The sequence below is a fragment of the Dama dama genome, chromosome 17 (assembly GCF_033118175.1).
Source record: "Dama dama isolate Ldn47 chromosome 17, ASM3311817v1, whole genome shotgun sequence".
In the NCBI taxonomy this organism is placed as follows: domain Eukaryota; kingdom Metazoa; phylum Chordata; class Mammalia; order Artiodactyla; family Cervidae; genus Dama; species Dama dama.
The window spans coordinates 13,037,238-13,181,416 of NC_083697.1; the positions used below are offsets into that span (position 1 = coordinate 13,037,238).

A 144,179-nucleotide genomic window follows, 5' to 3' on the forward strand; every position below is an offset into this window, starting at 1 on the left:
GTAACTGCATGTGAATCTGCAGTTATTTCAAAATAAAAATATTAATTAAAAAAAATCAAAGCATCAGTCGCTCAATTGTGTCCGACTCTTTGTGACTACCTGGAGCCTGTAGCTCTCCAGGCTCCTCTGTCCATGGGATTCTCCAGGCAAGAGTGCTGGAGTGGGTCGCCATTCCCTTCTCCGAAAAAATCAAAAGATGGAGCTAAAGTCAGGGGAACAGATAGGGAACCTTGTCAGCTGTGGCATGAGCCTCAGAACGGTGACATCATAATGGCCTACGGGCCATCACCTGGACTACTGTTCCTCAGGCTTCAGGTCACAGTACTCTGCCAAGTGCTGTAGACATACTCAGCTTTCAGTGCCGAGAACTGGAGGAAAAAAAGGATTTTCAGGGCAATCAAAAAGCACTTTGAGCTTTTTGGTTGTCATTCAAGGTTTCACCACATCAGGTAATCCTTTAATATACTGCTTTTTATCATCAAAACAAATTGGTGGTCACACAACGAATTTTATTTTGTTTCTTCTAAGACATATGAACTAATTTTTCACTTCAGCACGGGTTTCATGAAAAGCTACTGGTGTTCCTAAGACTCATACTGCAGAACATGAGTGAGCAGCTTTATATTCTCATGGTGGGGCAGGGTGTAGGGGGAAATTTTCTTGACTTCAAGGCTAGAATTTTCTATAGATCTATGAAAATATCTGCTCTATTTATCAAAGAGTCTTTATGTTCAGTACAATTTAGTTGTTTTGATCAGGCAGTTCTGTTAGACCTTAGTCATAGCTCAATCAAGTAATAACTAGGCACTGCCTAGTATTTATAAACTTTTTTGATGTTTCCAGTATTATTTAGCTGATCTTAGAGAATTTTCCCCAAAATTTGAATACTTATTTAGATATGATTGAAGTCAATTTTCCAGAATCCTCGGTTATCTAAAATTTTAGGCTAACATGAAACCAAATTGTAATGACTTCTTGGCAAATCTCCACATCTTTTTATCTATAATAGGCCACACATTATCCTATTTTGTTTGGTTTTTAACTATTATCTGTTTTTGCCTTCCTGTAATCCTCTCTACCTTTGGCCTTCTGGTTCTCCTCTTACTAACAGTTCAAGACCAGCTCTGCCCCTTTCTCTATTTCCCTGCCTCTAAGAGTCCACAGGCCCAAGGGCTTTGTCCTTGAAACTGTTGTCTGTCCACATCAACTCCCTGAGTGACCTCATTTTTCTCGGTAGCTTTCTATAGCTTGCTGATTCCTAGATTTGAGCTGTGAAGCTCTGTTTGGGATACTGAGGCTTATTTTTAGAGTTGTGTCAACCTTGACATTTAACATAAACCCCATCGTATATCTGACCAGTGACTAGCTGTTCTGTGGTGTTTGATGTTTTTCAGGAGAAGCCCTTCTGTTGAGGTGGACACCAACAGCGAGAATACTTCATCATCTGAGGAAGCTAATGGTACCCTGCTGATCCACAGCCCCATAGAACTCAAAAGCAGCTAGAGAAGCAGAAGCGGTACCTCTCCTTATTTAGTGGTTTGTTGCTTATGTCTAATACCAAGTGCGTATATATTACATGCTTTCCTAATCACCATTAAATGGCACCTTTGCTAACCTTTAAGAAAATATGACAGACAGGGTCTCTCTTGTCTGCGGCTTGTAGACAGATGATAAAAAATAAGAAATAAGAGGGGGAAGGAAAGATTGTGACTAACGGCTGTGATACAAGGCGTTACATCATGATACATCATGAGCATCATGAAGGGAATCATGAAGAAGACAGGACCATATTAGAAAGGGGTTGTCCAGCAGGACCTCAAGGGAAAGATATACCCATCTGAATGCAGAGTTCCAGAGAATAGCAAGGAGAGATAACAAGGCCTTCTTCAATGAACAATGTAAAGCAGCAGAGGAAAACAATAAAATGGGGAAGACTAACAAATCTCTTCAAGAAAATTGGAGATATCAAGGGAACATTTCATGCAAAGATGGGCACAATAAGGGACAGAAATGTTATGGACTAACAGAAGCTGAAGATATTAAGAAGAGTTGGCAAGAATACACAGAAGAACTATACAAAAAAGGTTTTAAAGACCTAGATAACCACGATGTTGTGGTCACTCACCTAGACCCAGACTTTCTGGAGCATGAAGCTGAGTGGGCCTTAGGAAGCATTACTACCAACAAAGCTAGTGGTGGTGATGGGATTCCTGCTGAGCTATCTAAAATCTGAAAACAGAATGCTGTTAAAGTGCTGTGTTCAACATGCCAGCAAATCTGGAAAACTCAGCAGTGGCCACAGGACTGGAAAAGGTCAGTTTTCATTCCAATTCCAAAGAAGGGCAATGTCAAAGAATATTCAAGCTACCATACAATTGCTCTCATTTCACATGTTAGTAAGGTTAGACTCACAATTCTTAAAGCTAGGCTTCATCAGTATGTAAACCTAGAACTTCCAAATATACAGTCTCAGTTTAGAAAAGGCAGAAGAACCAGAGATCAAATTTCCAACATTTGTTGGCTCATAAAGCAAGGGAATTCCAGAAAGACATCTACTTCTGCTTCATTGACTGTGCTAATGTAGTCAGTGAAGACTCTGTGGATCACAAAAAACTGTGGAGAGTTCTTCAAGACATGGGAATACCAGACCACCTTACCTACCTCCTGAGAAACCTGTACGCAGGTCAAGAAGAAACAGTTAGAACCAGATATGGAATGACAGATTCAAAATTGGGTAAAGGAGTATGACAAAGCTGTATATTGTCACCCTGCTTATTTAACTTATATGCAGAGCACATCATGCAAAATGCCAGACTGGATGAATCATAAGCTGAAATCAAGATTGCTGGGAGAAATAGCAACAACCTCTTGATATGCAGATGATGCCACTCTAATGGCAGATGCAAGCAAAGAGGAACTAAAGAGCCTCGTGATGAGAGTGAAAGAAGAGAGTGAAAAAGTTGGCTTAAAACTCAAGATTCAAAGAACTAGTATCATGGCATCCGGTCCCATCCCTTCATGGCAAACAGATGGGGGAAAAGTGGGCTCCCAAATCACTGCAGACAGTGACTGTAGCCATGAAATTAAAAGAAGCTTGCTCTTTGGAAGAAAAGATATGACAAACCTAGACAGCATATTAAAAAGCAGAGACATTACTCTGCCAACAAAGGTCCATATAGTCAAAGCTTATGGTTTTTCCAGTAGTCATGTATGGATGTGAGAGTTGGACCATAAAGAAGGTGGAGCACCAGAGAACGGATGCTTTTGAATTGTGGTGCTGAAGAAGACTCTTGAGAGTCCCACGGACAGCAAAGAGATCAAACCAGTCAATCCAAAAGGAAATCAACCTGGAATATTCATTGGAAGGACTGATGCTGAAGCTGAAGCTCCAATTCTTTGGCCACCTGATGTGAAGAGTAAACTCACTGGAAATGACCCTGATGCAGAGAACTATTGAGCGCAGGAGGAGAAGTGGGCAGCAGAGTTAGAGATGGTTATATAGCCTCATTGTCTCAATGGACATGAATCTGAGCAAACTCCCGGAGATAGTGAAGGTGAGGGGAGCCCGGCGTTCTGCAGTCCATGGGGTTGCAAACAGTCTGACATGACTTAGCAACTGAAAAACAACAACAAAGAGGAAAGGAGAGGGGTGTGGGAATCCGTAGTAAGGGACACACAATAGAAATTTTAAAGGTAGTCCTCTTCCTTCTCATCCTTGGGTCAGTTTACATTAGATTTGTTCTAACTTACGAGAAAATCTCATTAAGTCGTGACTAAGTGTGAAGAAATACAATGAGACCCTAGGAGAATTCACTAGAGTATAAAGTTTTGTTGTTTAAAACATTTCCAAGCTGGCATCTAGCTTTGTTGGTATAATGTCATGAGATTTATCATGTCAGTCTGCAAATTAAAGAACGATTCCGTCAGAAAGTCTGGTGGTTCCTGGAGAAGTGTTGAGGCTGAGGATAGGACAGAGGAGAGGGTACCTCAGGGAAGTTGAGGTCAACACACATGGAGGCCAAGTAGGTAGGAGCACAGGCTCATGATTTAGCCTCATGAGTTAGGTTGTCTGAGTTCAAACCCTGCTTCTGTTGCTTTGGGCAATTTACTGAACCTCTATGTGAGTTTCCTCACCTGTAAAATGGAGCTACTAAAGACTACCTGGTGTAATTGACAATTAAGTGGGAAAAAAAAATGTTTATAAAATACTTAGAACATTGCTCACTGTATGGTAAGTATTCAGTGTTACTGGAGAATAGAAACCATGCTCTGGGCCTTTGGATAACTCCTTGGTTTGGTTTCAAGGGAATGAATAATCTTGGCACTTCATTTCACTAAGAAGAGAATTATTGAAATGCCTTTTCCCAGGTCAGTGGATTTGGAAGTTTCCACACAGTACCTTGGGTGTCAATACACTTAGACATTTACATCAGAAAAAATAAAATCTATAAAATCCAGCAGATAGGCATCTATCTTCCCCATTAAGTGAAAGTCATGTCCAACTCTTTATGACCCCATGGAGTATACATTCCATGGACTTCTCCAAGCCAGAATACTGGAGGGTAGCCTTTCCCTTCTCCAGGCGATCTTCCCAACCCAGGAATCGAACGGGAGTGTCCTGTATTGCAGGCAGATTCTTTACCACCTATCAGGAAAGCCCTCTTTCCCACTGGGCATAAACTTTTAATTTGAAAATACTTTTAGAGTTACTATATAGAAAAATAATTTTATCTGATAATTATGTTTCATTAAATCTTCAAATACACAGGCATAGGGTAAAAATGTTGAAACTGAATGCAGAAAAAACCCACCTTGTATCACAAAGCAGGTCTCCATCACATTTATATTCATAGTGCCCACTGAATCAAAGTTATCCTTCAAGCAGGCTTCTTGCAAAATTATTTTCATTTCATAAATCCCACTGAAGAGTTGGAGCTTTAACTGTTCCTGAACCAGAGGAATCAAAGGCATTTCTGCACATGAAGTATTTCAGATCTCATTCTACATTTAGTGTGTCTACATGTGGTTCTGAATTGTAGAAAGCTCCAGAACTATGTGCCCAAGTTACCTAGGCATCTTTCATAGGGGTTGTAGCTATCTAAATCTCAGGCCTGCCAAGAGTAAAATTTGTGAATTAACCAAGAGATATGGTGGTTTCCATGCTAGAAGTCAACAGAGAATCAGCAGAAACTGTCAGAGAGCAATTTCACTGGTGACCTTCTGACTCCCCAGAGGTAAATGGGAAAGATGTCTATCATCTACACAGAAGACATCCTGGCCACTGGTCTGAGGTTGACTGACTGACTGAGTTTTAAGTTGGGGTTCAGTTTGTATGCTAACAATTTTTCAGTTTTTAGCTATAAGGGGAAATGTTATGAACAAAATTTTAAGAAAGGAAATTTAAAATAACCTATGCTAGATAATAAAAAATTTTTTTTAAAAAATTAAAGTTGAAAATGTATTTTAAATCTCTCTAATCTAGCTTTTTTTTTTGGTCTCTGTTAAGGAAAAAGTTCTGTAACTTTTTATAAACCATATATCATGCATGCATTTTGGTTCAGCCTCTCAATACTTTTTGACATATGCAAGGCATGAATGATTAATTATAATAATTACAAAAATATTTATATATTTTGTACATTTATATTATTATAATTATAAAATGCTAAATATTTACATTTATATAAGATTTCTTTTTTAATATATAATAGTAAATATGAGACTGATAAGTGAGTTAATGGTTCTCTTAAAAAGCTCTAAAATAAAAAGGATGGTCTATACTTATTACTTAACATTCAGAAAATGTCTATTCCTACGATTAAGGAAGTATTTTCAGGGACTTCCTGGACCAGCCTCCGCTCAACACGCATTTTTGAAAAGGTCTATCAAATGCCTCGCCATGCTGTCCACAGAGAGAAATAGAGATGAAGGAGGCATGCTTGGCCCTCCAGGAATAAGAAGCACCATCTTAGCATGAACACAGCTGCTCCCATCACGTGTAAGAAAAAACTAACAGAGGTGTTATTTGGTTCTTTCCAGGTATAAAAAGAACTTTAAGATAAAATACTCCTGAGCACCACGTGGACTGCCAACAGTAGAGACAAGGCTGGTGAAGCCAGCGTCAGCGCCAGGAGGCCCTTTGGCCTGGGCTGGCCCACAGTGAACTCTGTGGCCACCTTCAGGTGAGACCTACAGCTTGGTGTCCTGTATCTACGTGGGTTAAAAAGAAGAACGTTTTAATCTGATTGTATATTGAGCCAGTGACTCACTTCTTGACTGACCATAATGACACATACGGGCGTCCCTGGTAAAGAATCTGCCTGCAATGTAGGAGACTTGCAGGAGACGCTGGTTCAATTCCTGGGTCAGGAAGATCCCCTGGAGGTGGAAATGGCAACCCACACCAGTATTCTGCCTAGGAAATCCCGCGGACAGAGGAGCCTGGCGGGCTACGGTCCATGCGGTTGCAAAAAGTCAGACATGACTGAGTGACTTAAACAACAACAGATGACACATATGCCTTGTACTTCTCCCCCCAAAATGGTTTTTATGTGCAAATGCACGCATATGGATAGTAAACAGTGGAAACGAGTGGAGTAATTTCCTTTGGTTTTGATCAGTGGTTTTTCAGATGGGCTATCTGAGCTACTTGGGAAGCCAGATCCTCATGTGTTCATGGTATCCTTGTATGAGGAAGGAGGATCATGAGAGCAAGACTCTAGGACCCCTCACCAATATCCTGCCCTCAATCCTGATTATCTTTCTTGAAAAAGTACAATTATATTTGAAAAACTGACTTTATACTCCCAAATTAATTCCCTTTAAAATGGGATTTAATTATACACATAACATTGATTGTGTCACAAAATACTAGGCTGCCTGAATTGCTGTGTACATATAATCTTATTTGGTGTGCGTAGAAGGGTGACAATAAAAACAAAGGTATGATTCCATGGAGTACATAGAGGTCAGTTTTCCAATAACATTCTTAGACTGGAGTGAGGATGGGGAATGTGAATGTCCCAAGTTGACAGTCCCTGGTTCGCAAGTGTCATGAAACATTTACAACTGCCATTTGGAACAACCAAGCCCCAAATCTCAGTCTTTTACGCACACTGGGCATTCATCACACGCACTTGACACCCTTTCTTGTCCTCCTCACGGACTCCACCGAAATCTCTTGTATCATCACAGAGGTAAGACAACTAAAATGTTGCCAAGTGGTAAATTTACTAAATTCTAGAATGTAGCTGTTGACTTAATGAAAACTTTGAAAGCTTTTGTGGAAGAAATGTGTATTTGTATCATTCTCTACAAGTCTCCTTTCCATGACTTATTTCTCTAAAGATCCAGTTCCTATTGCTTAAACATCTTTTCCATGTTGTAAGTGAAAGAAAGCAGTTTCATTTGGGAATGTGCAGTTTCTGATAAGGGAGTGTCCAAGAAACTTTTTTCCTAGTGAGTCTAGAAAGGCAGAAGTCAGGTTTACACATGTTATTAGGTTTAAAAGCTGTGTAAGAACATACATGGCATTCATAACAATGCCTGGCACCTAGTGCTTTTGCCATTTGCTATTTTACTCTTCTGCAGATTGCCATGAGTAATTAGAAGCTGTGTTTGTGTACATATGCAGGTTGGGGAGCTAAGAGTGCATTCTACTTCCTGGTGAAACAGTTCTTGAAATGCGGATGGCGGGTAGGAGCAGTGTTTTGGTAGGAATATAAAATATGGCAGCCATAGGAGAACATACATATTCCGGGTATATATCCAAGAGAAATGAAAACTTACATCCACACAAAAAATTTATACACAAATGCTTATAGCTGCTTTATCCATCATAGCCAAAAAAAAAAAAGTGGAAATAGCCTAAGTGTTTATCAACTAGTGAATGTATAAACCAAACCTGGTATGGGGCTGAGCATGGAGGGGACTGGGGTGTGACTCCTTAATGCACACAGGGTTTGCCGTTGGGTAATGAAAATATTCCAGAACTAGGTAGTGGTGACGGTTGCACAATACTGTTAGTGTACAGATGATCACTAATGGTCAGTTTTATGTTATGCATAATTTACCACAATAAATAAAAGTTAGTGATAAGTCTGTGTATGAATGAGCCTAAAACATTTTCAGCTCTGGATATTAAACACTACACAAACTTTAGCAGAGAAAATGCTAATCTTTAATAATTTAGCAGTAGATGGATCTTCATCAGAGGATCGTAGTAATGAATAAGTTTTCTAGGAACTAATTTCATATATTACAATTTATTATATGATACACACATAAAGGAATAAAATATTGTAGGGTTTTTTCCTAAAAGGATACTCCTGTTTCTGAGATAAGACAGTTCCATCCAAATGCCGAGTCCTAAGTATGATTTAATCTGAATAATAATGTTCTTTATATCTGAATAGCACTTCCACCTACAAGAACACTCAGGTATAGTTAATCCTTTTCCTGTTCTGGAAACTGAGGCTCGGAGTGGTTTAGTGACTTGCCCATGATTACATAGCTTGCATCACACTTGCAGTTAAGTGTTTAGATTTCAAACCATCTTCTTGTCAAGTTTAACATCTACTTCTCATCACTGTAATATGGTTTAAAAAAGAGAGACTCCATATCAAGAGCCTAATTACGAAGAAGGTACAACTTACACATGCATACACATTAGTTAACAACTGGCTGCTGCTATTTTTTTTAATCTGGAGTAGCATTTAATATGTTAGTACCAGCCTTAATCTGTTAGTGTACGTATTTTCTGTAATTTTTCTTCCATTTTTTAATATCGTAGTTCTTCTGAACAAAAGGAAAAATGGCAGTCCTTCCTTCAAAGGTATTTTGACAACAGTATACATATTTTAAATCTTTAATTCATGATAGAAGAATGCAAATCTCTTCAAGGCAGGGCCCCCAAACTTTTTCCTTCTCCTTGGTAGGAATTGTTAAGACTCCCCTCAAATGACTTCTTGTTTAGATTTATCCTGACTGCTACTGCAAAGAATGTTCTCTCATATACATGTATGTTCTGCTTAGTTTCAAGGAAGTTCTCTGTGTCACTGTCATCTTTCCCTTCTCGCCATCCTAATGGTTGGAACTAACATTATTCTCAAAACATATGCTAAATTTCCATAAGTGTAGATTACTTATTCTAATGAAAGAGTCTCAAAGCACATGCTACTTCCTGTCCTCGAACCCAGGAAGGCCCCGGGTCCTCCAATCTACGCAGGAGAACTTTGAGGATTGGATCTACTGCCCAAATCTCACATGACAAAGGCGACCTGTTACTTTCTGGGTCATATCTTATTTTCCTGAAAATATTTTTGCATATCTTCTTCCAGTCACTAATTTGATTTTACTCAGTTTATCTCTCCACACTTTTAAGAATAATGACAAGGGCTTCCCTGATGGCTCAGTGGTAAAGAATCTGCTTGCCAATGCAGGAGACACAGGTTTGATCCCTGATACAGGAGGATGCCCCATGCCATGGAGCAGCTAAGCCTGTGCACCACAATCAACTGAACCTATGCTCCAGAGCCCAGGAACCGAACCGCAGCTGCTGAAGCCCGCGTGCCCACAGCAAGAGAAGCCACTGCAAGGAGACGCCCGTGAACTGCAGCTAGAGCATGGCCCCCACTGGCTACAACTAGAGATGGGCTTCCCCAGCAACAAAGACCCAGCATAGCCAAAAATTTAAACATTAAAATAAAGCAAAATAAAAAATAGACGTTAAAAAAAGAATAATAACAAATAAGGGACTTCTCTGGGGGTCCAGTGCAGGCGCCTGGGTTCAATACCTGGTCAGGGAACTAGACAGATCCCACACGCCACAACTAGGAGTCTGCATGCCACAAGTAAAGATCCTGTGTGCCATAACTGACACCCAGTGCAGGCAAATTAAATAAATTTTTAAGAAAATAATAACAGTATTTAAAATATTAGCAACATGGATTGATTTGAAAATAAGCTAATAGCTAAAGCTAATTCGTCTACCCTATTCTGGGTTATTATTGAATTTTATTAGGTACATCAGTCTAGCCGAAGAGAAGGATCAGCCAAAAAGCGTTCCCCTCAAAATCTTCACTGAGGACATCAAAAATGGTGCCTGTGTAAGTATTTTTAAGAGCAAAAATTAAATTCCAAGTTCTCAACTTAGCAAAATGAAACTGATAGAGATATACAGAAGAGATAGAGAGATGGGGTGGGTAGGAGGGAGAACAAAAGAGAGGAGAAAGAGAGGGAAAGTAATTTAGAAAGTACTGTAACATATTTTCCTGTAAAAAGATGAGTGTCTGTGCATATATAAAAAGCGAATCCTAGACAATATGATGCAAGAGGGATCCACAATAGTTACAGTGCTTAAGCATGGGAAAAAAAATATTGCCTGTTAAGTGTCCATAATATTTCTCTGGATCTTTTAATAACAATTATAGTGGATCACTGTAATAAAATGATTTTCACAAGCAGCTATTTCCTATTGGAAATAAACTTTTTTATTTTTTAATGGCTGCTATTTGCATACATTGTGGTTTGGATTGTTTCCACTGTTTTTTTTTTTTTTTTTCCTGTGATGTTTTTATTTGAAATAATTGTAAACTTACAGAAAAGTTACAAAAATAGTACAAAGAACACACCATATACCATTTACCTAGATTCACCTATTTATGAACATTTTGTTCATTTGTTTGATCATTTATTTGTCTCCTCTCTTTTTCTCTCTCTATATATATTTGTGTGTGTGTGTGTGTGTGTGTGTGTGTGTGTGTGTGTAGCTATTTTTGAGGGTCATACGTACACCATGCCCTTTCTCCTTAAATAATTAGGTATGTCCTAAGAATAAGGATGTTCTTTCATATAACCATCACACAGCTATGACCTTTAGTAAATTACCATACGTGTAATACTTTAATCAACCATTTACTTTTCCATTTTGTCAGCTGATCTCAATAATGCCCCTTTCCAGCACAGGATTAAGAGGAAGGTAATGCTAAATGCAGAAGACTTTTGAAAGGTTTTTCATTCTGAGGAATGTCCGGATAGAACTGAGCCAAAAGGGATGATACTTTCAAAGGATCAGCATATCTCTACCTTATTTTGCTTATGCTACCTGGTGGGGGAGGGGGGATCATACCATTAGCCCCAGTTTTTTGCATGTAATTTGATTTCTGAAAGTGTAGTGCAGTAGCCTAGACATTTGTGATGAAAAGATATTCTGGATATTTTTTTTATGATACTTTGTTCTACTGTAGTTTACAGTAACTCCAGATGACATAAAACAGTATTTGAAGGTAGAAAAAGGAAGTCATTTAAGACAGTTATTTCCTGGCCAAGAGCAAAGCCAGGCAAAATCCCCATCTGTTCCTGAGCACCAGGTAAATGCAATGCCGGCAAGAGCTGCAACTAGAGGGTTCTCCGGCTGCAAAGCAGTTTCATCTCCGCCTACATTAATTTGTGACAATGGGTAATATTCAGAATTTTTCACCTAGAAATTTTGAAAAATCAACTTTATTTATGTACAACTTACACAAAATAAACATTTCTAATGTTCTTCATTCCTGAAGATTCAAGTTTCCTTCTAGTACTTCATTTCATCCTGGAGAACTTTCCTTAACTTTTCTTGTACATATCTGGTACCAACAGATTTTCTTAGTTTCTTTCACCTGAAATGTCCTTATTTCACCTTCACTCTTCAAGGGTATTTTTGCTGGATATAGAATTTTGTTTGCAAATGTTTTCCTTTCAACACTGTAAAGATGTTTCACTTTCAGTCTCTATGTTTTCTGATGAGTACTCTGTGCTCACTCAAACATCAACCCTCTGTATGTGACTTGTCATTTTTCTTCAGCTGCTCTCAAGATCTTCTCTTTATTTTTGGTTTTTAGCTGTGTGGCTATGAAGTGTCAAAGCATGGTTTTCTTTTAATCTACCCGTTTGGTATTTTCTGAACTTCTTGAATTTACACATTTATGTCTTTCACCAAGTTTGAGAAATTTTAGTCATTATTATCTTATATTAATTTTCTATAACTTGTCTTCCTATTTTTATGGAGAATTTTTTAATGTGTTGTGTGGCCAAGAGCTATAATAATCACCCTGTTCACTGACAGAGTTTAGAATGGAACTTAAATTTTTAAAATTTTCAATCTCATTTCCTAGATTAATTAGTTTTATTTAATTGATTCATTAGATTTCAATCATGAAAATCTTAGTAATCATGACACCTGAAAGAAAGAAAGTAATCACTGAATAGTAGTTTTGTTTTTAAAAACATCTTTAATAACCAGTTCTCATTCTAATTTTACTAAAACTGACTATGTAATGGCAAAGAAATAAATCCATATTATAACAGCACAACTCAGGAACACCGAGATGGTACTTTTTTTTAAACTATTTTTCCTCCATTATGGAAACAGCCTTAAGGTGCTGAGGGTCAGCCTATGTGCCCTTGTGGAATTCTCAGTCTTTCTATTTCTTGTTAGGCTATTATATTTTGTGTGCCTCAAATCCTTTAGCAGAAATATTTGTTTTACTGGAATGCTTTCTACTAGCTTCATGTTATATAAAGGAATGGAAATAGATTATAATTAGGGGCTTATATTCTATATACAAGCATTTTACTTTGTCATTACCTGAATTATAAGCTTTGCCTTTAGAATATAGATAATAATTTAACAATAATTATTTACTCACTTGTTTAAAAATGTTTAATTTACAGCAGCTTTTCTTGCTTCTTTTTTGCAGTCTGTTACTGTAACAATGACAAATTCAGACACAGTGAATGATGTTATCAACATGTCACTTTCAAAGCTGGGGATAACTGTAAGTTACCAGCAAGTTATTTTTAGTTAAAAAACCAACTTTGATTTTTGAGATTTGTATGTGTGTGTGTGTGTGTCTGTGTTTGTGTATAATGTATCTATCATCATAAGATAGCTGATTATTTCAGATAAGTAAGTCATATTTTGTCTCATTAAATGTAGAAACTGAAGGCAGCCAAACTATATTAATAACCTATGTGTGTGTTGGTCACTTAGTCGTGTCCGACTCTTTGAGAGCTCATGGACTGTAGCCCACCAGGCTCCTCTGTCTATCGAATTTTCCAGGCAAGAATACTGGAGTGGGCTGCCATTCCCTTCTTTGAGGATCTTCCCAACCCAGGGATCAAACCTGGGTCTACCACATTGTAGGTGGATTCTTTACTTTCCAAGCCACCAAGGAAGCCCCTTAATAATCTATACAGATGTGTTATCTGTGTACTTCCAGTTTAAATTTTGTGTGAACTGAAGTCATAGCATAATGAAATCAGGCTATAATTTTACAGTTTTAATGAAAACATGCATTTTTATTATATATATTATATGCATAGACAAGAAAATATTTATGACTCTAAATATTTCCTCCTCTATTGGATTATTCTTTTTGTATCTTCTTTCCTGATTCTTCCTGTCCCATCTCCATTTACCCCAATTGCACCTGAGGACTCAGTCTCAGTATGAGAAAATCCTAAATGATATGTTTTGTTGTAAATTTGATATAAAGACCACCTGATAAGAAGCTACATCCCCTTGATGCAGGTCCCAGAATGCAACGGCTAAAGCCTCTTGTGAACTGATGAAGAGGACAAGTTCTGAATAAGACCATGCGTCTGGGGGTGTTTGTGTACACATCTCTTCCATTTCATTGTGTTTTCAGGTGTCTGCTCCTTTATGTTTTGATAGGACGGTTATGGCTTGTTAAAAATTTTTTAGTGGAAGAGATGGCTATGTTTGAGGATGAGGGCTCAGAAGTGAAAAGAGGAGGAGTGGAACATGCAGATGAACAGAACTGAAGAAAGCACTTGTAGAGCATAGATCCTAATATAAAATTTTATATATATATATATATCTACATATCAATGTGTAAAATGTACATATAAATATAATTATGAATACATATTTACACATAAATGTGAAAATGTCTTGCTATTGTGATATGACATAATTACAATATTTGTATTTATGTTTCTCAATGGTATAGTAAAGCCCCTTAAAACCTCAAGGCATCCAGAATTTGGTATAAGACATCAAGATTTCTGTAAAAATATAATTTAGTAATACATTTTAAATAAAATTGAATTCATATGCATTAAGTACATCACCCCTCTGCACTGACTTCTAATCTATATGATATATATGCCCTGAATGAGAATTAAATCTTAGAAGAAACTGGCTTTAGGGATAAGGCTGGTGAGACTAATTAATGTTAGAACTCATTTTATTTCATTTTTGTAACTTTCCTTTGCTTAATCAAAGGAAATCAAAGTGATCCATCTCACTAGACAAAAAATTTCTATTTCAGTGAATAACTAGGGTCATTTGCCTATATACATATGCCTGATTTAAGGGATTCCATCATAGTTTTTCCAATTTTTACCTTAAAAGAAAAGATTTTTATCTGCTCTCTCATTTCTTATTTGCAATACAATTTTGAGCCTATTTAGTTATATGTGTGTGTTTGTGTGTGTGATTGCTTCCATACCTGGGACTTTGCTTCCTTCATGGCAAGGCTGTGACTTTTGATCAGGAGTCAAAGGTAAGCATAGTATCTATTACCTATCACCAACAACTCTATTTCAAACATTTTTTGCTTTATCCTCTCCTGGAGGGCTCTTCAATTTAGCAGTCTTCATAATTTAAACTTGTTTCAAATGGGACATTCAGTCTTCTTAGGCAGTGATTCTGCTGGAAGAAACTCTTTTCTACATCTGACTCATTCTTCAGGTTAGAGTCCTTGTCCCTTCTCTGCCTTGAGTGGTGCTTGCCTACATCACAGCCAGTAGGCTGCCATCTACTGAAGGCCTCTTGGGCATCTGTCTCATTTTGTTAATGGTTGCTGAGCTAATGCCTCCTTTCAAGTTTTACTTTGTTCAGGAACAGTCATGGCAGAGCTATGTGGCTTTCTGGACAACACGTCTAACTGGGCAGGGGCCTTTTAAGGCAAAAGCCAGCATTCTCCAAGGAGCCTCAAAACAGCAGAAAGCAGGATTCTTGAGATTAGACTTCTCTTCCATGGTGAAGAGAAGTTTTTAAAATTATTTTTATTTATAATTTATAAATTTTATTTATATATTTATTTATAATTTTATTTAAAATTATCCTGATTTTTTTATACTATGAACCACCCACAAAGTGAGAGGCTAACTGACTGTACTGTGGTTCCACAGATCCTCACCCTTTATCAAAAAGGACAAGAATCTCAAATGGTCCACTGGAGGCTCTGAGAGAGGGACAGGGGTTACTGGAATCTGCATTGTTAACTCAAAAATGTTTGCCACTCCCACGGGCCAAACAGCACTTATACTGGCCCTAATTCTCCTTTTGAAAGTATATAAATGCTAAGGAAATGAGTTCTTCAAGTGCCTACTAGGAAGATTTGCTGTGACACATAGTTCTTTTTGTTTCCAAGGGCTCTGAGAAAGATTACCAGTTGTGGATCAGTTCTGGCACGAAAAAGGCCTCATATCCACTTACTGGTAAGTGTCAGGGAAAACCTAAGATGGAGTTGGTTGGGTTCCAAATTGTAACTTTAAGGTCTCAAAGTAATGGTTGATAAGCTTAAATGCGCTTAAACTGAAAATCTCTTGCGGTATTCATTTATACGTGTGTTAAATAATTCTAAGCACCTGCTCTATCCCAAGCACAGATAGCATGTCTTCAGGCAGCAGCTTATGGTCTATTTGGGGACAGCAGTGTGAATTTTTCTTCTTTACTTTTTCCACTTGACAAACAGAGTTGTCTTGAAAACAATTACTCTTTATTTACTCACTTAGATATGAAAGCAACACAACCGGGAATTTCTTTTGCTCATACATTATTTTTCATATTCCAGTCTTGATGTTCTCAGTTCCATTTTCTAACTACTAAGTAGTCTCTATTTTGTGATAATCTTCTAAAATCCAGCCATGCCTCTGACTTCAAGTACATTTATTTAATACCTACTCTGTGCCCAAAGCTTTTCTCATAAAGAAAAGCATCATAAAGAAAATGAAGTAATCACACTCAGACTCTTAGATTCTTCACTGACTAAACCATCTGCATGTAACTTTGCTGTTTCTCAAGCTGAGTTCCCTAGCACTGCTCTTGAAATTTTTGATAAATAGACTACATCTTTCCTAAAATAGTTATCATAGCAAGTTAACTAGAAATAATAATGCACATTCTTGGATGAGCAAATCTGTCAGGGTGGTAAGTGAAAAAAGGAGGGATTAAAACAAGGGAAAAGACAAAATCTAGAGTAGAACTTGCAATATAGTAATGGTGACAATGACTTCTGCTAGAAATCTTAGACCACTTCCTCTTACAGAATCTTTTTTTAACTTTTTTCATCTGTTCAACAATCCTGTGAGTCTATTACTCTTTCTTTTTTTTTTCTTTTTTTTTTGAGTCTATTATTCTTTCAAGTGATCTGAGGAACATTTTCAAGTGGTCTGGAGAATCTAAACAACTATGTTTTTTCTTTGATATGTATATTCCCAGTCTTAGACTACATGGAGTCACCAAGTATAAAGCTGAAGACAAAAATCACCTCACCCATTTCACGTGTTTTTCTTGCCTTGTTGACATCCTTGTAAAAGTCAGTCAGCAGTAAAGTGAAAAAAAATTGAATAAACATATTTAGTTTAATAAAATGCATTAATTTAAATAAAACAATGTAGATGACAACTTTTAAGCTTCAAACAGCTTCAGACACCATGGCTGGCTCTAAAGACTCCTGAGAGGCTGCCTTTCATGATGCTGCCTCAGCAGTCATTCTGAATGCATTTGTTAACATGTTCTCAGCTCACAGTTATGGATTAGCTCCTGGTTATCCTGGTGACTTGGTTGTATTTTATTACTCTCACAGAAGCTTCTTTTGCCTTAAAGGATGGAAGTCGCTGTGATTCTTGTTCTGAATAGAGCACTGACATTGTTTTTATGCCAGATGTAAAGCAAAAGCAAGAACTCCAGCTGCATTTAACGAATCAGAAACAAAAGAAAAGGAGCCTTCATGCAATTCTTTAAAGATGGAATCCACAGGACAGCACAGGGCCTTAGAGAAGTCTATGGAGAGGAAGCAATTTACAGCATGAAAGAGCAAAACAAATCACTTGGCAGGCAGGCAACTCCCAATGATTTCTGGTGTGGTTTTCCACTCTGTAAACACTGTTTTGCACTTTACGTCTGGGTTTTCTCGGCCGTGCAGGCTTGTCTCTGATCACTGCCTCGTAGGAAGCCCCTTAGAGGGAAGCAGTAGTGGGAGGGAAACATTCACCAAACCACCTCACTGGACTCTGCCTACTGAACTGACAAAAGGAAATGGAAAATCGGTTAAACTGACATGTGTGGCAGAACACTGATCAGAGCAATTCTTAACATACAGAGTCCGATTGTTTTAAAAATATTAAGCACCAATGCTTATTAATATATTTACTTTGATCCTTATGAGTCTATGTGTGAGGGTCAGTGTTTCAAAGGAGGAATGTTAAAGCTAGCACTTGGCCTAAGATGTACAGGTATAGTAAGTGTCAAGGCAGAAACTGCTGCTGCTGCTGCTGCTAAGTCGCATCAGTTGTGTCCGACTCTGTGCGACCCCATAGACGGCAGCCCACCAGGCTCTGCCACCCCTGGGATTCTCCAGGCAAGAACACTGGAGTGAGTTGCCACTTCCTTCTCCAATGCACGAAAGTGAAAAGTGAAAGTGAAGTCGCTCAGTTGTGTCCGACTCTTAGCAACCCATGGACTGCAGCCTACCAGGCCCCTCTGTCCATGGGATTTTCCAGGCAAGAGTACTGGAGTGGGGTGCCATTGCCTTCTCCAAGGCAGAAACTAGAAGGACATAAATATTCTCAGATGGAAACGCAATGAAAGTCAATAGTGTGCAATTCACTGATGAATATATACCTTCCAGGCCAAGCAAGGTGTCTAAAAACATTTTTCTTGTTATGGTTTAAACTTTTCGGCTTGGGCACCTGCTTTTTGCAGCATGTCCCCGTGAGAGTGCATATTATGCTTACTTGGGAGTCACAGCCTTCTCTACCCAGAAGCACCTTAAGGTCAGCAGTCACACCAGTGTGGCACACTCGCTCACGGTAAGGTAGGTTTGATCACACACATCACTATCGGTCTGAATCTATATTTACATTTTTCTCCATATAGGCCATGAACATCCCTATGGAATTAAAATGAGCAGTGTTCCAGCTACTGGGCTGCTGCAGCAGGGACTGGAGGACTCCACTTCTGCTTCTGCCCTCCAGGAGAACTTCCTGGAGGGGTCCCAAGAGATTCAAGACCAGTTTATCCTGAAACCCAGGCGCTCAGCCAAGAACTAAGCCAGGGATGAGCAGGGGAAAGGTGAGCCCCTTCCTTTCCTACAAGTGGCTTCTCCTGGCTCTCGTCTCTACTCCTGAAAACAAACAACGTACAGCCAGTTCTCCATGGGGGGCTGGAGGGCAGTATAGGCAGGCACCAATTCCACCCAGAATCAAGCCCAGAGAAACCCCAAAGGTCTGAAATCAAGACCCAATTCACTTCTAGGAAGGTTTTTTTTTTTTTTTTTAAATTCCTCTAGGTAGGCAACATAGCACTTCCTACATATAATTCCGTAGGTACACATCTGTGTGGACTTTGCTGGTTGCTTAAATGGTAAAGCATCTGCCTACAACACAGGAGACCTGAGTTTGATCCCTGGGTCAGGAAGATCCCTTGGCAAAGGGAATGGCTATCAGTCACACCAATATTCTTGCCTGGAGAATCCCACTGACAGAGGAGCCTGGCAGCCTATAGTCCATGGGATCACAAAGAGTCGGGCAAGACTGAACAACTTAAACACACACACACACACACACACACACACACACATCTATGTATCTTATTAGAACATGAGCTTCTTATGGCCTGGGAACACACGTTCCACATCCCAAGATTTTGTCCAGCATCTCGGGCACCTCACAGGAGGTCTTTAGATGACTGTGTGGCTTAGAGAAGACCTAGAATCTATTCTGGGCTTAGGCTGAAGTGGCCTTGGGCATTCTGGTTAGACTTGAACTTTTTTGTTTTTACGTTGGTATATTTATTGAAGAAAATATATTTCAAAAAGAACAGTAACTAAAACATTTGCTATTTGCTAGCAAAATTAATTTTCTCTTAGTGTATTTTGTAATTATTAAAGTCCAAATGCTCTTGCATATAGTCTACAAGCAGAGAAGATAAGTTAGCAAGCACCTTGGTCTAACATCTATTTATAGAAAATCTAATATTCAGTTTTAACTTGTTTAACTTAGAGTCCTGCAATATAGTTATCAACATCCTTGTTTTTCCGGTCAGTAAACTGAATGTGCTAGTTCTGTTTGGGGGAAGACTATTTTACTTAATATTTTCCTATCCTTTTGATTTTCAAGGGGAGAGAAATCTTAAGACACTTGTGTTCAAATGTCTGGTATTGTGCCTAATGAGTATTTCACTAGTTAACGTTATCATTAGTAAAATGTTCATTCTGATTACTTTCCACATTGATTTAAAGTGACTTATAATAAAAGACATATATAAGTTAGGTATGTTTGGGATTGACATATACACACTGCTCTATTTAAAATGGATAACCAACAAGTACCTACTCTACACTATAGGGAACTCTGCTGAATACTCTGTAAGAACCTAAATGGGGAAAGAATTTGAAAAAGAATAGATATATGTATAATTGAATCACTTTGCTGTACAACAGAAGCTAACACAACATTACTAACCAGTTATACTCCAATATAAAATAAAGCATTAAGAAAAGAAACGAAACTTTCACAGAAGACAAAAATAGCAATAAAAACTAAACAACATTGTTAAAAAAAAAAACAAACCTAAACAACATTCTTCAGTTCAGTTCAGTTCAGCTCAGTCGCTCAGTCATGTCCGGCTGTTTGTGACTCCATGGACTGCAACACACCAGGCCTCCCTGTCGATGATGAATGCCCAGAGTTTACTCAAACCTATGTCCATCGAGCCAGTGATGCCATCCAACCATCTCATCCTCTGTTGCCCCTTCTCATCCGCCTTCAATCTTTGCCAGGATCAGGGTCTTTTCAAATGAGACAGTTCTTTGCATCACATGGCCAAAGTATTGACATTGCATCTTCAGCAACAGTCCTTCCAATGAACATTTAGGACTGATTTCCTTTAGGATGGATGGGTTGGTTCTCCTTGCTGTCCAAGGGACTCTGAGGAGTCTTCTCCAAAAGCACAGTGCAAAAGCATCAATTCTTCGGTGCTCAGCTTTCTTTATAGTCCAACTCTCACATACATTCATGACTACTTGAAAAACCATAGCTTTGACTAGACGGACCTTTGTTGGCAGAGTAATGTCTCTGTTTTTTAATATGCTGTTTGGTTGGTCATAACTTTTCTTCCAAGGAGCAAGCATCTTTTAATTTCATGGCTGCAGTCACCATCTACTATGATTTTGGCACGCAAAATCATAAAGTCTGTCAATGTTTCCACTGTTTACCCGTCTATTTGCTGTGAAGTAATGGGCCTAGATGCCATGATCTTAGCTTTCAGAATGTTGAGTTTTCAGCCAACTTTTTCACTCTCCTCTTTCACTTTCATCAAGAAGTTCTTTAGTTCTTCGCTTTCTGCCATAAGGATGGTGTCATCTGCATGTCTGAGGTTATTGACATTTCTCCTGGCAATCTTTTTTCTTTTTTTTAAATTTATTTATTTGGAGGCTAATTAGTTTACAATATTGCAGTGGTTTTGCCATACATTGACATGAATCAGCCATGGGTGTACATGTGTTCCCCATCTTGAACCCCCCTCCCAGCTCCCTCCCCATCCCATCCCTCTGGGTCTTCCCAGTGCACCAGCCCTGAGCACCTGGTCTCATGCATCAAACCTGGGCTGGTGATCTGTTTCACATATGATAATTTACATGATTCAATGCTCTTCTCTCAAATCATCCCACCCTCGCCATCTCCCACAGAGTCCAAAGACTGTTCTATACATCTGTGTCTCTCTTGCTGTCTCACATATAAGGTTATCATTACCATCCTTCTAAATGCGATACATATGTGTTAGTATACTGTATTGGTGTTTTTCTTTCTGGTTTACTTCACTTTGTATAATAGGCTCCAGTTTCATCCACCTCATTAGAACTGACTCAAATGTACTCTTTTTAATGGCTGAGTAATATTCATTGTGTATATGTACCACAGCTTTCTTATCCATTTGTCTGCTGATGGACATCTAGGTTGCGTCCATGTCCTGGCTATTATAAACAGTGCTGCAATGAACATTGGGGTACACGTGTCTCTTTCTATTCTGGTTTCCTCAGTGTGTATTGCCCAGGAGTGGGGTCATATGGCAGTTCTATTTTCAGTTTTTAAAGGAATCTCCACACTATTCTCTATAGTGGCTGTACTAGTTTGCATTCCCACCAACAGTGTAAGAGGGTTCCTTTCTCTCCATACCCTTTCCAGCATTTATTGCTTGTAGATTTTTGGATAGCAGCCATTCTGACTGGCGTGAAATGGTACCTCATTGTGGTTTTGATTTGCATTTCTCTGATAATGAGTGATGTTGAGCATCTTTTCATGTGTTTGTTAGCCATCTGTATGTCTTCTTTGGAGAAATGTCTGTTTAGTTCTTTGGCCCATTTTTTAATTGGGTCATTTATTTTTCTGGAATTGAGCTGCAGGAGTTGCTTGTATATTTTTGAGATTAAGCCTTTGTCAGTTGCTTCATTTGCTATTATTTTCTCCCATTCTGAAGGCTGTCTTTTCACCTTATAGTTTCCTTTGTTGTGCAAAAGCTTTTAAGTTTCATTAGGTCCCATTTGTTTAGTTTTGCTTTTATTTCCAATATTCTGGGAGGTGGGTCACAGAGGATCCTGCTGTGATTCATGTCAGAGAGTGTTTTGCCTATGTTTTCCTCTAGGAGTTTTATAGTTTCTGGTCTTACATTTAGATCTTTGATCCATTTTGAGTTTATTTTTCTGTATGGTGTTAGAAAGTGTTCTAGTTTCATTCTTTTACAAGTGGTTGACCAGTTTTCCCAGCACCACTTGTTAAAGAGATTGTCTTTTCTCCCTTGTATATTCTTGCCTCCTTTGTCAAACATAAGGTGTCCATAGGTGCATGGATTTATCTCTGGGATTTCTATTCTGTTCCATTGATCTGTATTTCTGTCTTTGTGCCAGTACCATACTGTCTTGATGACTGTGGCTTCGTAGTACAGCCTTAAGTCAGGAAGGTTGATTCCCCCAGTTCCATTCTTCTTTCTCAAGATTGCTTTGGCTATTTGAGGGTTTTTGTATTTCCATACAAATTGTGAAATTATTTGTTCTAGTTCTTTGAAAAATACCATTGTTCGCCTGATAGGGATTGCATTGAATCTACAGATTGCTTTGGGTAGTATACTCATTTTCACTATATTGATTCTCCCAATTCACAAACATGGCATATTTCTCCATCTATTTGTGTCATCTTTGATTTCTTTCATCAGTGCTTTATAGTTTTCTATATATAGGTTTTTTGTTTCTTTAGGTAGATATATTCCTAAGTATTTTATTCTTTTCATTACAATGGTGAATAGAATTGTTTCCTTAATTTCTCTGTTTTCTCATTTTTAGTGTATAGGAATGCAAGGGATTTCTGTGTGTTAATTTTATATCCTGCAACTTTACTGTATTCATGGATTAGTTCTAGTAATTTTCCGGTGGAGTCTTTAGGGTTTTCTATATAGAGGATGATGTCATCTGCAAACAGTGAGAGTTACTTTTTCTTTTCCAATCTGGATTCCTTTTATTTCTTTTTCTGCTCTGATTGCTGTGGCCAAAACTTCCAAAACTATGTTGAATAGTAGTGGTGAGAGTGGGCACCCTTGTCTTGTTCCTGACTTTAGGGGAAATGCTTTGAATTTTTTGCCATTGAGGGTAATGTTTGCTGTGGGTTTGTCATATATAGCTTTTATTATGTTGAGGTATGTTCCTTCTATTCCTGCTTTCTGGAGAGTTTTTTTTTTTTAATCATAAATGAATATTGAATTTTGTCAAAGGATTTCTCTGCATCTATTGAGATAACCATATGGTTTTTAACTTTCAATGTGTTAATGTGGTGTATTACATTGATTGATTTGTGGATATTGAAGAATCCTTGCATCCCTGGGATAAAGCCTACTTGGTCATGAAGTATGATCTTTTTACTATGTTGTTGGATTCTGTTTGCTAGAATTTTGTTAAGGATTTTTGCATCTATGTTCATCAGTGATATTGGCCTGTAGTTTTCTTTTTTTGTGGCATCTTTGTCAGGTTTTGGTACTAGGGTTCTGGTGGCCTCATAGAATGAGTTTGGAAGTTTACCTTCCTCTGCAATTTTCTGGAAGAGTTTGAGTAAGATAGGTGTTAGCTCTTCTCTAAATTTTTGGTAGAATTCAGCTGTGAAGCCATCTGGTCCTGGGCTTTTGTTTGTTGGAAGATTTCTGGTTATGGTTTCGATTTCTGTGCTTGTGATGGGTCTGTTGAGATCTTCTATTTCTTCCTGGTTCAGTTTTGGAAAATTATGCTTTTCTAAGAATTTGTCCATTTCATCCACGTTGTCCATTTTATTGGCATATAGTTGCTGATAGTAGTCTCTTATGATCCTGTGTATTTCTGTGTTGTCTGTTGTGATCTCTCCATTTTCATTTCTAATTTTGTTGATTTGATTCTTCTCCCTTTGTTTCTTGATGAATCTGGCTAATGGTTTGTCAATTTTATTTATCTTCTCCAAGAACCAGCTTTTAGCTTTGTTGATTTTTGCCATGGTCTCTTTTGTTTCTTTTGCATTTATTTCTGCCCAAATTTTAAGATTTATTTCCTTCTACTAACCCTGGGGTTTTTCATTTCTTCCTTTTCTACTTGTTTTAGGTGTAGAGTTAGGTTATTTATTTGACCTTTTTCTTGTTTCTTGGGGTAACCCCGTATTGTTATGAACCTTCCCATTAGCACTGCTTTTATAGTGTCCTATAGGGTTTGGGTTGTTGTGTTTTCATTTTCATTCATTTCTATGCATATTTTGATTTCTTTTTTAATTTCTTCTATGATTTGTTGGTTATTCAGAAGCATGTTGTTCAGCCTCCCTATGTTGGCATTTTTAATAGCTTTTCTCCTGTAATTGACATCTAATCTTACTGCACTGTGGTCAGAAAAGATGCTTGGAATGATTTCAGTTTTTTTGAATTTACCAAGGCTAGATTTATGGCCCAGGATGTGATCTATCCTGGAGAAGGTTCCATGTGCACTTGACAAAAAGGTGAAATTCATTGTTTGGGGGTGAAATGTCCTATACGTATCAATTAGGTCTAAGTGGTCCATTTTATCATTTAAAGTTTGTGTTTCCTTGTTAATTTTCTGTTCAGTTCATCTATCCATAGGTGTGATTGGGGTATTAAAGTCTCCCACAATTATTGTGTTATTGTTAATTTCTCCTTTCACACTTGTTACCATTTTTTACATATTGTTGTGCTCCTATGTTGGGTACATATATAATTGTTATATCTTCTTAGATTGATCCCTTGATCATTATGTAGTGTCCTTTGTCTCTTTTCACAGCCTTTATTTTAAAGTCTATTTTATCTAAGATGAGTATTGCTACTCCTGCTTTCTTTTGGTCTCCATTTGCATGGAATATCTTTATCCAGCCCTTCACTTTCAGTCTGTATGTGTCCCTTGTCTTGAGGTGGGTCTCTTGTAGACAACATATATAGTGGTCTTGTTTTTGTATCCATTCAGCCAGTCTTTGTCCTTTGGCTGGGGCATTCAACCCATTTACATTTAAGGTAATTATTGATAAGTATGAGCCCACTGCCATTTACTTTATTGTTTTGAGTTCGAGTTTATACACCCTTTCTGTGTTTCCTGTCTAGAGAAGATCCTTTAGCATTTGTTGAAGAGCTGGTTTGGTGGTGTAAAATTCTCTCAGCTTTTGCTTGTCTGTAAAGCTTTTGATTGCTTCTTCATATTTGAGTGAGATCCTTGCTGGGTACAGTAATCTGGGTTGTAGGTTTTTTTCTTTCATCACTTTAAGTATGTCCTGCCATTCCCTTCTGGCCTGAAGAGTTTCTATTGAAAGATCAGCTGTTATCCTTATGGGAATCCCCTTGTGTGTTATATGTTGTTTCTCCCTTGCTGCTTCTAATATTTGTTCTTTGTGTTTGATCTTTGTTAAGTTGATTAATATGTGTCTTGGGGTATTTCACCTTGGGTTTATCCTGTTTGGGACTCTCTGGGTTTCTTGGACTTGTGTGACTGTTTCCTTCACCATTTTAGGGCAGTTTTCAACTATTATCTCCTGAAATATTTTCTCATGGCCTTTCTGTTTGTCTTCTTCTTCTAGGACTCCTGTGATTGGAATGTTGGGGTGTTTCACATTGTCCCAGAGGTCTCTGAGGTTGTCCTCATTTCTTTTAATTCTTTTTCCTTTTTTCCTCTCTGCTTCTTTTATTTCTACCATTCTACCTTCTACATCACTTATCCTATCTTCTGTCTTTGTTATTCTACTGTTGGTTCCCTCCAGAGTGTTTTTGATCTCATTTATTGTATTATTCATTATTGATTGACTTTTTTATTTCTTCTAGGTCCTTGTTAAACATTTCTTGCACCTTATCAATCCTTCTCTCCAGGCTATTTATCTGTAACTCTGTTTTATTTTCAAGATTTTGGATTATTTTTTACTACCATTATTCTGAATTCTTTTTGAGGTAGACTCCCTATCTCCTCCTCTTTTGTTTGGTTTGGTGGGCATTTATCATGTTCCTTTACCTGCTGAGTATTTCTCTGCCTTTTCATCTTGTTTAGATTGCTGTGTTTGGGGTGGCCTTTCCTCTCTGTGGGTGGGGTTGGACGGGTGGCTTGTCAAGGTTTCCTTTTAGGGAAGCTTGAGTCGGTGTTCTGGTGGGTGGAGCTGGATTTCTTCTCTCTGGAGTGCAATGAAGTGTCCAGTCATGAGTTTTGAGATGTCTATGGGTTTGGTGTGACTTTGGGGAGCCTGTATATTGAAGCTCAGGGCTATGTTCCTGTGTTGCTGGAGAATTTGCATGGTATGTCTTTCTCTAGAACTTGTTGGCCCTTGGGTGGTGCTTGGTTTCAGTGTAGGTAGGGAGGCTTTTGGATGAGCTCTTATCGATTAATGTTCCCTGGAGTCAGGAGTTCTCTGGTGTTCTCAATTTTTGGACTTAAGCCTCCTGCCTCTGGTTTCCAGTCTTATTCTTACAGTAGCCTCAAGACTTCTCTATCTATACAGCACTGGTGTATATCTAAGTTAATGATGAAAAGGTTCACCATAGTGAGGGACACCCGGAGAGGTTCACAGAGTTACATGGAGAAGAGAAGAGGGAGGAAGGAGATAGAGGTGACCAGGAGGAGAAGAGAGGGAATCCAAAGGGGAGAGAGCAAGCTAGCCAGTAATCACTTTCCTATGTGCTCTCCACAGTCTGGATGCCTCAGAGGTGTTCACGGGCTTACACAGAGAAGAGAAGAGGGAGGAAGGAGACAGAGGTGGCCAGGAGGATAAAAGCGGGAGTCAAAAGGAGAGAGACAGATCCAGCCAGGAATCAGTTCCCTAAGTGTTCTCCACATCCCTGAACACACAGAGATTCACAGAGTTGGGCAGGGAAGAGAAGGGGGAGGGAGGAGATAGAGGCGACCTGGTGGAGAAAAAGCAGAGTCAAAATGGGGAGAGAGCAATCAAGCCAGCCATCTCACTGCCAAAAAAATGGGTACTGAAGACCGGGGTCTTAAAAGTACAAAATTGATAACAAATATCAAAAAGCAAAGATTAAAAATCTAGAGTAAAAAAAAAATCTAGAGTAGAGGTTAGATTCTTAAAAATACAATACTAAAAAAAACAAAGTCACAAAAATTATAATAAATATATATGAAGTTTGTTTTAAAAATAGGGTCTTTCCTTTCAAGGTAATAGTAGGTTATAAAAATGAAAACTAAAGGAGTAATAGAGGACTTAAAAATTGAAAAAAAACTTTAAAAAATTTTTAAATGATAATAGTAAAACTATATCTAGGAATTTCTCTGGAGCTGCTGAGGGCAGCGTGGGGTTAGTTCAGTTTCAGATAGTTCCTTGATCCAGCTTATACTTCTCAAGATCTATACGCCTCTTCCAAAGTAGTTGGTGCTAACTAAAGGATTTTAAACTGTTGCACCTGTCACTTCCAAAGCAGTTCCCTCTGTTTATTTTAGTTTCTTCTGTTTGCAGGTCTCTTCAGTGTCTGATTTCCACCCTGACACAGGGGGACGGAGGCGGTCACTTATTTAGGCTCACTTATTCAGTCGTGCTGTGGGGAGGGAGGGGCACTGCAAACAAATGTCACTGGCATGTGTGGGGAGTGCTCGCAGCGTCTTGGCCACACTGGGTTTGCCCCCGCTCACAGCGTGTGTGCTTTCCCTGTCTACACTGCTCAGGCTCCAGGTTGCTCTGCAGGGAGCAGGCCCTGGGTTACATGCACTTCGCAGGTCTAAGTTGCTCAGGTTCAGGTTCTCGGGTACTCCACAAAGGCACAGACTCGGTTGGGCTTGCGTTTTGTGCCCGTCCCAGGTCCGAGCAGCTCAGGCTACCAGGTGCTTGACGAGTGCAGTCACCCCAGGTGCGGGCTCATCTTATCACCTCCCTGGTCTCAGCCGCTCGGTTTCCTGGGTGGCAGCGGGCGCACCCATCTCAGGTGTGTCTTGTGTCTCCTCTGGGGAGCTGATCTCTGGCTGCGACCCTCCTGACGGATGTAAACCATCCAGTATCCCAGGAAGACTTTGTTAGCAACTGGGAGTCTGCTTGCAGTTTGGTAGAGGATGCGTCTCTGGGGCCGAGATTGCCCCTTTCAGGCTCTGCTGCCCCCCTCTTGCCCCCTGTCTCCGGCAGGGGATGGGCCAGACCACAGCCAGCTAGCTCTCCTCTGGTACTCGCTCAGTTCTTTGTTCTGTGAGCAGGGCGGGAATGTCTTCAGTGCAGTTCAGGCACTCAGTCGTGTCCGACCCTTTGCAAGCCCATGAATCGCAGTACGCCAAAATTCCCTGTGCATCACCAACTTCCACAGTTTACTCAAACTCATGCTCAGTGAGTGGGTGATGCCATTCAGCCATCTCATCCTTTGTCGTTCCCTTCTCCTCCTGCCCTCAATCCCTCCGGCATCACAGTCTTTTCCAGTGACTCAACTCTTCACATGAGGTGGCCAAAGTACCGGAGTTTCAGCTTCAGTATCAGTCCTTCCAATGAACACCCAGGACTGATCTCCTTAAGGATGGACTGGTTGGATCTCCTTGCAGTCCAAGGGACTCTCAAGTGTCTTCTCCAACACCACAGTCGAAAAGCATCAATTTTTCAGCACTCAGCTTTCTTCACAGTACAACTCTCACATCCATACATGACCACTGGAAAACCATAGCCTTGACCAGATGGACCTTTGTTGGCAAGGTAATGTCTCTGCTTTTTAATATGCTATCTAGGTTGGTCATAACTTTCCTTCCAAGGAGTAAGCGTCTTTTAATTTCATGGCTGCAGTCACCATCCGCAGTGATTTTGGAGCCCCCAAAAATAAAGTCTGACACTGTTTCCACTGTCTCCCAACCTATTTCCCATGAGGTGATAGGACCAGATGCCATGATCTTCGTTTTCTGAATGTTGAGCTTTAAGCCAACTTTTTCACTCTCCTCTTTCACTTTCATCAAGAGGCTTTTTAGTTCCTCTTCACCCTCTGCCATAAGGGTGGTGTCATCTGCATATCTGAGGTTATTGATATTTCTCCTGGCAATCTTGATTCCAGCTTGTGCTTCTTCCAGCCCAGCGTTTCTCATGATGTACTCTGCATATGAGTTAAATAAGCAGGGTGACAATGTACAGCCTTAACGTACTCCTTTCCCGATTGGGAACCAGTCTGTTGTTCCATGTCTAGTTCTAACTGTTGCTTCCTGACCTGCATACAGATTTCTCAAGAGGCAGGTCAGGTGGTCTGGTATTCCCATCTCCTTCAGAATTTTCCACAGTTTATTATGATCCACACACTCGAAGGCTTTGGCGTAGTCAATAAAGCACAAATAGATGTTTTGCTGGAAATCCCTTGCTTTTTCGATGATCCAGTGGATACTGGCAATTTGATCTCTGGTTCCTCTGCCTTTTCAAAACCAGCTTGGATATCTGGAAGTTCTCAGCTCACATATTGCTGAAGCCTGGCTTGGAGCATTTTGAGCATTACTTTACTAGCATGTGAGATGAGTGCAATTGTGCGGTAGTTTGAGCATTCTTTGGGATTGCCTTTCTTAGGGATTGGAATGAAAACTGACCTTTTCCAGTCCTGTGGCCCCTGCTGAGTTTTCCAAATTTGTTGACATATTGAGTGCAGCACTTTCACAGCATCATCTTTCAGGATTTGAAATAGCTCAACTGGAATTCCATCACATCCACTAGCTCGGTTCGAAGTGATGCTTTCTAAGGCCCACTTGACTTCACATTCCAGGATGTCTGGCTCTACGTGAGTGACCACACCATTGTGATTATCTGGGTCATGAAGATCTTCTTTGTACAGTTCTTCTGTGTATTCTTGCCACCTCTTCTTAATATCTTCTGCTTCTGTTAGGTCCATACCATTTCTGTCTTTTCTTGAACCCATCTTTGCATGTAATGTTCCCCTGATATCTCTAATTTTTTTGAAGAGATCTCTAGTCTTTCCCATTCTGTTGTTTTCCTCTATTTCTTTGCATTGATCGCTGAGGAAGGCTTTCTTCTCTCTCCTGGCTATTCTTTGGAACTCTGCATTCAAATGGGAATATCTTTCCTTTTCTCCTTTGCTTTTCGCTTCTCTTCTATTCACAGCTATTTGTCAGGCCTCCTCAGACAAGCATTTTGCCCTTTTGCATTTCTTTTCCATGGGGATGCTCTTGATCCCTGTCTCCTGTACAATGTCACAAACCTCCGTTCATAGTTCATCAGGCTCTCTGTCTATCAGATTTAGTCCCTTAAATCTATTTCTCACTTCCACTCTATAGTCATCAGGGATTTGATTTAGGTCATACCTGAATGGTCTAGTGGTTTTCCCTGCTTTCTTCAGTTTAAGTCTGCATTTGGCAATAAGGAGTTCACACAATCAGCTCCTGGTCTTGTTTTTGCTGACTGTATAGAGCTTCTCCATCTTTGGCTGCAAAGAATATAATCAATCTGATTTCGGTGTTGACCATCTGGTGATGTCCATGTGTATGTGGTGATGTCTGGCAATGTCTTAGGTTAGGGCTTTTCTCGGGACAGTTCTCTTTCTCTCTCTCTGGCTATCCCACAGTCCGGGTTGCTATCTCACATTAGTTCCCTCAGATTGCCCTCGGGGCATTCAGGCCCGGTCCTTACTCTAAGCAATGCAGCCCATGCCTCCCAGTTCAGCCCCCACTTCCTGGTGGTGGATGCCAGTGCCTGGGCTACTTTTCTGCTGGGAGTTGCTGTTGGGCACATAATCTGTGGGTTTTCTTTATTTATATATTTATTTTTCCTGCCGGTTATGTTGTCCTCTGAGATTCCAAAACTCCCCACAGACCCGCTATGAGAGTGTTTCCTGGTGTTTGGAAACTTCTCCTCTTTTAAGACTCCCTTCCCAGGACAGATCTCTGTCCCTGCCTCTTTTGTCTCCCTTTTTATCTTTTATATTTTGTCCTACCTCCTCTCAAAAACAATGGGCTGCCTTTCTGGGTGCCTGATGTCCTCTGCCAGCATTCAGAAGTTGTTTCGTGGAATTTGCTCAGCGTTCAAATGGTCTTCGGATGAATTTGTGAGGGAGAAAGTGGTCTCCCCGGCCTATTCCTCTGCAATCGTAGGACCACCCCTGAGACTTGAACTCTCGAGTCTATCTCCACAGCAAGCTCACTTTCCATTCTGCTTCAGAGCCAGGCTGCGAATGGAACTGGACTAAATATTTATGTGTTTGTTTTTTTTTGTTTAAATCTTTCCTCTTATTATCCCTGCTACCCTGCTACATTTCCAATATTGTCCCATTGATATTTCTTTCTCTGAAAAAAATGTCTCACTAATTTAAGAAGTATTGGGGCCAGAAGAGAATTTCTACTTAAAGTATTTTTATTCTCATAATTGTTATTCTATACCCACAAAGTTTCAACATTTCACTTTTTAACATTCAAACCCTAATTTGAACATGAGGAAACACTAACCTAAATCTTGTCAGGATTGTTTAAGAAAGATGAAGTTATAAAGTTAACCTGTTTAACAGTCCCTGGCAACCCACTCCAGTATTATTATCCGGGAAATCCCATAGACAGGAGCCTGATAGACTACAGTCCACAGCGTTGCAAGAGTTGGACACGACTGAACAACTGAGCACCATACTTTTCGTGGCTACAGTATGTACGTTTATTGGTCACAGAGCCAACAAGAACTCTAACACCAACCAATGAGGATTACGAAAGGGCCATCTAGGCCTGAAAATAAAAGTATAGGGCTTAATGTCTATTTTGCTTTCCATCTATGCTCACAGGGTAGCTGGACGTATAGCTTTGTAGCAACTGATGGAGCGTTTTCGTGAGCATTCTTATTAAAGCTGAACAATGAATGAATACATTTGGAATCCATGAATACCTTTGGGTGGTTTTAGAAATAAAATAATCAGGTTAAGACCAGGGAAACCAGGGTGCATAAAGCAACTCAACCCATATAAACATGTATCCTTTTAACATTTGTACATATTAATTAGGAGAATCTCTTCCTGAATTTAGGAGTGCATTTGCTTTCTTCATCATCTCCTTTTAAAATGATGGCGGGATGATGTCAAGGCAGGAAGAGCCTAAGGCAAAGTGATGACATTCCTTCAGGAATGCACACCTTCTGGAGGCTGCAAAATCAAATGGAGAATGGGGGTGGGGTCTGCTTGTGGGGGAGCTGACTGATGTCTAGGCTGCCTTAGGCTCTTTGAAGGAGGGAAATTACCTTTATTAAGGCTGCTATGTGACATGTCTTGCACGGAGTAGTACATTATGTTATGTAGTCCAGCGAGGTGTAAGTAGCATCATTTATGTTAAGTTTGAGCAAACTGAAGCTCAAAGAGCTTCAGGTAACTTATCCCATTAGGAGGCAGAATGGGAGCCTTCTGGTTCTCTCACCCGGCACCACAAGTGGCTCACCCACTTGAATGGACATGGTAAGGCACTCACTATGTCTCAGAAAAGCCAAGTGGATGGGCATTTTAAAACATGTGGTTACATTCTTCTGTTTATTTTTCTACAACTTGGCTCCTCTATTGACTTCTGTAGCTGGCTATTTAAGCAGGTTATTTAAGGAAATATTAAGCAGGTTTATTGAGCAAATATCAGGAAAACATTTATAGCTGGGCACGAGAAACTTTGAACTCAATTTTTCATTGCTGATCACTCTTTCTTGGAAAAGCCCTTCATTGCATTCCTTTGACAGGGGCTATTGGTAGTTAAAATTCATCTTTGGGTTAGCTGAGGAAGGTGTTACAGAAAAATGGCCACCTGTAATCTTACCACATAGTCTGCATTTAATGACTACTTCCCAAGGACCGTGAGGGCAGGAAGTCATCCTTGGAGCTGACTGAGGGGTGTGGCCTCCCAGAGAAGAGGTCCAGAGGCTGACTGAAACGCAGGGTCAGGCAGGATGTCTCAGGAAAGGCGATTCTTTTGATGAGAGAAAATTGGGCATGACTGGGCATTCAGAAAGCCAAACAGGAAATTGAACAGAGGGAGGAAACTTACTAAAAAAGTAAATGATAACCAAATGCTGCTTGATTTGAATGTTAAATATGTTTGGCTTTTAAAATGAGATCTGATACCAGAATCCACTGATAATACTGAACATTAGGAAAGCTGTATAGCTACAGGTTAAGTGCCTCATGACACAGGGCAAAGGGAATAGACAGCACTGTCTGGGGAACACTTTCACAGGGAGAATCAACCCTGAGTCTGATCCCGCCTCTAGGCTTAACTACTGGTTTGCAGAATATGGGGAAGAAGAACATGTTAACACTACAAGGATGCAATTAGTCTGTTTCAGAATGTGGGGAATTTTATATAACAAATGGTTCAGTTTCTCTCTTTGAGCCACTGCAATGAACATGCTGCTGACTCTAAGTGGTGGAAATCAGGCTAAATAAGCTAAACTACTACTAGTGAAAATCTCTCTCCTATATTCGATTCAGACAAGAAGACAATTAGCAAGAGTTCTGTCAAAAACTGGGCCTTTTGGTGTAGCTCCAGGACTCGCGAGGACAACCAACACCCACCTCTACCACCCACAAAGCCAAAACAGCTCTTTGGAGCTCCTCTTGAGGATGTATGTGATAACGACACCCTGCCCACCCCAATTCTGGTAGGTCTTATTTTGGTTTTCTGTAACCCTCCTGAGGAGGGGAGTTCTGAGAGATCAAGTGTTCTCTTCCAAATCTACCCCCAAATGAAGAAGTCTGGCTTTGTCTGATAAGTTTCATAATATTACTTCAAAGAATAAGGTCTGATTTAGGTACTGCAGAGTTAGAAGGCAAATACCAGATGAAAAGATACTCTCATCCATTCCACTGATTTCAACAAAGACCCACCTATACTGGCTCAGGCCAGTTAAAATGGACTCTGTAAGGTAAGGGAGTCAGAGAAGGCGAGGTTGGGAGAAAGCATGAGACCAGCACTTGACAGAACAGATCACCTTTAACGAGGCGAGAAGGGGCAGCAGTCAGAGGAGTGAGCTGCTGCACCACCCCAAGAAAAGAGTGAGCATCTACAGGCCTGTATGTGGAAAGCTACTGTCCTAACGGGGCCTGTTCGCCAAGGTTGTTCAGAGCAGTTCTCTCTCACACAGCTGGGGCAAGGAATTTCGGAGACCGGCCAGAGGCTGGGACCAGCTGGGAGCTGGGCGTAACCAACCTAATGTCCATGTTTTTCTTCGGGTGACAGAGTTCTTTATTTTGCATAGAATGGTGGGGAGGACCTGGAGGGGAGTTTTAACTCCAGGCTATTTTGAGCTGTGTAACTTTCCTTCAGACTCTGTGTGTAAGAATCTCTGAGGGTCCACTTCATCCTCATATGGTCTCCTGGTCTCCTCCCTTGAAGTCGACACTCGTCTCAAGTCTCCTTCAGCTGAGTCTACTCCGCCTTATGACTCAAAATGTCTCACACGGATTTGATTTGTAACTCAAGTGTTTAAGCATAAAGTACTCATCCTCTGGCAAAAAATGAATCATTTGAGCCTGACAGAATGTGTCAAAAGAAAGTCACAGAGTTTGGACTGTGCTTTATCAAATTAGTGTATTGAACTGTAAGCATTAACACTTGTTCACTGTCCACTATCTCTCCAAGCACTACACTAGATGCAGGGAATTTTATGGTAGATATGAAGAAATTTGTCATCCAAGTTATGTGCTAGCACTACCCCAGACCTGTGTCTTTCACAGAAAATTTAGGGGGCAGCTATGATTATCATCACCCCCACTTCATAAATGAAAAACCAAAGAGCCTCACCCAAGTATGTGCTATGCCTAAAGTCTCACAGTGGATAAGCAGCAGAACAGATTCCACATTCCTTGAAAAACCTGGCTCCAATATCTGTTATCTCTCTACTCTGCAGACAGCAGAGGATATTAAAATACAGAAAAAGGAACTAGAAAGGCTGATGAGAAAGAAATGTGATCGGAGAAGGAGGAGAGGCATATTGAGCCTGATTTTGAGGGGAGGGAATACAGGAAATAGGAATGAATGGGGTGGACAGTCCCTGAAAGGGGAATACACAAATGGAGCATGAATATGGCAAAAAGATTTCCACACTCAGGGAAGAGCATCTATTACAGGGAATGATGAGAAAGGAGCGGTGAAGGAGGAGAGGGTGAATCTACAAAGGCCGCAAAGCAGAGACGTTTAACACGGTAAATTCACTAAAACGGAGAGTCTGATTACACAAGTGTTTAAAATGTTTCAGGGTATGAATGCCAAATCGATTGTTGGGTAGAAAATATATTTAGAGGCACTGAAGAAAAATTTTCAAATTGACTTCGGTCCAGTTCTAGCACTGTACCCTCATACACCACAGCTCTGTCAAAAGAGGACCAAGCTTGTGCTCTGGGCTTGTAGATATGAAACGTCCCATACTTTTCTTTTCTTTCCTTCCCTATAGGATATGCTTTCCTTTATCAACCAAAACGGGCCGTTCACAGAGGGCATCTTCAGAAAATCAGGCAATATACAATCACGCAGGGCCCTAAAGGAGAAACTAAACTCTGGGGACAAAGTGAACTTGGATGATGAATCCATTCTTGTGGTAGCATCCACCTTAAAGGTAAGGAAAGTTTGAGCCTTATCCACACACAGAGCAAATCTGAAGCTGTATGACTGGTCCTTCATTATGACTGCCCAAGAAACATAAGAGGCGTAAGAGAGGAAGGATTTGAAAAAGTGAAAAACACTTCACAAAGCCAAAATTGAAGGAAGGTACCCCAAATACGATAAGCCCCATATATTAGATATTTTCCTTTTCCATTGCACATCTTGACTCCTGAACACTCCATGCAAAAGAATAATAATAAATTTCAAAATACACACTTACACATAGAGTGTTTACCAAAACAAGCTTCCTGCTTTTGATGACTTCCTCATCATCTTTTAACGAAGGCAGCATTTCCAAAATAAAATTTACATTAAGCTTTTGGAAATAGTTAACAGAAGTAACTTCCCAAGGGGCTCAGACAGTAAAGAATCCGCCTGCAATGTGGGAGACCTGGGTTCGATTCCTGGGTTGGAAGGATCCCTGGAAAAGGGACTGACATACCGACTCCAGTAGTCTTGCCTGGAGAATCCCATGGACGGAGGAGTCCGGCAGGCTATATAGTCCATGGGGTGGCACAGAGTCAGACACGGCTGAAGCAACTCAGCATGGATGCAAGACAGATGGTTACTTACTGTGGTAAACTCGTGTCTCTCTCTCTCTCTGTGTGTGTGTGTGTGTGTGTGTGTGTGTGTGTGTGTTAGTCGCCTAGTCGCGTCCGACTCTCTGTGATCCCATGGACTGTAGCCCACCAGGCCCCTTGGTCCATGGGATTCTCCAGGCAAGAATACTAGAGTGGGCTGCCATGCCCTTCTCCAGGAGATCTTCCTGATTCAGGGATCGAACCTGCATCCCTTGCATCTCCTGCATTGGCAGGCAGGTTCTTTATCACTAGCACCACCTGGGAAGCCCATTTGTCTTACAGTGAATCGAAAAACGCTTAGTGAGGCCACCAAGTTCTCTGATCACTTCACCATCCTTCCTTTCCCTGTCTGTCAATGCCTTTTACTTTAAAATTAGTGTAGGGATGACTCCACCATTTGTTCCTCCTTTTATCTCCCTTACCATCTTCAACACCCTTTGTTAATATTTGTATGTTTAACCCACCACCCAAGCTTACAGTTACATGGTAACCAGTTTTTATTACATGCCTCATCTTATAAATCTTATTTTTAAACTGAGTGCAACAGTCAAAATCATTTTGGAATTTTGAAAATTCAATAGATTCATACAAAAAAATAGACTGAGTTTGAAATGATACAGCTAAATCACAAGTGTACAGTTAAATTTCTACCAGGGTAATAATACAACAGGAAAAAAATTTAATCAATTCATCTTGATACTTGTTCACAGCTATGAACAAAGATATATTGATGTAGTAATAACTACAGACAGGTTATTAAAATTACCTTAGAAACTAAACATATGGTCTTTCCTTGTCCCCTATTAATGTTCGATTGTATGATAACAGCAACACTGCAGATACGACTTAGAGCTGACCCCTACTACACGTGCACCATAATAACACACACTAGGTGTGCAAACAGCAAGTATAGTGCTACCCTCTCTAAGGTGCACCGTGGGGACTGATTTGAGTTCTGAGCAAGATTTACTAGGCTCTTGCCTATTTCCATGCTCTAAGCACAGACTAGTAAGAGGGTGGCTACTTATGGGTACAGGTCTTACACAATCCCAAAGTGTTCTTTTCCTAAAGTTGATTGATCTTGGTGGGGAATCAGACTTTGCAACCTCAGTCTTGAAAATACCATATGTCAAAGCAACCACAGAGTTGGTCTAAATCAGAAATGAATATATAGACAGAACCACATTGAGTTTTCCACTAAACTGTCTATAAACAGAGATCCAATAGCAAATACCCACAGCATATTCTGCATGAGTCATGTCCTGGCCTAACCATACTCAGTCTCACCAATCGATTCTACAGCACAGGGTCCAGGAGAGAGAAGAGACACACTCTCCAAGTGCATGTAGTTTGGTACACAAGGCAAAGCCCTGCTGCACACTCCCATACGCCCAGAAGCCAACGTGAATTTGAGCAAGACCCAGGTGTTCGTGATGGACAGGAAAGCCTGGTGTGCTGCAGTCCTTGGGGTCTCAAAGAGTAGGACACGACTGAACGACTGAACGGAAATGGAGTGCTTCCTCCTTCCAAATGTACTGTGGGCACTCCATAAAAACCATAGTGAAAACCTAATGACCATGATTGGGTACTGTATACCAATTACAAGGAAAAGTATGAGAGGACTGTGACTTTGTACATTATCTTTGTACTCTGTCCTCAGTACTCAAAAGAGTGCCTGGCACAAACAGCAGCTCAATAAGTACTGAAACAAGTGAACACTGACTGGATTATAATCACGACAGTTGCCCAGAAACACTGCCTGAACAAGATACTATTAAGAGAAGTCAGGCTCTATATTAAGACCAGTGGAAGCAAGTTGTGCCTTTGAAACTGGCAAGGCAATACAATCATTTCCCCTCAGTCTTGCACAACAGTTTACAACTTCATCTATTTTAATAGGCCCCATTCTATGATACTAAGACTTGTTCATCAGTGATGAACTTTCCAGGCCTCCACTTAGGAAGCTTACATTTGCATTTTCTATCCCACAGGTGTGAAGTTGCAATGTATCTAAATTCTCACTTTCCTCTTTGGGGAGGATATATTCCATTCAAAGAGTTGTAAGGGTAACATGTTGTTTGCCCTTTTGGGCTTTTGTGTTATTTCTAACCCCTGCTGCTTAAAAGTCTGTAGGACTGAACTTTCATATGGTTTAAGAAAAAAAAAAAAAAAAGATTGAAGCTATTATGAGACTAGCTTTTCCCCAAAGAGCACATATACCTCAAGTCTTCTCTTAATATATGTATAAGAGCATGTAGGTGTGTACTTTTGTTTGTTTTATTTCAGAACTTCTCTTTCTTGAATTCAGAGCAAGCACTGTGTCTTAAGTAAACAAACAAAATGGGTATGTGCATTTCTTTTCAAGAAACTAATAGGATTTAGGATGAGTTATCACCAGACCTTGCCAGTTTGTACTACTGTGCTAACATGAACACAAAGAGTAAGTTCCAGGTGATAGAAGGAGCTTTAGCTTCATTCTCACTACAGCCCAAACTCTACTTTTATGTGTCTAATTTTAGTTGGGGAAAATCCAACCAGTACTTCTGGATGTGCAAGGCTGTGGAGAATCACAGCCAAGCTCTGTGTGAATCAGTCTGCGTGGCTATGAAGGAACCACGGACTGAACTGAATTTGTCAACTAAATATTTTCTTTGCAACTTCTCCATTGAATTTATCATAAGACTAATATATATTTTTTGATCTATCTAAGGATTTTCTTCAAAATATTCCAGGAGGCATATTTTCAGCCACTCTCTATGATAAATGGCTTGATGTTATTGATCAAGGGAATGAGGAGGAGAAAATAACTGCGACCCAGAGGTAATGATGCAATTTTCTCAACTCTGAGAAAATACAACCAACATACTCTTAGGAAAATATCAGCTTATAGTTTACAGCTGTGTCCACTAAAATAATGACCAGTATCAAAAGGTTTCACTTGATCATACCCATGGAAGCCAGTTTGAAAAGAGATGCACGCCTTATTGGTGACATTGTAATTGGTGTTTTTCTGCTAATCTTATTAATATGGAATGCTTGACCATTTTACACCTTCTGAATACACGAGATCGTTGGAGATGAAATCCATTGGTCTAAAAAGAGATGATAAAGAACCAATCTGCCAGCGGTATGATCTTAAATACAAACACATAACTAACCAGAGCAGTTCTTACCTGGCTCAGGAATTAAACTCGGTGAAACCTTTTTGTGTGCATTCATGCCTGGAACTGTGAGAATGGACTGTGGACATGGTATAAAAAGAAGTACTCTGTTCTCTGTATTTCCACTTACTGAGCAAAATGACTCGCCTTATTGATAAGTGCCTTTTTCTGTCATTAGGCTTCTAGACCAGCTGCCAAGAGCCAATGTAGTTTTTTTGCGATACCTTTTTGGAGTGTTACACAACATTGAGCAACATTCCTCATCCAATCAGATGACAGCTTATACTTTATCAGTGTGTATGACCGCAAGCATTCTTGGTCTGCTTAATTCTGGCAGCACTGCATTAGAAAACTTCACCAAGAAGGTAATGAGAGCTCTCATTTTTATGCCTTGCAGGGCAGAGTCCCCATTTTGAACCTGAAGTCTGTGGTATTAACTCTGGTGAACCAGTTGTTTAAAGTGCACATTTTAATTACACTGCCTTGGACTGGCAGAGGCCTGCTCTGGTTGGGCATGGGAAGGTGTGTTGCAACTGAGAACAGTCGAGTCACTTCTCCTTTGCCATCCAAGAGATTAAACAATAGACAGATAAGACTAGGACGGTGTGATAGAGAAGAACCTGGCTTTGGAGTCTGAGAACCAAGATTCAACTCTCAGCCTAATCACTGAGGGGAGTACAAACCTCCAAACTATGATTTCACCATTACACAATGATGACAACACCCAATACATCTGGTCAGTCTCGGCACATCTCAGGCGGCCTGGGCAATATGAGCACCAAAGGTTCCACACATACCGGCCTCACTCTGCCAGTTCTGGCTCACTCAGGAAAATACTTGGCTTCTATTGTGTCTCTGCTAGAGGATGAGGAGGCTAGTAAAATATTTCAGAACATCCTGACAGAGCCACAACATGCCTAAGAAGATCACAGCTCTTTTCCAAGCTCCCCTGGACAGCAAGTGTGAGGCAAGGCAATGCAGTTAGACAGACAGACTTGTTTTCTCTCCAGATGCTTTCTTCCGTCACAAACCCCGCCCCCCCACACAGAAACCTCTGCTACCCAAGTTTCAGATAGTTCTTCACTGAAGTGAATTTCAAAATTTGTGTTGCATTTGATGCTTTATCAAGTTTAATGAGATGCTATATATAAATTCTATCTCAAGAAAACTAGAAAAAATTTCAATAAAAATAAATAAAACTTAATAAGAAAATATACATTTTTGTCCCAAACATCCTATGTAGGCTACTTAAAAATCATCCTAGTTTTAAGCATGTAGCAATCATTACAAAATTTTAGCTATCAGACTAGGCCACATATTATAACTTTAGTCCACCGACTAAAAGAATTTTAAAATTTGTGCCCAAAGTACTCTTGAAAGGATTAGTTATTTCTTAGAAAAACCTGATGCATATATCATATATATATTTTTTTTAAATCAAGTGAATTTTTCTGACTTCTTTTGCATTTTTTGTGAGAGCCAAGATTCATGTATGAAATGTGATTTACTATTAGGCCATATGTACAGTAATACCCCATTTTTTGCCCCTCTGTGTTACAGATTTCTTTCATACAATTTCTCATTGAAAACTGTCTCAAGATATTTGGAGAAGATATCACGTCTCTCTTTGGACCGAAGTCAGTGAGTTGTGATAACACTGATAGCACTGACATCACTGATAACAGTGAGAAGGTTGCAGGTACGTGAATAATGTAACTGGCTTTGATGCAAAAGACAGCAAGGCTGCCAGGGTCAATGGGAGATCTTGGAGTCCAAAGCACATTCTAAGGGCAGTAATTTCCATCCGCTCCAAGACATGGGAAGTTCCCCACTTGTGAGATCAAAGAAAGGATAAGACTGTTCTGATTTCAAGAAGCTACTAATACAGCTTTAGAAGACATCATGGTTCAGTTCAGTTCATTTGCTCAGTCGAGTCTGACTCTTTATGATCCCAAGGACTGCACTGACCCCAACTACTTGGGGTCAAGGGCTGCAGCGTGCCAGGCCTCCCTGTCCATCACCAACTCCCGGAGCTTACTTAAACTCATGTCCATCGAATCAGTGATGCCATCCAACCATCTCACCCTCTCTGGTCCCCTTCTCCTCCTGCCTTCAATCTTTCCCAGCATCAGGGATTTTTCCAATGAGTTAGTTCTTTGCATCAGGTGGCCAAAGTATTGGAGTTTCGGCTTCAGCATCAGTCCTTCCAATGAACACCCAGGACTGATCTCCTTAAGGATGGACCGGTTGGATCTCCTTGCAGTCCAAGGGACTCTCAAGAGGCTTCTCCAACACCACAGTCGAAAAGCATCAATTTTTCAGCACTCAGCTTTCTTCACAGTACAACTCTCACATCCATACATGACCACTGGAAAACCATAGCCTTGACCAGACGGACCTTTGTTGGCAAGGTAATGTCTCTGCTTTTTAATGTGCTATCTAGGTTGGTCATAACTTTCCTTCCAAGGAGTAAGCGTCTTTTAATTTCATGGCTGCAGTCACCATCCGCAGTGATTTTGGAGCCCCAAAAAATAAAGTCTGACACTGTTTCCACTGTCTCCCCACCTATTTCCCATGAGGTGATGGGACCAGATGCCATGATCTTAGTTTTCTGAATGTTGAGCTTTAAGCCAACTTTTTCACTCTCCTCTTTCACTTTCATCAAGAGACGTTTTAGTTCCTCTTCACCCTCTGCCAGAAGGGTGGTGTCATCTGCATATCTGAGGTTATTGATATTTCTCCTGGCAATCTTGATTCCAGCTTGTGCTTCTTCCAGCCCAGCGTTTCTCATGATGTACTCTGCATATAAGTTAAATAAGCAGGGTGACAATGTACAGCCTTGACGAACTCCTTTTGCTATTTGGAACCAGTCTGTTGTTCTGTGTCTAGTTCTAACTGTTGCTTCCTGACCTGCATACAGGTTTCTCAAGAGGCAGGTCAGGTGGTCTGGTATTCCCATCTCCGTCAGAATTTTCCAAAGTTTATTCGAGCGTGATCCACACACTCGAAGGCTTTGGCGTAGTCAATAAAGCAGAAATAGATGTTTTTCTGGAACTCTCTTGCTTTTTCGATGATCCAGTGGATACTGGCAATTTGATCTCTGGTTCCTCTGCCTTTTCAAAACCAGCTTGGATATCTGGAAGTTCTCAGCTCACATATTGCTGAAGCCTGGCTTGGAGCATTTTGAGCATTACTTTACTAGCATGTGAGATGAGTGCAATTGTGCGGTAGTTTGAGCATTCTTTGGGATTGCCTTTCTTAGGGATTGGAATGAAAACTGACCTTTTCCAGTCCTGTGGCCCCTGCTGAGTTTTCCAAATTTGTTGACATATTGAGTGCAGCACTTTCACAGCATCATCTTTCAGGATTTGAAATAGCTCAACTGGAATTCCATCACATCCACTAGCTCGGTTCGAAGTGATGCTTTCTAAGGCCCACTTGACTTCACATTCCAGGATGTCTGGCTCTACGTGAGTGATCACACCATTGTGATTATCTGGGTCATGAAGATCTTCTTTGTACAGTTCTTCTGTGTATTCTTGCCACCTCTTCTTAATATCTTCTGCTTCTGTTAGGTCCATACCATTTCTGTCCTTTCTTGAACCCATCTTTGCATGTAATGTTCCCCTGGTATCTCTAATTTTCTTGAAGAGATCTCTAGTCTTTCCCATTCTGTTGTTTTCCTCTATTTCTTTGCATTGATCGCTGAGGAAGGCTTTCTTCTCTCTCCTGGCTATTCTTTGGAACTCTGCATTCAAATGAGAATATCTTTCCTTTTCTCCTTTGCTTTTCGCTTCTCTTTGTTTCAGAGCTATTTGTCAGGCCTCCTCAGACAACCATTTTGCCTTTTTGCATTTCTTTTCCATGGGGATGCTCTTGATCCCTGTCTCCTGTACAATGTCACGAACCTCCGTTCATAGTTCATCAGGCTCTCTGTCTATCAGATTTAGTCCCTTAAATCTATTTCTCACTTCCACTCTATAGTCATCAGGGATTTGATTTAGGTCATACCTGAATGGTCTAGTGGTCTTCCCTGCTTTCTTCAGTTTAAGTCTGCATTTGGCAATAAGGAGTTCATGATCTGAGGCACAGTCAGCTCCTGGTCTTGTTTTTGCTGACTGTATAGAGCTTCTCCATCTTTGGCTGCAAAGAATATAATCAATCTGATTTCGGTGTTGACCATCTGGTGATGTCCATGTGTATGTGGTGATGTCTGGCAATGTCTTAGGTTAGGGCTTTTCTCGGGACAGTTCTCTTTCTCTCTCTCTGGCTATCCCACAGTCCGGGTTCCTATCTCACATTAGTTCCCTCAGATTGCCCTCGGGGCATTCAGGCCCGGTCCTTACTCTAAGCAATGCAGCCCATGCCTCCCGGTTCAGCCCCCACTTCCTGGTGGTGGATGCCAGCGCCTGGGCTACTTTTCTGCTGGGAGTTGCCGTTGGGCACATAATCTGTGGGTTTTCTTTATTTATATATTTAATTTTCCTCCCGGTTATGTTGTCCTCTGAGATTCCAAAACTCCCCACAGACCCGCTATGAGAGTGTTTCCTGGTGTTTGGAAACTTCTCTTTTAAGACTCCCTTCCCAGGACAGATCTCTGTCCCTGCCTCTTTTGTCTCCCTTTTTATCTTTTATATTTTGTCCTACCTCCTCTCAAAAACAATGGGCTGCCTTTCTGGGTGCCTGATGTCCTCTGCCAGCATTCAGAAGTTGTTTCGTGGAATTTGCTCAGCGTTCAAATGGTCTTCGGATGAATTTGTGAGGGAGAAAGTGGTCTCCCCGGCCTATTCCTCTGCAATCGTAGGACCACCCCTGAGACTTGAACTCTCGAGTCTATCTCCACAGCAAGCTCACTTTCCATTCTGCTTCAGAGCCAGGCTGCGAATGGAACTGGACTAAATATTTATGTGTTTGTTTTTTTTGTTTAAATCTTTCCTCTTATTATCCCTGCTACCCTGCTACATTTCCAATATTGTCCCATTGATATTTCTGTCTCTGAATAAAATGTCTCACTAATTTAAGAAGTATTGGGGCCAGAAGAGAATTTCTACTTAAAGTATTTTTATTCTCATAATTGTTATTCTATACCCACAAAGTTTCAACATTTCACTTTTTAACATTCAAACCCTAATTTGAACATGAGGAAATTCTAACCTAAATCTTGTCAGGATTGTTTAAGAAAGATGAGGTTATAAAGTTAACCTGTTTAACAGTCCCTGGCAACCCACTCCAGTATTATTATCCGGGAAATCCCATAGACAGGAGCCTGATAGACTACAGTCCACAGCGTTGCAAGAGTTGGACACGACTGAACAACTGAGCACCATACTTTTCGTGGCTACAGTATGTACGTTTATTGGTCACAGAGCCAACAAGAACTCTAACACCAACCAATGAGGATTACGAAAGGGCCATCTTGGCCTGAAAATAAAAGTATAGGGCTTAATGTCTATTTTGCTTTCCATCTATGCTCACAGGGTAGCTGGACGTATAGCTTTGTAGCAACTGATGGAGCGTTCTTCCTGAGCATTCTTATTAAAGCTGAACAATGAATGAATACATTTGGAATCCATGAATACCTTTGGGTGGTTTTAGAAATAAAATAATCAGGTTAAGACCAGGGAAACCAGGGTGCATAAAGCAACTCAACCCATATAAACATGTATCCTTTTAACATTTGTACATATTAATTAGGAGAATCTCTTCCTGAATTTAGGAGTGCATTTGCTTTCTTCATCATCTCCTTTTAAAATGATGGCGGGATGATGTCAAGGCAGGAAGAGCCTAAGGCAAAGTGATGACATTCCTTCAGGAATGCACACCTTCTGGAGGCTGCAAAATCAAATGGAGAATGGGGGTGGGGTCTGCTTGTGGGGGAGCTGACTGATGTCTAGGCTGCCGTAGGCCCTTTGAAGGAGGGAAATTACCTTTATTAAGGCTACTATGTGACATGTCTTGCACGGAGTAGTACATTATGTTATGTAGTCCAGCGAGGTGTAAGTAGCATCATTTATGTTAAGTTTGAGCAAACTGAAGCTCAAAGAGCTTCAGGTAACTTATCCCATTAGGAGGCAAAATGGGAGCCTTCTGGTTCTCTCACCCGGCACCACAAGTGGCTCACCCACTTGAATGGACATGGTGAGGCACTCACTATGTCTCAGAAAAGCCAAGTGGATGGGCATTTTGAAACATGTGGTTACATTCTTCTGTTTATTTTTCTACAACTTGGCTCCTCTATTGACTTCTGTAGCTGGCTATTTAAGCAGGTTATTTAAGGAACTATTAAGCAGGTTTATTGAGCAAATACCAGGAAAACATTTATAGCTGGGCACGAGAAACTTTGAACTCAATTGTTCACGGCTGATCACTCTTTCTTGGAAAAGCCCTTCATTGCATTCCTTTGACAGGGGCTGTTGGTAGTTAAAATTCATCTTTGGGTTAGCTGAGGAAGGTGTTACAGAAAAATGGCCACCTGTAATCTTACCACATAGTCTGCATTTAATGACTACTTCCCAAGGACCGTGAGGGCAGGAAGTCATCCTTGGAGCTGACTGAGGGGTGTGGCCTCCCAGAGAAGAGGTCCAGAGGCTGACTGAAACCCAGGGTCAGGCAGGATGTCTCAGGAAAGGCGATTCTTTTGATGAGAGAAAATTGGGCATGACTGGGTACTCAGAAAGCCAAACAGGAAATTGAACAGAGGGAGGAAACTTACTACAAAAGTAAATGATAACCAAATGCTGCTTGATTTGAATGTTAAATATGTTTGGCTTTTAAAATGAGATCTGATACCAGAATCCAGTGATAATACTGAACATTAGGAAAGCTGTATAGCTACAGGTTAAGTGCCTCATGACACAGGGCAAAGGGAATAGACAGCACTGTCTGGGGAACACTCTCACAGGGAGAATCAACCCTGAGTCTGATCCCGCCTCTAGGCTTAACTACTGGTTTGCAGAATATGGGGAAGAAGAACATGTTAACACTACAAGGATGCAATTAGTCTGTTTCAGAATGTGGGGAATTTTATATAACAAATGGTTCAGTTTCTCTCTTTGAGCCACTGCAATGAACATGCTGCTGACTCTAAGTGGTGGAAATCAGGCTAAATAAGCTAAACTACTACTAGTGAAAATCTCTCTCCTATATTCGATTCAGACAAGAAGACAGTTAGCAAGAGTTCTGTCAAAAACTGGGCCTTTTGGTGTACCTCCAGGACTCGCGAGGACAACCAACACCCACCTCTACCACCCACAAAGCCAAAACAGCTCTTTGGAGCTCCTCTTGAGGATGTATGTGATAACAACACCCTGCCCACCCCAATTCTGGTAGGTCTTATTTTGGTTTTCTGTAACCCTCCTGAGGAGGGGAGTTCTGAGAGATCAAGTGTTCTCTTCCAAATCTACCCCCAAATGAAGAAGTCTGGCTTTGTCTGATAAGTTTCATAATATTACTTCAAAGAATAAGGTCTGATTTAGGTACTGCAGAGTTAGAAGGCAAATACCAGATGAAAAGATACTCTCATCCATTCCACTGATTTCAACAAAGACCCACCTATACTGGCTCAGGCCAGTTAAAATGGACTCTGTAAGGTAAGGGAGTCAGAGAAGGCGAAGTTGGGAGAAAGCATGAGACCAGCACTTGACAGGAACAGATCACCTTTAATGAGGCGAGAAGGGGCAGCAGTCAGAGGAGTGAGCTGCTGCACCACCCCAAGAAAAGAGTGAGCATCTACAGGCCTGTATGTGGAAAGCTACTGTCCTAAGGGGGCCTGTTCGCCAAGGTTGTTCAGAGCAGTTCTCTCTCACACAGCTGGGGCAAGGAATTTCGGAGACCGGCCAGAGGCTGGGACCAGCTGGGAGCTGGGCATAGTCAACCTAATGTCCATGTTTTTCTTCGGGTGACAGAGTTCTTTATTTTGCATAGAATGGTGGGGAGGACCTGGAGGGGAGTTTTAACTCCAGGCTATTTTGAGCTGTGTAACTTTCCTTCAGACTCTGTGTGTAAGAATCTCTGAGGGTCCACTTCATCCTCATATGGTCTCCTGGTCTCCTCCCTTGAAGTCGACACTCGTCTCAAGTCTCCTTCAGCTGAGTCTACTCCGCCTTATGACTCAAAATGTCTCACACGGATTTGATTTGTAACTCAAGTGTTTAAGCATAAAGTACTCATCCTCTGGCAGAAAATGAATCATTTGAGCCTGACAGAATGTGTCAAAAGAAAGTCACAGAGTTTGGACTGTGCTTTATCAAATTAGTGTATTGAACTGTAAGCATTAACACTTGTTCACTGTCCACTATCTCTCCAAGCACTACACTAGATGCAGGGAATTTTATGGTAGATATGAAGAAATATGTCATCCAAGTTATGTGCTAGCACTACCCCAGACCTGTGTCTTTCACAGAAAATTTAGGGGGCAGCTATGATTATCATCACCCCCACTTCATAAATGAAAAACAAAAGAGTCTCACCCAAGTATGTGCTATGCCTAAAGTCTCACAGTGGATAAGGAGCAGAACAGATTCCATATTCCTTGAAAATCCTGGCTCCAATATCTGTTATCTCTCTACTCTGCAGACAGCAGAGGATATTAAAATACAGAAAAAGGAACTAGAAAGGCTGATGAGAAAGAAATGTGATCGGAGAAGGAGGAGAGGCATATTGAGCCTGATTTTGAGGGGAGGGAATACAGGAAATAGGAATGAATGGGGTGGACAGTCCCTGAAAGGGGAATACACAAATGGAGCATGAATATGGCAAAAAGATTTCCACACTCAGGGAAGAGCATCTATTACAGGGAATGATGAGAAAGGAGCGGTGAAGGAGGAGAGGGTGAATCTACAAAGGCCGCAAAGCAGAGACGTTTAACACGGTAAATTCACTAAAACGGAGAGTCTGATTACACAAGTGTTTAAAATGTTTCAGGGTATGAATGCCAAATCGATTGTTGGGTAGAAAATATATTTAGAGGCACTGAAGAAAAATTTTCAAATTGACTTCGGTCCAGTTCTAGCACTGTACCCTCATACACCACAGCTCTGTCAAAAGAGGACCAAGCTTGTGCTCTGGGCTTGTAGATATGAAACGTCCCATACTTTTCTTTTCTTTCCTTCCCTATAGGATATGCTTTCCTTTATCAACCAAAACGGGCCGTTCACAGAAGGCATCTTCAGAAAATCAGGCAATATACAAGCACGCAGGGCACTAAAGGAGAAACTAAACTCTGGGGACAAAGTGAACTTGGATGATGAATCCATTCTTGTGGTAGCATCCACCTTAAAGGTAAGGAAAGTTTGAGCCTTATCCACACACAGAGCAAATCTGAAGCTGTATGACTGGTCCTTCATTATGACTGCCCAAGAAACATAAGAGGCGTAAGAGAGGAAGGATTTGAAAAAGTGAAAAACACTTCACAAAGCCAAAATTGAAGGAAGGTACCCCAAATACGATAAGCCCCATATATTAGATATTTTCCTTTTCCATTGCACATCTTGACTCCTGAACACTCCATGCAAAAGAATAATAATAAATTTCAAAATACACACTTACACATAGAGTGTTTACCAAAACAAGCTTCCTGCTTTTGATGACTTCCTCATCATCTTTTAACGAAGGCAGCATTTCCAAAATAAAATTTACATTAAGCTTTTGGAAATAGTTAACAGAAGTAACTTCCCAAGGGGCTCAGACAGTAAAGAATCCGCCTGCAATGTGGGAGACCTGGGTTCGATTCCTGGGTTGGAAGGATCCCTGGAAAAGGGACTGACATACCGACTCCAGTAGTCTTGCCTGGAGAATCCCATGGACGGAGGAGTCCGGCAGGCTATATAGTCCATGGGGTGGCACAGAGTCAGACACGGCTGAAGCAACTCAGCATGGATGCAAGACAGATGGTTACTTACTGTGGTAAACTCGTGTCTCTCTCTCTGTGTGTGTGTGTGTGTGTGTGTGTGTGTGTGTGTGTGTTAGTCGCCTAGTCGCGTCCGACTCTCTGTGATCCCATGGACTGTAGCCCACCAGGCCCCTTGGTCCATGGGATTCTCCAGGCAAGAATACTAGAGTGGGCTGCCATGCCCTTCTCCAGGAGATCTTCCTGATTCAGGGATCGAACCTGCATCCCTTGCATCTCCTGCATTGGCAGGCAGGTTCTTTATCACTAGCACCACCTGGGAAGCCCATTTGTCTTACAGTGAATCGAAAAACGCTTAGTGAGGCCACCAAGTTCTCTGATCACTTCACCATCCTTCCTTTCCCTGTCTGTCAATGCCTTTTACTTTAAAATTAGTGTAGGGATGACTCCACCATTTGTTCCTCCTTTTATCTCCCTTACCATCTTCAACACCCTTTGTTAATATTTGTATGTTTAACCCACCACCCAAGCTTACAGTTACATGGTAACCAGTTTTTATTACATGCCTCATCTTATAAATCTTATTTTTAAACTGAGTGCAACAGTCAAAATCATTTTGGAATTTTGAAAATTCAATAGATTCATACAAAAAAAATAGACTGAGTTTGAAATGATACAGCTAAATCACAAGTGTACAGTTAAATTTCTACCAGGGTAATAATACAACAGGAAAAAAATTTAATCAATTCATCTTGATACTTGTTAGCAGCTATGAACAAAGATATATTGATGTAGTAATAACTACAGACAGGTTATTAAAATTACCTTAGAAACTAAACATATGGTCTTTCCTTGTCCCCTATTAATGTTCGATTGTATGATAACAGCAACACTGCAGATACGACTTGGAGCTGACCCCTACTACACGTGCACCATAATAACACACACTAGGTGTGCAAACAGCAAGTAGAGTGCTACCCTCTGTAAGGTGCACCCTGGGGACTGATTTGAGTTCTGAGCAAGATTTACTAGGCTCTTGCCTATTTCCATGCTCTAAGCACAGACTAGTAAGAGGGTGGCTACTTATGGGTACAGGTCTTACACAATCCCAAAGTGTTCTTTTCCTAAAGTTGATTGATCTTGGTGGGGAATCAGACTTTGCAACCTCAGTCTTGAAAATACCATATGTCAAAGCAACCACAGAGTTGGTCTAAATCAGAAATGAATATATAGACAGAACCACATTGAGTTTTCCACTAAACTGTCTATAAACAGAGATCCAATAGCAAATACCCACAGCATATTCTGCATGAGTCATGTCCTGGCCTAACCATACTCAGTCTCACCAATCGATTCTACAGCACAGGGTCCAGGAGAGAGAAGAGACACACTCTCCAAGTGCATGTAGTTTGGTACACAAGGCAAAGCCCTGCTGCACACTCCCATACGCCCAGAAGCCAACGTGAATTTGAGCAAGACCCAGGTGTTCGTGATGGACAGGAAAGCCTGGTGTGCTGCAGTCCTTGGGGTCTCAAAGAGTAGGACACGACTGAACGACTGAACGGAAATGGAGTGCTTCCTCCTTCCAAATGTACTGTGGGCACTCCATAAAAACCATAGTGAAAACCTAATGACCATGATTGGGTACTGTATACCAATTACAAGGAAAAGTATGAGAGGACTGTGACTTTGTACATTATCTTTGTACTCTGTCCTCAGTACTCAAAAGAGTGCCTGGCACAAACAGCAGCTCAATAAGTACTGAAACAAGTGAACACTGACTGGATTATAATCACGACAGTTGCCCAGAAACACTGCCTGAACAAGATACTATTAAGAGAAGTCAGGCTCTATATTAAGACCAGTGGAAGCAAGTTGTGCCTTTGAAACTGGCAAGGCAATACAATCATTTCCCCTCAGTCTTGCACAACAGTTTACAACTTCATCTATTTTAATAGGCCCCATTCTATGATACTAAGACTTGTTCATCAGTGATGAACTTTCCAGGCCTCCACTTAGGAAGCTTACATTTGCATTTTCTATCCCACAGGTGTGAAGTTGCAATGTATCTAAATTCTCACTTTCCTCTTTGGGGAGGATATATTCCATTCAAAGAGTTGTAAGGGTAACATGTTGTTTGCCCTTTTGGGCTTTTGTGTTATTTCTAACACCTGCTGCTTAAAAGTCTGTAGGACTGAACTTTCATATGGTTTAAAAAAAAAAAAAAAAAAAGATTGAAGCTATTATGAGACTAGCTTTTCCCCAAAGAGCACATATACCTCAAGTCTTCTCTTAATATGTGTATAAGAGCATGTAGGGGTGTACTTTTGTTTGTTTTATTTCAGAACTTCTCTTTCTTGAATTCAGAGCAAGCACTGTGTCTTAAGTAAACAAACAAAATGGGTATGTGCATTTCTTTTCAAGAAACTAATAGGATTTAGGATGAGTTATCACCAGACCTTGCCAGTTTGTACTACTGTGCTAACATGAACACAAAGAGTAAGTTCCAGGTGATAGAAGGAGCTTTAGCTTCATTCTCACTACAGCCCAAACTCTACTTTTATGTGTCTAATTTTAGTTGGGGAAAATCCAACCAGTTCTTCTGGATGTGCAAGGCTGTGGAGAATCACAGCCAAGCTCTGTGTGAATCAGTCTGCGTGGCTATGAAGGAACCACGGACTGAACTGAATTTGTCAACTAAATATTTTCTTTGCAACTTCTCCATTGAATTTATCATAAGACTAATATATATTTTTTGATCTATCTAAGGATTTTCTTCAAAATATTCCAGGAGGCATATTTTCAGCCACTCTCTATGATAAATGGCTTGATGTTATTGATCAAGGGAATGAGGAGGAGAAAATAACTGCGACCCAGAGGTAATGATGCAATTTTCTCAACTCTGAGAAAATACAACCAACATACTCTTAGGAAAATATCAGCTTATAGTTTACAGCTGTGTCCATTAAAATAATGACCAGTATCAAAAGGTTTCACTTGATCATACCCATGGAAGCCAGTTTGAAAAGAGATGCACGCCTTATTGGTGACATTGTAATTGGTGTTTTTCTGCTAATCTTATTAATATGGAATGCTTGACCATTTTACACCTTCTGAATACACGAGATCGTTGGAGATGAAATCCATTGGTCTAAAAAGAGATGATAAAGAACCAATCTGCCAGCGGTATGATCTTAAATACAAACACATAACTAACCAGAGCAGTTCTTACCTGGCTCAGGAATTAAACTCGGTGAAACCTTTTTGTGTGCATTCATGCCTGGAACTGTGAGAATGGACTGTGGACATGGTATAAAAAGAAGTACTCTGTTCTCTGTATTTCCACTTACTGAGCAAAATGACTCGCTTTATTGATAAGTGCCTTTTTCTGTCATTAGGCTTCTAGACCAGCTGCCAAGAGCCAATGTAGTTTTTTTGCGATACCTTTTTGGAGTGTTACACAACATTGAGCAACATTCCTCATCCAATCAGATGACAGCTTATACTTTATCAGTGTGTATGACCGCAAGCATTCTTGGTCTGCTTAATTCTGGCAGCACTGCATTAGAAAACTTCACCAAGAAGGTAATGAGAGCTCTCATTTTTATGCCTTGCAGGGCAGAGTCCCCATTTTGAACCTGAAGTCTGTGGTATTAACTCTGGTGAACCAGTTGTTTAAAGTGCACATTTTAATTACACTGCCTTGGACTGGCAGAGGCCTGCTCTGGTTGGGCATGGGAAGGTGTGTTGCAACTGAGAACAGTCGAGTCACTTCTCCTTTGCCATCCAAGAGATTAAACAATAGACAGATAAGACTAGGACGGTGTGATAGAGAAGAACCTGGCTTTGGAGTCTGAGAACCAAGATTCAACTCTCAGCCTAATCACTGAGGGGAGTACAAACCTCCAAACTATGATTTCACCATTACACAATGATGACAACACCCAATACATCTGGTCAGTCTCGGCACATCTCAGGCGGCCTGGGCAATATGAGCACCAAAGGTTCCACACATACCGGCCTCACTCTGCCAGTTCTGGCTCACTCAGGAAAATACTTGGCTTCTATTGTGTCTCTGCTAGAGGATGAGGAGGCTAGTAAAATATTTCAGAACATCCTGACAGAGCCACAACATGCCTAAGAAGATCACAGCTCTTTTCCAAGCTCCCCTGGACAGCAAGTGTGAGGCAAGGCAATGCAGTTAGACAGACAGACTTGTTTTCTCTCCAGATGCTTTCTTCCGTCACAAACCCTAACACGCCACACAGAAACCTCTGCTACCCAAGTTTCAGATAGTTCTTCACTGAAGTGAATTTCAAAATTTGTGTTGCATTTGATGCTTTATCAAGTTTAATGAGATGCTATATATAAATTCTATCTCAAGAAAACTAGAAAAAAGCTCAATAAAAATAAATAAAACTTAATAAGAAAATATACATTTTTGTCCCAAACATCCTATGTAGGCTACTTAAAAATCATCCTAGTTTTAAGCATGTAGCAATCATTACAAAATTTTAGCTATCAGACTAGGCCACATATTATAATTTTAGTCCACCGACTAAAAGAATTTTAAAATTTGTGCCCAAAGTACTCTTGAAAGGATTAGTTATTTCTTAGAAAAAGCTGATGCATATATAATATATATATATATTTTAAATCAAGTGAATTTTTCTGACTTCTTTTGCATTTTTTGTGAGAGCCAAGATTCATGTATGAAATGTGATTTACTATTAGGCCATATGTACAGTAATACCCCATTTTTTGCCCCTCTGTGTTACAGATTTCTTTCATACAATTTCTCATTGAAAACTGTCTCAAGATATTTGGAGAAGATATCACGTCTCTCTTTGGACCGAAGTCAGTGAGTTGTGATAACACTGATAGCACTGACATCACTGATAACAGTGAGAAGGTTGCAGGTACGTGAATAATGTAACTGGCTTTGATGCAAAAGACAGCAAGGCTGCCAGGGTCAATGGGAGATCTTGGAGTCCAAAGCACATTCTAAGGGCAGTAATTTCCATCCGCTCCAAGACATGGGAAGTTCCCCACTTGTGAGATCAAAGAAAGGATAAGACTGTTCTGATTTCAAGAAGCTACTAATACAGCTTTAGAAGACATCATGGTTCAGTTCAGTTCATTTGCTCAGTCGAGTCTGACTCTTTATGATCCCAAGGACTGCACTGACCCCAACTACTTGGGGTCAAGGGCTGCAGCGTGCCAGGCCTCCCTGTCCATCACCAACTCCCGGAGCTTACTTAAACTCATGTCCATCGAATCAGTGATGCCATCCAACCATCTCACCCTCTCTGGTCCCCTTCTCCTCCTGCCTTCAATCTTTCCCAGCATCAGGGATTTTTCCAATGAGTTAGTTCTTTGCATCAGGTGGCCAAAGTATTGGAGTTTCGGCTTCAGCATCAGTCCTTCCAATGAACACCCAGGACTGATCTCCTTAAGGATGGACCGGTTGGATCTCCTTGCAGTCCAAGGGACTCTCAAGAGGCTTCTCCAACACCACAGTCGAAAAGCATCAATTTTTCAGCACTCAGCTTTCTTCACAGTACAACTCTCACATCCATACATGACCACTGGAAAACCATAGCCTTGACCAGACGGACCTTTGTTGGCAAGGTAATGTCTCTGCTTTTTAATGTGCTATCTAGGTTGGTCATAACTTTCCTTCCAAGGAGTAAGCGTCTTTTAATTTCATGGCTGCAGTCACCATCCGCAGTGATTTTGGAGCCCCAAAAAATAAAGTCTGACACTGTTTCCACTGTCTCCCCACCTATTTCCCATGAGGTGATGGGACCAGATGCCATGATCTTAGTTTTCTGAATGTTGAGCTTTAAGCCAACTTTTTCACTCTCCTCTTTCACTTTCATCAAGAGGCTTTTTAGTTCCTCTTCACGCTCTGCCATAAGGGTGGTGTCATCTGCATATCTGAGGTTATTGATATTTCTCCTGGCAATCTTGATTCCAGCTTGTGCTTCTTCCAGCCCAGCGTTTCTCATGATGTACTCTGCATATAAGTTAAATAAGCAGGGTGACAATGTACAGCCTTGACGAACTCCTTTTGCTATTTGGAACCAGTCTGTTGTTCCGTGTCTAGTTCTAACTGTTGCTTCCTGACCTGCATACAGGTTTCTCAAGAGGCAGGTCAGGTGGTCTGGTATTCCCATCTCCGTCAGAATTTTCCAAAGTTTATTCGAGCGTGATCCACACAGTCGAAGGCTTTGGCATAGTCAATAAAGCAGAAATAGATGTTTTTCTGGAACTCTCTTGCTTTTTCGATGATCCAGTGGATACTGGCAATTTGATCTCTGGTTCCTCTGCCTTTTCAAAACCAGCTTGGATATCTGGAAGTTCTCAGCTCACATATTGCTGAAGCCTGGCTTGGAGCATTTTGAGCATTACTTTACTAGCATGTGAGATGAGTGCAATTGTGCGGTAGTTTGAGCATTCTTTGGGATTGCCTTTCTTAGGGATTGGAATGAAAACTGACCTTTTCCAGTCCTGTGGCCCCTGCTGAGTTTTCCAAATTTGTTGACATATTGAGTGCAGCACTTTCACAGCATCATCTTTCAGGATTTGAAATAGCTCAACTGGAATTCCATCACATCCACTAGCTCGGTTCGAAGTGATGCTTTCTAAGGCCCACTTGACTTCACATTCCAGGATGTCTGGCTCTACGTGAGTGATCACACCATTGTGATTATCTGGGTCATGAAGATCTTCTTTGTACAGTTCTTCTGTGTATTCTTGCCACCTCTTCTTAATATCTTCTGCTTCTGTTAGGTCCATACCATTTCTGTCCTTTCTTGAACCCATCTTTGCATGTAATGTTCCCCTGGTATCTCTAATTTTCTTGAAGAGATCTCTAGTCTTTCCCATTCTGTTGTTTTCCTCTATTTCTTTGCATTGATCGCTGAGGAAGGCTTTCTTCTCTCTCCTGGCTATTCTTTGGAACTCTGCATTCAAATGGGAATATCTTTCCTTTTCTCCTTTGCTTTTCGCTTCTCTTTGTTTCAGAGCTATTTGTCAGGCCTCCTCAGACAACCATTTTGCCTTTTTGCATTTCTTTTCCATGGGGATGCTCTTGATCCCTGTCTCCTGTACAATGTCACGAACCTCTGTTCATAGTTCATCAGGCTCTCTGTCTATCAGATTTAGTCCCTTAAATCTATTTCTCACTTCCACTCTATAGTCATCAGGGATTTGATTTAGGTCATACCTGAATGGTCTAGTGGTCTTCCCTGCTTTCTTCAGTTTAAGTCTGCATTTGGCAATAAGGAGTTCATGATCTGAGGCACAGTCAGCTCCTGGTCTTGTTTTTGCTGACTGTATAGAGCTTCTCCATCTTTGGCTGCAAAGAATATAATCAATCTGATTTCGGTGTTGACCATCTGGTGATGTCCATGTGTATGTGGTGATGTCTGGCAATGTCTTAGGTTAGGGCTTTTCTCGGGACAGTTCTCTTTCTCTCTCTCTGGCTATCCCACAGTCCGGGTTCCTATCTCACATTAGTTCCCTCAGATTGCCCTCGGGGCATTCAGGCCCGGTCCTTACTCTAAGCAATGCAGCCCATGCCTCCCGGTTCAGCCCCCACTTCCTGGTGGTGGATGCCAGCGCCTGGGCTACTTTTCTGCTGGGAGTTGCCGTTGGGCACATAATCTGTGGGTTTTCTTTATTTATATATTTAATTTTCCTGCCGGTTATGTTGTCCTCTGAGATTCCAAAACTCCCCACAGACCCGCTATGAGAGTGTTTCCTGGTGTTTGGAAACTTCTCCTCTTTTAAGACTCCCTTCCCAGGACAGATCTCTGTCCCTGCCTCTTTTGTCTCCCTTTTTATCTTTTATATTTTGTCCTACCTCCTCTCAAAAACAATGGGCTGCCTTTCTGGGTGCCTGATGTCCTCTGCCAGCATTCAGAAGTTGTTTCGTGGAATTTGCTCAGCGTTCAAATGGTCTTCGGATGAATTTGTGAGGGAGAAAGTGGTCTCCCCGGCCTATTCCTCTGCAATCGTAGGACCACCCCTGAGACTTGAACTCTCGAGTCTATCTCCACAGCAAGCTCACTTTCCATTCTGCTTCAGAGCCAGGCTGCGAATGGAACTGGACTAAATATTTATGTGTTTGTTTTTTTTGTTTAAATCTTTCCTCTTATTATCCCTGCTACCCTGCTACATTTCCAATATTGTCCCATTGATATTTCTGTCTCTGAATAAAATGTCTCACTAATTTAAGAAGTATTGGGGCCAGAAGAGAATTTCTACTTAAAGTATTTTTATTCTCATAATTGTTATTCTATACCCACAAAGTTTCAACATTTCACTTTTTAACATTCAAACCCTAATTTGAACATGAGGAAACACTAACCTAAATCTTGTCAGGATTGTTTAAGAAAGATGAGGTTATAAAGTTAACCTGTTTAACAGTCCCTGGCAACCCACTCCAGTATTATTATCTGGGAAATCCCATAGACAGGAGCCTGATAGACTACAGTCCACAGCGTTGCAAGAGTTGGACACGACTGAACAACTGAGCACCATACTTTTCGTGGCTACAGTATGTACGTTTATTGGTCACAGAGCCAACAAGAACTCTAACACCAACCAATGAGGATTACGAAAGGGCCATCTTGGCCTGAAAATAAAAGTATAGGGCTTAATGTCTATTTTGCTTTCCATCTATGCTCACAGGGTAGCTGGACGTATAGCTTTGTAGCAACTGATGGAGCGTTCTTCCTGAGCATTCTTATTAAAGCTGAACAATGAATGAATACATTTGGAATCCATGAATACCTTTGGGTGGTTTTAGAAATAAAATAATCAGGTTAAGAGCAGGGAAACCAGGGTGCATAAAGCAACTCAACCCATATAAACATGTATCCTTTTAACATTTGTACATATTAATTAGGAGAATTTCTTCCTGAATTTAGGAGTGCATTTGCTTTCTTCATCATCTCCTTTAAAAATGATGGCGGTATGATGTCAAGGCAGGAAGAGCCTAAGGCAAAGTGATGACATTCCTTCAGGAATGCACACCTTCTGGAGGCTGCAAAATCAAATGGAGAATGGGGGTGGGGTCTGCTTGTGGGGGAGCTGACTGATGTCTAGGCTGCCTTAGGCCCTTTGAAGGAGGGAAATTACCTTTATTAAGGCTGCTATGTGACATGTCTTGCACGGAGTAGTACATTATGTTATGTAGTCCAGCGAGGTGTAAGTGTTGCAGGAAGGGGGACCCCTTCCAGGGCCCGAAACTGGGCTCTTGTCTAACACTCGGAAATGAATTGTCCGAGGAGACACATGCTGACAAAGCAAAAGATTTTATTGGGAAAGGGCATCCAGGTGGAGAGCAGTAGGTAAGGGAACCCAGGAGAACTGCTCTGCCACGTGGCTCGCAGTCTTGAGTTTTATGGTTTTGGGATTAGTTTCCGGGTGGTCTTTGGCCAATCATTCTTATTCAGAGTCTTTCTTGGTGGCGCACGCATCGCTCAGCCAAGATGGATGCTAGCAAGAGGGATTCTGGGAGGTGGACGGACAGGTAGTGTCTCCTCTCGATCTTTCCCGAACTCTTCTGGCTGGTGGTGGCCTATTAGTTCCGTATTCCTTATCAGGATCTCCTGCCATAAAACAACTCATGCAAATGGTTACTGTGGTGCCTGGCCAGGGTGGGCGGTTTCAATCAGTGTGCTTCCCTAACAACTCCCCCCTGAGAGACTTCATACTCAAGATGCTTCTTGGGAATCGGGGCGGAGGTCTCTTTCTTCTGTAACTTCTTCCTGCTGTGCCTGGGCGTAGGCCTGCCTAGCAGAGCAGAAGTCTCTCTCTACCTGACCTAAGTTGGGGTGTTTTATATCTGAAACCAGCTTTTACTCTTGTAATAACAGCAACTTAGTTTGAAACTGTCAGCTCCTCTCAGAGGTAAAATAGACAGGGGCCAAACAGGAGACGTAACAGGATGGTCATCACTGGTCCCCAGAAACAGGAGGCACTGCTGGGATGATTGGCTGGTGGTCAAGCAACAGAGCTGTGTTCTAAGAATCTTATGTTTAGTCTGAAGTTACCATCTTCCACCTGGGTGGGGGCTCTAGTTCTGTAGAAGAACTCAAAAGACATTGTTATGCATTTTTTTTTTTTTTTTTTTGAGTAGGAACCAGGACCCGTCTCAAGGCTGTACCACCATTTGATTGTTTCCCCTCTGTTTCTGTATTTTTTTCCTTCTCTGATTGGCAATTGTTTGAATCTACCCTTTGGAACTCAGGGAAGGTCAAGCAGGCTGAATAAAGCCTATATTTTACAGTACAGCAGATCTGTAGTCCACATTTGCCACCCCACAGAGTCCTGTTCAGTTTTATTTAGGGAACAGGGCAACTATGACTGTGATAACTTTTTGTCAAAATGGGGCATAGGACCGCCTCAGCTTGGAGAAGAGACACTGAATTGGTAGTATTCCTGAGTTCCAAGTCTTAGATCTGAGCCTTGTATGATTAAAATCTCAATCCCTTGGTCTGCCATTTTGTTGTAACATACCCAGTTAGTAGTAGCTTGAGAAGGGATAACTGGAGTTTTGATAGACAAAGTAAATCTCTTTCTTTTAGAAGAATAGGCCTGAAATCCAGTCTGGACCTGGCACTTCAGGGAGACTTATAGCCAGGTGGCCAGTTGCCTAGTTTTATAAAAAGTAAGGTAGAAGTTACTAGCTTCCAGCAGACATTGTTTTGAGAATGGTGGCATCTAAGCCTGACAGGACTCAGAAAACTCAAATGTTTAGCAATACAATGTCTAATCTGAAATTACACCCATAGTAACACCTGGTTATTTCCCAGGATGTCTGAACCATAGCTGAGTACTCTATTTTGACTTTTAATTGTAAAATTTTTTCTTTAATAGCCAAAGTAGATGGCACCATTAATGATGTCAGTGTTTCTCTAGGTATGAGAAGATGCAAGAATTGGGACTCATAAAATCTCTTGAAAAGATCTAACTATCTGAAGGCCTGTTCTGCCAGTTTTTTCCAGAGCACGGAACACCTCATTCTTGATCTTCACCCTGAACTCCTTTCAGGGCCGTTGGAATTCAGCAGTTGCAGTGGCCATGATATAATCGCTGTAGATGTAGATGGCAAGTGTCAATCTTCAGTTAGCAAAGCCCCTTTTTGCTCACAAACTTGACAACGACTTTGAGGGAGGCATTTCATGACCATTTTATCCCATGGTGCTGAGAATGTCCATTCTCAGGTTTGGCAAAGATTTTGTCGACCGGCCTCTCAATGTGCTGTTACTGGATTAGGCCATAAAACAGTATCTCAAATTCTCTGGACCACCTGTCTTACTAGCCTCTTGGTCCAGGAAAACATTCCCTCTTGTTGCTTTTTCTCATATCTAGAGTTACACTGTCATCATCATTGATTTCATAAGGAACTATATATTATTCTATCAGAGGCCTCAGTCACACATTTGGCACTGTAAGAAATAGCAATTCTGTAAAACAGGTGAAATACAAAGAACGTAGCCAGCAGTATTAGTAAAGTCACAAGTAAGACCTAAGAGCTTCTATTAAATGTAGCCCAGTATATCCCAGGTCATCTGACTTATTCTACTCTGTACAAATCTTTATCTTTCAGGGAAATTATTCATTGGCACCACCATCTATAAGGCACATAGCCCAGTTTTCTAGTGTTACTAGACTGATTATCCTTAGTATGATTTAATTGTTTTTAACACAGAGGAGACTTTAAACTTAAATTACCATAGCTTAGTGTTATCTATATAAATCTATCTCATAATTGTGGGAGATTTCTTTTTCTTTTGCTAAAACCTTTTTTGTTGCTCTGATTGAGCTTGAGGAATAGGAAAAGGCTCAAATTTATGGCCGGAGTCAGAGTAGGCATTATTAATTGGCCCAGTGAGGGGATCCCGTCTGGTAGTATCATAGTAACCTGAATATGACTATAATTTTTCCAAGTAAATTTCCCCAGGGCCAACCAGTTAGAGTCTTGTAGTAGAGAAATTTACCAAGGTAACCCAGAGCTAGACACAGATAATTGGCCACAAACCCAACAATTGGATTGATTTTTAAAACTAGCATAGTATCAGGCCTATGATAGAAAAGCATTTGATTTATATACAAAGGTCTAAGAAGTCAAGAGAACAATATAAACGATCATATGAATCAGGTCCAGTATCTTGGACAAGCTGGCTACCTCTGATGTCGTTGTCTTCTCATCCTGGTGTACTGTAGTTTTTCTTGTTTGAGCATCATTTTAAGGTGAGATCAGGTCAGCTGTCTTCTCTATAGACCAATCCAGTGTAGGGGCCTTTGGAAGTGGGAATTAATCTAAGAGTTAATTTCCCTTCAGTTTCATTGTGCATGAGCTAATTAAGAGTACCTGACAAAAAGTCTTTCCATCCAGGTTGGAGAGAGTTTCTTAAATTACGTCTTTTTTCAGTCCTGGTTGCAGGTCATGAGGCATCTGATCTTCGTCCAAAGATAGATTACTGAGACAAGCTTCAGAAACAAACTTTCACATTAATATCACATAACAGAATTGATCATAGACTTTTTATTTTGCTGAAACACTTATAGGATCTCAGACTGAACTTTTAATATAAAACAGGACTGGGAAACTCACACCAAAGGCTTATCACAGATTTTGCCTAACAAATCTAGGTGAACTCTTTTCTTTTAAGGTCTCAAAAATTCCTTGAGATTTTTGTACCTGTTAGTGAGGTAACCTTTTTAGCTCATTTGATAAACTTACTGGAAACTTACGAGTTTTAGATTTCTGGAGGAGTCAGACAGAGAGAAAATATAATTGTTTTGTTTATAACATGTAATTTTACCAAATTATTTTTATAATTAGTTTAAGAGGAAGGTTTTTTCCATTCCCGGAAAACACACAATTTAAACCTGTAATTTCTCAGATAGAAACCATAAAAGTTATAAGCATATTCGCTGGTTCATTCAGTCCTTTGTTAACTTTTGTGAAGTCATCAGGTTTTTCATCAGAATACCAAGACATATCAAAATGTTAAGAACTCTATATACTTTCTAGGATATCTGTATTAGTAATTATTCATACATTATAACATGAGCGGATTTATTACTCATTTGATAACCTTTTTCATGTAATTTAACCAACCAAATAAACAGTTTAATATCTCTCTTTGGGATGTTTCAGGGGCCCTCTGAAACATCCCAAAGTTAGCTAGATGTCAAAGAAACTTCAAAAGAATTCAATTCAGGAAGTTTTATCGAAAAGATCAATTAAAAGCTTTAGAACATTTGGTCAGATTCAGTCAATGTTGATGGGTGTATCATTTAGCTTGTTGATATGTCACAATGGGTGCAAATACCAAGGCTCAAGGTCTAGTGAAAGTCAGCTCCGCCATCTTGGACCTAATTAGCTCTAACCAGTTTTCTTATGACCGTGTCATTTTTAACAAAATCTATTTATTTAACTAATTGTAATCTAATTTTAGAAAATCTTGATCATGCATAACTCTTTTTAGTATTTTTTTACTCTTTTTTTTACTGAAAGCACACTTCCTGCTTTCCTTTAGCAACCAAGAGCTAACTTTTATATTAGCATTTTATAGATTGGTGAGCATAAATACCAGTGATAATTTCTAAAACCCTTGCTTTTTTAAAACATTTTAGGATGGCATCAAACATTATTTATTTATAGTCCCAAATCTCTTTAGTTTTTCTGTAAAAAGAAATCAGTGTTTAGTAGTAAGTGTTTCAAAATCTTATTTCATTTGGAAATGACCTAATTATTTAATAGACTTTCAATACTTAGTTTAGCACAACCCTTAGAAATTCAAGTTACGCCAATCTGGGGAGACTATTGTAGACAGATATTTTTAAAGAATAATTATTCTTAATAGAGTTTATATATAAACTCATACCTCATTTACATATTTTAGACGTTTTTTCACTCGAGGTAATTTCTTTGTTGACAAACTTGTAATAGGTATAATATTTAACTTATATTAAACCTAGGTACAATGAAAATATTCTACTTGATGTTAATTACTCTAAGACATGTCCATATTAGATAGGTCAACAAAAAAACATTAATATCAGGTATTTAATACTGAATATTTCCCAGTTCACCTGAACCTGGAATTTATTGTTTAATTTAGAATTATTTGATTTGTAAGCACTTACCTTTTTTTAAGCCAATTAAATAGAGCTCATTTACAAATTAACCTAAAAATATTACCCAGAGACAAAAACATACCAAGACATATTTAGACAGACACACTGCAAGATCTAGCTTCATTTTCTAAGTTTAGTCATGAATTAGACATTACAATATAAAATTTACTAGTTTATAAAAAAAAGCTGAAATAAATAACATTTTTAAAGGCTTTTTTCCTTTTTTCTTTCTCAGTCTCAGGAGTTAGACATGGTCTAGATAAGTGTTCCTGAGAGCCCTGGTCTCAAGGCACAGGGAAAGAAAATCAAGCTCTAACAAAATGGTGGCAGGTCTAAATGGTAGCCAAACAAAGCAAAATGGCCATCACAAATCACAACACAGAACAGAGTTAAAACACACACATATAAACCAGGCAGTCCTCATCAGACACTCTCTTAAATACAAGAATACAGTCTCTCAGAAAACCTTTTATAGAGACACAAAACTTCAGATGTCTTCAAAGATTTCAAAAGGAGGAAAGGAAGCCAGGTTGAAAGAAGGGGGAGGAGGCGGGAAAGGGGGGCAAAAGGGGTGGTCTTACAGACGTTTCCTGCCACCTGCAGACACCCAGGCATTACGGGACTTTTCCCCGGGCTTCCAGAAAAGGGAGGACTGGAACTCGGCCCTACCAGAAACCAGACCAGAAAATTCGAGTTCTCTGCCAAGAGGACGTGATCAGTTTCCAATCCTCAGCTCAAGCTGAGGCCCTTCGACCAGATTCCTGCGTCCAGGACCGGGGGACTAGAAAAACGGGAAGGATAGGAAGGGCTGAGAGGAAAGAGAGAGGGAAGGGGAGGGAGGTCAATAAAGTCTCTTGTTCCTTACCGGTCAGGGCACTCTGGCCAGTTGTCCGCGTCAGGAGGAGACCAGGGACAAAAGGGTCCCAGTTGCGGCCGCTGGGTCTGGTCCATTGGCAGGCAAGCTGGCCCCTGAGTACCCCGAGTGGTCAGGATGTCAGTCTCAGCGAAGAAGATGTCCCTTCGTGGTCGCCATTTGTTGCAGGAAGGGGGACCCCTACCAGGGCCCGAAACTGGGCTCTTGTCTAACACTCGGAAATGAATTGTCCGAGGAGACACATGCTGACAAAGCAAGAGATTTTATTGGGAAAGGGCATCCGGGTGGAGAGCAGTAGGTAAGGGAACCCAGGAGAACTGCTCTGCCACGTGGCTCGCAGTCTTGGGTTTTATGGTGATGCGATTAGTTTCCGGGTGGTCTTTGGCCAATCATTCTAATTCAGAGTCTTTCCTGGTGGCACACGCATCGCTCAGCCAAGATGGATGCTAGCAAGAGGGATTCTGGGAAGTGGACGGACAGGTAGTGTCTCCTCTCGATCTTTCCCGAACTCTTCCGGCTGGTGGTGGCCTATTGTTCCGTATTCCTTATCAGGATCTCCTGCTATAAAACAACTCATGCAAATGGTTACTGTGGTGCCTGGCCAGGGTAGGCGGTTTCAATCAGTGTGCTTCCCCTAACATAAGTAGCATCATTTATGTTAAGTTTGAGCAAACTGAAGCTCAAAGAGCTTCAGGTAACTTATCCCATTAGGAGGCAGAATGGGAGCCTTCTGGTTCTCTCACCCGGCACCACAAGTGGCTCACCCACTTGAATGGACATGGTGATGCACTCACTATGTCTCAGAAAAGCCAAGTGGATGGGCATTTTAAAACATGTGGTTACATTCTTCTGTTTATTTTTCTACAACTTGGCTCCTCTATTGACTTCTGTAGCTGGCTATTTAAGCAGGTTATTTAAGGAAATATTGAGCAGGTTTATTGAGCAAATATCAGGAAAACATTTATAGCTGGGCACGAGAAACTTTGAACTCAATTGTTCACGGCTGATCACTCTTTCTTGGAAAAGCCCTTCATTGCATTCCTTTGACAGGGGCTGTTGGTAGTTAAAATTCATCTTTGGGTTAGCTGAGGAAGGTGTTACAGAAAAATGGCCACCTGTAATCTTACCACATAGTCTGCATTTAATGACTACTTCCCAAGGACCGTGAGGGCAGGAAGTCATCCTTGGAGCTGACTGAGGGGTGTGGCCTCCCAGAGAAGAGGTCCAGAGGCTGACTGAAACCCAGGGTCAGGCAGGATGTCTCATGAAAGGCGATTCTTTTGATGAGAGAAAATTGGGCATGACTGGGTACTCAGAAAGCCAAACAGGAAATTGAACAGAGGGAGGAAACTTACTACAAAAGTAAATGATAACCAAACGCTGCTTGATTTGAATGTTAAATATGTTTGGCTTTTAAAATGAGATCTGATACCAGAATCCACTGATAATACTAAACATTAGGAAAGCTGTATAGCTACAGGTTAAGTGCCTCATGACACAGGGCAAAGGGAATAGACAGCACTGTCTGGGGAACACTCTCACAGGGAGAATCAACCCTGAGTCTGATCCCGCCTCTAGGCTTAACTACTGGTTTGCAGAATATGGGGAAGAAGAACATGTTAACACTACAAGGATGCAATTAGTCTGTTTCAGAATGTGGGGAATTCTATATAACAAATGGTTCAGTTTCTCTCTTTGAGCCACTGCAATGAACATGCTGCTGACTCTAAGTGGTGGAAATCAGGCTAAATAAGCTAAACTACTACTAGTGAAAATCTCTCTCCTATATTCGATTCAGACAAGAAGACAGTTAGCAAGAGTTCTGTCAAAGACTGGGCCTTTTGGTATAGCTCCAGGACTCGCGAGGACAACCAACACCCACCTCTACCACCCACAAAGCCAAAACAGCTCTTTGGAGCTCCTCTTGAGGATGTATGTGATAACGACACCCTGCCCACCCCAATTCTGGTAGGTCTTATTTTGGTTTTCTGTAACGCTCCTGAGGAGGGGAGTTCTGAGAGATCAAGTGTTCTCTTCCAAATCTACCCCCAAATGAAGAAGTCTGGCTTTGTCTGATAAGTTTCATAATATTACTTCAAAGAATAAGGTCTGATTTAGGTACTGCAGAGTTAGAAGGCAAATACCAGATGAAAAGATACTCTCATCCATTCCACTGATTTCAACAAAGACCCACCTATACTGGCTCAGGCCAGTTAAAATGGACTCTGTAAGGTAAGGGAGTCAGAGAAGGCGAGGTTGGGAGAAAGCATGAGACCAGCACTTGACAGAACAGATCACCTTTAACGAGGCGAGAAGGGGCAGCAGTCAGAGGAGTGAGCTGCTGCACCACCCCAAGAAAAGAGTGAGCATCTACAGGCCTGTATGTGGAAAGCTACTGTCCTAAGGGGGCCTGTTCGCCAAGGTTGTTCAGAGCAGTTCTCTCTCACACAGCTGGGGCAAGGAATTTCGGAGACCGGCCAGAGGCTGGGACCAGCTGGGAGCTGGGCGTAACCAACCTAATGTCCATGTTTTTCTTCGGGTGACAGAGTTCTTTATTTTGCATAGAATGGTGGGGAGGACCTGGAGGGGAGTTTTAACTCCAGGCTATTTTGAGCTGTGTAACTTTCCTTCAGACTCTGTGTGTAAGAATCTCTGAGGGTCCACTTCATCCTCATATGGTCTCCTGGTCTCCTCCCTTGAAGTCGACACTCGTCTCAAGTCTCCTTCAGCTGAGTCTACTCTGCCTTATGACTCAAAATGTCTCACACGGATTTGATTTGTAACTCAAGTGTTTAAGCATAAAGTACTCATCCTCTGGCAGAAAATGAATCACTTGAGCCTGACAGAATGTGTCAAAAGAAAGTCACAGAGTTTGGACTGTGCTTTATCAAATTAGTGTATTGAACTGTAAGCATTAACATTTGTTCACTGTCCACTATCTCTCCAAGCACTACACTAGATGCAGGGAATTTTATGGTAGATATGAAGAAATTTATCATCCAAGGTATGTGCTAGCACTACCCCAGACCTGTGTCTTTCACAGAAAATTTAGGGGGCAGCTATGATTATCATCACCCCCACTTCATAAATGAAAAACCAAAGAGCCTCACCCAAGTATGTGCTATGCCTAAAGTCACACAGTGGATAAGCAGCAGAACAGATTCCACATTCCTTGAAAAACCTGGCTCCAATATCTGTTATCTCTCTACTCTGCAGACAGCAGAGGATATTAAAATACAGAAAAAGGAACTAGAAAGGCTGATGAGAAAGAAATGTGATCGGAGAAGGAGGAGAGGCATATTGAGCCTGATTTTGAGGGGAGGGAATACAGGAAATAGGAATGAATGGGGTGGACAGTCCCTGAAAGGGGAATACACAAATGGAGCATGAATATGGCAAAAAGATTTCCACACTCAGGGAAGAGCATCTATTACAGGGAATGATGAGAAAGGAGCGGTGAAGGAGGAGAGGGTGAATCTACAAAGGCCGCAAAGCAGAGACGTTTAACACGGTAAATTCACTAAAACGGAGAGTCTGATTACACAAGTGTTTAAAATGTTTCAGGGTATGAATGCCAAATCGATTGTTGGGTAGAAAATATATTTAGAGACACTGAAGAAAAATTTTCAAATTGACTTCGGTCCAGTTCTAGCACTGTACCCTCATACACCACAGCTCTGTCAAAAGAGGACCAAGCTTGTGCTCTGGGCTTGTAGATATGAAACGTCCCATACTTTTCTTTTCTTTCCTTCCCTATAGGATATGCTTTCCTTTATCAACCAAAACGGGCCGTTCACAGAAGGCATCTTCAGAAAATCAGGCAATATACAAGCACGCAGGGCACTAAAGGAGAAACTAAACTCTGGGGACAAAGTGAACTTGGATGATGAATCCATTCTTGTGGTAGCATCCACCTTAAAGGTAAGGAAAGTTTGAGCCTTATCCACACACAGAGCAAATCTGAAGCTGTATGACTGGTCCTTCATTATGACTGCCCAAGAAACATAAGAGGCGTAAGAGAGGAAGGATTTGAAAAAGTGAAAAACACTTCACAAAGCCAAAATTGAAGGAAGGTACCCCAAATACGATAAGCCCCATATATTAGATATTTTCCTTTTCCATTGCACATCTTGACTCCTGAACACTCCATGCAAAAGAATAATAATAAATTTCAAAATACACACTTACACATAGAGTGTTTACCAAAACAAGCTTCCTGCTTTTGATGACTTCCTCATCATCTTTTAACGAAGGCAGCATTTCCAAAATAAAATTTACATTAAGCTTTTGGAAATAGTTAACAGAAGTAACTTCCCAAGGGGCTCAGACAGTAAAGAATCCGCCTGCAATGTGGGAGACCTGGGTTCGATTCCTGGGTTGGAAGGATCCCTGGAAAAGGGACTGACATACCGACTCCAGTAGTCTTGCCTGGAGAATCCCATGGACGGAGGAGTCCGGCAGGCTATATAGTCCATGGGGTGGCACAGAGTCAGACACGGCTGAAGCAACTCAGCATGGATGCAAGACAGATGGTTACTTACTGTGGTAAACTCGTGTCTCTCTCTCTCTCTGTGTGTGTGTGTGTGTGTGTGTGTGTGTGTGTGTGTTAGTCGCCTAGTCGCGTCCGACTCTCTGTGATCCCATGGACTGTAGCCCACCAGGCCCCTTGGTCCATGGGATTCTCCAGGCAAGAATACTAGAGTGGGCTGCCATGCCCTTCTCCAGGAGATCTTCCTGATTCAGGGATCGAACCTGCATCCCTTGCATCTCCTGCATTGGCAGGCAGGTTCTTTATCACTAGCACCACCTGGGAAGCCCATTTGTCTTACAGTGAATCGAAAAACGCTTAGTGAGGCCACCAAGTTCTCTGATCACTTCACCATCCTTCCTTTCCCTGTCTGTCAATGCCTTTTACTTTAAAATTAGTGTAGGGATGACTCCACCATTTGTTCCTCCTTTTATCTCCCTTACCATCTTCAACACCCTTTGTTAATATTTGTATGTTTAACCCACCACCCAAGCTTACAGTTACATGGTAACCAGTTTTTATTACATGCCTCATCTTATAAATCTTATTTTTAAACTGAGTGCAACAGTCAAAATCATTTTGGAATTTTGAAAATTCAATAGATTCATACAAAAAAAATAGACTGAGTTTGAAATGATACAGCTAAATCACAAGTGTACAGTTAAATTTCTACCAGGGTAATAATACAACAGGAAAAAAATTTAATCAATTCATCTTGATACTTGTTAGCAGCTATGAACAAAGATATATTGATGTAGTAATAACTACAGACAGGTTATTAAAATTACCTTAGAAACTAAACATATGGTCTTTCCTTGTCCCCTATTAATGTTCGATTGTATGATAACAGCAACACTGCAGATACGACTTGGAGCTGACCCCTACTACACGTGCACCATAATAACACACACTAGGTGTGCAAACAGCAAGTAGAGTGCTACCCTCTCTAAGGTGCACCCTGGGGACTGATTTGAGTTCTGAGCAAGATTTACTAGGCTCTTGCCTATTTCCATGCTCTAAGCACAGACTAGTAAGAGGGTGGCTACTTATGGGTACAGGTCTTACACAATCCCAAAGTGTTCTTTTCCTAAAGTTGATTGATCTTGGTGGGGAATCAGACTTTGCAACCTCAGTCTTGAAAATACCATATGTCAAAGCAACCACAGAGTTGGTCTAAATCAGAAATGAATATATAGACAGAACCACATTGAGTTTTCCACTAAACTGTCTATAAACAGAGATCCAATAGCAAATACCCACAGCATATTCTGCATGAGTCATGTCCTGGCCTAACCATACTCAGTCTCACCAATCGATTCTACAGCACAGGGTCCAGGAGAGAGAAGAGACACACTCTCCAAGTGCATGTAGTTTGGTACACAAGGCAAAGCCCTGCTGCACACTCCCATACGCCCAGAAGCCAACGTGAATTTGAGCAAGACCCAGGTGTTCGTGATGGACAGGAAAGCCTGGTGTGCTGCAGTCCTTGGGGTCTCAAAGAGTAGGACACGACTGAACGACTGAACGGAAATGGAGTGCTTCCTCCTTCCAAATGTACTGTGGGCACTCCATAAAAACCATAGTGAAAACCTAATGACCATGATTGGGTACTGTATACCAATTACAAGGAAAAGTATGAGAGGACTGTGACTTTGTACATTATCTTTGTACTCTGTCCTCAGTACTCAAAAGAGTGCCTGGCACAAACAGCAGCTCAATAAGTACTGAAACAAGTGAACACTGACTGGATTATAATCACGACAGTTGCCCAGAAACACTGCCTGAACAAGATACTATTAAGAGAAGTCAGGCTCTATATTAAGACCAGTGGAAGCAAGTTGTGCCTTTGAAACTGGCAAGGCAATACAATCATTTCCCCTCAGTCTTGCACAACAGTTTACAACTTCATCTATTTTAATAGGCCCCATTCTATGATACTAAGACTTGTTCATCAGTGATGAACTTTCCAGGCCTCCACTTAGGAAGCTTACATTTGCATTTTCTATCCCACAGGTGTGAAGTTGCAATGTATCTAAATTCTCACTTTCCTCTTTGGGGAGGATATATTCCATTCAAAGAGTTGTAAGGGTAACATGTTGTTTGCCCTTTTGGGCTTTTGTGTTATTTCTAACCCCTGCTGCTTAAAAGTCTGTAGGACTGAACTTTCATATGGTTTAAAAAAAAAAAAAAAAAAAAGATTGAAGCTATTATGAGACTAGCTTTTCCCCAAAGAGCACATATACCTCAAGTCTTCTCTTAATATGTGTATAAGAGCATGTAGGGGTGTACTTTTGTTTGTTTTATTTCAGAACTTCTCTTTCTTGAATTCAGAGCAAGCACTGTGTCTTAAGTAAACAAACAAAATGGGTATGTGCATTTCTTTTCAAGAAACTAATAGGATTTAGGATGAGTTATCACCAGACCTTGCCAGTTTGTACTACTGTGCTAACATGAACACAAAGAGTAAGTTCCAGGTGATAGAAGGAGCTTTAGCTTCATTCTCACTACAGCCCAAACTCTACTTTTATGTGTCTAATTTTAGTTGGGGAAAATCCAACCAGTTCTTCTGGATGTGCAAGGCTGTGGAGAATCACAGCCAAGCTCTGTGTGAATCAGTCTGCGTGGCTATGAAGGAACCACGGACTGAACTGAATTTGTCAACTAAATATTTTCTTTGCAACTTCTCCATTGAATTTATCATAAGACTAATATATATTTTTTGATCTATCTAAGGATTTTCTTCAAAATATTCCAGGAGGCATATTTTCAGCCACTCTCTATGATAAATGGCTTGATGTTATTGATCAAGGGAATGAGGAGGAGAAAATAACTGCGACCCAGAGGTAATGATGCAATTTTCTCAACTCTGAGAAAATACAACCAACATACTCTTAGGAAAATATCAGCTTATAGTTTACAGCTGTGTCCATTAAAATAATGACCAGTATCAAAAGGTTTCACTTGATCATACCCATGGAAGCCAGTTTGAAAAGAGATGCACGCCTTATTGGTGACATTGTAATTGGTGTTTTTCTGCTAATCTTATTAATATGGAATGCTTGACCATTTTACACCTTCTGAATACACGAGATCGTTGGAGATGAAATCCATTGGTCTAAAAAGAGATGATAAAGAACCAATCTGCCAGCGGTATGATCTTAAATACAAACACATAACTAACCAGAGCAGTTCTTACCTGGCTCAGGAATTAAACTCGGTGAAACCTTTTTGTGTGCATTCATGCCTGGAACTGTGAGAATGGACTGTGGACATGGTATAAAAAGAAGTACTCTGTTCTCTGTATTTCCACTTACTGAGCAAAATGACTCGCTTTATTGATAAGTGCCTTTTTCTGTCATTAGGCTTCTAGACCAGCTGCCAAGAGCCAATGTAGTTTTTTTGCGATACCTTTTTGGAGTGTTACACAACATTGAGCAACATTCCTCATCCAATCAGATGACAGCTTATACTTTATCAGTGTGTATGACCGCAAGCATTCTTGGTCTGCTTAATTCTGGCAGCACTGCATTAGAAAACTTCACCAAGAAGGTAATGAGAGCTCTCATTTTTATGCCTTGCAGGGCAGAGTCCCCATTTTGAACCTGAAGTCTGTGGTATTAACTCTGGTGAACCAGTTGTTTAAAGTGCACATTTTAATTACACTGCCTTGGACTGGCAGAGGCCTGCTCTGGTTGGGCATGGGAAGGTGTGTTGCAACTGAGAACAGTCGAGTCACTTCTCCTTTGCCATCCAAGAGATTAAACAATAGACAGATAAGACTAGGACGGTGTGATAGAGAAGAACCTGGCTTTGGAGTCTGAGAACCAAGATTCAACTCTCAGCCTAATCACTGAGGGGAGTACAAACCTCCAAACTATGATTTCACCATTACACAATGATGACAACACCCAATACATCTGGTCAGTCTCGGCACATCTCAGGCGGCCTGGGCAATATGAGCACCAAAGGTTCCACACATACCGGCCTCACTCTGCCAGTTCTGGCTCACTCAGGAAAATACTTGGCTTCTATTGTGTCTCTGCTAGAGGATGAGGAGGCTAGTAAAATATTTCAGAACATCCTGACAGAGCCACAACATGCCTAAGAAGATCACAGCTCTTTTCCAAGCTCCCCTGGACAGCAAGTGTGAGGCAAGGCAATGCAGTTAGACAGACAGACTTGTTTTCTCTCCAGATGCTTTCTTCCGTCACAAACCCTAACACGCCACACAGAAACCTCTGCTACCCAAGTTTCAGATAGTTCTTCACTGAAGTGAATTTCAAAATTTGTGTTGCATTTGATGCTTTATCAAGTTTAATGAGATGCTATATATAAATTCTATCTCAAGAAAACTAGAAAAAAGCTCAATAAAAATAAATAAAACTTAATAAGAAAATATACATTTTTGTCCCAAACATCCTATGTAGGCTACTTAAAAATCATCCTAGTTTTAAGCATGTAGCAATCATTACAAAATTTTAGCTATCAGACTAGGCCACATATTATAATTTTAGTCCACCGACTAAAAGAATTTTAAAATTTGTGCCCAAAGTACTCTTGAAAGGATTAGTTATTTCTTAGAAAAAGCTGATGCATATATCATATATATATATATTTTAAATCAAGTGAATTTTTCTGACTTCTTTTGCATTTTTTGTGAGAGCCAAGATTCATGTATGAAATGTGATTTACTATTAGGCCATATGTACAGTAATACCCCATTTTTTGCCCCTCTGTGTTACAGATTTCTTTCATACAATTTCTCATTGAAAACTGTCTCAAGATATTTGGAGAAGATATCACGTCTCTCTTTGGACCGAAGTCAGTGAGTTGTGATAACACTGATAGCACTGACATCACTGATAACAGTGAGAAGGTTGCAGGTACGTGAATAATGTAACTGGCTTTGATGCAAAAGACAGCAAGGCTGCCAGGGTCAATGGGAGATCTTGGAGTCCAAAGCACATTCTAAGGGCAGTAATTTCCATCCGCTCCAAGACATGGGAAGTTCCCCACTTGTGAGATCAAAGAAAGGATAAGACTGTTCTGATTTCAAGAAGCTACTAATACAGCTTTAGAAGACATCATGGTTCAGTTCAGTTCATTTGCTCAGTCGAGTCTGACTCTTTATGATCCCAAGGACTGCACTGACCCCAACTACTTGGGGTCAAGGGCTGCAGCGTGCCAGGCCTCCCTGTCCATCACCAACTCCCGGAGCTTACTTAAACTCATGTCCATCGAATCAGTGATGCCATCCAACCATCTCACCCTCTCTGGTCCCCTTCTCCTCCTGCCTTCAATCTTTCCCAGCATCAGGGATTTTTCCAATGAGTTAGTTCTTTGCATCAGGTGGCCAAAGTATTGGAGTTTCGGCTTCAGCATCAGTCCTTCCAATGAACACCCAGGACTGATCTCCTTAAGGATGGACCGGTTGGATCTCCTTGCAGTCCAAGGGACTCTCAAGAGGCTTCTCCAACACCACAGTCGAAAAGCATCAATTTTTCAGCACTCAGCTTTCTTCACAGTACAACTCTCACATCCATACATGACCACTGGAAAACCATAGCCTTGACCAGACGGACCTTTGTTGGCAAGGTAATGTCTCTGCTTTTTAATGTGCTATCTAGGTTGGTCATAACTTTCCTTCCAAGGAGTAAGCGTCTTTTAATTTCATGGCTGCAGTCACCATCCGCAGTGATTTTGGAGCCCCAAAAAATAAAGTCTGACACTGTTTCCACTGTCTCCCCACCTATTTCCCATGAGGTGATGGGACCAGATGCCATGATCTTAGTTTTCTGAATGTTGAGCTTTAAGCCAACTTTTTCACTCTCCTCTTTCACTTTCATCAAGAGGCTTTTTAGTTCCTCTTCACGCTCTGCCATAAGGGTGGTGTCATCTGCATATCTGAGGTTATTGATATTTCTCCTGGCAATCTTGATTCCAGCTTGTGCTTCTTCCAGCCCAGCGTTTCTCATGATGTACTCTGCATATAAGTTAAATAAGCAGGGTGACAATGTACAGCCTTGACGAACTCCTTTTGCTATTTGGAACCAGTCTGTTGTTCCGTGTCTAGTTCTAACTGTTGCTTCCTGACCTGCATACAGGTTTCTCAAGAGGCAGGTCAGGTGGTCTGGTATTCCCATCTCCGTCAGAATTTTCCAAAGTTTATTCGAGCGTGATCCACACAGTCGAAGGCTTTGGCATAGTCAATAAAGCAGAAATAGATGTTTTTCTGGAACTCTCTTGCTTTTTCGATGATCCAGTGGATACTGGCAATTTGATCTCTGGTTCCTCTGCCTTTTCAAAACCAGCTTGGATATCTGGAAGTTCTCAGCTCACATATTGCTGAAGCCTGGCTTGGAGCATTTTGAGCATTACTTTACTAGCATGTGAGATGAGTGCAATTGTGCGGTAGTTTGAGCATTCTTTGGGATTGCCTTTCTTAGGGATTGGAATGAAAACTGACCTTTTCCAGTCCTGTGGCCCCTGCTGAGTTTTCCAAATTTGTTGACATATTGAGTGCAGCACTTTCACAGCATCATCTTTCAGGATTTGAAATAGCTCAACTGGAATTCCATCACATCCACTAGCTCGGTTCGAAGTGATGCTTTCTAAGGCCCACTTGACTTCACATTCCAGGATGTCTGGCTCTACGTGAGTGATCACACCATTGTGATTATCTGGGTCATGAAGATCTTCTTTGTACAGTTCTTCTGTGTATTCTTGCCACCTCTTCTTAATATCTTCTGCTTCTGTTAGGTCCATACCATTTCTGTCCTTTCTTGAACCCATCTTTGCATGTAATGTTCCCCTGGTATCTCTAATTTTCTTGAAGAGATCTCTAGTCTTTCCCATTCTGTTGTTTTCCTCTATTTCTTTGCATTGATCGCTGAGGAAGGCTTTCTTCTCTCTCCTGGCTATTCTTTGGAACTCTGCATTCAAATGGGAATATCTTTCCTTTTCTCCTTTGCTTTTCGCTTCTCTTTGTTTCAGAGCTATTTGTCAGGCCTCCTCAGACAACCATTTTGCCTTTTTGCATTTCTTTTCCATGGGGATGCTCTTGATCCCTGTCTCCTGTACAATGTCACGAACCTCTGTTCATAGTTCATCAGGCTCTCTGTCTATCAGATTTAGTCCCTTAAATCTATTTCTCACTTCCACTCTATAGTCATCAGGGATTTGATTTAGGTCATACCTGAATGGTCTAGTGGTCTTCCCTGCTTTCTTCAGTTTAAGTCTGCATTTGGCAATAAGGAGTTCATGATCTGAGGCACAGTCAGCTCCTGGTCTTGTTTTTGCTGACTGTATAGAGCTTCTCCATCTTTGGCTGCAAAGAATATAATCAATCTGATTTCGGTGTTGACCATCTGGTGATGTCCATGTGTATGTGGTGATGTCTGGCAATGTCTTAGGTTAGGGCTTTTCTCGGGACAGTTCTCTTTCTCTCTCTCTGGCTATCCCACAGTCCGGGTTCCTATCTCACATTAGTTCCCTCAGATTGCCCTCGGGGCATTCAGGCCCGGTCCTTACTCTAAGCAATGCAGCCCATGCCTCCCGGTTCAGCCCCCACTTCCTGGTGGTGGATGCCAGCGCCTGGGCTACTTTTCTGCTGGGAGTTGCCGTTGGGCACATAATCTGTGGGTTTTCTTTATTTATATATTTAATTTTCCTGCCGGTTATGTTGTCCTCTGAGATTCCAAAACTCCCCACAGACCCGCTATGAGAGTGTTTCCTGGTGTTTGGAAACTTCTCCTCTTTTAAGACTCCCTTCCCAGGACAGATCTCTGTCCCTGCCTCTTTTGTCTCCCTTTTTATCTTTTATATTTTGTCCTACCTCCTCTCAAAAACAATGGGCTGCCTTTCTGGGTGCCTGATGTCCTCTGCCAGCATTCAGAAGTTGTTTCGTGGAATTTGCTCAGCGTTCAAATGGTCTTCGGATGAATTTGTGAGGGAGAAAGTGGTCTCCCCGGCCTATTCCTCTGCAATCGTAGGACCACCCCTGAGACTTGAACTCTCGAGTCTATCTCCACAGCAAGCTCACTTTCCATTCTGCTTCAGAGCCAGGCTGCGAATGGAACTGGACTAAATATTTATGTGTTTGTTTTTTTTGTTTAAATCTTTCCTCTTATTATCCCTGCTACCCTGCTACATTTCCAATATTGTCCCATTGATATTTCTGTCTCTGAATAAAATGTCTCACTAATTTAAGAAGTATTGGGGCCAGAAGAGAATTTCTACTTAAAGTATTTTTATTCTCATAATTGTTATTCTATACCCACAAAGTTTCAACATTTCACTTTTTAACATTCAAACCCTAATTTGAACATGAGGAAACACTAACCTAAATCTTGTCAGGATTGTTTAAGAAAGATGAGGTTATAAAGTTAACCTGTTTAACAGTCCCTGGCAACCCACTCCAGTATTATTATCTGGGAAATCCCATAGACAGGAGCCTGATAGACTACAGTCCACAGCGTTGCAAGAGTTGGACACGACTGAACAACTGAGCACCATACTTTTCGTGGCTACAGTATGTACGTTTATTGGTCACAGAGCCAACAAGAACTCTAACACCAACCAATGAGGATTACGAAAGGGCCATCTTGGCCTGAAAATAAAAGTATAGGGCTTAATGTCTATTTTGCTTTCCATCTATGCTCACAGGGTAGCTGGACGTATAGCTTTGTAGCAACTGATGGAGCGTTCTTCCTGAGCATTCTTATTAAAGCTGAACAATGAATGAATACATTTGGAATCCATGAATACCTTTGGGTGGTTTTAGAAATAAAATAATCAGGTTAAGAGCAGGGAAACCAGGGTGCATAAAGCAACTCAACCCATATAAACATGTATCCTTTTAACATTTGTACATATTAATTAGGAGAATTTCTTCCTGAATTTAGGAGTGCATTTGCTTTCTTCATCATCTCCTTTAAAAATGATGGCGGTATGATGTCAAGGCAGGAAGAGCCTAAGGCAAAGTGATGACATTCCTTCAGGAATGCACACCTTCTGGAGGCTGCAAAATCAAATGGAGAATGGGGGTGGGGTCTGCTTGTGGGGGAGCTGACTGATGTCTAGGCTGCCTTAGGCCCTTTGAAGGAGGGAAATTACCTTTATTAAGGCTGCTATGTGACATGTCTTGCACGGAGTAGTACATTATGTTATGTAGTCCAGCGAGGTGTAAGTGTTGCAGGAAGGGGGACCCCTTCCAGGGCCCGAAACTGGGCTCTTGTCTAACACTCGGAAATGAATTGTCCGAGGAGACACATGCTGACAAAGCAAAAGATTTTATTGGGAAAGGGCATCCAGGTGGAGAGCAGTAGGTAAGGGAACCCAGGAGAACTGCTCTGCCACGTGGCTCGCAGTCTTGAGTTTTATGGTTTTGGGATTAGTTTCCGGGTGGTCTTTGGCCAATCATTCTTATTCAGAGTCTTTCTTGGTGGCGCACGCATCGCTCAGCCAAGATGGATGCTAGCAAGAGGGATTCTGGGAGGTGGACGGACAGGTAGTGTCTCCTCTCGATCTTTCCCGAACTCTTCTGGCTGGTGGTGGCCTATTAGTTCCGTATTCCTTATCAGGATCTCCTGCCATAAAACAACTCATGCAAATGGTTACTGTGGTGCCTGGCCAGGGTGGGCGGTTTCAATCAGTGTGCTTCCCTAACAACTCCCCCCTGAGAGACTTCATACTCAAGATGCTTCTTGGGAATCGGGGCGGAGGTCTCTTTCTTCTGTAACTTCTTCCTGCTGTGCCTGGGCGTAGGCCTGCCTAGCAGAGCAGAAGTCTCTCTCTACCTGACCTAAGTTGGGGTGTTTTATATCTGAAACCAGCTTTTACTCTTGTAATAACAGCAACTTAGTTTGAAACTGTCAGCTCCTCTCAGAGGTAAAATAGACAGGGGCCAAACAGGAGACGTAACAGGATGGTCATCACTGGTCCCCAGAAACAGGAGGCACTGCTGGGATGATTGGCTGGTGGTCAAGCAACAGAGCTGTGTTCTAAGAATCTTATGTTTAGTCTGAAGTTACCATCTTCCACCTGGGTGGGGGCTCTAGTTCTGTAGAAGAACTCAAAAGACATTGTTATGCATTTTTTTTTTTTTTTTTTTGAGTAGGAACCAGGACCCGTCTCAAGGCTGTACCACCATTTGATTGTTTCCCCTCTGTTTCTGTATTTTTTTCCTTCTCTGATTGGCAATTGTTTGAATCTACCCTTTGGAACTCAGGGAAGGTCAAGCAGGCTGAATAAAGCCTATATTTTACAGTACAGCAGATCTGTAGTCCACATTTGCCACCCCACAGAGTCCTGTTCAGTTTTATTTAGGGAACAGGGCAACTATGACTGTGATAACTTTTTGTCAAAATGGGGCATAGGACCGCCTCAGCTTGGAGAAGAGACACTGAATTGGTAGTATTCCTGAGTTCCAAGTCTTAGATCTGAGCCTTGTATGATTAAAATCTCAATCCCTTGGTCTGCCATTTTGTTGTAACATACCCAGTTAGTAGTAGCTTGAGAAGGGATAACTGGAGTTTTGATAGACAAAGTAAATCTCTTTCTTTTAGAAGAATAGGCCTGAAATCCAGTCTGGACCTGGCACTTCAGGGAGACTTATAGCCAGGTGGCCAGTTGCCTAGTTTTATAAAAAGTAAGGTAGAAGTTACTAGCTTCCAGCAGACATTGTTTTGAGAATGGTGGCATCTAAGCCTGACAGGACTCAGAAAACTCAAATGTTTAGCAATACAATGTCTAATCTGAAATTACACCCATAGTAACACCTGGTTATTTCCCAGGATGTCTGAACCATAGCTGAGTACTCTATTTTGACTTTTAATTGTAAAATTTTTTCTTTAATAGCCAAAGTAGATGGCACCATTAATGATGTCAGTGTTTCTCTAGGTATGAGAAGATGCAAGAATTGGGACTCATAAAATCTCTTGAAAAGATCTAACTATCTGAAGGCCTGTTCTGCCAGTTTTTTCCAGAGCACGGAACACCTCATTCTTGATCTTCACCCTGAACTCCTTTCAGGGCCGTTGGAATTCAGCAGTTGCAGTGGCCATGATATAATCGCTGTAGATGTAGATGGCAAGTGTCAATCTTCAGTTAGCAAAGCCCCTTTTTGCTCACAAACTTGACCACGACTTTGAGGGAGGCATTTCATGACCATTTTATCCCATGGTGCTGAGAATGTCCATTCTCAGGTTTGGCAAAGATTTTGTCGACCGGCCTCTCAATGTGCTGTTACTGGATTAGGCCATAAAACAGTATCTCAAATTCTCTGGACCACCTGTCTTACTAGCCTCTTGGTCCAGGAAAACATTCCCTCTTGTTGCTTTTTCTCATATCTAGAGTTACACTGTCATCATCATTGATTTCATAAGGAACTATATATTATTCTATCAGAGGCCTCAGTCACACATTTGGCACTGTAAGAAATAGCAATTCTGTAAAACAGGTGAAATACAAAGAACGTAGCCAGCAGTATTAGTAAAGTCACAAGTAAGACCTAAGAGCTTCTATTAAATGTAGCCCAGTATATCCCAGGTCATCTGACTTATTCTACTCTGTACAAATCTTTATCTTTCAGGGAAATTATTCATTGGCACCACCATCTATAAGGCACATAGCCCAGTTTTCTAGTGTTACTAGACTGATTATCCTTAGTATGATTTAATTGTTTTTAACACAGAGGAGACTTTAAACTTAAATTACCATAGCTTAGTGTTATCTATATAAATCTATCTCATAATTGTGGGAGATTTCTTTTTCTTTTGCTAAAACCTTTTTTGTTGCTCTGATTGAGCTTGAGGAATAGGAAAAGGCTCAAATTTATGGCCGGAGTCAGAGTAGGCATTATTAATTGGCCCAGTGAGGGGATCCCGTCTGGTAGTATCATAGTAACCTGAATATGACTATAATTTTTCCAAGTAAATTTCCCCAGGGCCAACCAGTTAGAGTCTTGTAGTAGAGAAATTTACCAAGGTAACCCAGAGCTAGACACAGATAATTGGCCACAAACCCAACAATTGGATTGATTTTTAAAACTAGCATAGTATCAGGCCTATGATAGAAAAGCATTTGATTTATATACAAAGGTCTAAGAAGTCAAGAGAACAATATAAACGATCATATGAATCAGGTCCAGTATCTTGGACAAGCTGGCTACCTCTGATGTCGTTGTCTTCTCATCCTGGTGTACTGTAGTTTTTCTTGTTTGAGCATCATTTTAAGGTGAGATCAGGTCAGCTGTCTTCTCTATAGACCAATCCAGTGTAGGGGCCTTTGGAAGTGGGAATTAATCTAAGAGTTAATTTCCCTTCAGTTTCATTGTGCATGAGCTAATTAAGAGTACCTGACAAAAAGTCTTTCCATCCAGGTTGGAGAGAGTTTCTTAAATTACGTCTTTTTTCAGTCCTGGTTGCAGGTCATGAGGCATCTGATCTTCGTCCAAAGATAGATTACTGAGACAAGCTTCAGAAACAAACTTTCACATTAATATCACATAACAGAATTGATCATAGACTTTTTATTTTGCTGAAACACTTATAGGATCTCAGACTGAACTTTTAATATAAAACAGGACTGGGAAACTCACACCAAAGGCTTATCACAGATTTTGCCTAACAAATCTAGGTGAACTCTTTTCTTTTAAGGTCTCAAAAATTCCTTGAGATTTTTGTACCTGTTAGTGAGGTAACCTTTTTAGCTCATTTGATAAACTTACTGGAAACTTACGAGTTTTAGATTTCTGGAGGAGTCAGACAGAGAGAAAATATAATTGTTTTGTTTATAACATGTAATTTTACCAAATTATTTTTATAATTAGTTTAAGAGGAAGGTTTTTTCCATTCCCGGAAAACACACAATTTAAACCTGTAATTTCTCAGATAGAAACCATAAAAGTTATAAGCATATTCGCTGGTTCATTCAGTCCTTTGTTAACTTTTGTGAAGTCATCAGGTTTTTCATCAGAATACCAAGACATATCAAAATGTTAAGAACTCTATATACTTTCTAGGATATCTGTATTAGTAATTATTCATACATTATAACATGAGCGGATTTATTACTCATTTGATAACCTTTTTCATGTAATTTAACCAACCAAATAAACAGTTTAATATCTCTCTTTGGGATGTTTCAGGGGCCCTCTGAAACATCCCAAAGTTAGCTAGATGTCAAAGAAACTTCAAAAGAATTCAATTCAGGAAGTTTTATCGAAAAGATCAATTAAAAGCTTTAGAACATTTGGTCAGATTCAGTCAATGTTGATGGGTGTATCATTTAGCTTGTTGATATGTCACAATGGGTGCAAATACCAAGGCTCAAGGTCTAGTGAAAGTCAGCTCCGCCATCTTGGACCTAATTAGCTCTAACCAGTTTTCTTATGACCGTGTCATTTTTAACAAAATCTATTTATTTAACTAATTGTAATCTAATTTTAGAAAATCTTGATCATGCATAACTCTTTTTAGTATTTTTTTACTCTTTTTTTTACTGAAAGCACACTTCCTGCTTTCCTTTAGCAACCAAGAGCTAACTTTTATATTAGCATTTTATAGATTGGTGAGCATAAATACCAGTGATAATTTCTAAAACCCTTGCTTTTTTAAAACATTTTAGGATGGCATCAAACATTATTTATTTATAGTCCCAAATCTCTTTAGTTTTTCTGTAAAAAGAAATCAGTGTTTAGTAGTAAGTGTTTCAAAATCTTATTTCATTTGGAAATGACCTAATTATTTAATAGACTTTCAATACTTAGTTTAGCACAACCCTTAGAAATTCAAGTTACGCCAATCTGGGGAGACTATTGTAGACAGATATTTTTAAAGAATAATTATTCTTAATAGAGTTTATATATAAACTCATACCTCATTTACATATTTTAGACGTTTTTTCACTCGAGGTAATTTCTTTGTTGACAAACTTGTAATAGGTATAATATTTAACTTATATTAAACCTAGGTACAATGAAAATATTCTACTTGATGTTAATTACTCTAAGACATGTCCATATTAGATAGGTCAACAAAAAAACATTAATATCAGGTATTTAATACTGAATATTTCCCAGTTCACCTGAACCTGGAATTTATTGTTTAATTTAGAATTATTTGATTTGTAAGCACTTACCTTTTTTTAAGCCAATTAAATAGAGCTCATTTACAAATTAACCTAAAAATATTACCCAGAGACAAAAACATACCAAGACATATTTAGACAGACACACTGCAAGATCTAGCTTCATTTTCTAAGTTTAGTCATGAATTAGACATTACAATATAAAATTTACTAGTTTATAAAAAAAAGCTGAAATAAATAACATTTTTAAAGGCTTTTTTCCTTTTTTCTTTCTCAGTCTCAGGAGTTAGACATGGTCTAGATAAGTGTTCCTGAGAGCCCTGGTCTCAAGGCACAGGGAAAGAAAATCAAGCTCTAACAAAATGGTGGCAGGTCTAAATGGTAGCCAAACAAAGCAAAATGGCCATCACAAATCACAACACAGAACAGAGTTAAAACACACACATATAAACCAGGCAGTCCTCATCAGACACTCTCTTAAATACAAGAATACAGTCTCTCAGAAAACCTTTTATAGAGACACAAAACTTCAGATGTCTTCAAAGATTTCAAAAGGAGGAAAGGAAGCCAGGTTGAAAGAAGGGGGAGGAGGCGGGAAAGGGGGGCAAAAGGGGTGGTCTTACAGACGTTTCCTGCCACCTGCAGACACCCAGGCATTACGGGACTTTTCCCCGGGCTTCCAGAAAAGGGAGGACTGGAACTCGGCCCTACCAGAAACCAGACCAGAAAATTCGAGTTCTCTGCCAAGAGGACGTGATCAGTTTCCAATCCTCAGCTCAAGCTGAGGCCCTTCGACCAGATTCCTGCGTCCAGGACCGGGGGACTAGAAAAACGGGAAGGATAGGAAGGGCTGAGAGGAAAGAGAGAGGGAAGGGGAGGGAGGTCAATAAAGTCTCTTGTTCCTTACCGGTCAGGGCACTCTGGCCAGTTGTCCGCGTCAGGAGGAGACCAGGGACAAAAGGGTCCCAGTTGCGGCCGCTGGGTCTGGTCCATTGGCAGGCAAGCTGGCCCCTGAGTACCCCGAGTGGTCAGGATGTCAGTCTCAGCGAAGAAGATGTCCCTTCGTGGTCGCCATTTGTTGCAGGAAGGGGGACCCCTACCAGGGCCCGAAACTGGGCTCTTGTCTAACACTCGGAAATGAATTGTCCGAGGAGACACATGCTGACAAAGCAAGAGATTTTATTGGGAAAGGGCATCCGGGTGGAGAGCAGTAGGTAAGGGAACCCAGGAGAACTGCTCTGCCACGTGGCTCGCAGTCTTGGGTTTTATGGTGATGCGATTAGTTTCCGGGTGGTCTTTGGCCAATCATTCTAATTCAGAGTCTTTCCTGGTGGCACACGCATCGCTCAGCCAAGATGGATGCTAGCAAGAGGGATTCTGGGAAGTGGACGGACAGGTAGTGTCTCCTCTCGATCTTTCCCGAACTCTTCCGGCTGGTGGTGGCCTATTGTTCCGTATTCCTTATCAGGATCTCCTGCTATAAAACAACTCATGCAAATGGTTACTGTGGTGCCTGGCCAGGGTAGGCGGTTTCAATCAGTGTGCTTCCCCTAACATAAGTAGCATCATTTATGTTAAGTTTGAGCAAACTGAAGCTCAAAGAGCTTCAGGTAACTTATCCCATTAGGAGGCAGAATGGGAGCCTTCTGGTTCTCTCACCCGGCACCACAAGTGGCTCACCCACTTGAATGGACATGGTGATGCACTCACTATGTCTCAGAAAAGCCAAGTGGATGGGCATTTTAAAACATGTGGTTACATTCTTCTGTTTATTTTTCTACAACTTGGCTCCTCTATTGACTTCTGTAGCTGGCTATTTAAGCAGGTTATTTAAGGAAATATTGAGCAGGTTTATTGAGCAAATATCAGGAAAACATTTATAGCTGGGCACGAGAAACTTTGAACTCAATTGTTCACGGCTGATCACTCTTTCTTGGAAAAGCCCTTCATTGCATTCCTTTGACAGGGGCTGTTGGTAGTTAAAATTCATCTTTGGGTTAGCTGAGGAAGGTGTTACAGAAAAATGGCCACCTGTAATCTTACCACATAGTCTGCATTTAATGACTACTTCCCAAGGACCGTGAGGGCAGGAAGTCATCCTTGGAGCTGACTGAGGGGTGTGGCCTCCCAGAGAAGAGGTCCAGAGGCTGACTGAAACCCAGGGTCAGGCAGGATGTCTCATGAAAGGCGATTCTTTTGATGAGAGAAAATTGGGCATGACTGGGTACTCAGAAAGCCAAACAGGAAATTGAACAGAGGGAGGAAACTTACTACAAAAGTAAATGATAACCAAACGCTGCTTGATTTGAATGTTAAATATGTTTGGCTTTTAAAATGAGATCTGATACCAGAATCCACTGATAATACTAAACATTAGGAAAGCTGTATAGCTACAGGTTAAGTGCCTCATGACACAGGGCAAAGGGAATAGACAGCACTGTCTGGGGAACACTCTCACAGGGAGAATCAACCCTGAGTCTGATCCCGCCTCTAGGCTTAACTACTGGTTTGCAGAATATGGGGAAGAAGAACATGTTAACACTACAAGGATGCAATTAGTCTGTTTCAGAATGTGGGGAATTCTATATAACAAATGGTTCAGTTTCTCTCTTTGAGCCACTGCAATGAACATGCTGCTGACTCTAAGTGGTGGAAATCAGGCTAAATAAGCTAAACTACTACTAGTGAAAATCTCTCTCCTATATTCGATTCAGACAAGAAGACAGTTAGCAAGAGTTCTGTCAAAGACTGGGCCTTTTGGTATAGCTCCAGGACTCGCGAGGACAACCAACACCCACCTCTACCACCCACAAAGCCAAAACAGCTCTTTGGAGCTCCTCTTGAGGATGTATGTGATAACGACACCCTGCCCACCCCAATTCTGGTAGGTCTTATTTTGGTTTTCTGTAACGCTCCTGAGGAGGGGAGTTCTGAGAGATCAAGTGTTCTCTTCCAAATCTACCCCCAAATGAAGAAGTCTGGCTTTGTCTGATAAGTTTCATAATATTACTTCAAAGAATAAGGTCTGATTTAGGTACTGCAGAGTTAGAAGGCAAATACCAGATGAAAAGATACTCTCATCCATTCCACTGATTTCAACAAAGACCCACCTATACTGGCTCAGGCCAGTTAAAATGGACTCTGTAAGGTAAGGGAGTCAGAGAAGGCGAGGTTGGGAGAAAGCATGAGACCAGCACTTGACAGAACAGATCACCTTTAACGAGGCGAGAAGGGGCAGCAGTCAGAGGAGTGAGCTGCTGCACCACCCCAAGAAAAGAGTGAGCATCTACAGGCCTGTATGTGGAAAGCTACTGTCCTAAGGGGGCCTGTTCGCCAAGGTTGTTCAGAGCAGTTCTCTCTCACACAGCTGGGGCAAGGAATTTCGGAGACCGGCCAGAGGCTGGGACCAGCTGGGAGCTGGGCGTAACCAACCTAATGTCCATGTTTTTCTTCGGGTGACAGAGTTCTTTATTTTGCATAGAATGGTGGGGAGGACCTGGAGGGGAGTTTTAACTCCAGGCTATTTTGAGCTGTGTAACTTTCCTTCAGACTCTGTGTGTAAGAATCTCTGAGGGTCCACTTCATCCTCATATGGTCTCCTGGTCTCCTCCCTTGAAGTCGACACTCGTCTCAAGTCTCCTTCAGCTGAGTCTACTCTGCCTTATGACTCAAAATGTCTCACACGGATTTGATTTGTAACTCAAGTGTTTAAGCATAAAGTACTCATCCTCTGGCAGAAAATGAATCACTTGAGCCTGACAGAATGTGTCAAAAGAAAGTCACAGAGTTTGGACTGTGCTTTATCAAATTAGTGTATTGAACTGTAAGCATTAACATTTGTTCACTGTCCACTATCTCTCCAAGCACTACACTAGATGCAGGGAATTTTATGGTAGATATGAAGAAATTTATCATCCAAGGTATGTGCTAGCACTACCCCAGACCTGTGTCTTTCACAGAAAATTTAGGGGGCAGCTATGATTATCATCACCCCCACTTCATAAATGAAAAACCAAAGAGCCTCACCCAAGTATGTGCTATGCCTAAAGTCACACAGTGGATAAGCAGCAGAACAGATTCCACATTCCTTGAAAAACCTGGCTCCAATATCTGTTATCTCTCTACTCTGCAGACAGCAGAGGATATTAAAATACAGAAAAAGGAACTAGAAAGGCTGATGAGAAAGAAATGTGATCGGAGAAGGAGGAGAGGCATATTGAGCCTGATTTTGAGGGGAGGGAATACAGGAAATAGGAATGAATGGGGTGGACAGTCCCTGAAAGGGGAATACACAAATGGAGCATGAATATGGCAAAAAGATTTCCACACTCAGGGAAGAGCATCTATTACAGGGAATGATGAGAAAGGAGCGGTGAAGGAGGAGAGGGTGAATCTACAAAGGCCGCAAAGCAGAGACGTTTAACACGGTAAATTCACTAAAACGGAGAGTCTGATTACACAAGTGTTTAAAATGTTTCAGGGTATGAATGCCAAATCGATTGTTGGGTAGAAAATATATTTAGAGGCACTGAAGAAAAATTTTCAAATTGACTTCGGTCCAGTTCTAGCACTGTACCCTCATACACCACAGCTCTGTCAAAAGAGGACCAAGCTTGTGCTCTGGGCTTGTAGATATGAAACGTCCCATACTTTTCTTTTCTTTCCTTCCCTATAGGATATGCTTTCCTTTATCAACCAAAACGGGCCGTTCACAGAAGGCATCTTCAGAAAATCAGGCAATATACAATCACGCAGGGCACTAAAGGAGAAACTAAACTCTGGGGACAAAGTGAACTTGGATGATGAATCCATTCTTGTGGTAGCATCCACCTTAAAGGTAAGGAAAGTTTGAGCCTTATCCACACACAGAGGAAATCTGAAGCTGTATGACTGGTCCTTCATTATGACTGCCCAAGAAACATAAGAGGCGTAAGAGAGGAAGGATTTGAAAAAGTGAAAAACACTTCACAAAGCCAAAATTGAAGGAAGGTACCCCAAATACGATAAGCCCCATATATTAGATATTTTCCTTTTCCATTGCACATCTTGACTCCTGAACACTCCATGCAAAAGAATAATAATAAATTTCAAAATACACACTTACACATAGAGTGTTTACCAAAACAAGCTTCCTGCTTTTGATGACTTCCTCATCATCTTTTAACGAAGGCAGCATTTCCAAAATAAAATTTACATTAAGCTTTTGGAAATAGTAAACAGAAGTAACTTCCCAAGGGGCTCAGACAGTAAAGAATCCGCCTGCAATGTGGGAGACCTGGGTTTGATTCCTGGGTTGGAAGGATCCCTGGAAAAGGGACTGGCATACCGACTCCAGTAGTCTTGCCTGGAGAATCCCATGGACGGAGGAGTCCGGCAGGCTATATAGTCCATGGGGTGGCACAGAGTCAGACACGGCTGAAGCAACTCAGCATGGATGCAAGACTGATGGTTACTTACTGTGGTAAACTCATGTGTGTGTGTGTGTGTGTGTGTGTTAGTCGCCTAGTCGCGTCCGACTCGCTGTGATCCCATGGACTGTAGCCCACCAGGCCCCTTGGTCCATGGGATTCTCCAGGCAAGAATACTAGAGTGGGCTGCCATGCCCTTCTCCAGGAGATCTTCCTGATTCAGGGATCGAACCTGCATCCCTTGCATCTCCTGCATTGGCAGGCAGGTTCTTTATCACTAGCACCACCTGGGAAGCCCATTTGTCTTACAGTGAATCGAAAAACGCTTAGTGAGGCCACCAAGTTCTCTGATCATTTCATCATCCTTCCTTTCCCTGTCTGTCAATGCCTTTTACTTTAAAATTAGTGTAGGGATGACGCCACCATTTGTTCCTCCTTTTATCTCCCTTACCATCTTCAACACCCTTTGTTAATATCTGTATGTTTAACCCACCACCCAAGCTTACAGTTACATGGTAACCAGTTTTTATTACATGCCTCATCTTATAAATCTTATTTTTAAAGTGAGTGCAACAGTCAAAATCAGTTTGGAATTTTGAAAATTCAATAGATTCATACAAAAAATAGACTGAGTTTGAAATGATACAGCTAAATCACAAGTGTATACTTAAATTTCTACCAGGGCAATAATAGAACAGCAAAGAAATTTAATCAATTCATCTTGATACTTGTTCGCAGCTATGAACAAAGATATATTGATGTAGTAATAACTACAAACAGGTTATTAAAATTACCTTAGAAACTAAACATATGGTCTTTCCTTGTCCCCTATTAATGTTCGATTGTATGATAACAGCAACACTGCAGATACGACTTGGAGCTGACCCCTACTACACGTGCACCATAATAACACACACTAGGTGTGCAAACAGCAAGTAGAGCGCTACCCTCTGTAAGGTGCACCCTGGGGACTGATTTGAGTTCTGAGCAAGATTTACTAGGCTCTTGCCTATTTCCATGCTCTAAGCACAGACTAGTAAGAGGGTGGCTACTTATGGGTACAGGTCTTACACAATCCCAAAGTGTTCTTTTCCTAAAGTTGATTGATCTTGATGGGGAATCAGACTTTGCAACCTCAGCCTTGATAATACCATATGTAAAGCAACCATAGAGTTGGTCTAAATCAGAAATGAATACATAGACAGAACCACATTGAGTTTTCCACTAAACTGTCTATAAACAGAGATCCAATAGCAAATACCCACAGCATATTCTGCCTGAGTCATGTCCTGGCCTAACCATACTCAGTCTCACCAATCGATTCTACAGCACAGGGTCCAGGAGAGAGAAGAGACACACTCTCCAAGTGCAAGTAGTTTAGTACACAAGGCAAAGGCCTGCTGCACACTCCCATACGCCCAGAAGCCAACGTGAATTTGAGCAAGACCCAGGTGTTGGTGATGGACAGGAAAGCCTGGTGTGCTGCAGTCCATGGGGTCCCAAAGAGTAGGACACGACTGAACGACTGAACCGAAATGGAGTGCTTCCTCCTTCCAAATGTACTGTGGGCACTCCATAAAAACCATAGTGAAAACCTAATGACCATGATTGGGTACTGTATACCAATTACAAGAAAAAGTATGAGAGGACTGCGACTTTGTACATTATCTTTGTACTCTGTCCTCAGTACTCAAAAGAGTGCCTGGCACAAACAGCAGCTCAATAAGTACTGAAACAAGTGAACACTGACTGGATTATAATCACGACAGTTGCCCAGAAACACTGCCTGAACAAGATACTATTAAGAGAAGTCAGGCTCTATATTAAGACCAGTGGAAGCAAGTTGTGCCTTTGAAACTGGCAAGGCAATACAATCATTTCCCCTCAGTCTTGCACAACAGTTTACAACTTCATCTATTTTAATAGGCCCCATTCTATGATACTAAGACTTGTTCATCAGTGATGAACTTTCCAGGCCTCCACTTAGGAAGCTTACATTTGCATTTTCTATCCCACAGGTGTGAAGTTGCAATGTATCTAAATTCTCACTTTCCTCTTTGGGGAGGATATATTCCATTCAAAGAGTTGTAAGGGTAACATGTTGTTTACCCTTTGGGGCTTTTGATTTATTTCTAACACCTGCTGCTTAAAAGTCTGTAGGACTGAACTTTTATATGGTTTAAAAAAAATAAAAAGAAGGAAAAAAACTGAAGCTATTATGAGACTAGCTTTTCCCCAAAGAGCACATATACCTCAAGTCTTCTCTTAATATGTGTATAAGAGCATGTAGGGGTGTACTTTTGTTTGTTTTATTTCAGAACTTCTCTTTCTTGAATTCAGAGCAAGCACTGTGTCTTAAGTAAACAAACAAAATGGGTATGTGCATTTCTTTTCAAGAAACTAATAGGATTTAGGATGAGTTATCACCAGACCTTGCCAGTTTGTACTAATGTGCTAACATGAACACAAAGAGTAAGTTCCAGGTGATAGAAGGAGCTTTAGCTTCATTCTCACTGCAGCCCAAACTCTACTTTTATGCGTCTAATTTTAGTTGGGGAAAATCCAACCAGTCCTTCTGGATGTGCAAGGCTGTGGAGAATCACAGCCAAGCTCTGTGTGAATCAGTCTGCGTGGCTATGAAGGAACCACAGACTGAACTGAATTTGTCAACTAAATATTTTCTTTGCAACTTCTCCACTGAATTTATCATAAGACTAATATATATTTTTTGATCTATCTAAGGATTTTCTTCGAAATATTCCAGGAGGCATATTTTCAGCCACTCTCTATGATAAATGGCTTGATGTTATTGATCAAGGGAATGAGGAGGAGAAAATAACTGCGACCCAGAGGTAATGATGCAATTTTCTCAACTCTGAGAAAATACAACCAACATACTCTTAGGAAAATATCAGCTTATAGTTTACAGCTGTGTCCACTAAAATAATGACCAGTATCAAAAGGTTTCACTTGATCATACCCATGGAAGCCAGTTTGAAAAGAGATGCACGCCTTATTGGTGACATTGTAATTGGTGTTTTTCTGCTAATCTTATTAATATGGAATGCTTGACCATTTTACACCTTCTGAATACACGAGATCGTTGGAGATGAAATCCATTGGTCTAAAAAGAGATGATAAAGAACCAATATGCCAGCGGTATGATCTTAAATACAAACACATAACTAACCAGATCAGTTCTTACCTGGCTCAGGAATTAAACTCGGTGAAACCTTTTTGTGTGCATTCATGCCTGGAACTGTGAGAAAGGACTGTGGACATGGTATATAAAGAAGTACTTTGTTCTCTGTATTTCCACTTACTGAGCAAAATGACTCGCCTTATTGATAAGTGCCTTTTTCTGTCATTAGGCTTCTAGACCAGCTGCCAAGAGCCAATGTAGTTTTTCTGCGATACCTTTTTGGAGTGTTACACAACATTGAGCAACATTCCTCATCCAATCAGATGACAGCTTATAATTTATCAGTGTGTATCACCCCAAGCATTCTTGGTCTGCTTAATTCTGGCAGCACAGCATTAGAAAACTTCACCAAGAAGGTAAGGAGAGCTCTCATTTTTGTGCCTTGCAGGGAAGAGTCCCCATTTTGAACCTGAAGTCTGTGGTATTAACTCTGGTGAACCAGTTGTTTAAAGGGCACATTTTAATTACACTGCCTTGGACTGGCAGAGGCCTGCTCTGGTTGGGCATGGGAAGGTGTGTTGCAACTGAGAACAGTCGAGTCACTTCTCCTTTGCCATCCAAGAGATTAAACAATAGACAGATAAGACTAGGACGGTGTGATAGAGAAGAACCTGGCTTTGGAGTCTGAGAACCAAGATTCAACTCTCAGCCTAATCACTGAGGGGAGTACAAACCTCCAAACTATGATTTCACCATTACACAATGATGACAACACCCAATACATCTGGTCAGTCTCGGCACATCTCAGGCGGCCTGGGCAATATGAGCACCAAAGGTTCCACACATACCGGCCTCACTCTGCCAGTTCTGGCTCACTCAGGAAAATACTTGGCTTCTATTGTGTCTCTGCTAGAGGATGAGGAGGCTAGTAAAATATTTCAGAACATCCTGACAGAGCCACAACATGCCTAAGAAGATCACAGCTCTTTTCCAAGCTCCCCTGGGCAGCAAGTGTGAGGCAAGGCAATGCAGTTAGACAGACAGACATGTTTTCTCTCCAGATGCTTTCTTCCGTCACAAACCCCGCCCCCCCACACAGAAACCTCTGCTACCCAAGTTTCAGATAGTTCTTCACTGAAGTGAATTTCAAAATTTGTGTTGCATTTGATTCTTTATCAAGTTTAATGAGATGCTATATATAAATTCTATCTCAAGAAAACTAGAAAAAAGCTCAATAAAAATAAATAAAACTTAATAAGAAATATACATTTTTGTTCCAAACATCCTATGTAGGCTACTTAAAAATCATCCTAGTGTTAACCATGTAGCAATCATTACAAAATTTTAGCTATCAGACTAGGCCACATATTATAACTTTAGTCCACCGACTAAAAGAATTTTAAAATTTGTGCCCAAAGTACTCTTGAAAGGATTAGTTATTTCTTAGAAAAAGCTGATGCATATATCATATATATATATATATATATATTTATATATATTTTAAATCAAGTGAATTTTTCTGACTTCTTTTGCATTTTTTGTGAGAGCCAAGATTCATGTATGAAATGTGATTTACTATTAGGCCATATGTACAGTAATACCCCATTTTTTGCCCCTCTGTGTTACAGATTTCTTTCATACAATTTCTCATTGAAAACTGTCTCAAGATATTTGGAGAAGATATCACGTCTCTCTTTGGACCGAAGTCAGTGAGTTGTGATAACAGTGATAGCACTGACATCACTGATAACAGTGAGAAGGTTGCAGGTACGTGAATAATGTAACTGGCTTTTTTTATTTTTTTTTTTTATTTTTTTATTAGTTGGAGGCTAATTACTTCACAACATTTCAGTGGGTTTTGTCATACATTGATATGAATCAGCCATAAAAGACAGCAAGGCTGCCAGGGTCAATGGGAGATCTTGGAGTCCAAAGCACATTCTAAGGGCAGTAATTTCCATCCGCTCCAAGACATGAGAAGTTTCCCACTTGTGAGATCAAAGGAAGGATAAGACTGTTCTGATTTCAAGAAGCTACTAATACAGCTTTAGAAGACATCATGGTTCAGTTCAGTTCAGTTGCTCAGTCGGGTCCGACTCTTTATGATCCCAAGGACTGCACTGACCCCAACTCCTTGGGGTCAAGGGCTGCAGCGTGCCAGGCCTCCCTGTCCATCACCAACTCCCGGAGCTTACTTAAACTCATGTCCATTGAATCAGTGATGCCATCCAACCATCTCACCCTCTCTGGTCCCCTTCTCCTCCTGCCTTCAATCTTTCCCAGCATCAGGGATTTTTCCAATGAGTTAGTTCTTTGCATCAGGTGGCCAAAGTATTGGAGTTTCGGCTTCAGCATCAGTCCTTCCAATGAACACCCAGGACTGATCTCCTTTAGGATGGACTGGTTGGATCTCCTTGCAGTCCAAGGGACTCTCAAGAGTCTTCTCCAACCCCACAGTCGAAAAGCATCAATTTTTCAGCACTCAGCTTTCTTCACAGTACAACTCTCACATCCATACATGACCACTGGAAAACCATAGCCTTGACCAGACGGACCTTTGTTGGCAAGGTAATGTCTCTGCTTTTTAATATGCTATCTAGTTTGGTCATAACTTTCCTTCCAAGGAGTAAGCGTCTTTTAATTTCATGGCTGCAGTCACCATCCGCAGTGGTTTTGGAGCCCCAAAAAATAAAGTCTGACACTGTTTCCACTGTCTCCCCACCTATTTCCCATGAGGTGATGGGACCAGATGCCATGATCTTAGTTTTCTGAATGTTGAGCTTTAAGCCAACTTTTTCACTCTCCTCTTTCACTTTCATCAAGAGACGTTTTAGTTCCTCTTCACGCTCTGCCAGAAGGGTGGTGTCATCTGCATATCTGAGGTTATTGATATTTCTCCTGGCAATCTTGATTCCAGCTTGTGCTTCTTCCAGCCCAGCGTTTCTCATGATGTACTCTGCATATAAGTTAAATAAGCAGGGTGACAATGTACAGCCTTGACGAACTCCTTTCCCGATTGGGAACCAGTCTGTTGTTCCATGTCCAGTTCTAACTGTTGCTTCCTGACCTGCATACAGGTTTCTCAAGAGGCAGGTCAGGTGGTCTGGTATTCCCATCTCCTTCAGAATTTTCCACAGTTTATTGTGATCCACACACTCGAAGGCTTTGGCGTAGTCAATAAAGCAGAAATAGATGTTTTCCTGGAACTCTCTTGCTTTTTCAATGATCCAGTGGATGCTGGCAATTTGATCTCTGGTTCCTCTGCCTTTTCAAAACCAGCTTGGATATCTGGAAGTTCTCAGCTCACATATTGCTGAAGCCTGGCTTGGAGAATTTTGAGCATGACTTTACTAGCATGTGAGATGAGTGCAATTGTGCGGTAGTTTGAGCATTCTTTGGGATTGCCTTTCTTAGGGATTGGAATGAAAACTGACCTTTTCCAGTCCTGTGGCCCCTGCTGAGTTTTCCAAATTTGTTGACATATTGAGTGCAGCACTTTCACAGCATCATCTTTCAGGATTTGAAATAGCTCAACTGGAATCCCATCACATCCACTAGCTCGGTTCGAAGTGATGCTTTCTAAGGCCCACTTGACTTCACATTCCAGGATGTCTGGCTCTACATGAGTGATCACACCATTGTGATTATCTGGGTCATGAAGATCTTTTTTGTACACTTCTTCTGTGTATTCTTGCCACCTCTTCTTAATATCTTCTGCTTCTGTTAGGTCCATACCATTTCTGTCCTTTCTTGAACCCATCTTTGCATGTAATGTTCCCCTGGTATCTCTAATTTTCTTGAAGAGATCTCTAGTCTTTCCCATTCTGTTGTTTTCCTCTATTTCTTTGCATTGATCGCTGAGGAAGGCTTTCTTCTCTCTCCTGGCTATTCTTTGGAACTCTGCATTCAAATGGGAATATCTTTCCTTTTCTCTTCTCTTTTTTTCAGAGCTATTTGTCAGGCCTCCTCAGACAACCATTTTGCCTTTTTGCATTTCTTTTCCATGGGGATGCTCTTGATCCCTGTCTCCTGTACAATGTCACGAACCTCCGTTCATAGTTCATCAGGCTCTCTGTCTATCAGATTTAGTCCCTTAAATCTATTTCTCACTTCCACTCTATAGTCATCAGGGATTTGATTTAGGTCATACCTGAATGGTCTAGTGGTCTTCCCTGCTTTCTTCAGTTTAAGTCTGCATTTGGCAATAAGGAGTTCATGATCTGAGGCACAGTCAGCTCCTGGTCTTGTTTTTGCTGACTGTATAGAGCTTCTCCATCTTTGACTGCAAAGAATATAATCAATCTGATTTCGGTGTTGACCATCTGGTGATGTCCATGTGTATGTGGTGATGTCTGGCAATGTCTTAGGTTAGGGCTTTTCTCGGGACAGTTCTCTTTCTCTCTCTGGCTATCCCACAGTCCGGGTTGCTATCTCACATTAGTTCCCTCAGATTGCCCTCGGGGCATTCAGGCCCGGTCCTTACTCTAAGCAATGCAGCCCATGCCTCCCGGTTCAGCCCCCACTTGCTGGTGGTGGATGCCAGCGCCTGGGCTACTTTTCTGCTGCAAGTTGCCATTGGGCACATAATCTGTGGGTTTTCTTTATTTATATATTTAATTTTCCTCCCGGTTATGTTGTCCTCTGAGATTCCAAAACTCCCCACAGACCCGCTATGAGAGTGTTTCCTGGTGTTTGGAAACTTCTCCTCTTTTAAGACACCCTTCCCAGGACAGATCTCTGTCCCTGCCTCTTTTGTCTCCCTTTTTATCTTTTATATTTTGTCCTACCTCCTCTCAAAAACCATGGGCTGCCTTTCTGGGTGCCTGATGTCCTCTGCCAGCATTCAGAAGTTGTTTCGTGGAATTTGCTCAGCGTTCAAATGGTCTTCGGATGAATTTGTGAGGGAGAAAGTGGTCTCCCCGTCCTATTCCTCTGCAATCGTAGGACCACCCCTGAGACTTGAAATCTCGAGTCTATCTCCACAGCAAGCTCACTTTCCATTCTGCTTCAGAGCCAGGCTGCGAATGGAACTGGACTAAATATTTATGTGTTTGTTTTTTTTTGTTTAAATCTTTCCTCTTATTATCCCTGCTACCCTGCTACATTTCCAATATTGTCCCATTGATATTTCTTTCTCTGAATAAAATATCTCACTAATTTAAGAAGTATTGGGGCCAGAAGAGAATTTCTACTTAAAGTATTTTTATTCTCATAATTGTTATTCTATACCCACAAAGTTTCAACATTTCACTTTTTAACATTCAAACCCTAATTTGAACATGAGGAAATTCTAACCTAAATCTTGTCAGGATTGTTAAGAAAGATGAGGTTATAAAGTAAACCTGTTTAACAGTCCCTGGCAACCCACTCCAGTATTATTATCCGGGAAATCCCATAGACAGGAGCCTGATAGACTACAGTCCACAGCGTTGCAAGAGTTGGACACGACTGAACAACTGAGCACCATACTTTTTGTGGCTGCAGTATGTACGTTTATTGGTCACATAGCCAACAAGAACTCTAACACCAACCAATGAGGATTATGAAAGGGTCATCTAGGCCTGAAAATAAAAGTATAGGGCTTAATGTCTATTTTGCTTTCCATCTATGCTCACAGGGTAGCTGGACGTATAGCTTTGGTGCAACTGATCGAGCGTTCTTCCTGAGCATTCTTATTAAAGCTGAACAATGAATGAATACATTTGGAATCCATGAATACCTTTGGGTGGTTTTAGAAATAAAATAATCAGGTTAAGAGCAGGGAAACCAGGGTGCATAAAGCAACTCAACCCATATAAACATGTATCCTTTTAACATTTGTACATATTAATTAGGAGAATTTCTTCCTGAATTTAGGAGTGCATTTGCTTTCTTCATCATCTCCTTTAAAAATGATGGCGGTATGATGTCAAGGCAGGAAGAGCCTAAGGCAAAGTGATGACATTCCTTCAGGAATGCACACCTTCTGGAGGCTGCAAAATCAAATGGAGAATGGGGGTGGGGTCTGCTTGTGGGGGAGCTGACTGATGTCTAGGCTACCTTAGGCCCTTTGAAGGAGGGAAATTACCTTTATTAAGGCTACTATGTGACATGTCTTGCACGGAGTAGTACATTATGTTATGTAGTCCAGCGAGGTGTCAGTAGCATCATTTATGTTAAGTTTGAGCAAACTGAAGCTCAAAGAGCTTCAGGTAACTTATCCCATTAGGAGGCAGAATGGGAGCCTTCTGGTTCTCTCACCCGGCACCACAAGTGGCTCACCCACTTGAATGGACATGGTGATGCACTCACTATGTCTCAGAAAAGCCAAGTGGATGGGCATTTTAAAACATGTGGTTACATTCTTCTGTTTATTTTTCTACAACTTGGCTCCTCTATTGACTTCTGTAGCTGGCTATTTAAGCAGGTTATTTAAGGAAATATTAAGCAGGTTTATTGAGCAAATATCAGGAAAACATTTATAGCTGGGCACGAGAAACTTTGAACTCAATAGTTCACGGCTGATCACTCTTTCTTGGAAAAGCCCTTCATTGCATTCCTTTGACAGGGGCTGTTGGTAGTTAAAATTCATCTTTGGGTTAGCTGAGGAAGGTGTTACAGAAAAATGGCCACCTGTAAACTTACCACATAGTCTGCATTTAATGACTACTTCCCAAGGACCGTGAGGGCAGGAAGTCATCCTTGGAGCTGACTGAGGGGTGTGGCCTCCCAGAGAAGAGGTCCAGAGGCTGACTGAAACCCAGGGTCAGGCAGGATGTCTCAGGAAAGGCGATTCTTTTGATGAGAGAAAATTGGGCATGACTGGGTACTCAGAAAGCCAAACAGGAAATTGAACAGAGGGAGGAAACTTACTACAAAAGTAAATGATAACCAAACGCTGCTTGATTTGAATGTTAAATATGTTTGGCTTTTAAAATGAGATCTGATACCAGAATCCACTGATAATACTGAACATTAGGAAAGCTGTATAGCTACAGGTTAAGTGCCTCATGACACAGGGCAAAGGGAATAGACAGCACTGTCTGGGGAACACTTTCACAGGGAGAATCAACCCTGAGTCTGATCCCGCCTCCAGGTTTAACTACTGGTTTGCAGAATATGGGGAAGAAGAACATGTTGACACTACAAGGATGCAATTAGTCTGTTTCAGAATGTGGGGAATTCTATATAACAAATGGTTCAGTTTCTCTCTTTGAGCCACTGCAATGAACATGCTGCTGACTCTAAGTGGTAGAAATCAGGCTAAATAAGCTAAACTACTACTAGTGAAAATCTCTCTCCTATATTCGATTCAGACAAGAAGACAGTTAGCAAGAGTTCTGTCAAAAACTGGGCCTTTTGGTGTAGCTCCAGGACTCGCGAGGACAACCAACACCCACCTCTACCACCCACAAAGCCAAAACAGCTCTTTGGAGCTCCTCTTGAGGATGTATGTGATAACGACACCCTGCCCACCCCAATTCTGGTAGGTCTTATTTTGGTTTTCTGTAACCCTCCTGAGGAGGGGAGTTCTGAGAGATCAAGTGTTCTCTTCCAAATCTACCCCCAAATGAAGAAGTCTGGCTTTGTCTGATAAGTTTCATAATATTACTTCAAAGAATAAGGTCTGATTTAGGTACTGCAGAGTTAGAAGGCAAATACCAGATGAAAAGATACTCTCATCCATTCCACTGATTTCAACAAAGACCCACCTATACTGGCTCAGGCCAGTTAAAATGGACTCTGTAAGGTAAGGGAGTCAGAGAAGGCGAGGTTGGGAGAAAGCATGAGACCAGCACTTGACAGAACAGATCACCTTTAACGAGGCGAGAAGGGGCAGCAGTCAGAGGAGTGAGCTGCTGCACCACCCCAAGAAAAGAGTGAGCATCTACAGGCCTGTATGTGGAAAGCTACTGTCCTAACGGGGCCTGTTCGCCAAGGTTGTTCAGAGCAGTTCTCTCTCACACAGCTGGGGCAAGGAATTTCGGAGACCGGCCAGAGGCTGGGACCAGCTGGGAGCTGGGCGTAGTCAACCTAATGTCCATGTTTTTCTTCGGGTGACAGAGTTCTTTATTTTGCATAGAATGGTGGGGAGGACCTGGAGGGGAGTTTTAACTCCAGGCTATTTTGAGCTGTGTAACTTTCCTTCAGACTCTGTGTGTAAGAATCTCTGAGGTCCACTTCATCCTCATATGGTCTCCTGGTCTCCTCCCTTGAAGTCGACACTCGTCTCAAGTCTCCTTCAGCTGAGTCTACTCCGCCTTATGACTCAAAATGTCTCACACGGATTTGATTTGTAACTCAAGTGTTTAAGCATAAAGTACTCATCCTCTGGCAAAAAATGAATCATTTGAGCCTGACAGAATGTGTCAAAAGAAAGTCACAGAGTTTGGACTGTGCTTTATCAAATTAGTGTATTGAACTGTAAGCATTAACACTTGTTCACTGTCCACTATCTCTCCAAGCACTACACTAGATGCAGGGAATTTTATGGTAGATATGAAGAAATTTGTCATCCAAGTTATGTGCTAGCACTACCCCAGACCTGTGTCTTTCACAGAAAATTTAGGGGGCAGCTATGATTATCATCACCCCCACTTCATAAATGAAAAACCAAAGAGCCTCACCCAAGTATGTGCTATGCCTAAAGTCTCACAGTGGATAAGCAGCAGAACAGATTCCACATTCCTTGAAAAACCTGGCTCCAATATCTGTTATCTCTCTACTCTGCAGACAGCAGAGGATATTAAAATACAGAAAAAGGAACTAGAAAGGCTGATGAGAAAGAAATGTGATCGGAGAAGGAGGAGAGGCATATTGAGCCTGATTTTGAGGGGAGGGAATACAGGAAATAGGAATGAATGGGGTGGACAGTCCCTGAAAGGGGAATACACAAATGGAGCATGAATATGGCAAAAAGATTTCCACACTCAGGGAAGAGCATCTATTACAGGGAATGATGAGAAAGGAGCGGTGAAGGAGGAGAGGGTGAATCTACAAAGGCCGCAAAGCAGAGACGTTTAACACGGTAAATTCACTAAAACGGAGAGTCTGATTACACAAGTGTTTAAAATGTTTCAGGGTATGAATGCCAAATCGATTGTTGGGTAGAAAATATATTTAGAGGCACTGAAGAAAAATTTTCAAATTGACTTCGGTCCAGTTCTAGCACTGTACCCTCATACACCACAGCTCTGTCAAAAGAGGACCAAGCTTGTGCTCTGGGCTTGCAGATATGAAACGTCCCATACTTTTCTTTTCTTTCCTTCCCTATAGGATATGCTTTCCTTTATCAACCAAAACGGGCCGTTCACAGAAGGCATCTTCGGAAAGTCAGGCAAAATACAATCATGCAGAGCCCTAAAGAAGAAACTAAACTCTGGGGACAAAGTGAACTTGGATGATGAATCCATTCTTGTGGTAGCATCCACCTTAAAGGTAAGGAAAGTTTGAGCCTTATCCACACACAGAGCAAATCTGAAGCTGTATGACTGGTCCTTCATTATGACTGCCCAAGAAACATAAGAGGCGTAAGAGAGGAAGGATTTGAAAAAGTGAAAAACACTTCACAAAGCCAAAATTGAAGGAAGGTACCCCAAATACGATAAGCCCCATATATTAGATATTTTCCTTTTTCATTGCACATCTTGACTCCTGAACACTCCATGCAAAAGAATAATAATAAATATCAAAATACACACTTACACATAGAGTGTTTACCAAAACAAGCTTCCTGCTTTTGATGACTTCCTCATCATCTTTTAACGAAGGCAGCATTTCCAAAATAAAATTTACATTAAGCTTTTGGAAATAGTAAACAGAAGTAACTTCCCAAGGGGCTCAGACAGTAAAGAATCCGCCTGCAATGTGGGAGACCTGGGTTCGATTCCTGGGTTGAAATGATCCCTGGAAAAGGGACTGGCATACCGACTCCAGTAGTCTTGCCTGGAGAATCCCACGGACGGAGGAGTCCGGCAGGCTATGTAGTCCATGGGGTGGCACAGAGTCAGACACGGCTGAAGCAACTCAGCATGGATGCAAGACTGATGGTTACTTACTGTGGTAAACTCGTGTGTGTGTGTGTGTGTGTGTGTGTGTGTGTGTGTGTTAGTCGCCTAGTCGCGTCCGACTCTCTGTGATCCCATGGACTGTAGCCCACCAGGCCCCTTGGTCCATGGGATTCTCCAGGCAAGAATACTAGAGTGGGCTGCCATGCCCTTCTCCAGGAGATCTTCCTGATTCAGGGATCGAACCTGCATCCCTTGCATCTCCTGCATTGGCAGGCAGGTTCTTTATCACTAGCACCACCTGGGAAGCCCATTTGTCTTACAGTGAATCGAAAAACGCTTAGTGAGGCCACCAAGTTCTCTGATCATTTCATCATCCTTCCTTCCCCTGTCTGTCAATGCCTTTTACTTTAAAATTAGAGTAGGGATGACTCCACCATTTGTTCCTCCTTTTATCTCCCTTACCATCTTCAACACCCTTTGTTAATATTTGTATGTTTAACCCACCACGCAAGCTTACAGTTACATGGTAACCAGTTTTTATTACATGCCTCATCTTATAAATCTTATTTTTAAAGTGAGTGCAACAGTCAAAATCAGTTTGGAATTTTGAAAATTCAATAGATTCATACAAAAAATAGACTGAGTTTGAAATGATACAGCTAAATCACAAGTGTATAGTTAAATTTCTACCAGGGCAATAATAGAACAGGAAAAAAATTTAATCAATTCATCTTGATACTTGTTAGCAGCTATGAACAAAGATATATTGATGTAGTAATAACTACAGACAGGTTATTAAAATTACCTTAGAAACTAAACATATGGTCTTTCCTTGTCCCCTATTAATGTTCGATTGTATGATAACAGCAACACTGCAGATACGACTTGGAGCTGACCCCTACTACACGTGCACCATAATAACACACACTAGGTGTGCAAACAGCAAGTAGAGCGCTACCCTCTGTAAGGTGCACCCTGGGGACTGATTTGAGTTCTGAGCAAGATTTACTAGGCTCTTGCCTATTTCCATGCTCTAAGCACAGACTAGTAAGAGGGTGGCTACTTATGGGTACAGGTCTTATACAATCCCAAAGTGTTCTTTTCCTAAAGTTGATTGATCTTGGTGGGGAATCAGACTTTGCAACCTCAGCCTTGATAATACCATATGTAAAGCAACCATAGAGTTGGTCTAAATCAGAAATGAATACATAGAACCACATTGAGTTTTCCACTAAACTGTCTATAAACAGAGATCCAATAGCAAATACCCACAGCATATTCTGCCTGAGTCATGTCCTGGCCTAACCATACTCAGTCTCACCAATCGATTCTACAGCACAGGGTCCAGGAGAGAGAAGAGACACACTCTCCAAGTGCAAGTAGTTTAGTACACAAGGCAAAGGCCTGCTGCACACTCCCATACGCCCAGAAGCCAACGTGAATTTGAGCAAGACCCAGGTGTTGGTGATGGACAGGAAAGCCTGGTGTGCTGCAGTCCATGGGGTCCCAAAGAGTAGGACACGACTGAACGACTGAACCGAAATGGAGTGCTTCCTCCTTCCAAATGTACTGTGGGCACTCCATAAAAACCATAGTGAAAACCTAATGACCATGATTGGGTACTGTATACCAATTACAAGAAAAAGTATGAGAGGACTGCGACTTTGTACATTATCTTTGTACTCTGTCCTCAGTACTCAAAAGAGTGCCTGGCACAAACAGCAGCTCAATAAGTACTGAAACAAGTGAACACTGACTGGATTATAATCACGACAGTTGCCCAGAAACACTGCCTGAACAAGATACTATTAAGAGAAGTCAGGCTCTATATTAAGACCAGTGGAAGCAAGTTGTGCCTTTGAAACTGGCAAGGCAATACAATCATTTCCCCTCAGTCTTGCACAACAGTTTACAACTTCATCTATTTTAATAGGCCCCATTCTATGATACTAAGACTTGTTCATCAGTGATGAACTTTCCAGGCCTCCACTTAGGAAGCTTACATTTGCATTTTCTATCCCACAGGTGTGAAGTTGCAATGTATCTAAATTCTCACTTTCCTCTTTGGGGAGGATATATTCCATTCAAAGAGTTGTAAGGGTAACATGTTGTTTGCCCTTTGGGGCTTTCGATTTATTTCTAACACCTGCTGCTTAAAAGTCTGTAGGACTGAACTTTTATATGGTTTAAAAAAAAAAAAAAGAAGGAAAAAAACTGAAGCTATTATGAGACTAGCTTTTCCCCAAAGAGCACATATACCTCAAGTCTTCTCTTAATATGTGTATAAGAGCATGTAGGGGTGTACTTTTGTTTGTTTTATTTCAGAACTTCTCTTTCTTGAATTCAGAGCAAGCACTGTGTCTTAAGTAAACAAACAAAATGGGTATGTGCATTTCTTTGCTAGAAACTAACAGGATTTAGGATGAGTTATCACCAGACCTTGCCAGTTTGTACTAATGTGCTAACATGAACACAAAGAGTAAGTTCCAGGTGATAGAAGGAGCTTTAGCTTCATTCTCACTACAGCCCAAACTCTACTTTTATGCGTCTAATTTTAGTTGGGGAAAATCCAACCAGTCCTTCTGGATGTGCAAGGCTGTGGAGAATCACAGCCAAGCTCTGTGTGAATCAGTCTGCGTGGCTATGAACGAACCACGGACTGAACTGAATTTGTCAACTAAATATTTTCTTTGCAACTTCTCCATTGAATTTATCATAAGACTAATATATATTTTTTGATCTATCTAAGGATTTTCTTCAAAATATTCCAGGAGGCATATTTTCAGCCACTCTCTATGATAAATGGCTTGATGTTATTGATCAAGGGAATGAGGAGGAGAAAATAACTGCGACCCAGAGGTAATGATGCAATTTTCTCAACTCTGAGAAAATACAACCAACATACTCTTAGGAAAATATCAGCTTATAGTTTACAGCTGTGTCCACTAAAATAATGACCAGTATCAAAAGGTTTCACTTGATCATACCCATGGAAGCCAGTTTGAAAAGAGATGCACGCCTTATTGGTGACATTGTAATTGGTGTTTTTCTGCTAATCTTATTAATATGGAATGCTTGACCATTTTACACCTTCTGAATACACGAGATCGTTGGAGATGAAATCCATTGGTCTAAAAAGAGATGATAAAGAACCAATCTGCCAGCGGTACGATCTTAAATACAAACACATAACTAACCAGAGCAGTTCTTACTGGCTCAGGAATTAAACTCGGTGAAACCTTTTTGTGTGCATTCATGCCTGGAACTGTGAGAAAGGACTGTGGACATGGTATAAAAAGAAGTACTTTGTTCTCTGTATTTCCACTTACTGAGCAAAATGACTCGCCTTATTGATAAGTGCCTTTTTCTGTCATTAGGCTTCTAGACCAGCTGCCAAGAGCCAATGTAGTTTTTCTGCGATACCTTTTTGGAGTGTTACACAACATTGAGCAACATTCCTCATCCAATCAGATGACAGCTTATAATTTATCAGTGTGTATCACCCCAAGCATTCTTGGTCTGCTTAATTCTGGCAGCACAGCATTAGAAAACTTCACCAAGAAGGTAAGGAGAGCTCTCATTTTTATGCCTTGCAGGGCAGAGTCCCCATTTTGAACCTGAAGTCTGTGGTATTAACTCTGGTGAACCAGTTGTTTAAAGGGCACATTTTAATTACACTGCCTTGGACTGGCAGAGGCCTGCTCTGGTTGGGCATGGGAAGGTGTGTTGCAACTGAGAACAGTCGAGTCACTTCTCCTTTGCCATCCAAGAGATTAAACAATAGACAGATAAGACTAGGACGGTGTGATAGAGAAGAACCTGGCTTTGGAGTCTGAGAACCAAGATTCAACTCTCTAAACACCCCTAATCACTGAGGGGTGTACAAACCTCCAAACTATGATTTCACCATTACACAATGATGACAACACCCAATACATCTGGTCAGTCTCGGCACATCTTAGGCGGCCTGGGCAATATGAGCACCAAAGGTTCCACACATACCGGCCTCACTCTGCCAGTTCTGGCTCACTCAGGAAAATACTTGGCTTCTATTGTGTCTCTGCTAGAGGATGAGGAGGCTAGTAAAATATTTCAGAACATCCTGACAGAGCCACAACATGCCTAAGAAGATCACAGCTCTTTTCCAAGCTCCCCTGGGCAGCAAGTGTGAGGCAAGGCAATGCAGTTAGACAGACAGACATGTTTTCTCTCCAGATGCTTTCTTCTGTCACAAACCCCGCCCCCCCACACAGAAACCTCTGCTACCCAAGTTTCAGATAGTTCTTCACTGAAGTGAATTTCAAAATTTGTGTTGCATTTGATGCTTTATCAAGTTTAATGAGATGCTATATATAAATTCTATCTCAAGAAAACTAGAAAAAAGCTCAATAAAAATAAATAAAACTTAATAAGAAAATATACATTTTTGTCCCAAACATCCTATGTAGGCTACTTAAAAATCATCCTAGTGTTAAGCATGTAGCAATCATTACAAAATTTTAGCTATCAGACTAGGCCACATATTATAACTTTAGTCCACCGACTAAAAGAATTTTAAAATTTGTGCCCAAAGTACTCTTGAAAGGATTAGTTATTTCTTAGAAAAAGCTGATGCATATATCATATATATATATATATTTTAAATCAAGTGAATTATTCTGACTTCTTTTGCATTTTTTGTGAGAGCCAAGATTCATGTATGAAATGTGATTTACTATTAGGCCATATGTACAGTAATACCCCATTTTTTGCCCCTCTGTGTTACAGATTTCTTTCATACAATTTCTCATTGAAAACTGTCTCAAGATATTTGGAGAAGATATCACGTCTCTCTTTGGACCGAAGTCAGTGAGTTGTGATAACAGTGATAGCACTGACATCACTGATAACAGTGAGAAGGTTGCAGGTACGTGAATAATGTAACTGGCTTTTTTTATTTTTTTTTTTTAATTTTTTTTAGTTGGAGGCTAATTACTTCACAACATTTCAGTGGGTTTTGTCATACATTGATATGAATCAGCCATAAAAGACAGCAAGGCTGCCAGGGTCAATGGGAGATCTTGGAGTCCAAAGCACATTCTAAGGGCAGTAATTTCCATCCGCTCCAAGACATGAGAAGTTCCCCACTTGTGAGATCAAAGGCAGGAGAAGACTGTTCTGATTTCAAGAAGCTACTAATACAGCTTTAGAAGACATCATGGTTCAGTTCAGTTCAGTTGCTCAGTCGGGTCCGACTCTTTATGATCCCAAGGACTGCACTGACCCCAACTCCTTGGGGTCAAGGGCTGCAGCGTGCCAGGCCTCCCTGTCCATCACCAACTCCCGGAGCTTACTTAAACTCATGTCCATCGAATCAGTGATGCCATCCAACCATCTCACCCTCTCTGGTCCCCTTCTCCTCCTGCCTTCAATCTTTCCCAGCATCAGGGATTTTTCCAATGAGTTAGTTCTTTGCATCAGGTGGCCAAAGTATTGGAGTTTCGGCTTCAGCATCAGTCCTTCCAATGAACACCCAGGACTGATCTCCTTTAAGATGGACTGATTTCTTTAGAATGGACTGATTCCTTTTTGATGGTTGAGTTCTTTAGGATGTACTGATTTCTTTAGAATGGACTGATTCCTTTAGTATGTACTGATTTCTTTAAAATGGGCTGATTCCTTTAGGATGGACTGATTTCTTTAGGATGGACGGATGGAGTGATTAGAAAGATCTGATTTCCTTTAGGATGAACTGGTTGAATCTCCTTGCAGTCCAAGGGACTCTCAAGAGTCTTCTCCAACACCACAGTTCAAAATGGACATCCCGATAATATATCACATTTTGAAGTTTTTAAAATAAAACTTTAAATAAAACTCATATATAAAAGACGTGCTCTGGCTGAACCTGGAGTGAGCGGCCCATGGCACTGCCTGGTTTATTCCCCTCTCCTTCCTTTTTCTGGTCAGTGGTCCCTGAGGCACTGCAGGTTTCTAGTGCCTTTGCAATAGTTTGAAAAAAAACCATCATCACTGACAAAAAAAGGACTAATGTCAAAAATATTTTCCAGACTAGATACTCTTGTACCAGTATTTACCAGTTGCATTAACTTTGGCCAATTATTCTAGATCAGTTTCAGTTCCTTCATCTCTAAGTTGTTAATGAAAAATACCTAAATCTTAGGATTTCTCTAAAGATTAAGATAATTGATGTAAAATAAATCTGTAAAGAAGCAATTAATAGGTCTAGTAGAAGTTCTCATGAGATTAGAGTTAGTACTACTTGAGCCTAGCTAATCGCAGCTTCCTGGTAGCAGTTCATTCTTATAAGGCAGCATTTAGCTTCAGAACCTGAGGGCATGAATCATGAGTCCCTTTATATTTTTAATACCTCTTGGTTTTATGACACTTATCTCATTGCTTTGAGGAAATCTTTACGACAATCCATTTAGATGAGTCTATGCTCAACATTCAGAAAACTGAGATCATGGCATCTGGTCCCATCACTTCATGGGAAATAGATGGGGAGACAGTGGAAACAGTGTCAGACTTTTATTTTGGGGGGCTCCAAAATCACTGCAGATGGTTATTGCAGCCATGAAATTAAAAGATGCTTACTCCTTGGAAGGAAAGTTATAACCAAACTAGATAGCATATTAAAAAGCAGAGACATTACTTTGCCAACAAAGGTCCATCTAGTCAAGGCCATGGTTTTTCCAGTGGTCATGTATGGATGTGAGAGTTGGACTGTGAGGAAAGCTGAGCACCGAAAAATTGATGCTTTTGAACTATGGTGTTGGAGAAGACTCTTGAGAGTCCCTTGGACTGCAAGGAGATCCAACCAGTCCATCCTAAAGATCAGTCCTGGGTGTTCACTGAAAGGACTGATGCTGAAGCTGAAACTCCAATACTTTGGCCACCTCATGCAAAGAGTTGACTCATTGGAAAAGACCCTGATGCTGGGAGGGATTGGGGGCAGGAGGAAAAGGGGACGACAGAGCATGAAATGGCTGGATGGCATCAACGCCTTCATGGACATGAGTTTGAGTAAACTCTGGGAGTTGGTGATGGACAGGGAGGCCTGGCATGCTCCAATTCAGGGGGTTGCAAAGAGTCAGACATGACTGAGCAACTGAATACCTGAGAAACTAGGACTGAACTGAACTGATTACCTGAGAATACGTTCAAACTAAGACAACTGTTTGCTTTCATTTCATCAGTGACAACAGAACAACCTCTTGAATTCAAGCCAGTGAGAGTGACAGTGATTTACAGAAAGGCACAACTGCAGTATAATGCCATGACCTCATCAAGGATGGGTCCATCCACTGACCTGTCTACAGTTTTCTAAGTTCCTGAAGATTACAGTGCCCATAAGCACAGTTTACCCTTCCTTTTTCTTTATCTTATAATATCTCACTTGAGAACACTTTTTTACAAAACATTTGCATGATTTTGTTGAGACTGAATTAAACAATCACATCTCATCCAGAAATAAATGAATTTCCTGGCACAAGAATGAACATGAGGCACTTAAACCAAGAGAACCACTTTGGATCATTCAGTGAAAAATAAGACCTTTCAAGGTCCCAGCTTATACCATTTCAGTTTTTCTTGATCCCATATATCCGTATTTGAGAAAATATTCCCCCCAAAATATCTCTTCTTTCATTCCTACCATATTATATTGCATTTTTGTACTGTACTGTACATTTTTATATCAATGCAATAAAAATAGGTTAAACCACCATTTCATTTGCTTATGATTCATTTTAACACTTCGGGAGATGCTCAACTGACAGTTTGGGTCTCAACTAAGATCACTTACAAACCTGTAATCAGTTGGTAGCTCAGCTAGAGTAATCTACGTGTCTGCTGTTTGAAGCTGGCTCTGGGCTGATCCCCACGTCTTCAACAAGCAAACCGGCCTACTTCATATGGTAGAAGAAGAGTTGCCAACAGCAACAGGGGATTTTCAAGAGTCAATGTAGAAGAGGGCTCCACAGAAGACTACAAAGACAATGAGTTATTCACTATTTACTGAGGAACGTAAGGGAGTTCCAGAAAAACGTCTGTGTCTGCTTCACTGACTATGCTAAAGCCTTTGACTGTATCTATCCATGGTGCTCAGCCGTTTCAGTTGTGTCCAACTTTTTGCAACCCTATGGACTGTAGCTCACCAGGCTCCTCTGTTCGTGGGATTTACCAGGCAAGAATACTGGAGTGGGTTGCCATTTCCTCCTCCAGGGGAGTCTTCCTGATCCAGGGATCAAATCCATGTCTCCTGAGACTCCTGTGTTGGAGGTGGTATCTTTACCTGCTGAGCTATCGGAAGCCCTTTGACCATGTGGATCACAACAAACTATGAAAAATGCTTAAAGAGATGTGAGTACCAGACCACCTTACTTGCCTCCTGAGAAATCTGTATGCCAGTCAAGAAGCAACAGTTAGAATTGGACGTGGAACAAAAGACTGGTTCATAATTTAGAAAGGCTGTATATCATCACCCTGCTCAATTAATTGATACGCAGAGTATATCATGTGAAGTGCTGTGCCGGACAAATCACAAGTTGGAATCAAGATTTCTGGGAGAATTATCAACAACCTCAGATATGCAGATGATACCACTCTAATGGCAGCAAGTGAAGACGAACTAAAGAGGCTTTTGAAAAGGGTGAAAGAGGAGAGTGAAAAAGCTGGTTTGAAACTAACCATTAGAAAAACTAAGATCATGACATCCAGTCTCATCACTTCATGGCAAGCAGAGGGGAAAAAGTGAAAACAGTGACAGATTTTATTTTCTTGGGCTCCGAAATCACTGCAGACGGTGACTGCAGCCATGAAATTAAAAGATGCTTGCTCCTTGGAAGGAAAGCAATGACAAATCTAGATAGCATATTTAAAAGCAGAGACATCACTTTACCGACAAAGGTCCATATATTCAAAGCCCTGGTTTTTCCAGTAGTCATGCATGGATGTGAAAGTTGGATCATAAAGAAGGCTGAGTGCTGAAGAACTGATGTTTTAAATTGTGGTGCTGGAGAAGACTCTTAAGAGTCTCTTGGACTGCAAGGAGATCAAGCCAATCAATCCTAAAGGAAATCAACCCTAAATATTCATTGGAAGGACTGAAGCTCCTTGGTTGCTGAAGCTCAATACACAAAGAGCCAATTCACTGGAAAAGACTCTGATGCTGGGAAAGACTGAAGGCAACAAAGGATGGCAGAGGATGAGATGGTTAGACAGCATCACCAATTCTCAGTAGTGAGATAGTGGAGGACAGAGGAACCTGGGTGCTGTAATCCATGGGGTTTCAAAGAGTTGGACACAATGAGTGAACAACAACAATACTGTAACTTACCACACATGAAAACAAAACTCAAGACAGCACAACAGTCACAAACATCCTTTTATTCATCAGCTTTTAACCCTCCATTCTTTAGACTAGCATTTCCCAAAGGGTATTAGGAAGCATGGCAGGGAATATCTTTGAAGTAATAATTGATTTTTTTCCCTCAGATATTCCTTAGCTCTTCCTTTCTCCTTGTCTTAAGCTGTCTTAAGGGATAGCTAGATCATTTCCTCAGAAGAGAAGAAATTACAGAAGTATAAGAGAAAAAGAGAGCATTTCGTTGCTTACAAGTTTTGAGAACTTAGTTTCCTAGGAAACAAAAACCATGCCTGGCAGAGGGTGAAGATCTCAGTAGAGACCTCATGGGAAAAGCCTGGATTCACTAGGGGCATGGGATACACGCCACATTCCATAAGTGGAGACCAAGAGGGATTAGGGCGCCCCCACAGAGCAGTTACATAACAGGTCTAAGAAAGACGGTGCACTGTTCATTCATACAGAATTTCTCATACCTCAACATGGAGCAGATCAGTGAAGTTATTCCCATCAACATGAGAATTACAGTATGGAAGGAACAAAGAGAACCAGTGGATCTGAGTAACACATGTCTCAGGCCCATCACCTGGGACCAGAAAGCAAGTAGGACATTTCAGCAGACATCCAGCATACACAGATGATACAGTGGATACATGTCACACCTCATTCCACAATGACCTAGCTCCTTAGCATTAGAAAACTCCATAACATGGATACATTCATGGAGAAAATGGAAAGATCTTGAATTTCTGCCAATCTGGGAACAAAGGATTAAACTAGAAATAAAATGGACTATTTAAAACTATAGAACAGTACATATCTTAATATATTACAGTTTGCAGACTGAGATTGATACCAATATATATAGAATACTTGATCCATGCACTGTTTCCCTAGCAAGGGTTCCATGGTCAAACAGGTTTGGGAAATGCTGTATTTTCCTACTGGAAATCAAAATGCCCATTAACATATTAATGTCTTAGAGAAGACTCACAGTAAAGAAACTCAGTATTTTCCACATCTGACCTGAGAGATCCTTTTAGAGGAAACTTATTAATGAATGATCCTAGAAACATACATAAATAAACACTGCTCTTAACTTATCTTCTTAGGTCACAGAAGATCCTCTACAATGCAACCTGCTCCAGTAATCCATTTTTTCTTCACTATTTCTCAGTGTAGATCCTTTTCTTTAGCTAAGTCAGACACTTCACTATTTCCTGAACAAGATACACACATGTCTCTAAGTATAATTATCAACTCCTGTTTGTCTCTAAATATACACAAACTAGATAGCTACTTGGGTTCTACTCTCAGAAATTTCACAAAAGACATCTGTGACCATTACAGCTCAAATTGATTGCTCTTTTATAATGCATGAACATTTGACCCCATGAGATATTGGCTCATATGTTGCTTTGCACCATCAGGAATTACACTGGTATTTTTATACATAGCTCAATAATCCAAATTCCTGAGGTAAATGATTATTCCTTGTGTTAAGTTTATATTACTTTTAATGCCTGAGTAAAAATCAACTAAAAAAGGTATAAATGAATCTGTGAAGTTTTCTTAAGAGTACAGAAATTGTACATTAATTGGTAATGACTGCAAATTTTAAAACTGAAGAGGCAGAAAACAGCACAAGTGGAATTTCAGTGAGTAGCAGTAAGACATAAGTTTTAGATATGACTTTACAGTCTTTACTGTTCACAAGTTCTGGTAGTCACTGTTTTTACTCATCTTGCAAAAATGGGATATTGGTGTGATACATTTGGGAATAATTGCATGCTTGTGTAAATTTTCTTTTAAATAGAAACAATTCCATAGCAAAAAGGGGTAAAAACATGGCTGGGCAGTTTATCTGTGAGTTTTTGAGCCAAGAAAGATATACACAAGTCCCTCAAATCTGAAAAAGAGAAATAATAGGAGGTAAAGAAAAGCTGAAAATAGTCTGTCAACTGTAACTCACAGAGGAGATTCTTGCCATGTGGAAATGGCCAATAAAGGTTAGCTTTCCCCTAGGATACTCACCGAGAAAGTCAAGTTATTAATTTTAGAAAAGATCCTAGGAACTGACAAAACTATAAAAGGACCCATTTGTCTAATTTAGAATGAATAAAAGGCAATTAGATTTTCTGATATTAGTTTTTACCATAGTAAGATCTGTGTAATCATCAGACAACCTTCACTTAGTGATGTAATTAAGGTTAAATATTTTCAAAGGAAAGCAAAGATACTAAGGATAAAAATCTTGATTTGTTCCAGAAAGAAAGCTATTCAAAGGCTTTAAGAGGAAACTAATTATCTTTACGGTGATTAATAATTACAATATATTGACTAGTATATTCAATTTTTTATTTCACTGCATTAGCTATATCTCATAAATTATTTTTATTTTTTAGTATTTTAGTTTTTTAATTATTCAGTTAATACATGTTATAATTTTCTTTGTGAATTACTCTTTAATCCATACATTGTTTAGGCTTTTTCTTTTTTCAGGTTCCCAACCCTGAAGGATTTTCATTACCATTTGTAATAGTTAATTTCTAATTTTAATAGAGTAGTGACTAGATAATATGTGAATGATTGTGATTCTTTATGACTGCAAGTATATAGTAAATTTTAAACTTTTAAATGTTGCATGCATGCTTTAGAAGTGTGTGTATTCTCTGTTGGGTTCTCTTTTGGGTACAAAGATATACATATATTTAAAATCATGCTGTATGTGTTACTCAAATCCTCTCTGTATATTCTCTAAATTAGTTTCTAAGAGAGGTGTTAAATTCTCCCATTATGATAGTAAGTTTGTCAATTTTATTTTGTAATTCTGAGTTTTTATAGCTTTTTTTTTTTGGAGGGGGATTACAGTCTATGTCCATATTAAGCATAATAAGTTATAATTTTTATACTCTTTCCATAAATATTCTTTATTAATATTAATGCATCTGCTTTATATTCTATTTTGAATAATATTTTTATTCCAGCTCTTCTTTCGGTCCATATATGCCTGGAATATCTCTTTTGTTTTTTCTCTTTTTAAATTTTCTGTTTTAGGGTGGGTGTGCATGGATTTGGTGTGTGTGTGTTTGTGTCAGTGTCTCCTATAAACAGCATATAACTGACTTCTTTTATATCTAAGCTAGTAATTTTATTTTTAATTTAACCAGAGTCATGTAATCTATTTACATTTGTTGTCACTACAATGTATTTTGAGTTACATCATTTTATTCCATAGTTTAGTTTCATCAGCAGTTTCCAATGGCTTCATTCGTCCTCCTCCTCCTAACTTTTCTTGGATTGGTACACTGTAGATGAGTGTTTTTCCTATTGATTTTTATTTATGCATATTAAACCTTCTCAGACACTATCTCTCTGAATATGCTGCTGTAATATTCTATTATCATTTGTTATCTTTTGCTAGCATCCCATTAAAATTCTATTAAACAAGGATTCTTGAACATCATATCTCAACTATTTTTCAATTTTTTTGTTTATGCTGCATCCTGGGTACAATTCTTAGTTCTCTCTTCCAGTTTGTTATGTCTTTAACTTTGTCCCATTCCAGAGTTCATGTTTTAAATTTTATGAGTTTTTAAGTGCTGATATATTTTCTAGGGTTACTAACTGGATCTTTTTCCTATCCTTATGATTTTATATATATATTTTAATAGAGATCATTCCTTTTCCTTTTTGATTCTGGTACCAAGAAGTAGGCTGCTGCTGTAACAATACCTAAAAATGTGGAAGGGGCTTTGCAAACTGGGTAGTGAGTAGAGGCTTTAGGAGCTTTTGAGATACATGCTAATAAAAGCCTGAGTTACTGTGAGGACAATATTGGTGGAACTATAGATGTTAGAGGTGATTCTAATAAGGATTCAGAAAGAAAAGAGGAAAGCTTGAGAGGCAGTCTATCTTCTTAGAGAATAAACAAATAATTATGAACAGAATGTTAGTAGAAATATGGACATTCAAGGTCATTCTGGTGAAGTCTCAGATGGAAATGAAGAACATTTTGCTGGAAACTAAGAAAAGATAACCACGTGATAAAGGGCAAAGAACTTGGTTGAACCGGTGTTCTAGTTCTGTGAAAAACAGAACTTGCAAGCAATAGAAATGAGTATTTAGTTCAGCAGCAGCGATTTGTACTACTCTTGTCTTCTGGCTCACTTATCTGTTGCCCTGTATCATTCAATCTACTGTTGATTCCTTTGAATGTATTTTTTATTTCAGTTATTGTGCTCTTCACCTCTATTTGGTTGTTTGGCTCTTTGTTAAAAACTTTTAACTTCTCACTTAGTGCATCCATTCATACTGTGGAAAACAGTATGGAGGTTTCTAAAAAAAAACTAAAAATAGAATTACCATATGACTCAGCAATCTCACTCCTGGGTACATATCTGGAAAATACAAAATTCTACTCGAAAATATACATGCACCCCAATGTTCATGGCAGTATTATTCAACTTTGAAGACACAGAAGCAACCTAAGGGTCCATTGACAGATGAATGGAATGCACATATATACAATGGAATACCACTCAGCCATAAAAAAGAATAAATTGTTGCCATTTCCAGCAGTATGGATGGACCTGGGCAGAGCTCTATGCTAAGTGAAATAAGTAAGACAAAAACACTGTATGATATCACTTATATGAGAAATCTAGTGAATAAAAGACAAAAGAAGCAGACTTAGAGATATAGAGAACAAGCCAGTGGTTACAAACTGGGAAAAGGGAAGGGCATGATAGAATAGGGGATTAAGAGGTACAAGCTTTAAGTGTAAAATAAGCTACAAGGATATATTGTACCACATGGAAATAACAGTAGATATTTTATAATAACTATAAATGGAATATAACCTTTACAAATTGTGGATTACTATATCAGACACAACATATAGCAACTATATTTTAAAAATTGGTTTTTATAATAAAATAAAATGGAATATAAAAAATGGGTTTTTAGCTGTAGAGGTTGCTCATTAAAGTTTTAAAGGAGCAGTGTGGTTCCTCCTGACTGCTTATAATAAAATGCAAGAAGAGGGAGCTGAACTGAAGAAGGAGTTGTTGAGCAAAAAGGAAGCAGCACTTGAATACTTAGAAATTTTTCAGTCTACACATTTTACAAAAAAAAAAAAAGAGTAAGCTTTTTCTAAAGAAAACACAGGGTATTTCAACCATTGAAAATAAGACTAATAGGGATTGGAATCAAAAAATTATCCACCACCTCAGCAAAAACCAGGAATAGATATAGGATTTTATTAGCAGAAACATTGCCAATCAGGGGTACTGAGACAGGATGAAATGAAAGAAGGCTGTTAAACTGCTTAGATTTTATAAGAGGGACACATAGAGCTATTTGGCTGCAAATGTACACCGTTCTTTAAGAAACAGAAAGACTCCAAAGGCCATTCACAGATCATCAGATTGCTTCTTAAGCTTCGAAGCATGGGCCATCACCTTTGTTTCAACAGGCCATATGGCCTCCAACTGAAGCCTTGGGGATGAGACCTCCATCTGGCAAAGCCACAGGACTGCCACCCCAGTGGGTCCAGAAGGTGGAGAATGGAGCCAAAGAGGATTATTCCCAAGAAAATTTATAAACAATAAATGCTGGAAAGGGTATGCAGAAAAGGGAACTCTCTTACATTGCTGGGGGGAATGTAAATTGATACAGCCACTATGGAGAACAGTAGAGAGGTTCCTTAAAAAAGGAAAAATAGAACTATCATGACCCAGAAATCCCACTCCTGGGCATACACCTGGAGAAAACCATAACTGTAAAAACACATGGCCCTCAATGCTCAAGGCAGCACTCTTTACAGTAGCCAGGCCACGGAAGCAACCTAAACGGGCACCAGCAGAGCAATGGACAAAGCATGGACGTGTATGTATGTATGTATGCAAGCATGCGCGTTAGGCTGCCTTAGTTGTCTTTGACTCTCTGCAACCCTATGGACTGTAGCCCACCAGGCTCCTCTGTCCATGCGATTCTCCAGGCAAGAATACTGGAGGGGGTTGCCATGTCGTCCTCCAGTGTCACTTCCAGACCCAGGGATGAACCCACATTTCTAACACCTCCTGGCAGGCAGGTTCCTCACCACTAGTGCCACCTGGGAAACCTAATTGTGTCTGTGTGTGTGTGTGTGTGTGTGTGTATCAGTTCAGTTCAGTAGAGTCGCTCAGTCGTGTCCAACTCTTTGCGACCCCAGGGACTGCAGCACAGCAGGCTTCCCTGTCCATCACCAACTCCCAGACCTTGCTCAAACTCATGTCCATCAAGTCGGTGATGCCATTCAACCATCTCATCCTCTGTCGTCCCCTTCTCCTCCTGCCCTCAATCTTTCCCAGCATCAGGGTCTTTTCAAGTAAGTCACTTCTTCGCATCGGGTGGCCAGAGTATTGGAGTTTTAGCTTCAACATCAGTCCTTCCAAAGAATATTCAGGACTGATTTCCTTTAGGATTGATTTGTCAGATCTCCTTGCAGTCCAAGGGACTTTCAAGAGTATTCTCCAACACCACAGTTCAAAAGTATCAATTCTTCGGCACTCAGCTTTCTTTATAGTCCAACTCTCACATCCATACATGACTACTGGAAAAACAATAGCTTTGACCAAACAGACCTTTGCTGGCAAACTAATGTCTCTGCTTTTTAATATGCTGTCATAACTTTTCTTCCAAGGAGCAAGCATCTTTTAATTTCATGGCTTTAGTCACCATCCGCAGTGAATTTGGAGCCCCAAAAAATAAAGTCTGACACTGTTTCCACTGTCTCCCCATCTATTTCCCATGAGGTGATGGGACCAGATGCCATGATCTTAGTTTGCTGAATAGTGAGTTTTAAGCCAGCTTTTTCATGCTCCTCTTTCACTTTCATCAAGAGGCTCTTTAGTTCAGAAGAACTAAACTTTCTGCCATAAGGGTGATGTCATCTGTGTATCTGAGGTTGTTGATATTTCCCCTGGCAATCTTGATTCTAGCTTGTGCTTCATCCAGCCTGGTATTTCACATGATGTTCTCTGCATATAAGTTAAATAAGCAGGGTGACAATATACAGCCTTGACGTACTCCTTTTCCTATTTGGAACCAGTCTGTTGTTCCATGTCCAGTTCTGACTGTTGCTTCCTGACTTGCATACAGATTTCTCAAGAGGCAGGTCAGGTGGTCTGGTATTCCCATCTCTTTAAGAATATTCCACAGTTTGTTGTGGTCCACACAGTCAAAGGCTTTGGCATAGTCAATAAAGCAGAAGTAGATGTTTTTCTGGAACTCTCTTGCTTTTTTGATGATCCAACAAATGTGGGCAATTTGATCTCTGGTTCCTCTGCCTTTTCTAAGGGCAGTTTGAACATCAGGAAGTTCAGTTTACATACTGTTGAAGCCTGGCTTGGAGAATTTTGAGCATTACTTTGCTAGCGTGTGAGATGAGTGCAATTGTGTGGTAGTTTGAGCATTCTTTGGCATTGCCTTTCTTTGGGATTGGAATGAAAAGTGACCTTTTCCAGACCTGTGGCCACCGCTGAGTTTTCCAAATTTGCTGGCATATTGAGTGCAGCATTTTCATAGCATCATCATCTAGGATTTGAAATAGCTCAACTGGAATTCCATCACCTCCACTAGATTCGTTCGTAGTGATGCTTCCTAAGGCCCACCTGACTTTGCATTCCAGATGTCTGGCTCTAGGTGAGTGATCACATCATCAGGATTATCTGGGGGATGAAGATCTTTTTAGTACAGTTCTTTTGTGTATTCTTGCCACCTCTTCTTAATATCTTCTCCTTCTGTTAGGTCCATACCATTTCTGTCCTTCATTGAGCCCATCTTTGCATGAAATGTTTCTTTGGTACCTCTAATTTTCTTGAAGAGATCTCTAGTCTTTCCCATTCTATTGTTTTCCTCTATTTCTTTGCACTGATCTCTGAGGAAGGCTTTCTTATCTCTCCTTGCCATTCTTTGGAACTCTGTATTCACATGAGTATATCTTTCCTTCTCTCCTTTGCCTTTCGCTTCTCTTCTTTTCACAGCTATTTGTTAGGCCTTCTCAGACAACCATTTTGCCTTTTTGCATTTCTTTTTCTTGGGGTTGGTTTTGATCCCTGCCTCCTGGACAATGTCATGAACCTCCATCTACAGTTTTTCAAGCACTCTGTCTATGAGATCTAATCCCTTTCATCTATTTCTCACTTCCACTGTATAATGTATAATGTATATATGTGTGTGTACATGTGTGTGTGTGTGTATCTATCTATCTATCTATCTATCTATAGACAAAGGAATATTAAACATAACAAGGAACAAAATCAAGTCATCTGTAGAGATGTGGATAAATCTAGAGACTGTCATACAGAGTGAAGTGAGTCAGAAAAACAAATACTGTATATTAACACACCTATGTGGAATCTAGAAAAAATGGTACAGCTTAACCTATTTGCACCAGGGTTTCTCTGGTGGCTGAGCTGGTAAAGAATCCTCCTGCAATGCGAGAGACCTGGGGTCAATCCCTGGGTTGGGAAGATCCCCTGGAAAAGGGAACGGCTACCCACTCCAGTATTCTGACCTGGAGAATTCCACGGACTGTATAGTCCATGGGGTCACAAAGATTCAGACATGACTGAGTGACTTTCACTTTCACCTATTTGCGAAGAAAGAAACAAACACAAGTATACAGAACATACATATGAATATGAAGGGGTGAAGAGGAGGGCTGGGTGAATTGGGAGACTGGGACTGAAATACATTACTATGTGTAAAACAGAAGACTGATGAGAACCTACTGCATAGCTAGGGAACTCTGCTCAGTGCTCTGCGGTGACCTAGCTGGGAGGGAAATCAGAGAGTGGGTATATGTACACGTATAACTGATTCACTTTGCTGTACGGCAGAAACTAACTCAACACTCTTCAGCAACTACACTAAAGGAAGCTGCCTCGCTCGGTTTTGGATTTGCCTGGGACCCGTCACCCTGGCCTTCTTTCCTGTTTCTTTTGGAGTGGGACTGTCTGTGCCTGAACCACCACTGCATTTCAGAAGCACATCATTGTCTGATATCGCAGGTTCACAGCTAGAGAAGAGTTTTTGTCTCAGAATGAAATGTACCTTGAATCTCATCCATATCTGGTTTATATGGTATGTAGATCAGACTCTGGACTTTAGCGTTGATGCTAGAATGAACTGAGGCTTTGGGGGCTGTGTGGACAGAACGATGTATTTTGCACATGATAAAGACATGAATTTTGGGCAGCTAGAGGCATACTGCTTTGAACCAAACTGTGTCACCTCCCCAAATTCGTATACTGAAACCCTGATCGCCCGTGTGACTGTATTGGAGATAGGGTTTCCAAGATATTAGGGTTAAAAGAAGTCAAAAGGGTACTAATCTGATATATTGGAACTGATGTCCCTATAAAAGTGGAAGAGTCATCAGCTCTCTCTGACCTGTGACAACAGAGTGAGAAGGCAGCCCCCCACAAGCCAGGAAGAGAGCGCTTGCCATTAGCAGACCCTGTCAGCACCTTTATCTTAGACTTAACAGCCTCCAAAACTGTAGGAAAATAAATTTGTTTTTTAAATCATCCAGTCTATGGCATTACATTATGGCAACCTAAGTAGACTAAGATAGGATTTTAAACAGACTTAAAAGTCATTTTAAGAGTGCTCAACATTTTTCATTTTTATCTGGAATGAATTCATCTCCTGACTGGTTATTTTTTTTTTACTGTCTTCATATCTCATATTTTATTTCAGTTTGATGGCTCACCACGAATACAAATTTTTAAAGCTCCTCTTCCACCCTTGCCATTCTCATTTAATCTTCTTCAGCTGCCCCGATCTAACTCCCTGAAGCTACTAAAGAAAGATTTTTATATCAGTAGTACAGAGCTTCATCAGCATGGATATTGGGAATATCAGAGTCAGCCCCAGTACTTTAAGGCTAATTCAGTTCCTGCCTTATACATGGTTCCCTAGGCAGTTTTTCGGTTTTTATGGGCCTAGTTTATTTTTAACAGTTTAGGATTTTCTGGTATCTCATTAGTAGATCAGAGCTAGATACTAGGTAGTTCCTGGATTACATACTTGCTAGCTTGAAAGAACTGCCCCTCCCAATGTCAGCCAGTTTTTTAGGGACAATAAACAACTATCCCTTGCATGTGCTTTTCAAATGTAAACCAAACAATTCAGAGTCCATATCCCCAACCACCTCCTTTCTTGGGCTCTTACATTCCAGGGCAATATCCTCTTGTCTCAATCACTCCAAAGGCTAAGTACCAGACAATAAAAGCCTATGCCCCCAGAGACTGCTGAAATTACTCACACTAGCCAATCCTAAGCCTGCTTACACTGCCTCAGTTGCACCTGTCCATGGAAACCACAGTGAAGGCTCCTGCCCACAATTTCTCCCATACCTTCTACCTCCTGACCAGCTTTGGAGCTTCTCCATGGGCCCCCGCCCAACCCTGCAGGGTGTGCTATGCCTCCTGTTTCTAAGGATCCTCATAAACACTCATTTCCAAGTCTGCGAGTCTTACGGTACATGATTCAAATAAATTCCAAGTACTATCAAAACTATGAAAGTGCAAGGCTTAGTCACTCAGTTGTGTCCAACTCTTTGCGACCTCATGGACTATAACCCACCAGGCTCCGTGGTCCATGGAATTCTCCAGGCAAGAACACTGGAGTGGGTTGCCATTCCCTTCTCCAGGGGATCTTCCCCACCCCAGTCTCCTGCATTACAGAGTCTTTACATGTGAGCCACCAGGGAAACCGACTATCAAATGATGATGTACTACTTAAAAGACAGAAAAAGTAACTTGTGGTAGTAGAAAACATGCATCTCAGAACTTGGTTAACTTTAGTACATTTAACAAAACAATTGTAAAGTTTTGGGGAATTGGCAATGTGTTGCTTTTATCATATTTTGAATATTATCAAGAGTTCAAATCAATATTGGGTTATTACATTGAAATATAATTGTGGTAATAGTTGCTTAGTTGGTGAGTAGTGTCCAACTCTGCGAACCATGGACTGCAGCCTGCCAGGCTCTTCTGTCCATTAGGATTCTCTAGGCAAGAATACTGAAGTGGGTTGCCATCCTCTCCTCAAGGGGATCTTCCCAAGCCAGGGATGGAAAACAGGTCTCTCTCATTATAGGCGAATTCTTTACCATCAAGCCACTAGGGAAGTTCTACATTAATAACACACTAAAAATCAGTCCGTCAGTTCAGTCGCTCAGTCATGTCCAACTCTTTGGGACCCTATGAAACACAGCACGCCAGGCCTCCCTGTCCATCACCAACTCCTGGAGTTCACCCAAACTCATGTCCATTGAATTGGTCCATGTCCAACCATCTCATCCTCTTCATCCCCTTCTCCTCTGCCATCAAACTTTCCCAGCATCAGTATCTTTCCCAAGGAGTCAGCTCTTCACATCAGGTGACCAAAGTATTGCAGTTTCAGCTTCAACATCGGTCCTTCCAGTGACTATTCAGGACTGATATCCTTTAGGATTGACTTGTTGGATCTCCTGGCAGTCCAAGGGACTCTCAAGAGTCTTCTCTAACACCACAGTTCAAAAGCATCACTTCTTCAGCACTTAGCTTTCTTTATAGTCCAACTCTCACATCCATACATGACTATTAGAAAAACCATACCTTTGACTAGACGGATTTTGTTGGCAAAGTAACGTCTCTGATTTTTAATATGCCATCCAGGTTGGTCATAGATTTTCTTCCAAGGAGCAAGTGTCTTTTAATTTCATGACTGCAGTCACCACCTGCAGTGATTCTGGAGCCCAAAAATTAAAGTCTGTCACTGTTTCCCTTGTTTCCCCATCCATTTGCCATGAAGTGATGGGACCAGATGCCAAGATCTTAGTTTTCTGAATATTGAGTTTTAAGCCAGCTTTTTCACTCTCCTCTTTCACTTTCATCAAGAGGCTCTTTAGTTCTTCTTCACTTTCTACCATAAGGGTGATGTCATCAGCATATCTGAGGTTATTGATGTATTTCCCTGCAATCTTGATTCCAGCTTGGGCTTCATCCAGCCCAGCATTTCTCATGATGTATTCTGCATATAAGTTAAATAAGCAGGGTGACAATATACAGCCTTGACATACTCCTTTTTCGATTTGGAACCAGTCTGTTGTTCCATGTCCAGTTCTAACTCCTGCTTCTTGACCTGTGTATAGATTTCTCAAGAGGCAAGTCAGGTGGTCTGGTATTCCCATCTCTTTCAGGATTTTCCACAGTTTTTTGTGATCCACACAGTCAAAGGCTTTGGTGTAGTCAATAAAGCAGAAGTAGATGTTTTTCTGTAACTCTCTCTTTTTTTTTTTTTTTTGATGATCCAGTGGATGTTGGCAATTTGATCTCTGGTTTTTCCGCCTTTTCTAAATCCAGCTTGAACGGCTGGAAACTTATGGTTCACGTATTGTTGAAACTTGGCTTGGAGAATTTTGAGCATTACTTTACTGGCGTGTGACATGAGTACAATTGTGCAGTACTTTGAACATTCTTCGGTGTTGCTTTTCTTTGGGATTGGAATGAAAACTGACCTTTTCCAGTCCTGTGGCCACTGCTGAGTTTTCCACATTTGCTGGCATATTGAGTGCAGCACTTTCACAGCATCATCTTTTAGGATTTGAAATAGCTCAATTGGGATTTCATCACCTCCAGAAACTTTGTTCAAAGTGATGCTTCCTAGGGCCCACTTGACTTTGCATACCAGGATGTCTGGCTGTATGTGGGTAATCACACCATCATGTTTATCTGGGTCATAAAGATCTTTTTCTATCATTCTTCTGTGTATTTTGTGTATCAATGCAAAGAAATAGAGGAAAACCATAGAATGGGAAAGACTAGAGTTCTCGTCAAGAAAATTAGAGATACCAAGGGAACATTTCCTGCAAAGATGGGCACAATAAAGGACAGAAATGAAAGGACCTAAAAGAAGCAGAAGATATTAAGAAGAGGTGGCAAGAATACACAGAAGAACATTAATAACACATAGTTTAACTATAAGACCTGTAGAAGGAAATAGCACAATGTACTTGTCTAATTTAGAAAGATGTTGCTCTCCCATTACCTCCTGAATCAAATAAAATTTCCTCATTTTACATGCAATTTTAAACATCCAATATGTATTGGGGAAAGTTATAAATGCTGGATGTTTAGAGGTAACCCGGAACCTCAGGGCCTGCCCTTGGTAACACGTCTCAATCTCTCCAGATGTGTTTGCACTAGGACTCACTGTGCAGGCTCTTTGTTCCGCATGGTCAGTCTCCCAGTATCACGTTCAGCCGTTCCTGCTCCAGCGCTGTGTTCTCACTGTCACCACTCCTATATGGTCCCCTTCTTGTCCTCTTCTCTTGTCCAGACTCAGCATATCGAGAGTCAGCTTCCCAGTGAAGTCTGTCTTCATTTGTTCAGTCAGACTGGCATTTCCTCTTCTGAATTTCTACAGCCTTGTAATCATTTTCACATAATTTGTGTGAAATGTAGTCTTAAGGCATGTGCTTTTTTTAAATTTTTTTTTAATTTCTGAAAATGAAGTATTTCTGTATGTATACATGAGTTGTTTTCTTTCCCCCAATGATTCTCTGCCCCCAACCAAATGTGTTCAAGTGAATGTGTACACATATAATCCATGGGTTCTAGAAACTGAGAAAATGGGAAATTTTGACCTCTCAATGGCTCTCAGGTGGTGTTCCACAGCACCTCCAGGAGCCACAAGGAACAGGGCTGAGCAGTGAGAAGCCAAGACACACCAGTGAAGCCCTGCCCTGGTCACTCCTATAACTTGAACAAGCAGCTCAACTTATTCTTTTTTTTTGGTAATAATTTTTGCTTTATTATTTTATTCATGCATATGAACAAAAGGTTTTGTGAACCTGAAAATATTTATGTAAATGCTTAGCATGTTTTAACTTTGCCTCTCTCATTAGATCCCAGGCTTCTACACCCCAGGGGCCTGGCACAGTAATTGCTAGATAACTGGGTCAGCTTGTTCCTGACTGGTTCCTCTGCACATGTACAGATGACAACCACAGTGATCATGTCTCTTAATCTTTTCAAACAACTCTGTTCCAGTCTCCTAAATGCTAGTTCCTTTCTGTGTTCTCTCATTTTCTTAAAAAATGGTGTCTTGGAATGAACATGAATTATAGCCCCATTATGTCTTTATAGATAGCAAGTTTCAGCTTTCTTTCCAAAGCACACAAATGGATTTTAAAGAGATCGGTAAATAGTTATAATTTAAGATCAGAGGGTATTATCCTTGAGATAAGATTAGAATTTGGCAGGGGAAAAAAAAAACCACAACTTTTATTTAGAAACTTGGCAACTTGAACATAGAAGCTTACTGCAGCAGAATTTCAAGGTAGACATTTGGTTGGGATGCAAGAAGTAAAGGTTGGAAAACAAGAAGTAGGTTACATTTGAAAAGACTAAGTAGTGAGTGAATGTACATCTTAAACTGTTGTCTTCTTCCCCCTATTTACTCTGTTGTACTGAAATGTGTTTGTTTTGTTGTTTCAGGCAGAGAGAGAGAATGCACAAGCATTTAATCGTAAGAAACTAGCTTACATGTTCATGAGGGCTGACAAGCTCGAAATGTGGAGGGCAAGCAGACAGGCTAGAAATTCATGTAAGATTTAATGTCACAGTCTTGAGTCGAAATTCTCAAGGCTGGTCAGGCAAGTGAGAAACTCAGGCAGGGTTTCTACACTGGAGTCTTGAGGCTGAATTCCTTCTTCAGTGGAATCTAGACTGGTGCTGACCAAACTACTGCATGCCACAGACTCGTCAAGTTGACATATGAAATCGACCATCACAGTGTCTTGTTACTGGTCAGCCTGTTTTCTGAAATCTTTTCCTCAGTCAGCTCGACTCAGTTCCACCTCACTTCACAAAGTAAAATAAAACTTAATTTTAGTCTTTTAAGGGTCTTCCATTTGCTACAGACCGGAAATCCCTGCACTAGTCTGGATTTCAGAGGGCTTCTAGATGACGCAGCCACACAGACCAAATCCCCAGGCAGCCTTGCGTGTCAGAGGCATTCCTGGCTGGCAGGTTTGGTAGGAGAGAGGACGGAGAGAGAAGTGGATTATGAGGTAGGCTGACCCCAAAATTTCAATACAGACTTATCAGCGAATCAGTACTATTACGGACAGTATATCATTTGTATCGTTATTTCTAAAAGTAAATTTTCAAGAAGTCTGGGGCAGTCCACCTACGAGGTACAGGCTTCAACATTGTGGTTAAGGGTGGCTCTGAACTGCTTTTTCATCCTCCAAATATCTTTCATATGTTTGGAATCTCAGTGGTAATCTCCATGGATTTGTTTAGAGAAGAACTGAGGCATTCAACACCATAATTCAAGCTCCCAAAATGACAACTGTCCAAATGAACACAAGTGGCTGCATAAAATGAGCACTAAAAAACGAGGTTAACTGTAGCCATGCTTCATGAGCTCTTGTATGCTGCTTTAGTCTGTGTAAAAAGCAGATATATGCATTTCTACATTTGATGTTCTACCGACAGGTAACTGGTGATTCAGAATTCAGATTTCACTTGCTAAAGGACAAACAGTAAACACTGCGGTCAGAACTAGATCACAGCTTTTTCCACTATGTCATCTAGTCTGTTAAACATTCATAATTACTATTCTAGGAAATAGAATCATTAGGCTTCTAAAGTAAATTATGGATGAGCAGCACTGAACTTACTTGTTTTAGAGGTAGGGGTTCAGACAGAAAACAAACAAAAACAAACTGTGGCATTACTTTGAAAATCTCTTATTGTGAATTGCCACTGAAAAAATAAAATTTACATGAATCCCACTGATATAAAATGTAACATTAAAAAATGGAAGAATAAAGAAATGGTGCTTTTCAGTTATGATAATAAAGGAAGCAATTTTCTTTTGTGCCTGGTAATTACATTGAAAACATAACTGCAAGTCAAATTTAGCTGAATCTTTGAAGAAGTAGAGCAGGGTAAGAGACTCATTTGTGGGTTCTGAGAATCAGCTTGATCTTTCCTTCCAGCACAGAAATCAAAAAGGTTATTGTAACTTGAGAAGGAAAAGCAAGATTCAACAATGCCTGAGATGAAAGACACCGGGAGCAGATTTGCTGCCTTTTCAGTATTTTCTAATTGGGCATCCTGTCTCTAACTTGATACTCTTTTAATTGATCCTTCAAAATATTATAGTCCAATAATTAAACCAGTTAGACACTGGAAAGATTGGTTAACAGAGTCCAGTAAGAGAAATAGAACTCAAAGCCATTACAAATGACAAAACTGAAAAAGGGATAAAAGAATTGGAAAAGAAACCTTTTTTCCTAGCAATCCAAAGTTAATCTGCAATGCCTCAAATTTATCTTTCACAGGACAAATAATAGGTCTTTGAAATTTATTTGTCTGTGTAAATCCATCCTGTGTTTTTCACACAAAATTTAATTGTTTCAACTTGGTTTCCCATTCCATTGCCATTAGCACCCTGAACTGGAGTACTGTCCCACTCAGGGACTCTGCTGATGGCTGAATTCAACAGTAAGTTCCCATTTATAGAGAGTCTGCAAAAGGTTCGTTTAGTTCAGTTTAAAATCGTGGTTCAGTATTTTTTTTTCCTTTATTTATTTATTTTTTCAGTGGGTTTTGTAATACATTGATATGACTCAGCCATAGATTTACACGTTTTGCAAAAAAAGAAAAAAGTGAGAAAGTTTTTTAAAAAAAATTTATCTTGAGAAATTACCCAGTGAAATTTGTCTATGTAGAAATATAATACATATATTTGAACAAAAATTCCTAAAACTTTCCCCAAAGTATATTAGTGGGTTTGAATTATGTGGGAAAATGTTAACTTTTTTGAAACCAAACCCATTAAGCATAAAAAATGAGTTCCGGAGATTTTTTTTTTTTTAAACGCAACTGTGACAAAAGTAGCTCATATGCTTAAGATTCTGTCTGCAATCCAGGAACCCAGATTCGATTCCTTGGTCAGGAAGACTTCTGAAGAAGGAAAAGGCTACCCACTCCAGTATTCTTGCTTGGAGAATTTCATGGACAGAAGAGCCTTGAGGGCTACAGTCCACAGGGTCACAAAGAGTTGGATGTGACTGAGCGACACACTGTAGTTTATAAAAACTGCAAACTATGAGTCTGAAGAGAAGTAACTAACACTTTCACTTTTTTTTCATGACAAAAGTAGGTGATAAAGCCTCAACCGCATTTAATTTGCAAAACATGATCATTTAAATGTCCTCTGTTTCAAAAACAAGAGCATGTGCTTTACAAAGACTTAGAGCAGATCTTAGAGCAGTACAGAAACCTAAGATGTGGCCCATGTATTTCCACAGTCTATAGGGTCACAAAGAGTCGGACATGACTGACTAACACTTTCACTTTTCACATTTAATTAATTATGTTGTAAACTGAAATTAATATATTATTTATTCTGGTGTTTGCCCTTTATTTACGTCAGTTGACAAGCATATTCTCAATAGTTCATCCTTTTCACATATATTAAATACTAACCATATAGAGGTGATGAAGCTGAAACTCCAATACTTTGGCCACCTGATGCGAAGAGCTGACTCATTTGAAAAGACTGTGACACTGGGAAAGATTGAAGGCAAGAGGAGAAGGGGATGACAGAGGATGACATGGTTGGATGGCATCACTGACTCAATGGATATGAATTTGAGTAAACTCTGGGAGTTGGTGATGGACAGGGAGGCCTGGCATGCTGCGATTCACAGGGTCGCAAAGAGTCGGACACGACTGAGCGACTGAATTGAACTGATATAGAGGTGACAGTCCAGAAGGAAATTAGTATTCACTGAATACCAGTCAGTTTCTTTCATGTTGCCTTGTTTTATTTACCTCAGAGCTTTACTTACTGCCTGAAATGACCTGAGTTGTTTGTGGTTGATCTGCCCTTACTAGAATCAAGTTCCCTGAAAGCAGAGTTCTTCTCTGTCATGTCTTCCAGATGCTGAAGCACCAAAAGACCATAGTTGACACATAGTAGGAGGTCACTTTTTTCAATAAACTCTAGGCACAAGACTAGACACATCGTGAATATTACATCATATACTCTCAAAGTCATCTTGAAATGCAAATACTATCATTCCTCTCTTCAGTAAGAAATCAAGGTTTAAAGGAATTAAGTAACTTGTTAAAAATCAGGCAATTAAGGAGAAGGGATTTGAGCTAAGGTATGATGCACATTGTTTGTGGCCCATGTCATAAGGCATGTTTCCCAAAATAAAACCATAGCTGGAAATAAGATGTTCATGGGCATTTTTGGACATGGTGGTGGGTGAGGGTGAATTGAGAGAGTAGCATCGAAACATATACATTACCATATGTAAAATTAGATAGCCAGTGGAAATTTACTGCATGATGCAGGGAGCTCAAATCCAGTGTTCTGTGACAACCTGAAGGGTGGGCTGGGATGGGAGATGGGAAGGAAGTTCAAGAGGGAGGAGACATATGTATACCTATGGCTGATTCATGTTGATATGTGGCAGAAAGCAACACAATATTGTAAAGCAACTATCCTCCAATGAAACAGAAATAAAAAATTTTAAAAGTGGCATGAAGTAATATAGCATTAGATCATAAGAAACCCACTCCTTTATAAACTTCCTTTGGTTAACTTGATTGCATCAACGGTAAAGACTGAGATTAGAGCCAGTGTGTATTTAATGCTTCTGTAATAACTGCTACTCTCTCTCTCCCTCTTTCAGTTGAGAACCGGTAAGAAAATAAAGCCAAAGCTTTGTTTCCAGTGTATTATTTTAATGTATATAATTATTATATAGGTGATTATACCTATAAATTATATGCTTGTGCATGCTTAGTCGCTCAGTCGTACCTGATTGTTTTGTGAGCCCATGGACTGTAGCCCGCTAGGCTCCTTAGTCCATGGGATTTCCCAGGCAAGAATATTGGAGAGGGTTATCATTTCCTCCTCTGGGGGGGTCTTCCTGAACCAGAGATGGAACCTGCATCTCCTGCACTGTAGACAGATTCTTTACCACTGAGTCATTGGGAAACCCATAAATTATATAAATAAAGTATATTTATAAAGGATCTATACAACTATTGCAAATCACTTGCCTTATTCTGTTTTCCCATTTGCAATAGCTAGATAGTTCCTTCACAAGTAAATTTTACATAAAAGTCTTGAATTTATTTAAAGAAAATATTAAGTAATAACACAGATGATATATTTGGCAAAAACTGTGGAGGTGGTATACAGTGTCTAGTTTTGAAAACCTTACTCTGAAGCAATTTATAGGTCCTGGAATAGAAATAAGCAATAGAAGGTATTGCCATGATAAGGAAACTCAGACATGGAAAATAATTCTCCCCAAACTACTGTAAAAGTGGTGTGCTTGAGGTACAAAAGTTAAAGAATCCTAATTCTTGATATAACTGGAGAAAATGCTGAGATTATAATATAGTCCCTGGCTAGTTGTGCCTAAAATATAGAGGGGGAGATATTCAAATAATCAGAATACAAGTTAGGAGACAAAAAAATGCCCAAAGGAAAAAAAAATACATGTGATATGAGAATTCATAGTTCTACAAAATATTAACTATCCTTGTTATCATTAAATTTGCAACTAATAATTAATTACATTAACTACACATTTTGTTTGTTATAATATATAAATTACAAAAATATCATAAATTCATTAACTTGCTTATAAACTTATAATTAAAAATTTTACCATGCATGCTCAGAATAATAATGACTATCCTTGCTGACTCTGCCTGCATGCATGCTAAGTCATTTGTGTCTGACTCTTTATGACCCCATGGTCTATAGCCCACCAGGCTCCTCTGTCCATGGGATTCTCTAGGCAAGAATACTGGAGTGGATTGCCATGCTCTCCTCCAGGGGATCTTCCCAACCCAGGGATCAAACCCAGGTTTGTTATGTCTTCTGCATTGGCAGGTGGGTTCTTTACCAGTAGTGCCACCTGGGAAGCCTGACTCTCATATACAGAAATAGAAATGCTGTATCCCCTGTTTTGGATGAGCATACAAATGAAAAATATTCACTTGCCAAAGTGCAAGGCATTTTTTTTCTATAATTGAGAAAAGCTTTGAGGGGTCTGGCAAAGACACCTGCTAAATTGCCGACCATTTAAAAAATAATCAAATTCATAACCCCGGTCAAGCTTACACATCTTTAATATGGCACAGAGTTAGAGCTTCACTAATGTTGGGTGCTGCCTGAGAAGCTGCCATCACTTAGTTTATTTTAGGATAAACTTTTAACAATGAAGGGACTGGTTTTCCTCTTAAAAATTTTTTATGCTGACATCTGTTTATACGGAGTATCAAAATAAAATCACATGGCCCAAAAGCTTGGACTTTCCGTGTGGCCACTTCAGTAAACTGGAGTACAGAACAGTGCTTATCTCATTAAGCTATTCTGAATGTTAAGTGAAATAAAGCAAGCCAATCTCAGGTACCTGGCACATAATAAGCCCTCAGGTATCATTAGCAACAAAATATTAGCGTGTGTTAGGAAGCACAGTGTTCTCTCCTCTGGGCTTTCCCAGACACCTCAGGGAATATGATCTTTTTAACCTTTCTTGGGCTGGTAGTGCTTCAGCCAGGTCACCCTCGGTGTACACCTCACTCTGTGACTCAGGTCCGTTTCCCTCTGCTAGTGCAACCAAGGGCTTTCCAGGTGGTGCTGGGGGTAAAGAACCTGCTTGCCGACACATGTAGACATGAGAGACTCGAGCTCGATCCCTGGGTTGGGAAGAACCCTAAAGGAGGGGTTGACAACCCACTCCAGTATTCTTGCCTGGAGAATCCCATGGACAGAGGAGCCCGGCAGGCTACAGCCTGGGGTCGCAAAGAGTCGGACACGACTGAAGCGACTTAGCATGTTGTAGGACAGCCAAATAGAGAGGCTGCATTCAGACTTTAACAGGGACTTTTTGATTTCTCCAAACTGTGAGCAGTGACTTTTTATCATACCCCTTGTCATCTCAAACACCCTTCTCTTCTGTCATTTTTTTCTTCAGCTAGATCAGCTAAGAGTAACATTTAATACAATACTTCTCTTAATGTTTTTATAGCCACTAACTATAGCTCTCTGGAAACTTTTGCCTCTGACAAACAGTATGTCAGACATTTTCCCAAACAATATTTAAAGAAAATGTTGAATGCAGCCTGTTCTATTTTTGCATATGTTTTTCTTACAGCCAACGGCTAGGATAAAGAGGATGCATAAGTTCAGTGAGACTTGAAGAAAAGAGCATTCCCTTAGACTCATTCATTTATATATAAAACAAAATGCTTTAATTCTTTGGAATATCTATTTGGAGGAAGAATCATTCCCAAATTTTATATTTTCACCCATGTATAATGATTGTGAATTAGGCCCCTATTGCTCTGTTCTATATCCTGGCAGGATGACCACAGCTGATTGATTGAACAGTCAGTTGGATTCTTGAGAGCCAGCTAGAGCCACGAAATGACAGAACTCTTACTTCTGAGATCCATACGATCACCCTAGTTTTCACTCTCCTAGTTCAGTTCAGTTCAGTTCAGTTGCTCAGTCATGTCCGACTCTCTGCCACCCCATGGACTGAAGTATGCCAGGCTTCCCTGTCCATCACTAACTCCCGGAGTTTACTCAAACTCATGTCTGTCAAGTCGGTGATGCCATCCAACCATCTCATCCTCTGGCGTGTTCACTCTTTCCTAAGGCGTTTTCAAATCCCCTTGCTTACTCAACATATATGAATATCCTCATTGTAAATTTCCTCTTTCAGCTCAACCAAGTAGAAGTGGATATCTGTTGCCTATAAGCTAAAGAATCTGAGTTTATTATTTAAATTTTAAAAGTTAAAGATATAAAGTATGTCAGTAATATATCAGACCTTTGAGTGTTTCTAAACATATTAAATATGGGATGAGAAAGAACATTTTTTTTCACTATAAAACCCATGCTACTTGTTTCAACAAGCAGTTCACTGCCTATAAAAATACCAGTAAAGAGAAACACTCTTATCCAGTGAATTTCTCAAAGTCACAGCTACTTCCCAGGTGGTGCAGTGGTAAAGAATCCACCCGCCAATGTAGGAGAATTGGGAGACACAGGTTCGATCTCTGGGTCAGGAAGATCCCCTGGAGTAGGAAGTGGCAACCCGCTCCAGTATTCTTGCCTGGAAAACTCCATGGACAGAGAAGCCTGGGCAGGCTACAGTCCATGGGGTTGCAAAGAGTCGGACACGACTGAGTTTACACACACAGTCCCAAAGTAACAGGGCATTTTTTAAAAAATGCCCATAACATTTCAGATTTCTTCATTTTACTCTCATCAAAATTATCTTCTTATTAAAATGACATAAATCTGTTTAATTAAAATAATAGGAGTTTCTTGTGATATTCAAGCAGCTAATAGTAAGTATAAAATTTAAAGTAGTGATATGATATACTTCTGCAAATAGGTATTATTTCTAATAATAACAGATTTTAAGCAATTTGATATACTAGGAAGTCACAGTAACTGTCTTACTTCTTTTTATAACATATACATTATGAAATTTGGCCCCAATATACTTTCTCAGTTTCTTCTCTTACTACATATGGTTCCAACATACGGTTTCTTATCTCTGTACATTTAATATTGTGGATGTGATCTAAAATTCTGTCTCTACATCTCTCCCAAGCTAATTTGCAAAGAAAATTTCTGTTTTCCTGCAAGGCCCTACTTAATATCACTACCTCTGGCAAGTATTATTCATGCACTTTCTACACCTCTTTAACCAGATTCAAGTTTTACTACTAATCTATTTTTTACCAAATCATTTTGTAAATCCTCTAGTACTTCCATGATCTTCTCTATTAGTAATTAGTTTGTCGCCTGAAATTATCCATGAATCCCTTTTGGCAAGGACTATGCCTTGTTCATATTTGTGTCTTTTTAGCAAGTACTCATCTGAACATTTCAATTCAGAAAAATGTGAGGAAAATTTGAGATGGTCTGAGTAATGATTTTGAGAATTACTAGAATGTTCTTAAATATAGTATTGGGATTTTTTATGGTTTGGATATATTTTTTCAATTTAGGCATTTATTAAAGTTTGCTAAGAGACTTTTAAAACACTTTTAACCAATTTCTATTCCTAGCAACAGCATATGAAACTTCCAGTTGTTCCATACCTTACCAACACTTAGTACTTTCACATTATAGTTATATATTTATACATATCTACACACACACACTCTGCTTGATTTGGTTGGGCATTAAGCATTTTTGTTTCCAATGTTGTAAGTGAAACTGGCCCATATTAATTAATTTCTGCTCTTAATTTGATCATTTCCGTCATTCTATTTTCTTTGTGTACACTCTTTTTTCTAGTGTTTTATATTGGATACTTAGGTTCATACAGGTATAATACTTTATGTATATGTATATATATGTATGTATGTCTGTATGTATACAAATGTTTATATATTAGCTAGAATTATATATATAAGTAATAATGTAGTAATATATTAATAGTACTAATATTGTTATATTATTAATGGTATTATCAATATTGTATCATATATTATATATTAAAATATCTACTTTTTACTGTAGTGTATTTTACTAATACATTGATAAATAATGTAATTACTATATTAGCAGTGTTAATACTGGGCAAAATTTTTTTCTGAATAAAGAAGCTTAAGATCTGATGATATCTATTATATAAACATAGATTATATATAAAAAGCATAATATACATTAGGTATATCTATATCATATATATATAGATAGATCTAGGATTCCCTGGTGGCTCAGATGGTAAGCATCTGCCGGCAATGCAAGAGACCTGGGTTCGATCCCTGGTTTGGGAAGATTGCATGGAGGAGAGCACGGCAACCCATTTCAGTATTCATGCCTGGAGTATCCCCATGGACAGAGGATCCCGGTGGACTACAGTCCATGGGGTCACAAGGAGTCAGATGCAACTAAGCGACTAAGCACACAACATAAATATATTTCACGTGATATAAATATACATCACGAGACCTTATAGTTCTTTACTAAAAAAAAATTCTAACTGAAGATACATTTTTTTCCAATATTAACACAGCCAAATAAGTTCCCTTTTTCTTGGTAATAGCCTGATACTGTTATTTTCTCTTTAGACTTTTCTGTGTCATTATGTCTTAGGTATCTCTTTTAAAACAGAATACAATAAAATTTCTAAAATCCAATTGACAGACTAATTATCTTTGTCTTTTAACTGGAGAGTTTATTCTATTTAAAGTTTTTGAAAACAATGACAGTTTGGGAATCTTCCTATATCTTATTTTGTAATTTCGAGGTATGATACTTTTCTCCCTTCTCTTTCCATCCCACTTCCCTGATAGCTCAGTTGGTAAAGAATCCACCTGCAATGCAGGAGACCCCGGTGATCTCTGGGTCGGGAAGATCCCCTGGAGAAGGGATAGGCTACGCACTCCAGTATTCTTGGGCTTCCCTTACGGCTCAGCTGGTAAAGAATCTGCAGGCAATGTGGGAGACCTGGGTTCAACCCCTCAGTTGGGAAGATGCCCTGGAGAAGGGGAAAGCTACCCATTCCACTATTCTAGCCTGGAGAATTCCAGGGACTATATAGTCCATGGGTCGCAAAAAGTCCGACACGACTGAGTGACTTTCACTTCACTTTCCATCTCACTACTACATTCTACTGGACTGAGCAGGTTTACTAATTTTTCCTTTTCCCTTTTACTATTTTAAAATTTATACATTCTTTTTGTCTATATTGCTGGGTTTCAAGGAGGATGCTCATTACTATAAACTGTAATATCCAAAGTTATGCAAATTAGTTCAGGCACCCTCCCAAAAGACAGTCATATTCTGGGCACCCTATCTACTAGGCATGACAGGTTAGCAGGGACCGCGAGCAGAGCTTACTTAGAGTAGAGTACTGGTATTCCTGGGCTCAAGAGTTTACTTTTGTTTCTGATGTTTTGCAAAGTTTATTTTGATTCTAATTTGTGCAGGACCAATAATATTTCCCTTGCCTGCATGCTATGTCTGTCGTATCCAACTCTGCAACCCTATGGACTGTAACCCTCCAGCCTCCTCTCTCCATAGGATTCTCCAGGCAAGAATACTGGAGTGGGTTGCCATGCCCTCAGGGGATCTCCCCTACCCAGACATCAAACTGGAATCTCCTGCATTGACAGGCAGGTTCTTTATCACTAGCGTCACCGTATTTCCCTTGAAAGAAAGTGAAAGTTAAGTCGCTCAGTCATGTCCGACTCTTTACGACCCCATGGACTGTAGCCTACCAGGCTCCTCTGTCCATGGGATTTTCCAGGCAAGAGTACCGGAGTGCGTTGCCATTTCCTTCTCCAGGGGATCTTCCCCACCCAGGGATCGAACTCAGGTCTCCCACATTGCCGGCGGACGCTTTACCCTCTGAGCCACCAGGGAAGCCCTTGGGTGGCAACAAACACTTAAGATCTGGTTTTATGGTCTCAGCATGTGATGAGCTCGGTCACTGAGAGATATCAAAGAGTTGTTTTTTTTTTTCCTCCCCTTGTTTTGTCTTTTTGTGCTTCAACTTTATGGGAAAGAAGAACACATTGCAATGTTAACAACTGTGATATAGTGTTTCTGTACTTACTTTTGACCTATTACTAAAGCTATAAAACTAGATACTAGATCTTTTCTATCTACAGTTGAGAACAGTCTTTATCTCTCAATGTAAGCATAAAATATTTTCCTACCATCACAGTCATTAATAAATTAATTTCTATAAATTAATGAAAGATCTTTTAAAATAAAAATCAATTCTGATTGCTTTATAGAAAATTTAGGTGTTTACATAAATATATTATTCCTAGAATCCCACATATAAAGGAGCAGACTTCTAATACTTCAGCTGTGCTTTTAAGAGAAAAATGATCCTTCCATAGCAACTTTTTCTATTAAAAATCTTCATGTAATCAAGGTAATTCTTTTTTGATAAATCAGACTGCTTTGGTAATTTTGGTTTAAGAATGTTTCTATGAGTTCTCTATTTTATAAGTGTGGAATATAATGCATAATGTAATTTTTTTTTAATTTTATTTTTATTAGTTGGAGGCTAACTACTTCACAACATTTCAGTGGGTTTTGTCATACATTGATATGAATCAGCCATAGATTTACACGTATTCCCCATCCCGATCCCCCCTCCCACCTCCCTCTCCACCCGATTCCTCTGGGTCTTCCCAGTGCACCAGGCCCGAGCACTTGTCTCATGCATCCCACCTGGGCTGGTGATCTGTTTCACCATAGATAGTATACATGCTGTTCTTTTGAAACATCCCACCCTCACCTTCTCCCACAGAGTTCAAAAGTCTGTTCTATATTTCTGTGTTTCTTTTTCTGTTTTGCATATAGGGTTATCGTTACCATCTTTCTAAATTCCATATATATGTGTTAGTATGCTGTAATGTTCTTTATCTTTCTGGCTTACTTCACTCTGTATAATGGGCTCCAGCTTCATCCATCTCATTAGAACTGATTCAAATGAATTCTTTTTAATGGCTGAGTAATATTCCATGGTGTATATGTACCACAGCTTCCTTATCCATTCATCTGCTGATGGGCATCTAGGTTGCTTCCATGTCCTGGCTATTATAAATAGTGCTGCAATGAACATTGGGGTGCACGTGTCTCTTTCAGATCTGGTTTCCTCAGTGTGTATGCCCAGAATAAACTCAAAATGGACTAAAGATCTAAATGTAAGACCAGAAGCTATAAAACTCCTAGAGGAGAACATAGGCAAAACACTCTCCGACATAAATCACAGCAAGATCCTCTATGACCCACCTCCCAGAATATTGGAAATAAAAGCAAAAATAAACAAATGGGACCTAATGAAACTTAAAAGCTTTTCCACTACAAAGGAAACTATAAGTAAGGTGAAAAGACAGCCCTCAGATTGGGAGAAAATAATAGCAAATGAAGAAACAGACAAAGGATTAATCTCAAAAATATACAAGCAACTCCTGTAGCTCAATTCCAGAAAAATAAATGACCCAATCAAAAAATGGGCCAAAGAACTAAACAGACATTTCTCCAAAGAAGACATACATATAGCTAACAAACACATGAAAAGATGCTCAACATCACTCATTATTAGAGAAATGCAAATCAAAACCACAATGAGGTACCATTACACGCCAGTCAGGATGGCTGCTATCCAAAAGTCTACAAGCAATAAATGCTGGAGAGGGTGTGGAGAAAAGGGAACCCTCTTACACTGTTGGTGGGAATGCAAACTAGTATAGCCACTATGGAGAACAGTGTGGAGATTTCTTAAAAAACTGGAAATAGAACTGCCATATGACCCAGCAATCCCACTTCTGGGCATAATGTAATTTTTAAATAGGTCTTATATGTGCTTTCTTATGAAGAGACCAGTTGACCTGAACTTCCTAAAGCTTTCACATCAGTTTACTGATCAGACAAGGTAGCATCATTTGCACAGTGTTCAAGATGATGGAAAATATAAAAGTGTATTTACCTAATACCTAGAAATGGGAGATCTGTACATTGCAAACTACATAACATTAAGGACAAAACTGAAGTAAACAGAAACAAGTGAAAAGTTACTCCATGCTTATGAAGTAGAAGAATTAATAGTGTTACTGTTACTATATCCATACTAACCACAGCATTCTACAGATTCAGTGCAATCCCTATCAAAACACAGTAAGTCCCCTGCATACGAATGAGTTCCATACCAAGAGCACGTTCGTAAATCAAAGTTGCTCACAAGTCCAACAAAGTGAGCCTGGGTGCCCAGCTGACAAAACTGGCGCACAGTGTGCTGACTTACGTGACTGGGCGTGCAAACGCACGTTCACACCTGCGAAAGTTCGCAGCCGAGGCTTCGTGTGTAGGAGATCTACTGTACAGATGACATTCTTCACAGAAGAAGAAGAAATAATTACAAAATTTGCACGAAACACAAAAGACCAGAATAGCCAAAACAATCATGAGAGAGAACAAATCAAATTGGAGGCAACATGCTTCCTGAGCTCACAAATTACCGAGACATTCAGAAGTACCTCAGCAAGTTGGAAAGCAAGATAGACGGAGGGCAGAATACAGGTTCCACCACTTACCAAAGAAGTGTTTCCGTTAATTCATCTCTAAACAGGCTAATAACGCCTACTTTGCTGTGGGGTTGTAAGTTCTGAGATTACATGTGAGAAGCATGGTGATCGGTGGTGGTGAAACTAATGCAAAGAAAAAACTGTATTTAACTAAACTGAAATATAGCTCTGACACACTTTTTTTTATCGGTAGTAATTATACTCAGTGGCATATCTGCTTAGATATAATTTCCAGGTTTTTTAGTTAACTTTAAGACCAGTACTAATATTGGATTATTTAATAAATAATCTTTGAATACTTAATTTCTATATGAAATAGAATACTGAAATATTAGTCCCAATATTTGCTTATTATTTATGTATTTACATTTTTCTTATTATTCACATTTCTTATTATGTACATATGCATGCTCATTTGCTCAGTCATGTACGACTCTTTGCAACCCCTTGGACTGTAGCCTGCCAGGCTCCTCTATCCATGGAATTTTCTAGGCAAGAATACTAGATTGGGTTGTCATTTTTTACTCCAGGGGAATCTTCCCAGGGATTGAATCCAAGTCTCCTGCTTGGTAGGCGGATTCTTTATCACTGAGCCACCTGGGAAGCCCCCTTCAGTTCAGCTCAGTTAATTCAGTCACTCAAGTCATGTCTGACTCTTTGCGACCCCATGGACTGCAGCATGCCAGGCTTCCCTGTCGCCCCCTTATTTACATATAAAATACTTTTTATTTACTGAACATGTCTATTTTTGCCACTTTATGGAGTTGTAAAAATGATAGCTGTAGGTAATTGCTTTATGTGTGCTCATGAAATTTGCTGGTATGCTACCAAGATTGTGTATGCAACAGTTATTCCTTATCTTTCAATTTTCTGTGTGGAAAATAAATTGGATATTTAGGTTGAAAATTCGTGCTGGAGCAATCTTGGGAGCAATGATTAAAAGATTAAATGTGTAGACAAAGTAATGGGATGCACTTTTGCTTATCAGTGGGAAAACAGAGTAATTTCTTCTTAAAGCAAATACTCTGTACAGCAAGAAGATAGTTAAAAAAAAAAAAAAAAAAACTTGTATGGACAGAGAAAGTTTAGACAGTTTCAAGAAAATTAACTTTGTCTTAGGATACCTTCCCAGATGATGCTAGTGGTAAAGAACCTGCCTGCCAATGCAGAAGACACAAAAGGCTCAGGTTTGATCCCTGGGTCAGGAAGGTCCCCTGCAGAAGGGCATGGCATCTCATTCCAGTATTCATGCTTGAGGGTCCCATGGACAGAGGATCCTGGTGGGCTATAGTCCACTGGGTTGCAAAGAGTCAGACAAAACTGAACAATTAACACTTTACTTTTACTTTTAGTTTATAAAAACTGCAAATGATCAGTCTCAGTTCAGTTCAGTCGCTCAGTCATCTCCAACTCTTTGCAATCGCATGGACTGCAGCACACGAGGCTTCCTGTCCATCACCAACTTCCGGAGTTGGCTCAAACTCATGTCCATTGAGTCGGTGATGCCATCCAACCATCTCCTGCTGCCGTCAATCTTTCCCAGCATCAGGGTCTTTTCAAATGAGTCAGTACTTTACATCAGGTGGCCGAAGTACTGGAGTTTCAGTTTCAACATCAGGCCTTCCAATGAATATTCAGGACTGAGTTTCTATATCGTCAAACTCTCACATCCATACATGACTACTGGAAAAACCATAGCTTTGACTAGACGAACCTTTGTTGGCAAAGTAATGTCTCTGCTTTTTATTTTTTATTTTTTTTTTAGTGGAGTGCAGTTTATTACACCGGCGGGCCCAAGGCAGAGTCTCCTCTTAGCCAAGGACCCCGACCAGCATTTGTGAAAATCTTTTATACCCCATGTGTCCAAACCCACTACCCCAATTCCCTTGAGACTTACATAAACAAAGGAAGGGTAAATACAACTACAATAACCCCATCATTCACGTGTTATGTGTTCAAACAGTCAATAATCAATAAGCCCGCAGTTACATTCCAAATAGTTAATAACTGATAAGCCTGTGCTTACATTCTGATAGTGTCCGGAGGCAGGGGTGATTAGTGTCTGTTCTTCAAGATTCCCCTGCCCAGAGGGGGGTCTTATCCTTCCATTGTCATTCGCACAGGCACTAAGCACAGAGTTCAGAGTCCACTGGAGAGGTGGCCACGCACGATCAGCACAGACAGGCCTGAGATGGAGTCCAGGCCCTATGAATTCCTTCTTCATTCCCCCCTCTTGATGCTCTTAGTTTCCATAACGAGCATCATTTATTGAGATATATTGTACCTTAGCCCTCCTGCCACCCACATGAGAGAATGCTATCAACCTCTGGGTTACAAAATTCACAAGGCATTGTAGGAAGCAGGGTCCACAAAGCAGTATGATCAAGATTACTATAACAACAGTTCATTAGACATGGCTTTCACTTACATCCCTGACCTGTCTGAAGATGTATCTGCTGCCTTGGAGGATATGCAAAATCATGTCTCTGCTTTTTAATAAACTATCTAGGTTGGTCATAACTTTTCTTCCAAGGAGCAAGAGTCTTTCAATTTCAATTTCAAAATCACCATCCGCAGTGATTTTGTTGCCCAGAAAAATAAAGTCTGTCACTGTTTCATTGTTTCCCCATCTATTTGCCATGAAGTGATGGGACTGGATGCCATGATCTTAGTTTTCTAAATGTTGAGTTTTAAGCCAACTTTTTCACTCTCCTCTTTCACTTTCCTCAAGAGGCTCTTTAGTTCTTCTTCACTTTCTGCCATAAGGGTGGTGTCATCTGCATATCTGAGGTTATTGATATTTCTCCCTGCAATCTTGATTCCAGCTTGTGCTTCATTCAGTCCAGAATTTCTCATGATGTACTCTGCATATAAGTTAAATAAGCAGGGTGACAGTATACAGCATTGACATACTCCTTTCCCGATTTGGAACCAGTTTGTTGTTCCATGTCCGGTTCTGTTGCTTCCTGACCTGCATACAGATTTCTCAGGCGACAGGTCAGGTGATCTGGTATTCCCATCTCTTTCAGAATTTTCCACAGTTTGCTGTGACCCACACAGTCAAAGGCTTTGGTGTAGTCAATGAAGCAGAAGTAGATGTTTTTCTGGAACTTTCTTGCTTTTTTGATGATCCAGTGGATGTTGGCAACTTGATCTCTGGTTCCTCTGCCTTTTCTAAATCCAGGCTGAACATCTGGAAATTTATGGTTCACGAACTGTTGAAACCTGGCTTGGAGAATTTTGAGCATTACTTTGCTAGTGTGTGGGATGAGTGCAATTCTGCAGTAGTTTGAACATTCCTTGGCATTGCCTTTCTTTGGGGTTGGAATGAAAACTGACATTTTCCAGTTCTGTGGCCCCTGCTGAGTTTTCCAACCTTGATGGCATATTGAGTGCAGCACTTTCACAGCATCATCTTTTAGGATTTGAAACAGCTTAACTGGAATTCCATCACCTCCATTAGCTTTGTTTGCAGTTCTGCTTCCTAAGGATGTCTGGCTCTAGTTGAGTGACCACGCCATTGTGATTATCTGGGTCATGTCTGAAGAGAAGCAGTGAAAGCCATTAAAATGTTGGTAAAGTAGCCTCAACTTTTATGAGTTTATTTATAAGATAAAAAGAAAAACTTCAAGAATTCTTCACTGCTAAAATATTAGATTAACATAGTTCTAGAATGTTGCTTTCTATCCAAATGCATATTTGTATAGGAGTATTCAGTCTGCTTGTAGAAGAGGTAGTTGTTTGTTACCTTCTATGCAACCTGCCTGGACAGATGAGTCTTTTTCTTACAAGATTAGGCAGCATATAAGTGGGTCTTGTTTTCTTTTATCCATTCAGTCAGTATATGTCTTTTGATTGGACAAATTAGCCCTTTCACATTTAAAATAATTATTAATAGGTGTGTACTAATTGCCATTTTATTAAATTTTTTTCTCACTGTTTTGTAGTTCATCTCTGTTTTGTTTGTTTTTTTTCAGGTTTCTTGCTTTCTTCCCTCGTTGTTTGATGACTTTCTGTAGTGTTACGCTTCGATTCCTTTCTCATTATCTTCTGTGCATCTATTAGAGCTTTGTGCGTTATGGTTACCATGAGGCTCACAGATAACAGTCTCTGCATACCATTGTTGTTGTTCAGTCGCTCAGTCGTGTCTGACTCTTTGTGACTCCACGGACTGCAGCACGCCAGGCTTCCCTATCCTTCACCAGCTCCCAGAGCTTGCTCAAACTCACATCCACCGAGTTGGTGATGCCATCCAATCATCTCATCCTCTGTCGTCCCCTCTCCTCTGCCTTCAGTCTTTTCCAGCATCAGGGTCTTTTCTAGTGAGTCGACTCTTCACATCAGGTGGTCAAATAATTGGAGATTCAGCTTCAGCATCAGTCCTTCCAATGAATATTCAGGATTGAATTCCTTAGGATTGACTGGTTTGATCTTGCAGCCCAAGGGACTCTCAAGAGTCTTCTCCAACACCACAGTTCAAAAGCATCAATTCTTCAGTGTTCAGCCTTCTTTATGGTCCAACTCTCACATCCATACATGACTACTGGAAAAACCATAGCTTTGACTAGACAGACCTTTGTTGGCAAAGTAATGTCTCTGCTTTTTAATAAATGTACAATAGTTTAAATTGATAGCAAATTTGAATACATTCTACAAGCCTGCATTCTTGCACTCACCTTCATATTTTATATTTTTGATATCATATTTTACAGTCTTACAAGTTTGTGAATCCCTAATTAACTAATTATGTAATTAGGGTTATTTTTACTACTTTTCTCTTTTAACATTCATACTAGTTTTATAAGTAATTAGTCTACTTCCTGTACTATATATTATCTCAACTGCTGAGATTTTTACTTTCTTATGTTTTCTAGTTACTAATTAATGCCTTTTCTTTTCACCTTAAAGAAGATCCCTTTAACACTTCTTGTATAGCCAGTTTAGCATTGATGAACTTCCTTAGCTTTTGCTCATTTAGAAAACTTTTGATATCTTCTTCAAATGTGAATGATAATCCTGCATGATCAGAAGTATTTTCCTTTAAGTAGTTTCTATATATCATGCCACTCCCTTCTGACCTGCAAGGTTTCACCTGAGAAATCTGCTGTTCATGTTATGGGTGTTCCCTTATGCAAAATACCTTGTTTCTCTCTTGCTGCTTTTAAGATTCCCTCTTTAACTTTTGGCATTTTAATTACTCTGTGTCTTGGTGTGAGTCTCTTTGGGTTCTTCTTGTTTGGAATTCTCTGGGCTTCCTGAATCTAGATATTTGTTTCCTTAGCATTGTTAGGGAAGTTTTCAGCCATAATTTTTTCAAGTTAAGTTTTCTGTTCCTATCCCTGCCTTTTGTCCTTCTAGGACTCCTATAATATAGATATTATTTTTCTTGATGTCCCACAGGTCCCTTAAGCAGTCTTTACTTTTTTTGTTTTTTGCTTCTCTGTCTGGGTGAGTTCCACTTCCTTGTCTCCCAGATCCCTAATTTTTTTTTTTTTTTCTTCTGCTTCATTCAAG

The 144,179-nt window shown here is 40.4% G+C and overlaps 2 protein-coding genes across 2 annotated transcripts; both read left to right on the forward strand.

Annotated features, from left to right (window-relative positions):
- Nucleotides 1-7,688: 7,688 nt before the first annotated feature.
- On the forward strand, nt 7,689-43,998 carry LOC133071572 (rho GTPase-activating protein 20-like). Its single transcript, XM_061164078.1, has 8 exons — nt 7,689-7,695; nt 17,996-18,107; nt 33,240-33,357; nt 35,149-35,310; nt 38,649-38,758; nt 39,278-39,464; nt 40,660-40,798; nt 43,832-43,998. The coding sequence occupies exons 1-8, from the start codon at nt 7,689-7,691 to the stop codon at nt 43,996-43,998; spliced, it is 1,002 nt and encodes a 333-aa protein (XP_061020061.1).
- Nucleotides 43,999-45,175: 1,177 nt separating this feature from the next.
- Nucleotides 45,176-108,468, forward strand: LOC133071573 (uncharacterized). Its single transcript, XM_061164080.1, has 22 exons — nt 45,176-45,237; nt 46,313-46,424; nt 48,217-48,378; nt 51,716-51,825; nt 52,345-52,531; nt 53,727-53,865; nt 65,785-65,954; nt 67,746-67,907; nt 71,248-71,357; nt 71,877-72,063; nt 73,259-73,397; nt 85,317-85,486; nt 87,278-87,439; nt 90,753-90,862; nt 91,382-91,568; nt 92,781-92,919; nt 98,448-98,617; nt 100,408-100,569; nt 103,891-104,000; nt 104,519-104,705; nt 105,909-106,047; nt 108,338-108,468. The coding sequence occupies exons 1-22, from the start codon at nt 45,176-45,178 to the stop codon at nt 108,466-108,468; spliced, it is 3,207 nt and encodes a 1,068-aa protein (XP_061020063.1).
- Nucleotides 108,469-144,179: the final 35,711 nt, after the last annotated feature.

Coding starts and splice junctions, on each gene's coding strand:
- LOC133071573 (XM_061164080.1), top strand. CDS start 45,176: ATGGGAGCCTTCTGGTTCTCTCACCCGGCACCACAAGTGGCTCACCCA. Junction 67,908..71,247: donor TGGTAGCATCCACCTTAAAG/GTAAGGAAAGTT, acceptor GATCTATCTAAG/GATTTTCTTCAAAATATTCC. Junction 71,358..71,876: donor AAAATAACTGCGACCCAGAG/GTAATGATGCAA, acceptor TTCTGTCATTAG/GCTTCTAGACCAGCTGCCAA.
- LOC133071572 (XM_061164078.1), top strand. Junction 38,759..39,277: donor AAAATAACTGCGACCCAGAG/GTAATGATGCAA, acceptor TTCTGTCATTAG/GCTTCTAGACCAGCTGCCAA. Junction 39,465..40,659: donor TAGAAAACTTCACCAAGAAG/GTAATGAGAGCT, acceptor TCTGTGTTACAG/ATTTCTTTCATACAATTTCT.